The 127360-nt window shown below is 43.1% G+C and overlaps 4 protein-coding genes, 6 non-coding genes and 1 pseudogene across 10 annotated transcripts; 4 read left to right on the forward strand and 7 right to left on the reverse strand.

The window, feature by feature from the left end:
• Window positions 1-6253: 6253 nt before the first annotated feature.
• On the forward strand, window positions 6254-6360 carry LOC112086258. The gene has a single exon (XR_002899380.1). It is a non-coding gene; the product is annotated as a small nucleolar RNA R71 (small nucleolar RNA).
• Window positions 6361-29687: 23327 nt separating this feature from the next.
• LOC112086322 lies at window positions 29688-29794 on the forward strand. The gene has a single exon (XR_002899444.1). It is a non-coding gene; the product is annotated as a small nucleolar RNA R71 (small nucleolar RNA).
• Window positions 29795-47753: 17959 nt separating this feature from the next.
• Window positions 47754-48404, reverse strand: LOC112086231 (uncharacterized protein K02A2.6-like). Its single transcript, XM_024155143.1, has one exon. It carries the CDS (start codon window positions 48402-48404, stop codon window positions 47754-47756), a length of 651 nt encoding a protein of 216 aa, XP_024010911.1.
• A 5243-nt stretch (window positions 48405-53647) lies between these two features.
• Window positions 53648-53789, reverse strand: LOC112086343 (annotated as a pseudogene).
• A 12065-nt stretch (window positions 53790-65854) lies between these two features.
• On the reverse strand, window positions 65855-65961 carry LOC112086272. The gene has a single exon (XR_002899394.1). It is a non-coding gene; the product is annotated as a small nucleolar RNA R71 (small nucleolar RNA).
• Window positions 65962-69005: 3044 nt separating this feature from the next.
• LOC112086232 (uncharacterized protein K02A2.6-like) lies at window positions 69006-69563 on the reverse strand. The gene has a single exon (XM_024155144.1). The coding sequence runs from the start codon at window positions 69561-69563 to the stop codon at window positions 69006-69008; it is 558 nt and encodes a 185-aa protein (XP_024010912.1).
• Window positions 69564-86199: 16636 nt separating this feature from the next.
• LOC112086319 lies at window positions 86200-86306 on the forward strand. Its single transcript, XR_002899441.1, has one exon. It is a non-coding gene; the product is annotated as a small nucleolar RNA R71 (small nucleolar RNA).
• A 6228-nt stretch (window positions 86307-92534) lies between these two features.
• Window positions 92535-92641, reverse strand: LOC112086265. The gene has a single exon (XR_002899387.1). It is a non-coding gene; the product is annotated as a small nucleolar RNA R71 (small nucleolar RNA).
• Window positions 92642-108175: 15534 nt separating this feature from the next.
• Window positions 108176-109000, reverse strand: LOC112086233. Its single transcript, XM_024155145.1, has one exon. The coding sequence runs from the start codon at window positions 108998-109000 to the stop codon at window positions 108176-108178; it is 825 nt and encodes a 274-aa protein (XP_024010913.1).
• Window positions 109001-109358: 358 nt separating this feature from the next.
• LOC112086234 lies at window positions 109359-110522 on the reverse strand. Its single transcript, XM_024155146.1, has one exon. It carries the CDS (start codon window positions 110520-110522, stop codon window positions 109359-109361), a length of 1164 nt encoding a protein of 387 aa, XP_024010914.1.
• A 15165-nt stretch (window positions 110523-125687) lies between these two features.
• LOC112086264 lies at window positions 125688-125794 on the forward strand. The gene has a single exon (XR_002899386.1). It is a non-coding gene; the product is annotated as a small nucleolar RNA R71 (small nucleolar RNA).
• Window positions 125795-127360: the final 1566 nt, after the last annotated feature.

A 127360-nucleotide genomic window follows, 5' to 3' on the forward strand; every position in this document is an offset into this window, starting at 1 on the left:
TGAACATCTTTCCTAGGACATTCGGCACCGCGGTCGTGTGTGCGCTACCAGCGCCAAACCACCTTTCCCTGCGATCGCGTGTGCGCTACAAGCGGCCAAACCATCTTTCACCACGGTCGCGACACTTCCACCAGCGGCCGATGCTCTTTTTACCAATTCTCCAACAGTTCAAGCCATGGCGACACCTCTCCAAGCAAACTGTCCTCACCTTGGATGCTTAACCATCTCCACCACTTCAGATCATAAGAAATCATCTGTCCTTGTATCTTGCAACATGGTTCAATGTCATGAAGTGAGAGAGACCTTATTCACCTCATCATATAAGCATCTAAGACGTTCTCCTGTCACAAGTGGTGTTGAAGACTCATACCTCAAAGAAGTTCCAAGACTGATTTTTGATCCTGGAGGAGGCTACCATCTCGAACCTGAAGACAAGATTTCCAATTGGGAATGGCGTTATAAGGGATATACAAAGGAAATCAAGGAGATGTCGAAAAAGACTTGTCTCACGACAAGGTCTTCTTCATCAGACTAAGCAACGTCCAACACCAAAAGTCGAGCTAAACGACTTAAAACAAAAGCGCTTAATGGGAGGCAACCCATTTAGGTATTGTTTTCTTTAGAATTTTTCTTTCTTTTTCTTTTGATCTTTTTCTTTTTATTAGTTTCAGGTGTTTCTTATAAAACAAAAAGCCAAAAAAAATAAAAAAACCAGAAAAAACCAAAAAGAAGGATGGTACCTGACTGCTCGACCCAGCAGGAACCAAGGAGAAGCAGGAAGAGGCCGCAAAATAAGCCCCTGCGGTTTATGCGGAGTCACTACCATAGAGAATTGCACCAAAGAATTAGGCGGCTCACACAAGGCAACCAATCCGTTGAAGATTACTATCAAGACATGGAGACCTTGATGCTACGAGCTGATATTCGAGAAGATGCTGAAGCCACTATGTCTCGTTTCTTAGGAGGATTGAACAGAGAGATTCAAGACAAGCTTGAGATGCAGCAATATGAGGACTTAGAAGATATGTTGCACAAAGCCATCCTCATAGAACAGCAGCTCAAGAGGAGAAACACCAAAACCGCTTATGGAGCTGGGGGAATGTCTACTAAACCGAGATATTCTAGAGAGGAGAAGCCGAGCTCAGTATCAAAAGAATAGAAGCCAGCCGGTGTCTCTAAAGAAGAACCTAAGTCATTCACTTCAGTATGAGATAACCGAAACAAAGCTATGGGGTCAACAAGAACCAGAGACGTTAAGTGTTTCAAGTGTCTTGGGAGAGGACATTACGCGAATTAGTGTTCGAATAAGAAGATCATGATACTCAGGGATGATGGTGAATGGGAATCAACAGCTGAGTCTGAAGCTGAGTCTCATTCTGAACATGAAGAGCCTTCGGCTCAAGGATCCTTACTTGTATCAAGAAGGTCTCTAAGCGTGCAAGCCAAAGCTATGGAAGAGGAGCAGAGAGAGAACTTATTTCATAGTTGATGCCTTGTGCAAGGAAAAGTTTGCAGTCTCATCATAGATGGAGGTAGCTGCACATACGTAGCAAGTCAAGAGATGGTTCAAAAGCTCAACCTAGCCACCGAGAAGCACCCCCGACCCTATAAGCTCAACTGGTTGAATAATGATGGGGAATTAAAGGTCAACAGCCGTGTCATGGTCCCTATTACCAATGGAGGATATGAAGACGAGATACAGTGTGATGTGTTGCCCGTGGACGCAGGACACATACTTCTAGGCAGGCCATGGCAATCGGATCGAAAAGTTATTCATGATGGGTTTACTAACAAGTATTCCTTTGTTTTTAAAGGAAGGAAGACTGCCCTCATACCTTTGACGCCACAAGAAGTCTACCAGGATCAAATGCAGCTAAAGCAAAAGACAAAGCCGCCTAGTAAAGCATCTAACTTCTACTTGAGGGCTGGTAAAGCATCTAACTTCTTTTATTTGTGTTTAAGGAGGCTCTCACCAATATGACTAACCTCACACCGGTTTTTCCGAGTAAAATTCAAACTCTTTTGCAGGAATACAACGATGTCTTCCTTGAAGATAATCCTAAAGAGTTACCTCCTTTTAGAGGCATTGAACATTAGATTGATTTCATGCCTGGTGCTTCATTGCCTAATCGCCCAGCTTATAGAACCAACCCGGTTGAGACAAAGGAGTTACAAAGACAAGTCGATGAACTAATGGAGAAAGGCCACATAAGAGAAAGCAAGAGTCCTTGTGCAGTACTGGTTCTGCTTGTGCCTAAGAAGGATGGGAGCTGGCGAATGTGTGTAGATTGCAGAGCCATCAATAATATCACTGTAAAGTATCGCCACCTATCCTGAGACTCAATGATATGTTAGATGAGTTGCATGGTTCTAACATATTCTCTAAGATTGATCTTAAAAGTGGATATCATCAGATTAGAATGAAAGAAGGAGATGAGTGGAAAACTGCATTTAAGACTAAACATGGTTTATATGAATGGCTTGGTATGCCATTTGGGATTAACTAATGCACCTAGTACATTCATGAGGTTGATGAATCATGTCCTTAGAGCATTCATAGGGGTCTTTGTAGTTGTCTATTTCGACGATATCCTTGTCTATAGTAAGAATCTAGATGAGCATGTAATGCACTTGAGAACTGTTCTTGATGAGCTAAGAAAGGAAAAACTATATGCCAATCTAAACAAATGCACCTTTGGAACAGATAACCTTGTCTTTATAGGTTTTGTTGTGAGTGCAGCTGGCGTTAAGGTGGATGAAGAGAAAATCAAGGCCATCAAAGACTGGCCAACCCCTAAGACAGTCGGTGAAGTTAGGAGTTTCCATGGCCTGGCCGGATTCTATAGAAGATTCGTCAGAGAATTCAGCACTATAGCCGCCCCTCTTACAGAAGTTATAAAACAAAATGTGGGATTTCAATGGGGAGAAGCTCAAGAAGCCGCGTTCAATGCTTTGAAACATAAGCTTACTAATGCACCTCTATTATCTTTACCTGATTTCCTTAAAACTTTTGAAATAGAATGTGATGCTTCAGGTATAGGAATCGGAGCTGTGCTGATGCAGAACAAGAGACCGATTGCTTTCTTTAGTGAAAAGCTTGGAGGAGCCACTCTCAATTACCCAACATACGACAAAGAGCTATACGCTTTAGTCTGGGCTTTACAAACGTGGCAACATTACTTGTGGCCCAAGGAGTTTGTCATTCATACCGATCATGAATCCCTCAAGCATCTTAAAGGACAGCAAAAGCTTAATAAGAGACATGCGAGGTGGGTTGAGTTCATTGAGACATTTCCCTATGTCATCAAATATAAGAAAGGTAAGGACAATGCAGTTGCTGATGCATTGTCTCGAAGGTACACTCTACTCTCTACTCTTGATGCTAAGCTTCTTGGTTTTGAACAACTTAAACTTCTGTACTCATCTGATTCGGATTTTCAAAATTTTTATGAGTCTTGTGCTAAATTTGCTTCGGGTTATTATCATAGACTAGAGGGATTTCTTTTCTATCATAATCGATTGTGTATCCCTAATTGTTCTGTTTGAGACTTGTTAGTCAGGGAAGCTCCTGGAGGTGGACTTATGGGTCATTTTGGTATAGCCAAAACCTTGAAAGTATTACAAGATCATTTTCATTGGCCTCACATAAAGAGAGACGCAGAACGAGTTTGCGCAAGATGTGCAACCTGTAAGCAAGCTAAAGCTAAGGTTCAGTCCAACGATTTGTATACACCTTTACCTATTCCTTATCACCCTTGGACTGATATATCAATGGATTTCGTGCTTGGATTGCCTAGAACTAGGACTGGAAAGGATTCGATTTTTGTTGTAGTTGATAGGTTTTCTAAGATGGCGCATTTCATTGCATGTAACAAGACTGATGATGCATCGCATGTAGCTAATCTGTTCTTTAGGGACATTGTTCGAATACATGGCATGCCTAGGACCATAGTATCTGATCGAGATACCAAGTTCTTAAGCTATTTTTGGAAAACTTTATGGTCTAAGCTAGGTACAAAGCTTTTGTTTTCCACTACTTGTCACCCACAGACTGATGGACAAACTGAAGTAGTGAATAGAACATTGTCTACATTGTTGCGAGCATGGATCAAAAAGAATCTTAAAGCATGGAAGATTGTTTGCCTCATGTAAAATTCGCATATAACCATTCAGTGCATTCGGCTACTAAATTTTCTCCTTTTGAAAATGTTTATGGCTTTAACCCTTTGTCGCCTTTGGATCTAACCTCTCTTCCTTTGAGTGAAAGAACTACCTAGATGGAAAGAAAAGACCAGAGGTTGTTAAACAGATCCACGAGAAGGCCAGAGCTAACATAGAGGAGAAAACAAAGCAATATGTCAAGCACGCTAACAAAAGCCGACGCAAGCTTACCTTTGAGGAGGGAGATCTCGTTTGGGTGCACCTAAGGAAGGAGAGATTTCCAGCAGAAAGGAAGTCTAAGCTGATTGCCGAGAGTTGATGGACCCTTTGAGATAATTAGAAAGATCAATGATAACGCTTATCAACTTGATCTACAAGGTAAGTACAAGATAAGTTCTTCCTTCAATATTGCTGACTTGATTCCTTATTTTTCAGATGATCCAGATTTGAGGACATATCCTTTTCAAGAAGGGTGGGATGATATGATCTTGGATAGCCTTAATGAAGAGTTGGAATCAGAAGGAGAACTGCAAGGAGCTAAGGAGCTGAGGAGCCAAGACAAGGATCAAAGAATGGAACAAGAAGACCCTTTGCTCATCACAAAAGGTCCCATGACCCGAGCAAAGACTAAGAAGCTCAAGGAAGCTGTTGGAGAGATACTTAAGCAAGGAACGCTTAAGGAACATAAGGGAAAAGAAATGGGTACAACTACACTAGTTGTGATCCAAGTCCGAGAAAGCTAATGGGCTTGTGATCCAACTATGTACTCTTTTTCCCTATCTCAAGTTTTGTCCCAATGGGTTTTCTTGAGATAGGTTTTTAATGAGGCATAGTTTGGATCACCTCACATCTAAGCCCATCAGCCGAGTCCAAGGAAAGAAGAAGAGGAGCGTGTGAAGAAGAGTTTGAATTCAAACTTGGCCAGCTTTCAAATAATTAGTTCCTAGACACTTTAATGCTTTGTAGACTCGCCTGTTCTTCTCTTTATATTCTCTTGTAAACTCTCTTTTGAGATCATCTTATCTTTTAATCAAAATCTTTCTAGGTAAGATCAAACCCTCTTGTTGGTGTGTAATATCCTTCAAGGCCTTTCAATTCATCTTTGGTGTGTAATATCCTTAGTTGATTCGGAAACCATTCATCAAGGGTCTTCCGCAACCCTTGGAGTCTTATCTAAACCCACAAACCTTGATACAATTCGTTTGTGTGCAAGGCTATCCCCTTTGATCCAGTTTAGTGAGTGTCGATTTCAGGGAGAATCATATTACCAATCCCCACTCCACCTCATTCATCACCCTCCGCCACCTTCATCACCACCTATCACCTTCCCAAACCTCTTCGAATGAATCCGGTTCATCTCCACCAGCATCCCGGATCCAGGTAAGTTCTCTTTGGCCTTACCAATTCGATTATCTATGCATTTTTCTCATCCAATCTCGACTTGTTTCATACTGAGGACAGTGTTTTAAGTCTGGGGGAGGATTTCATCCCTTTCTAAAAACTTTTCTCTCATGAGTCTTGCATTATCTACACTTTTTGCATTTTCCTTAAAGTTTTTCAAACTTGGTTTTTAAAACAAAATACGTTTTAAAAGGAATGGTGAACATGAATCAATGATAGTTGACTGTGTGCTTTTAGACTGTTCCTAGTGACATGCTCATTCATGATTTAGGACTAGACTAGGCGGTAGCTAAGCACATTTGTAACGAAGTACCCCAGAGGAATTTGAATGATTTCGATTTAGATGAAGGAATACACTAGCTCTTTTTTATTTGGACCTAACTTGGACTTAATTTTCTCATTGAAACATTAGACCAGGGAAACGAATCATACATTCAGGACTCTTTTATCCTTTTACCACTCTATGTTGATCCTGAATGGCTAGTTCATCTTTAGCTAGTTCCCCACCTTTACCAGTCCTCTTTCAAACCACATGCACTCTTGTTTTCTATTGTCTTATATTCAGATAAGTGCAAAAACGTTGGAGAGAAAGAGGAACGATGCAGTTTTCAGTCACCAAGGACAGAACCTGTGGTTTCTGATCTTGGGGAGGGCACCTCGGTATAGAGTACTCAGGAGGGATGCCTCCAAGAAGCCGTGGTGTGGGCATTGGTTTGTGTAGCTCCTGAACCGTTCCCAAGCTTCACTAAAGCTCTCGTTGTTGTGTTGTGTGAAACTTGAGATCTGATTCCTCAGCTTTGCCCACTGAATTGTTGCTTGGGCTGAAAGCTATTCTGAAATGGAGCTTTCAGAGCATAGCTTTGTTGGTGTTGTTGAGCAGGGTACATTTGGTCTTCAGGGTTAGCTACATTTGGGTTCCGGTAAGAGGTTTGGATTATTTCTGTAGGTGTTAAACCGCTGATACCTATGCTGATTTCCTATGTAGTTCAGCTCTTATTGAGTTAGACCATCTTCTTTGACATTATCAAAACTCGGCCCTTGCTCATCAAACTCGCCTACATTATGTATTGGCTTTTGTGTAGCCATTAGAACTTTTTCAAGCTTTCTCTGTAGCTCTCTGATATCTTTCTTCATGCGCTGTTCTTCACTAGATCCCTCTGAATGGTTTGCCCTGTCAAAATCTTCACCATACGTGTCATTGGACTTGGCGAGGTTCTCCACTAGTTCCATTGCCGCATTGATCTCTGTCCCAAGAAAATTTCCATTTGAGGCTTTATCGAGTTGGTTTCTGATCTTGGGGAGGGCACCTCGGTATAGAGTACACAGGAGGGATGCCTCCGAGAAGCCGTGGTGTGGGCATTGGTTTGTGTAGCTCCTCAACTTTGCCGTGCGTATGTGGAGAAGAACTTGGATAAGAATGCCAGTTTACACTGCTCCCACGTTTGTATAGAACCCCTCGGGAGGTTCTTTTCCCACTGGTGAGCTTTATCACCGAGGCTGAATGGGAACATGCGTAGTTTGAAGCTATCTTCGGACATGCCATTGATCAAGATGCTCTAGAGGGTCCTCTCCGGGTAGACCGTGAAACTTGGTGTTCGGCACCATATTGAGCAGGGAAGCTTTAACTTCAAAGTTGCTGTTTTGCACAGGTGGTGCCTGGATCCTGGCTCTATATTGGTGCGCACTAGCTCGGTCATTTTCTCCAACAAAGACCGGAGGAGGTTATCTCTATATTGGTGGTGGAGGCGGATGAACATGATGGGCTTGCTGCTCATTTCTATTGGCTTGATGTTGGTATTGCTGAGCAAGCCTTTCATTTCTTTGAGCCTGTTGTTGATTAACATAGGCTTGTTGTTCATTCCTATCTACCTGCTCTTGATTAGCCTGAGCCTGGTGCTCGGCATCCTGATCCTGTTGCTCTATCCTTTGCTGTTTTGACATACCAAGTCTTTCAAAGTGCCGTTCTCTCTCGCGAGCTCACCTTTCGATCCGGTTGATGTTGTTGTTGTAAGGTAGAGGCGGTTCTGTGCTGCGAGACCTGGTTTTCATGCACCTGAAAGCAAAGCCAGAACTTGCAAAAGAGTTAGGAAAACAAAAGAAAGTAAAGTCTTGATCTCAAGAACAAATAAGAGACTAATGCTCCCACAGGTTGGCAACGGCGCCAATTGGTAACTAAGAGTTTTTGGGCTCTTTGTAGAGGTTATCAATCCCCTGTCTTGTAGTACAAGGGGTTATCAATTCAAACTTGTGTATGAGGCACTAGTCTATGTTACTTGTGTTCTTAAGTCAAGATGATCAAACAAAGGTTCTTAACTAATCTACTTAGCAAGCAAGTAAACATGAAAATGCAGCAAAAGATGAGATTTAAACCAAGTGAGGATGCAAGTGATGACAAATAAACTAGCAAAAGATCGGATGATGATGATATATGATAAAGGCAGAAGCTTTAGACAGGACTCGGGTACTTCCAAGCTAGACTAGCAAGGTAATGAATCAGTATTATTAAGCAGTTTCATTTAACATGATCTCAAAGTATGTTAATCTTCTCATGAAAGTATTAAATATCTAAACTGATCCTCTTTCATACCAAAATCCCTTTTGAGAAGCATGAATCAGTCAGCTTTAAGATCCAGTTCAATAAGTCATTTAAAAGTTCAAACTATCACTCTCGCGATGAAAGACTCTTAAACCTTTAACTGAGTGGTTCAGACATTTCTACGAACACTTCTGATGCGAGATATGTCTCAGATCTGAACCTCAAGTGATGTGCTTGGATCCAGCTTAGAGATCTTGTCGGTTAAAGAATGAAACATGCAAGAATAGACCCCTAAACTCACTAATCTATCTTGAAAGCACCCTAATCTACCTATCTAAAGCCGCTTAAACGACTACTCACTGATCATAACGAGCTCACTAAGTCCTTTGCAAGACGTGTAGCTAGTCATGATAAGGAGTTTGATGCTGGAGAATAAAAGAAAATAAACAAGAACAAGATTTCTTATGTGAAAACGAGATATCAGATTAGATTAATCAAGTTTCACAAAAAAGGCAAGTTCTTAATGCTAAAAACAGGCAGGAAATAAGATAAGATAAAAGATGATTAGGTTTCTGGTCCTAAATTCTATTTATAGTGAAGGGTAAGTGTCGCGGGTCAGCCCGGAACAAACCGGGTACTGAGTGCTCTTCTTGGGTCGTCGGTTGAGCACCACGGTGTGTGAGAGAGTGAAGCCGAGGTCTTGATGCCGAGGGGTGCACGTGAGCAAAGATCAAGATGAAGATCTCATGAAAAACACGTTAAGAACATGCATAAACCCTAGTCTTCAATCCATCTTCACGTGTATCCTCTAAGTCACTTTGTTCTTTATTCTGGGTTCGTGACAAGGGACCTCGGCATGTAATGCCGAGGAGCTTGGTAGTCGAGCGAGGGGTTCAGGAAGACGGAGTCCGGCATGCAATGCCGAGGTGCATGTTCAACACTTAGTCGTTTTCAGCTTCACTTCTCTTGCATGCATGCCTTGATCTCAACATACCGAGGGGTTGGTACGAGGTCTAGTCCAAAATTCTTTCAGGAGATGAGCCTTGGCCTGAGCAATGTCGAGGTAACGATGCTGAGGTCTGTAGAAACACTTAGCGCGTATCGATCAACTTGTCTTCCGGAAACAATAACTTTCAGCACACGAATCCAAATGCTTTGAAACCAGTTCCATAGTCAAGATGACTCATTAAGCTCAGAAGAAACCATCGGAGCTTGGGAAGTGGAAGGCTCCCCGGATCGCTCATCTTTGCACCGCATTGGAATGAGCGCAAAGTACAGCTTTTACACCGATGTGTACTCCGGAGACGGTATCTTCCAAACCAACCCTCCGAATTGAGAGACTTCAGGCGTTCCGGAAAGAGCATTCACAGACCTTGAATATTGATGAAGGCCCTGTAAACTGGTTCGAATCGGAAGGGCTTCGTCCCACGTAATCTTTAAAGCTCAGCTGATTGGCTTTCGGGTGCATGCGAGACAGGCGTGTCTTCCAGAGGCGATATCTCTCTACTCACTGATCCGAATTGCGTGATTCTAACTGTCCTGGGATCTCGCCTTGACTATCTCCAACTTTGATGAAGACCCCGTCAACTGATTCGGACAGGAAGGTTCCCCGGATTGGCGATCTTTGAAGAGCGCGGGTGAAAATAGGTTTTAGCCGAGAAATGCTTCCCGTGGTAAGGAAAATGTCCGAGAATCATGTACCGCGGTAAGATTTTTAGCTGATAAAACTTCTCGCCTCGGCGTAAAACTTCACCTTATGGAATTTTCACCCGATACTAATTTTTAGCCGATAATGACCACCCGATAGCGATTTTGGCCGATGTTTCGGTCCAGACGGTATGAGTTTTCGCCGAGAAATTTCTCCAAGCGGTTTTCGCCATTTTTGACCCTTTTCTTCCCCGTTTCCACTCCTGATCCTCCTCTTGAGCTCCAAATAGCTTTCAAAGCACCTGATAAGGACTTCAAACATGCAAAACTCATTGGGACCTAATGCAAATCCTAAAGCCTATTTTGATGCCTAAAGACTCAATATTCATGAGAAAACACATGATGTGGACTCTAAAATGCAGCCTAAATGATGCAAAATATAGACATATCAGTTTATCAATCCCTTTTGTCACTTTGCAGTACAAAGGGTATCAATCCATCATATGTAGACACTAAAATGCAGGATCAAGTCTTAATTCAAGCCAAATGAGTGAGGTTTTGATGTTACTTCCACTAAACAAGCTTAGAACAAGAATTAAAGCTCATGATCAACTTAAACAATCAAGTAAATAGACTAAATGAGATGAGAATGTATGTATGATGATGAGAAAGGTCTTAGACATGATAGTGGATTAGGGTGCCTTTGGTACTAAACTAATGAGCTAATGAATCATGTGATCAAGCAAACCATTCAACTTAAACATCATTAACTAAACTAATCCTCTCATGAAGGCATTAACTTCTATGTAAAGACAGTTTCTAACCTAATCATCATTAGTGAAACATGGATTAACAAGCATTAAGAACCAGTTTAATCTGTCATTTAAGCATATAAACAATCATTCCCATGATGAAAAATACTTAAACCTCTAACAACCTTGGTTCAGGCATTTCATCAAACACTTTTGGTGCATGAAGTGCCCAGAATCTAGACCACATATGATGTGTATGGATCTAACATAGAGAACAGGTTGTAGAGAATGGAATATGAATGATCTAATCCTAAGCTCACTAATCTAGCACCTAAGCACCCTAATCTACATATCTAAGACCTTAATATGGGGATTACTCAGTAATCATGATCAACACACTAAATCCTTTGCAAGATGTGTTGTTAATCATGATTAGAAGTGTGAAAATGAAGATGGATCAGATAGATGATGACAAGAAACAGCTTTAAACACTCAAAGATCCTTGATTCTCTCTTGATTCAAACTCACAAAAGCAGATATTTCTCTTCTAAGGAGTTTTTTCACAAAAGAGGCAAAAACAAAAGGAATAAAGCTTAAGTCCTTGCGGCAAAACCCTAAAAAAACTATATATGACGAGTGTGCGAGTTGGTCAGGTACTTCCCACGTCGCATGCTCAAGTCGAACAGCTACAGAAACAGTCTTCTGAGCCTTAAATCCTTCGGCCTCAGCCGCATGCCAAACTAGGTGTATTCTGCGAGTCTTTGTGTGATTCAGTCTTTCTTTTCTTTAACTCGCATGACCAAGACGAAATCTGGGGAGAAAATGTGTGCAAGTTGGTCCTGCTTTAGTCCCAAGTCGCATGCCCAACTCGCACAGGCCTAGAAAGATGTTTCAGCGAGATGAAACTATGTAAGCCCAGTAACATTCCTCTCTCGGTGAAAAACGCAAATCTTCATGCGGTTCAGTTCCCTTTGCTCCTTAACTCACACAAACATGTAGCACGGGCCTTCAGAAATATGTGCGGGATGGTTTCATCACTCTTTAGTCGGTGTAAAGAACGAACGTTTCTGCGGTTCAGTTCACTACTCGGCCAACTTGCATGACCAAGTCACACATTTGTTGACTTAGTATTTTTCCTGCTCGGGAGCCTTTGACCTCATCCAGGGTTACCTTACTCGCACATATCAACACGCAGCTCAATCCCCAGACATTAATCTCCAGGCATTGTGAGTTAACCAAAACGCAAGACTATCTCGCACGCTTCAGGTCTCGTCGGACCACTTCAAATTCGGGGGAGAGTAACTCCCAGGATACTGGTACAAATGGCGCGATTCCAACTTCAGTGGAAAGAGCGCTCAGATATCTACAACTTTGGTGAAGGAACCTTCGGCGCTTGGGAAGTGGAAGGTTCCCCGGAGGGCTCATCTTCGCAGTGCATTGACACGGTCAGAAAGAGGCTTCTAGACATGCGTCCATTCCGGAAACGTTATCTTCTTGCTCATAGCTCCAAATTGAATGCTCTCAAACGTTCTGGAAATAGGACTCAAATATATCGAATCTTGATGAAGGCCCTGTAGACTGAATCGATCTGGAAGTGCACCGTCCTTCGCAATCTTCAGAGCTCATCGAGTTGGTCCAATACGGTAGCGAGATAGGCGTGCCTTCCGGTGAGCTTAACTCTCTGCTCACGCCTCCAAATCCTACGATTTTACCTGCTCTTGAACCATGATCCAATTCTCTCCAACTTTGATGAAGCACCCGACAACTGAATCGGCCGGAAAGACCTTCCGACAACGCAATTTCGGAGATGCGTCTGTACCCGGAAATTTTGGTCGAGAAACCTTGACAGCGGTACGTGTTTTGGCCGCGAGGCTCACTCGCGGTACATGAAAAACGCCGAGAAAAGTTTCCTGCGGTACGTGAAAATCGCCGAGAACCACCAAAGACCCATTTTCACCATCTTTCAAGCTCTGATCACCGTTTCTCTTCCTGGTTTCACCTTTTCAACTCCAAATAGCTCCAAATAGACCTGATAAACACTCCAAACATGCAAAGACTCATTAGGACCTAATGCAACTCCTAATTCCTAAAACAACACCTAAGGACCTAATATGCATGAGAAATAACATGATTTGGAATGAAATATACAACCTAAATAATGCAAATTATGAACATATCAACTCCTCCACACTTGTCATTTGCTTGTCCTCAAGCAAAAAGGGCAAATGAGAGAAAGAGGTTGGATGCATTGGGAGTTCATATTCCTTAATGAGAGAGCGTATCACTAAGAATTCAAGGCTCACTGTCCTAGTTGCTAATTCTAAGATGCAGTGCAAACAAGATTACTCACAAAACTTTAGCCATACTCATCATAAAATGAATCAAGCTCAAGCTTAAATTTTCACAAACAGCGATAGTTCCAACCTTTTGACATTCATTAAAGCTCATGTGAATCATGCTTATGCAAATCATGTGAACTCACTTGTCTTGGGACAGGGTTATGAGACAAAGATGATCTCATTTAATGCTTATGGTTTCCATGCAGCTCAAGGGATCACTCAAGAAGGAATAAATTTTAACAGAGTGCTAAGGGTAAAAGGCAAATGGTGCATACAAGAGCAGAATCCCATCTACCCAATGCCCCAAATTGATCTTTCTCCTTACCTCTACTCCCATGAAGATAACATCCTCTATCAAGGCATTCATTTCCTCATCAACCCACTCCTAACTTCACTTCTCACTCCTGGGGATTCATCTTTTCATTCTTTAAACTCAGGCTTTGGGGTCTGAACCTTCCACTTAGCTCTTTCTCACATAACACTGTCTAGCCTTTTTTTTTCAAACACTTGAGCCTTTTGGTTTCTTTTCTTTTCTTTTTAACTTAGAGGCTAGAATTTTCTTTTCAAAACACAAGAGCTTTTCTTTCTTTAAAGAGCAGACCTGAAACCGCTTTCTTTTCTTTTCCATCCCCTGGTTCTCATCTCAAACTCTCTCTTTTTCACTAAGTGTTTCCCAAGATCTCGTCCTAGCCTACTCTAGACTCGTGATGCAGAGCTAGATCTACATGAAATTCTACTCTTGTCGCCCTAAACCCAACACTTTCTGTCAAGTTTATTCAGAAAAAGACCTCACATCTCTCACTAGAGTGTTTCAGGCTTCAAGGAAGGCTTGGTTCAAGGCAGGGAACTTTCTCAAGATGAGAGAACAGCTATTTGAGCTAGCAAAGAGTGGTAAAAAGGATAAGAGAGCTGAAATATTTTAAGGGTACCCATGAGTTCACAATGATATGCACAAACATGATAATTAGATTGTCAAATTATGGTTCTCACTTAGATAAGGTTGGAACTAATCAAAGCTTGATTCAGTCAACAAGATCAAAGCATGGATCAGTCTTGACCTCTTTCTTGTTTACATGCATCAGAGAACTAGAAACTAGGGCAGTGAACCGAATTCTTAAAGTGATATTCTCTCAAGGAAAAACCTATCATCACTCCCTTGCATTGATGAAGCCTATATGAATATGCAACTAGACTCAATCCTAAAAATGAGAATGCAACTACATGAGCATTTTTTTGTGAAATTTTTTGGTTTTTTCGATTTTTTTTTTGGTTTTTATATGCACTTAAATTGCAACTACATGAATGCATGCAAGAATGTGACTCAAGACTCAAAGTAAAAAATAATAACAGAGAAAATATGATTAGTAAAAGATGAAAATCCTCCCCCACACTTAAATAACACAGTCCCCTGTGTTATAAAAGCATGAGAAAGGAGTAAAAGCAAAACAAACAAGTAAAATGCAAACAGAAAAGGAAAGACTACTTGCATATGTACAAGGTTGGAGTGTTACCTAAGAGCTGTGGAAGTCGGACCCCAAGGAGTATGAGGGGTTGGATGTGTGACCGGATGGTGTCTCCCAGGAGTGATGGCTTGCCTCATCAGAACCGTCTTCAAGATCCACCCATGCTGTGCCATATGGGACCAGTGCTGTGAAATTGGTGGAACTCTCTCAAACCTCTTCTCGGTGCCTTGGTGAAACCGGTGTTGGAGATCCACCTCTGCAAGGGTTCTCAAGCTTCTTGATCCTTTTCTTCATCTCCTTGATACACTTTGCCAACTTGTGTATTGTTTTTTCCTGATACTTGCACCAATGTTGAAGGACACCAATCTTTTGCTGACTCTAAACCCTGAAGTGCCTGGCTCCTCCCAGTTGTAATCATCAAAATGATCTGTTCCCACCATAACGTTTTTGAGGTGGAGGCAGACCTTCATCTCCAGCACCAGCAGCACTAGCGGCAACAGCTTCAGTGGTTGCTTTCTTTTCCTTGTTAGCTTCTTCTCTGCAGGCCTTCTTGTACTTGAGAATTTGTGGATCAGTTTGGACATTATAAAGCTCTTCCTTCAACAAGTAGAAGTGAATATTGCGCTTTACTTGGACAGTGGTGATGGAAGGATTGGGTTGGAGAGTTTGGACTGGCTCATCAATGAAAGACTTGAAGTTGTAAACCAGCTTGGCCCCAACTCTTCCTTGAAAGAAACAGATCTTACACAAATGAGCTTCATTGATCAGGTCAAACCTTGCCTTGTTCTCCTTGAACCTGTAGCCTCTTGCCTTCAAGATTTTTGTTACAACCCAACCATGGGCTAGCTGTGCATCCTTTTTCTTTGAATCCCAAATGCACTCCTTGTAGAACATCAAAGACCTTGCTAATTGAGAGGCAAGGCAAGGTGTGTAAGCATATCATTCATAGGGCTTCCCATTTTCATAAGTTGGCATCAACTGTTTCAGCCCCACACCAAGGAGATTCAAATCACCTTTATGAACTCTCCCAACATCCAGCTTGAAGAAGAAGCTGTGAGAAAGGATCTTGTGGACATATCTCAGCATTGGATTTCTTATCCAAGAGGATTTAGCTGCTCCAGCTGTGTACTTCCCATAAGCTATTGATCCCCATAAAGCTTGGACATCTTCCTTTCTAAGACCGATCTGGTTGGAGAGAGGTATGTCTTTAGGCGCAGAAAACCCAAATATCTCATTCAATTCCCTGAATGGCACTCTGTAGGCCTCTCCTTTCACCGTAAACTCCATGTATCCAAGACCATCCCCTATAAGTATCCTTGAATCCCTTGGGTAGTACATAAAAGCATCAAAAGAAGCCAAGAACTCTTGAGACTCCTCTTCATATGCGATCTCTCTCAGCTCCAAGAGTGATTCAATGCCCATGTTCCCAAGCAAGGTTTTGACATCCTCATAGATGCCAATCTTCTTCAAAAATTCCACATCAGGGAACCTCCCTTGCTGGATCCCCATTTGCTGAAACTTAGCCAGATAATCAGGTGTTTCTGGTTTAGTTTTGTTGATCCTCTTGGGTGCCTCTACAATGGCGTCTTGGGAACCTCCAACTGAGCTGCTTGAACCACTCTCAGTTTGTTCATCATCAGATACCACAGCCAGTTGTTTTCCTTTCTTCTTGGAACCAGAAGCAACCACCAAAGCCTTCTCCTCACTCCTTGTTCTTTTTGGTTCTTGTTCACTCCTTCTTTGCCTTGTGCCCTTCTTGGTGCCTTGGCCATTTCCTTTTGGCTTTGAAGATCCTGAGACCAAGCTCTTGTCTTTAGATGCAAGACCTTTCTTCATGCGGGCTAGAGCATTGGTTCTCTCAGTCATCTGCCAAAGATTTTCTCAGAAACAAGTTAGCACAAGATCAAGTTTCACAAAGTTCTCAAAATTTTTGAAAAATTGCTGCAAAAATCGATTTCTAAAGCACATGAACAAGTTTCTCAAGCCAAGAATCAGTCCAATGAATTCATAGCAATGAAAAACAAGAGTGCAAAGCAGAGACTCAACAAGAAACACATTCATAAATTTTTTTTCTCAAACAAAATCGATTTTTCATGAATTATTTTGCAACAATTTTCAAAATTCAAGAACAGTGAATCACCAAGAAAGAGCTCTGTTTTCCATTTATAAAAGTAATCCCAAGGTCTAAAACAACCTATTAAAATCGATTCCACACTTTGAAGCTCAAAAATCACCATTCTAAGAACATGGAAAAAGATGAGTTTTAACAGAGGGGATACCTTGGTATTATGATGCAAACGAGTTCGAAATGCTAACAGGATGAGATTACCAACTCAAAAACAATGGAGAGAAATGGGTTTAGAAAGCAAACTCGTGGTTTTGGTGAGGAAGAGAGAGTGTGGGACTAGGTGCAGCCTTTGGACTTGTGGTCAATAGATCCACTTTGACCTGTCAAGGCTTGACTTGTCCTTTTTTTTTGACCAGACTCTTTTTCCCTCTTTTTTGCGCCATGGACCCGATCTTTCTCATCCCGCACGCCTGACTCGGTGTGTTCCGCGAACTTGTGTGCGACTTTAGTCCTTCTTCTTCCTGTCCCGCACGCCCAAGTCGCACAAAAAACCTTCCTGAGAGCTTTGGCTTTCCCGGTTGTCCTGCGACCAGGCGTGACCTCCTGATGACCCGCAAGCCCGTCTCGGCTTAAAATGCGAGTTCTTGTGCGACCTTGTACAAAGATAAGCTTGGGGTGTCTCCCAAGAGTACTTTGTTTAAAGTCTCTAAGTTTGACTTTGATACCAAGTTTATGCTGATGGTGGATCAAGAAGGGGAACTGATGTAGCTTCTTCCTTCCTTTGTGTGACTAGGTAGTGCTTGGTCCTTTGACCATGTACCACAAACTCTTGACCATCTTTACCTTCTAACACAACAGCTCCATAAGGCCTAGCTTCAAGAACCTTAAAGGGACCAGACCATCTAGACTTAAGTTTTCCAGGAAACAACTTAAGCCTAGAGTTGAACAGCAACACCAAGTCACCTTTCTTGAACTCCCTTTTCAAAATCTTTTGATCATGTAGAGCCTTGGTCTTTTCTTTATAGATATTGGAGCTCTCAAAAGCCCAAAACCTGATCTCTTCAAGTTCATGGAGTTGAATTATCCTTTTCTCTTGAGCTGTTTTGATATCAAAGTTCCGCAACTTCACAGCCCATAATGCCTTGTACTCCAGCTCAACAGGAAGGTGGCAGCTCTTCCCTTATAGCAGATTGAAAGGAGATGTCCCAATTGGAGTCTTAAAGGCTGTTCTATAAGCCCACAATGCATCATCCAGCCTGTTGCTCCAATCTTTTCTGCTTGAGCTAACAGTCCCCTCAAAAATTTCCTTAATTTGTCTATTAGACACTTCAACCTGGCCACTAGTTTGAGGATGATAAGGAGTAGCTACCTTCTGTTTCACTCCATGCTTTTTCAGCAATCTCTCCAAGGTTTTGTTCACAAAGTGAGAACCTCCATCAGAAATAACAACCCTGGGTACTCCAAATCTTGGGAAGATTATGTTCTTGAACAACGTGACCACTACCTTGGAATTATTGGTAGGAGAAGCAATAGCCTCAACCCATTTGGACACATAGTCCACAGCCACTAATATGTACTGGTTCCCATTAGATGAGATGAAAAGCCCCATAAAGTCCACTCCCCAACAATCAAAAACGTCAACCTCTAATATTGGATTTTGAGGCATCTCACTCCTCTTTGAAATGTTCCCATGCCTTTTACAGGCATCACATGCTGAAACAACTCCCTGAGCGTCCTTGAACATAGTAAGCCACCAAAACCCACTCTGAAGAATGATAACACCGTATTTTGACCACCTTTATGGATCGTTTTGAAATACTTTTTCTATGTTTTTAATTGCTTTTAAGTACTTTTATCACGTTTTTCTAGTATTTTTAGTTCCAAGACTCTTTTCGAGAAACTTAGGGAAAAGCTTAACTAAATGGATAGAAGACCAGATTTCAGCTCAGAGTCAAACCGTCAGAAGTTCACTCCCGATTGATGGCCTTCTCACTGTTTGATCCAGCTCAAATTTGGAGATCTTAAAGATGAAAGTACTAGCTTTCCAGCACACTTTACAGCTTGGCAATCCAACTGTTCAATCAAAAGATACGCAATGAGCAAGATGTCCTGTAAACCAGCCGGCAAGCGTTTCCACCAGCGGCCAACAGACCATTCCCCGTGGTCACAAGCTCCCCGACCGCGGCCAGCCATCCATTCTCCGCGGTCACAAGCTCCCCGACTGCGGCCAGCTAACTCCGACTCCGAAGGCCCATTTCTGAAGCCCATATCATTTTCCCAACCTTGATTCCGGAACCCTAGACCCTAGAGATGTCTTGAGCACTATAAATACATGTTTTAGGAACCCTAATTCGTATCACCTCATATGCTCTTATTGTTTTAGAATACTTTTTAAGTTTTACGTTTTAGGGAGAGAGAGATTTGTCTCTTGAACCCTTGTTCTTTCTTTTTCAATTTCGGTTTCTATTCTACTTTTTAATACTATGTTTTAGATTTCGTTCATCATGTCTGAGGAGTTATATTGTTGGGATTAAGGGATTTTCGATGGGGATATATATGTTCGGTGAGGATTCCATTGGCTATTGAGCCGAATCTTAGAACTTTTTCTTCTGAATTCGTTTTTACTGCATGAGAGTAACGTCATGAACTATGATCTGATCCAGATGCTTGGTGACACGAAAGTGTTCATCCGGTGTCAGATCTAGTTTGGGAGAGCAAAACAAAAATAGGAGTGGAAACCTACCTATGGGCGATTTGTGAATGTTGACGAGTCTTAAACATAATGCACCTCTTCTTTTCCAGGGCCAGAGTGGAAACCAACTGGTCAGGGTTGATAGAGATAGTTGTCTATGATCACGACAGTGGCGTATTCATACGTCCGTGACTCCAGTTTGAAAAGTTTAAGCTAAGATCTTATCAAATTTACTCTCTAGCTCGAGCTCTAAGCACGGGAGATTGATGCAAGAATGGAACAGATGCCCAACATTGAGCAAATTGAGAAAATTTCTAGGAAATCTCCCAAAGATCCTGATGAAGATGCACAACAATGCCCTGGTATGAGTTCATATGATGCTGGTCTACCAAATAAAGAAGCTGGAGAGGTTCGTGTCAAGTACAAGAAAGAAGAGACGGACTATGAGCAAATTATATCTGGAGCCGCGGGTCCGAGCGTTCCGACCGCGGCCAAGGCTCCTTTTCCCTCGGTCGTGACGCCTCTGACCGCGGGAGTTGGTCGTTCAGATTCACCTCCGGGATTTGAGAGAAAAATAATACATCTTCTGTCCCAACTTCAACCTCCCGCACCTAAAAAAGCTACTTAGGAAGAAGAAAACTAAGTTTCAGATGAAGAAACAGATTGGCAGGAATCATTACCTTGTATGATGGCAAGGGAATGTGTTGAAGATTCAGCTGACTCTTCAATCTGATATGTTCATAATTTGCATCATTTAGGTTGCATAATTCATTCTAAACCATGTTTTATTCCATGCATTTTAGGTTCTTAGGGTTTGTTTTAGAACTTCGGAGATGCATTAGGTCCCAATGAGTCTTTGCATGTTTTGAGTGTTTATCAGGTGTATTTGGAGCTGAAAAGATGAATCCAGGAGGTGGAATGGTGATCAAACCTTGAAAAGTGGTAAAATTGGGTTTAAGGAGGTTCTCGGCCATTCTCGCTGACCAGGAAGGTTTTTCTCGGCCATTCTCGCGTACCAGGAAGGATTTTATCGGCCATTTTCATGTACCGCGGATAGACATTATCGGCCAAAACGCGTACCGCGAGTGGATTGTATTGGCCAAAATCTCCGGGTGCAGACACCTTTCCGAAATCGCCTGTCCGGGGAACCTTCCGGTCCGATTCAGATGTCGGGTGCTTCATAGAAGTTGGAGAGGATTGGATCACGGTTTCATAGCAAGTAGAATCATGGAATTCGGACGCGTGAGCAGAGAGTTAAGCTCGTCGGAAAAAACCCCTGTCTCGCTGCTGTTTTGGACCGAGCCGATGAGCTCCGAAGAATGCGAAGGACAGTGCACTTACACGCCGATTCAGTTTCTGGGGCCTTCATGAGAATCAGAGCCATTTGAGTTCTCTTTCCAGAACGTCCGAGGTCATTCAATTCGGAGCTATGAGCAGGAAGCTACGGTCTCCGGACAAGTTTCGTGGAAGTTACACTCTCCGGAATGCGAAGTGGTCCAAGCTGCTCTGAATGCTGCGAGATGGTCTTGCGACTTGGTTAACCCGCAGGCCTGAAGATGAATGCCTGAAAGCTGATGCTGCGAGTTGAGAACTGCGGGTAAGCTATCACTGGATGAGGTCTGAAGCTCCCGAGCAAGAGAAATGCTAAGTCCACAATCGTGCGACTTAGGCATGCAAGTTAGCCACGCCTGGAACTAAGCCGCACGATCACTCGCAAATCACTCCGACTTGAGCCTGCGACCTAGGTGCAATGGAAACCAACCCACAGTGAATGCACATTCCCCAGAAACCGCCTTGGACCTGCGAGTTGAAGAAGAAGATGATCAAGCCGCAGCAACACTCGCAAAACACTCCTACCTGGGCGTGCGGCTAAGACAAGCGATTTAAGTCTTCACAAGCAGCATGCTACCTGGGAGACACTGGACCAACCCGCAGTAATTCCACTTTATCCATTAAAGCCGGGTCAGGACCCGGTTTGTTCCGGGCTGACCCGGTTTGTTTTTAGAGAGGTATAAATACTTTTTAGGGTTTTTTTCTGAAAAGACTAAGCTTTATTCCCTTTGTCTCTTGCCTCTTTTGTGAAAAAGACTCCACCAAGAAGAGAAATATCGATTTTTGGCCTTTTAATCAAGGGAGTTTAAGAGATTATTGAGTTTTAAAGCTGCTTTCTTCTTAATCTATCCTCTCGACCTCTATTTCTCATCATTAATCATGCTGATCTTCTCTACTTGCAAAGGTTTAAGAGAGATTAGTATGATTAGTGAGTAGTCACCTTAATGAGGTTCTAGATATGTAGGTTATGGTGTTAAAGTGTTAGATTAGGAGTGCTTAGGGCTAGATTCATTGATTCATCTCTCTAAACAGCTGTTCTCTATGCTAGATCCTTGCATATCACTTGAGATCTAGATTCTGGGAATTTCATGCACCAAAAGTGTTTGATGAAATTCCTGAAAGAGCTGTATTAGAGGTTTAAGCATTTTCTGCATGGTGATGTATTGTTAATTGCTTGAATGATCATTAAGAACTGTCTATTCATGCATATTGATTCATATTTCACAAATGGGAATTTGGTTTGAAAATGGATTAGTATAGGGGTTAATACCTTCATGAGAGGATTAACCTAGATTAGAGTTTTTAATCATTTGAATCATGTCTCATCATTGTCATTAGCATTTCTAGTTTAGCACCAAAGCACCCTAACCAACTATCATGTCTAGAATCTCATGCCTCCATCATATCATATTCATATCATTTGTCATTGTCATTGGTCTTTAATCCAGTTTAAGTTTGTAGTTGTCTTTAGATAATCAAAACCACTCATGTTTTCTTGAATTGAGAACCTGATTACATAGCTTAGTGTCTATCACCACATTCTTGGATTGATAAACCCCTTGTACTACAAGACAGGGGATTGATAACCTCTACAAAGAGCCTTGAAAACTCTTAGTTATCACAATCCAAGAAGACCCGATATGCAGCAAGATAAATATGCCATACATCGATTCAATCATTGAATACCACGCTGCAGCTTTCTTTTGTGAATCCTATTCTGCGTTTGAAACACCAGCCAACACCTACAGAGAAAGGCAAGTTCGAATTCTCCATAAGGTCAAGACTACAGGTCAGTTCCAATGCAACACCTCAAGGAATGTTTAAAAACCTCAAGGAATGTTTAAAAACGTGCTTTGTTCTATTAGAGGAGAAATGTTTAAAAACGTGCTTTGTGATTCTGGATCTTGTCTTAACATGATGTCCAAGGCAATTGCTTTGAGACTTGGTATCAAACACCTGCGCAGGACTAGAGCAAAGATTAGTTTAGCTGATGATTCCAATGCAACACCTCAAGGAATAGCTCATGAAATTCCTTTGAGAATAGGAGATTGCATCGTGCCTGTCGACTTCTACATTGTCGAAACGAGAGATGCAACATATCTAGTGATTCTCGGATGGTCTTTTCTAGCAACTTCCGGAGCTATAATGGACAGGCCAAACCGGAGGATTTCATTTGCTAATATTGACAAAGATGTCTTCACAGAAGCTGTCCCATACAACAGCAAAGCATGAAAACGTTCTGCAACAGAAGAATTTGAAGAAGAGCTTTGGAGTGACGAAGAACCTGCTAGGAAAAGCAAGGAGATGTCGAAAAAGACTTGTCTCAAGACAAGGTCTTCTTCATTGGACTAAGCCACGTCCAACACCAAAAGTCGAGCTAAACGACTTAAAACAGAAGCGCTTAATGGGAGGCAACCCATTTAGGTATTGTTTTCTTTAGGATTTTTCTTTCTTTTTTCTATTGATCTTGTTATTTTTCTTAGTTTCAGGTGTTTCTTATAAAAAAAAAAGCCAAAAAAAAAACCCAAAAAAAACCAAAAAGAAGGATGGTCCCTGACTGTTCGGCCCAGCAGGAACCAAGGAGAAGCAGGAACGGGTCGCGATATAAGCCCACGCGGTCGCAGATGCTCTGATCGCGGGAAACACATGTTCGACCGCGGCCGCGTCTTTCTGATCGCGGCCGAGCACCAAATTGCCGCGGTCGCGTGGCTCCTGACCGTGGCAAATGGTCGTTGAGATCAAACCTGACCCCAAACCACCCACTGCACTTCATTTCACCTCACCAATCCCCAGTCCACCTCATTCATCACCCTCTACCACCTTCATCACCACCTATCACCTTCCCAAACCTCTTCGAATGAATCCGGTTCATCTCCACCAGCATCCCGGATCCAGGTAAGTTCTCTTTGGCCTTACCAATTCGATTATCTATGCATTTTTCTCATCCAATCTCGACTTGTTTCACACTGAGGACAGCGTGATTTCAGTCTGGGGAAGGACTCAACACAAGAGGAAGCTCAGTTTGCCTTAAAAAAATCTCAAATTTTGGTACAATCTCGTCCTCTAGTCTCTCTCTCTTTAAAAGGCATTTCCTTTTTGTTCAAAAAAAAAAATCTGAAATAAGAAAAGAAAAGAAATAAAAGCCTTAGAGAATCTAGAGAGGTCGAATTTTAAGTCCCAAGGCAACTGGAGTTCGATTTTATGGAGTTTTGGAGATCATTTTCTAATTCCCGGAAAGAATCTAAGTCTGGGGGAATAGCTGTTTACAACACAGGAGGAAGGATTATGCAACAACATTTGGCAAGAAGAAGTGACTGAAAATTGCGGTCATCAACAGGTCCTTATCTCTCCTGCGGTTTTGCATATTATCTTGCATCCTCCATATTCATCAGGTAACCCAAAACACTTTAACTCCACCACTTAAACAGCCCTTTTAATGCCAAACGCCGTCTACCCTGGATGATGTCTTTAATGAGAACTCACTATTGAACTTAATGAATGTAGAGAGCTAGTTGACTGGCATCAAGATTTAGATTGTTTAAGTTTTGCATGACGGAAAAAGTGGACTAGTATCTTTTGTGTATTGGTGAGAATTTTCTAGACTAAGTTGTGGATTGATGCACTATCTTTGGTCCTAGTTTAGGAGTTCATGTCTCTGAGATTTGTGCATTCCCTATTTTTTGTTTTCACTTAACCAGTTTAGACTTTTGCGTTGTTTGAGGACAAACAAAGGTTTAAGTCTGGGGGAGTTGATAACACCGTATTTTGACAATTTTTATGGATCGTTTTGAAATACTTTTTCTATGTTTTTAATTGCTTTTACTTTTATTACGTTTTTCTAGTATTTGTAGTTCCAAGACTCTTTTCAGGAAACTTAGGGAAAAGCTTAACAAAATGGATAGAAGACCAGATTTCAGCTCATAGTCAAACCGTCAGAAGTTCACCCCCGATTGAAGGCCTTCTCACCATCTGATCCAGCTCAAATTTGGAGATCTTAAAGATGGAAGTACCAGCTTTCCAGCACACTTTACAGCTTGGCAATCCAACGGTTCAATCAAAAGATATGTGAAGAGCAAGATGTCCCGTAAACCAGCCGGCAAGCGTTTCCACCCGCGGTCACAAGCTCCCCGACCGCGGCCAGCCATCCATTCCCCGCGGTCACAAGCTCTAACTCCGACTCCGAAGGCCCATTTCTGAAGCTCATATCATTTTCCCAGCCTTGATTCCGGAACCCGAGACCCTAGAGACTTTTTTAGCACTATAAATACATGTTTTAGGAACCTTAATTCGTATCACCTCATATGCTCTTATTGTTTTAGAATACTTTTTAAGTTTTAGGTTTTAAGGAGAGAGAGAGATTTGTCTCTTGAACCCTTGTTATTTCTTTTTTCAATTTCGGTTTCTATTCTACTTTTTAATACTATGTTTTGGATTTCGTTCATCATGTCTGAGTTGTTTTATTGTTGGGACTAAGGGATTTTCGATGGGGAAATATATGTTCGGTGATGATTCCATTGGCTATTGAGCCGAATCTTAGAACTTTTTCTTCTGAATTCGTTTTTACTGCATGAGAGTAGCGTCATGAACTACGATCTGATCCAGATGCTTGGTGACACGAAAGTGTTCATCCGGTGTCAGATCTAGTTTGGGAGAGAAAAACAAACATAGGAGTGGAAACCTACCTATGGGCGATTTGTGAATGTTGACAAGTCTTAAACATAATGCACCTCTTCTTTTCCAGGGCCAGAGTGGAAACCTACGGGTCAGGGTTGAGAGAGATAGTTGTCTATGATCACGACAGTCGCGTATTCATACGTCCGTGACTCCAGTTCGAAAAGTTTAAGCGAAGATCTTATCAAATTTACTCTCTAGCAATGTTTTGAATTGTTCGTAACCCTGAGAAAACTTCACTGAACCCCAGCGCTTTCTTTCTTATAGATTTACACACTTTTATTTCGAGCTTTAGTTCACTATTTTCATTCCTTTTCAATCGATTTTAATTAAAGCAATTAGGTTTAGCCGTTTTTCTCGTTTTTACCCGTTTTCGTTAAGTTTAGTTATTAGGTCATTTTAATTCCCGTATTTTCTCTTTAGGATTTGTTTTCGCGTTCTAAACACCCCACTAAAACCCTCACAAAACTCGCTTGGTTCTAGACTTCCTTACTTCATATTTCTTTCGAAGGCTTTTGCAGGAAAGATCCTCTTTCCCTGTGGATTCGATCCCTAAGTACTACAATCGATCAGCTGTGCACTTGCGGCTATTGATTTCGTTTAGGGTAAAACTTGACACCCTCATGACACACCACATCAAAGAACCTTGGCCACAGTCTTGAATGCTCCCATGTGACCCCCAAAAGCTGATCCATGGCACTCTTGCAACACAGGTTGCATCTCCTCTTCAACAAGACACCTTCTATACAGCTGATATTTGTTCAGGACATACAGGTAAGGTTCATCCCAATGGTATCTTTGGACATCTCTGAAGAACTTCTTTCTGTGGTAATCACCAAGTTCTGGTGGTTCCACTCCACAGGCAAGAAAGTTCACAATATCAGCAAACGAGGGCATTCTCTTTTCTTGGATGCTATCCACTTCTTCAAACTCCAAATAAGAGTTGACCACCATCAATGATTCCTTAGGGAGACTGTCATTAAGAGGGACTTCAGAGTCCACTCTTAACCTAGAGAGATGGTCTGCAGCTCCATTCTCTATACCCTTCTTGTCTTGTACCTTTATATCAAACTCTTGAAGTAAGAGGACCCATCTCAAGAGTCTAGGCTTGGCTTCCTTCTTGGTCATTAGATACCTGAGGGCTGCATGATCAGTATACACAATGACTTTTGATACCACCAGGTAGCTTCTGAATTTATCAAATGCAAAGACTATTGCCAACATTTCCTTCTCTGTGGTAGCATACTTCTCCTGGGCAGAATCAAGGGTTCTGCTGGCATAGTAGATGACATGAAGCTTCCTGTCCTTCCTCTGACCAAGCACAGCTCCAACTGCATAGTCTGAAGCATCAGTCATAACCTCAAAAGGAAGGGACCAGTCTGGGGCCTGAACAATAGGTGCACTGACTAATGCATCCTTGATCTTCTTGAAGGCTTCTTCACACTCAGCATCAAAGACAAAGTCAACCTCTTTACACAACAGCCTTGTCAAAGGTCTGGCTGTTCTTGAGAATTTTTGATGAATCTTCTGTAGAAACCAGCATGCCCCAAGAAACTCCTTATGCCCTTCACTGAACTTGGAGGCTCCAAATTCTTCATGACTGCCATCTAAGCCTTGTCAACCTCTATTCCCTTCTCAGAGATCTTGTGCCCAAGTACAATCCTTCCTGCACCATGAATGGCACTTCTCCCAGTTCAGCACCAGGTTATGCTGCTCACATCTCTCCAGGACCTGCGACAAGTTAGAAAGACAATCGGAGAAGGAGGAACCATAGACAGAAAAATAGTCCATGAAAACCTCCACCTTCTCTTCAATGATGTCAGAGAATATATGCATCATGCATCGCTGGAATGTGGCAGGGGCGTTACAAAGGCCAAAAGGCATTCGCCTGTATGCAAATGTCCCATAAGGACAAGTAAATATGGTCTTCTCTTGGTCTCTTGGATCTATGGGAATTTGAAAGAATCCAGAGTAACCATCTAGAAAACAAAAGAAAGGATGGTTTGCAAGCCTCTCTAGCATTTAGTCAATAAAAGGCAAAGGAAAATGGTCTTTCCTAGATGCTGCATTGAGCTTTCTATAATCTATACACATCCTGTGTCCAGTTATAGTCCTAGTAGCAATCAGCTCATCCTTCTCATTCCTTATTACTGTCATTTCTCCCTTTTTGCGCACCACATGGACTGGTGAAACCCATCTAGAGTCTGAGATTGGATAAATTATCCCAGCCTTTAGGAATTTGAGAATCTCTTTCTTCACTACCTCTTTTAAGTTGGGATTGAGACGCCTTTGGTGCTCTATGGATGACATTGACTCTTCTTCTAAGTGAATCCTATGAGTGCATAGGGAGGGTGAGATACCCTTAATGTCATCCAGAGAGTAGCCAATGACTCTCCTATGTTTCCTCAACTCTTCTAACAACATATGCTCTTGGTCCTCTAACAGCATATCATTGATAATGACAGGATAAGACTCATTGAGACCTAAGAAAGCATACCTGAGCCCCTTGGGAAGAGGTTTGAGTTCCAGCTAAGGTGCCTTAAACTCATCTCAATCAGCACTGAAGCTGTCTTGCTCACACAGCCCAGCATGCTCTTTCACTTTAGAACCCACGGCCATGGCTGCTTGAACTGCTCCTTAGCTTGCGTTTGAGCCTCTAATATCCAAGACCTCAGGGCCACTTTGTTCCAATTCCAAAAACCTTGCCTCAGGACCATGTTCTCTTGCATTGTCCAAATACAGGTTATATCCTTCACTTTCCTCTGCTAAGAACCCATGGTCTCCTTGTTCTTGGGTTAAAGCAACTTGAAGATGATCATCAGTATTCATTTCCTCAAGCAACTCATCAGCCAGTTGATCCATGGTCTCTACATAGAAGCATTTTCCCTCTATGGTGGGCTTCTTCATCATTTCATTAACATCAAACTTCAGTCTTTCAGAACCAATTTGAAGCTCAATGATGCCACCTCTCAAATTAATAATTGCTCCTGCTGTGGCCAAGAATGGCCTTCTCAAAATAAGAGGATCAACTGGTTCCTCATCCATCTCTAGCACCACAAAGCCTGTAGGCACTTCAAAAACCACCTATCTTTACTGGCAGATCCTCTAGCATTCCAACAGGTAACCTCACAGATCTATCAGCAAGGACAAGGGAGATTCTTGCTGGCTTAAAAGTTCTAAAGCCAAGCTTTCTTGCAATGGAGAAAGACATTAAGCTTACTGATGCACCCAAATCACAGATACAACCAGCAAACATCAGGGGACCTATAGCACATGGGAGTGTGAAGCTCCATGGATCAGTTAACTTCCTTGGAATTGACTTTCTCTGAATGATGGCACTGCACTCATGGCTCAATACCACCATACCTTGAAGCTCTTTAGTCTTGTTCAGAATAGCATCTTTTAAGAACTTACCCATTTTTGGCATCATTAGAAATGCATCAATGAGAGGCATTGTGAGTGGTGTCTCATTGAGAGCCTTCTCAAATACAGCTCTTGCCTTGCCTACAAGCTGCTTCTTGAATCTCCCTGGAAATGGGAGCTTGGGTTGGTATGGAGGTGGTGGAACATATAGCTTCTCTGGTTCAAGTTCCTTTTCCACCTCTTTATCCTTTTCTTTCCTTGATCTTTCAGCAACTTGATCATCCTTTAAGGCTGCCTCCCCCTCAGTTTGATCATTGCCCTCAATGATCACATTGTTGTGCTCAATACCAGGTAGCTCCTTGCCATTTCTCAGTGTAATGGCTTTAGCATACTCCTTGGGGTTGGGTTCAGGCTTACCAGGTAGTTGTCCTTGGTTCCTTGAGCTATAGGCCTGATTTTGGTTCAATTCCTTGATGTCCTGCTGCATTGATGCATACTGGCTTGCAAACACTTGTTGACCCTGAAGCAGCTGTTGTAGAATCCCAACCATATCTGACACCATCTGTGGCTGCTGGTGAACAGGTGCTGACTGAAACTGATGTTGAACCGATGCCTGCTGCTGGAACTGTGGTGGACCAAACCCTGGTGGTGCCTTTGGCTGCTGCTGTGAACTGAAACCAGAACTCTGAAGTGGTTGCTGATGCTGACTGTAACCCTGATTCTGAGCAAACTGATTCTTTGGTTGAAAAGACCCTTGAAAGTTGTTCTTGGGAACAAAATTCTGTGGAGCTTGAGAGGTAGGGTAGACTTGGTCTTGTGGGTTTGCTACATTGGGATTCTTGTAAGAGAGGTTCTGATTGGCATTGGCATACTGATACCTGAGGAACCTCTGATTCCCAATATAGTTTAGCTCCTCCTGAGTAAGACCTTCTTTACTGATGTTCTCAAATCACTGAGAAGGTTCCTCATACTCTCCTACAAAGTGCATTGGCTTTTGAGTGGCCAATAACACCTTGTTCAGCGTGCTTTCAAGTGTTTTAAAGTCCTTCTCATACCTTTGATCCCTGCTTGAACTCTCACTCCTTTTGGCTCTATCAAAGTCTTCTCCATATGTATCATAGCTCTTTGCTAAGTTCTAAACCAGCTCTAAAGCAGCATGAATCTCCTTCCCCAGAAAGTTTCCATCGGAGGCAGTATCCAGCTTGTTCCTAATCTTGGGAAGTGCGCCTCTATAAAGTGTGCTGAGAAGAGAGGCTTCACTAAACCCATGGTGTGGGTACTGGTTGGTGTAGCTCCTGAATCTCTTATATGCTTCACCAAAACTCTCATTGCTATGTTGGGTGAAGCTGGAGATTTAGTTTATTAGCTTTGCTGTTCTGGAAGTTGAGAAGAACTTAGACGAAAATGCCTGCTTGCATTGCTCCCAGGTCTGAATGGAGCCTCTCGGGAGATTTTTCTCCCATTGGTGTGCTTTGTCACCAAGACTGAAGGATAATCTGAGCTTGAAGCTGTCCTCATATACTCCATTTATCTTTGTCAAGTCACACACTTTATCAAATTGATCCAAGATTTCCAAGGGATCTTCCATTGCCAATTCATGGAAATTGGAGTTTTGGACCATATTCAGTAAGGATGCGTTCACTTCAAAATTGTTGTTCTGCACAGGTAGTGCTTGAATTCATGCTCCATACTGATGAGCATTGGCCCTGTCATACTCTCCAACATAGACCTGTGGCTGCTCATATCTCCTTGGTTGGTTTTGGAAGGGCTGTTGGTGGTGAGCCTGTTGTCTTTGCTGTACATTGGCCTGATGCCTTTGCTGATGAGCTGGAGCTTGTCCCTGGTGGACATAAGCTTGTTGTTGATGCTCCTATTCCTGTTGAACATTACCCTGATGGAACCCTTGACAAGCTCCATTATCAGCTCCATTACCAACTCCATTACCCTGCTGCACCTGAGCCTGTTGCCCCTCTTGAGCCTGCGGCTCAATGTCAACCACATGCTGTCTTTGATCTTCCATATCAGCCTGATCAGTCTGTCTTCCACGCCTATCCCTTCTCCTTCTTGAAACCAAAAGATTAATGTTGTCGGTTAAGGGGAAAGGTGGACCACAGCTTCTTGATCTGGACCTGGTGTTCATGCACCTGAAATTAACAACCAGAACTTGAAAGAAATTAGAAAACACAAAAGAAAATGCTTGATCTCAAGAAATGACACAATTTTAATGCTATCACACTATGGCAACGGCGCCAATTGATAACTAGAGTTTTCAAGGCTCTAAATGAGGGGTTATCAATCCCTTTTGTCACTTTGCAGTACAAAGGGTATCAATCCTTCATGTGTAGACACTAACATGCAGGATCAGTTCTTAATTCAAGCCAAATGAGTGAGGTTTTGATGTTACTTCCACTAAACAAGCTTAGAACAAGAATTAAAGCTAATGATCAACTCAAACAAGCAAGTAAATAGACTAAAAGAGATGAGAATGTATGTATGATGATGAGAAAGGTCTTAGACATGATAGTGGATTACGGTGCCTTTGGTACTAAACTAATGAGCTAATGAATCATGTGATCAAGCAAACCATTCAACTTAAACATCATTAACTAAGCTAATCCTCTCATGAAGGCATTAACTTCTATGTTAAAACAGTTGTTAACCTAATCATCATTAGTGAAACATGGATTAACAAGCATTAAGAACCAGTTTAATCTGTAATTTAAGAATATAAACAACCATTCCCATGATGAAAAATACTGAAACCTTTAACAACCTTGGTTCAGGCATTTCGTCAAACACTTTTGGTGCATGAAGTGCCCAGAATCTAGACCACATATGATGTGTATGGATCTAGCATAGATATCAGGTTGTAGAGAATGGAATATGAATGATCTAATCCGTAAGCTCACTAATCTAGCACCTAAGCACCCTAATCTACATATCTAAGACCTTAATATGGGGATTACTCACTAATCATGATCAACACACCAAATTGTTTGCAAGATGTGTTGTTAATCATGATTAGAAGTGTGAAAATGAATATGGATCAGATAGATGATGATAAGAAACAGCTTTAAACACTCAAAGATCCTTGATTCTCTCTTGATTCAAACTCACAAAAGCAGATATTTCTCTTCTAAGGAGTTCTTTCACAAAAGAGGCAAAAACAAAAGGAATAAAGCTTAAGTCCTTGCGGCAAAACCCTAAAAAAACTATATATAGGTCTTAAAATGAACCGGCTCAGCCCGGAACAAACCGGGTCCTGACCCGGCTTTAATGGGTAAAATGACGAGTGTGCGAGTTGGTCAGGTACTTCCCAGGTCGCATACCCAAGTCGCACAGCTACAGAAACAGTCTTCTGAGCTTTAAATCCGTCAGCCTCAGCCGCATGCCCAACTAGGTGTATTCTGCGTGTCTTTGTGCGATTCAGTCTTTCTTTCTTTCTAGGCATGTGCAAGTCGCATGCCCAACTCGCACATGCCTAGAAAGAAGCTTCAGCGAGATGAAACTATGTAAGCCCAGCCGCATTCCTCTCTCGGTGTAAAACGCGTATCTTCATGCGGTTCAGTTCCCTTTGCTCCTTAACTCGCACGACCATGTAGCACGGGCCTTCAGAAATATGTGCGGGTTGGTCTTCATCACTCTTAATTCACAAGCCCAAGTCGGGGTAAACAGCGAAGGTTTCTGCGGTTCAGTTCACTACTCGGCCAACTCGCATGACCAAGTCGCATGCTCAAGTCGGTGTAAATTGCGAGTCTTCATGCGGCTCAGTTCCAAGCTTGGCCAACTCGCATGCTCAAGTCGCACGGTTGTGGACTTAGTATTTTTCTTGCTCGGGAACCTTTGACCTTACCCAGTGATACCTTACTCGCACATCTCAACACGCAGCTCAACCTCCAGGCATTAATCTCCAGGCATTGCGAGTTAACCAACTCGCAAGACCATCTCGCATGCTTCAGGTCTCCTTGGAGCACTTCACATTCGTGGAAGAGTAACTCCCAAGATACTGGTCAAACTTCAGTGGACAGAAAACTCAGACATCTTCAACTTTGGTGAAGGAACCTTTGGCGTTTGGGAAGTGGAAGGTTCCCTGGAGGGCTCATCTTTGCTGTGCATTGACACGGTCAGAAAGAGGCTTCTAGACATGCGTCCATTCCAGAAACGTTATCTTCTTGCTCATATCTCCGAATTGAATGATCTCAAACGTTCTGGAAAGAGGACTCAAATATCTCGGATCTTCATGAAGGCCCTGTGGACTGAATTGGTCTGGAAGTTCATCGTCCTTCGCATTCTTCGAAGCTCATCAGGTCGGTCCAAAACGGCAGCGAGACAGGTGTGCCTTCCGACGAGCTTAACTCTCTGCTCACGGCTCCAAGTCATATGATTCCACCTGCTCTAGAACCATGATCCAATCCGATAACTGAATCGACCGGCAAGACCTTCGGATAACGCAATTTCTGAGATGTGTCTTTACTCGGAAATTTTGGCCGAGAAAACTTAGCAGCGGTACGCGTTTTGGCCGAGGGGCTCACTCGCGGTACATGAAAATCGCCGATAAAAGTTTCCTGCAGTACGTGAGAATCGCCGAGAACCTCCAAAAACCCATATTCACCATCTTTCAAGCCCTGATCGCCATTCCTCTTCCTGGATCCACCTTTTCAACTCCAAATAGCTCCAAATACACCGGATCAACACCCAAACATGCAAAGACTCATTGGGACCTAATGCAATCCTAAGTCCTAAAACAAACCCTAAAGACCTAAAATTCATGAAATAAGATATGATTTGAAATGAAATATACAACCTAAATGATGCAAATTATGAACATATCAGTCTTTGATGCTGAGTGTGAGGAAACTTTCAAGAAGATCAAGGAGACATTGATCAGTGCACCAACTGTTCAGGCTCCAGATTGGTCTATCCCCTTTGAGGTGATGACTGATGCCTCAGACTATGCAGTTGGAGCTGTCCTTGGCCAGAGGAACGAAAAGAAACTTCATGTGATTTACTATGGCAGTAGGACCCTTTACTCTGCTCAAGAAAAGTATACAACCACTGAAACGGAGATGCTGGCCATAGTTTTTGCATTTGATAAATTCAGAAGCTACCTTGTGGGTTCAATAGTTATTATGTACACTGATCATGCAGCCCTCATATATCTCATGAATAAGAAGGACGCCAAGCCTAGACTCTTGAGGTGGTTTCTACTCCTGTAAGAATTTGATATGGAGGTGCAAGACAAGAAGGGCATTGAAAATGGAGTTGCTGATCATCTTTCTAGGCTGAGAGTGGAATCAGATGTGCCTCTAGATGACTCACTTCCTGAAGAGCATCTAATGGTTGTCAAGTCATACTTAGGGGTGGAGCAGGCTGATGCTATAAGAGAGAGAAGTTTACCTTGGTTTGCAGATATTGTTAACTATCTCTCTTGTGGTGTACGGCCACCAGAACTGGATGCCTATCACAGAAAGAAATTCTTCAAAGAGGTGCAAAGGTATCATTGGGATGGACCTTATTTGTATGTGCTGAAAAAATATCACTTGTATAGGAGATGCTTAGCTGAGGAAGAGATGCAACCAGTGCTACAGGAATGTCATGGCATAGCTTATGGAGGTCACTTAGGATCTTTCAAGACAGTGGCCAAGGTGTTCAATCAGGGTTCTGGTGGCCTACAATGTTCAGATATACTCAGGTGGTTGTATCAAGCTGTGATCAGTGCCAAAGACAAGGCAACATCTCCAAGAGAAGTGAGATGCCCCAAAATCCCATCTTGGAAGTGCAACTTTTTGACTGTTGGGGTATTGACGTCATGGGTTTGTGAGTTCATATGGGAATCAGTACATCCATGTTGCTGTGGATTATGTTTCCAAATGGGTTGAGGCTGTTGCTTCCCCAACCAATGACTCTAAAGTGGTGGTCAAGCTTTTCAAAAGCATCATCTTTCCAAGGTTTGGGGTTCCTAGAGTAGTGATAAGTGATGGAGTTTCTCATTTTGTGAACAAGACTCTAGAAGGGCTGCTAAGGAAGCATGGTGTCAAGCACAAGATAGCTAGTCCATATCACCCTCAGACCAGTGGCCAAGTAGAGGTTTCAAATAAACAGATCAAGGCTATCTTAGAAAGGACAGTGAGCAACTCAAGGAAGAATTGGAGCAAGAAGTTGGATGATGCTCTTTGGGCCTATAGGACTGCTTTCAAGACACCTATTGGCACATCTCCCTTCAACCTTCTCTTTGGAAAGAGCTGCCACTTACCAGTAGAGCTTGAGTACAAGGCTCTCTGGGCTCTTATAATGTTGAATTTTGACATTAAGACAGCTCAAGAGAAAAGGGTACTGCAGTTGCATGAACTTGAAGAGATCAGACTCAATGCCTTTGAAAGTGCAAGGATATACAAGGAAAAGAACAAGATCTTGCATGATCAGAAAATTCTCAAGAGGGAGTTTAAGGTGGGAGACCTGGTTCTTTTTTTTTCACTCAAGGCTCAAGCTCTTTCCTGGTAAGTTAAGGTCAAGATGGTCACGACCATTCAGGATTTTGGAGGTTAGAAGCTATGGAGCATTGGTCTTGGAAGGAAAGGATGGAAAGGGTTTTGTTGTGAATGGACAAAGGGTCAAACATTACCTTGTTTCAGAGAAGAGAGAGGAAACTTCTACAGTTCCTCTTGATGATCCACCAGCCTGTTAAACAGGTTTTCAAAGTCATACTTAGTAACATTAAACAAAGTGCTCTTGGGAGACACCCCAAGCTTATCCTTGTACATAGTTCTTTTAATCTTTTGTTTTATTCCTTTTTATGTTTTAGGATCTTTTGATGGGTTTTGTGAGGTGTTCTCAGGTCCCAGGTAACTTTTGGAGGCTATGGCTCAAGAACAAAATGAAATGAAGCTTGTGAGAAGGCTGAGAAAGGGGTTTGATATATTCATAAATTGCATCATTTAATGTACATATTCTAGTCCAAATTATGTCTCATTTGCATACATTTTAGGTCTTTAGGCATTGTTTTAGGACTTAGGAGATTGCATTAGGTCCAAGAGAGTTTTGCATGGTTTAGAGTGTTAAACAGGTGCTTTTGGAGCTTATTTGGAGTGGAGGATGTGATTCAGATGAAGAAATGGAGTTGAAATGATCAAAAATGGTGAAAAGGAGCAATTTTGGGTTTCTAGGCAAAATGATGTACTGATGGCCGAAGATTCTCGGCCAAAATCCTTCCCGCGGGTAGCTTTCTCGGCCAAAAATCCCGGGTGCAGATACATTTCCGAAATCGCGTCACCGGAAGCTCTTGCCGGCCGATTCAGCTTATAGGATCTTCAGCAAAGTTGGAGATAATTGACTCAAGAACCCATGACAGGTTGAATCAGGGCATTTGGAGCACTGAGCTGAACGATACGGTCACCGGAAGACAGACCTCTCTCGCATCCATTCCGGAGCAATCCGATACTCCTGAATGATCGCCTGTCCGGGGAACCTTCCGGTTCGATTCAGCTGTCGGAGGCTTCATCAAGGTTGGAGTAGATTAGATCACGGTTTCAGAACAAGTAGAATCATGGAATTCGGACGCGTGAGCAGAAAGTTAAGCTCGTCGGAAGAAACTCCTGTCTCGCTGCCGTTTTGGACCAAGCCGATGAGCTCCGAAGAACGCGAAGGACGGTGCACTTCCAGACCGATTCGGTTTCCGGGGCCTTGATGAGAACCAGAGATATTTGAGTCCTCTTTCCAGAACGTCCAAGATCATTCAATTCGGATCTATGATGAGGAAGATACGGTCACCGGAATGGACACATGTCTAGACGCCTGTCTCTGATCGTGTAAATGCACTGCGAAGATGAGCCCTCCAGGAAGCCTTCCACTTCCCAAGCACCGAAGCTTCCTTCACCAAAGTTGTAGATATATGAGTGCTCGCGCCTCTGCAACCGGAATCACTCAATTCGGACAAATATCTTATGAGTTACACTCTCCGGAATGCGAAGTGGTCTAGACAGCCCTGAATGATGCGAGCTAAGTGAAACATGACACGGTTTGAATGCCACGGTCTGGGACTTGACCGTGGCAACTTTTACACACCTTCGGAGATTGACACGATCTTCATGCCATGGTATACACTTGACCGTGGCAAACAAACACTTGGCTGGGAGAAACTTTACAAGCATTCGGGTTTTGACACGGTTTGAATGCCACGGTCTAGGACTTGACCATGGCAACTTTTACACACCTTCGGCTTTTGACACGACCACTTGCCACGGGGCTTGACCAAGAGCTACTATACCGTGGCAATCCAAGAAGTTCATCACCCAAACCCAGAAAAGAAGAGACACGGCCACTAGACATGGTGTAAATCAAGCCATGGCAACCTTGATCATGAAGAATCTGTCCAAGAACTTTGACACTATCAGTTTGCCACGGTCAGTTTGCCACGGTCTGTCCAAGCATCATCTGACCGTGGCAAACCGCACCACTATCCATCAAAGCCGGGTCAGGACCCAGTTTGTCCTGGGCTGACCCGGTCCGCAAGAGACACTATATATGCTTTTTAGGGTTTTTTCCAAGACTTAAGCTTTGTTTTCTCTTGTTTCTCTTTCCCCTTTTGTTAAAAAAACGAGTTTGTTAAGAGATATCTCAAGGATTTAATCAATCTAAGTCTGTTTCTTATCATCTCATCTTCTTATCTTTGCTTCTAATCATGATTAACATCACCCCTTGCAAAAGAAATGGTGTGTTCATCATGATTAGTGAGTAGTCTTCTTTTAAGCTTCTAGGTGTGTAGATTAGGGTGCTTAGATGTTTGATTTGTGATGTTTAGGGTCTAGATTCTCATTTCATTTCCTTAGTTAGCTGCTCTTAATGCTAGATCTCTCATTATAAGCTTGATCTAGAACTTAGGCATTTCTCCACCCACAAGGTGTTTGATGAAATGCCTGAATGAGCTAACTTAAGGGTTTATGCCTTTTTCATCATGGGAATGATTTGTTAAATGCATGAATGACATATTAGAACTGTTTCTTAATGCTCATTGATTCATATTTCACAAATGATGATTTGGTTTGAAAGTGGATTAGTGTAGAGATTAATGCCTTCATGAGAGGATTAGTCTAGATTAGAGTTCTAAGTTGAAATGTTTGAGATCATGTGATTGCTTGCTATGTCTTTCTGTATAAGATTCAGTCTTTCTTAGCTCTTATTTTGATGCACAAAGAGGCTGTCTGGTCATTTTAGACTTGGAACCTTATGCTTGTTGATTGTTTATTCATCTAATGGGAATTAGTCTTGAATTGGTAATTAACAAAGGGATTTTTGTCATGAGAATGAATTAATCTGATTTGGAAGTCTAGACTAAAGAATTGCAAGTGTTGCATTGTTTGCTTAGCATCATGAATTCACATTTAAAGCACCCTGATCAATGATCACATCTAGAGGTTTAGCTTTCTCTTTATTTGAATTTGAGTGTTTGTTTAGTTTATCTTGCTTTTTTAATTCTTAATTACTGTTTGTTCTTGTTTGCTTTATCTTTTTAGATCACCTTGTTACCAACTCATCTGCTTATTAGACTTGAATTAAGATAGATCCTCATAGTCTTAGTGTCTAGAATCTCTCCATTTGGATTGATACCTCAAGTGCTACAATGACATGAGTAGTTGAGGAATTGATCAAGGATTGAAAAATTCCTACTATCAGGGTTAAGGCATGGAAACTTGATGGACGCCTGTGTGCTACTTGGGTTATATACCAACTCGCACAAGATATCACTGTTTAAACCTACTTGGTTATTCATCTAGCAGCAAGAGATTTGAGGAAGAAAAATGCTAAGTGTTGCTGGTCTGCGAGTTAGACCTGCGAGTTGGAACAAAAGAAGACCAGGTCGCAGAAAAACTCGCTGTTTACACCGAGTTGGTCTTGCAAGCTGATTCAGGATAAACCAGGCCGCACACCAAAAGAAGAAGCCAGGGAGTTCAGGGGTCGGTCAGTGCGAGATGGGCCTGCGAGTTAGAACAAAAGAAAACCAAGAGGAGACCAAGCCGTACACTGAGAAGAAGCAAAAAGGTCGTCGAAAGATTAAAATGTGCGACTTGGGCGTACGAGATAGTTCAGAATCTGCCCAGCCGCATAAAGATTCGCCGAGACGGGCTTACGGATCAATTCAACAGGGAGTCAGGTCGCAGGTTATGAAAAGGAGCCAGGTCGTCCAAAGTTTAAAATGTACGACTTGGTCCTGCGAGACAGACCAAGAAGAGCCCAGGACGCACACATACTCGCTGTTTACTCCGAGTTGGACCTGCGGGTCGTTATGAGATCAGGCCAAGTCGCAGCATAGAAGAAGAGGCCAGAACGTGCAAGAGACAGTTTTGTGCGACTTGGGTGTGCGAGACGGTCAACACCAAGTCCCAAGTCGCACAGATACTCGCTGAACACACTGGGTTCAGTCTGTGGGAAAGCCGAGCCGGGTCCAAGTCGTAAAAAGGAGGTCAAAAGAAGTCTGGTCAACAAAAACGGACAATTCAAGCCTTGACTGGTCAAAGTGGATCTATTGACCACCACTCCAAAGGCTGTAAAATCGAGTTTGCTTTTTAAAACCATTGCCTCCATTGTTTCCTTCATAACTCTATCATTACTTCACCAAATTCATTGATTCAAAGTGCTCTGAGCTCGTTTTTGAGATGGTAACCTCAGCCTATTAGCATTTCGAACTCATTGCATCATAATCCCAAGGTATTCACTCTGTTAAAACTCATATTTTTCCATGTTCTTAAATGGTGATTTTTGAGCTTCATTGTGTGGAATCGATTTTTAATAGGTTGTTAGAGACCTTGAGATTATTTTTATAATTGCTATGGTGCTATATTATCATGGAAAACAGAGCTCTTTCTTGGTTATTCACTGTTCTTGAGTTGTGAAAATTGTTGCAAGATAATTCATTGAAAAATCAAATTTTCTTGAATAAGAGTTGAACATGTTTCTTGCTGAGTCTTTGCTTTGAACTCTTGTTTTTCACTGCTATGAATTTATTGGACTGATGCTTGGCTTCAGAAACTTGTTCATGTTCTTTAGAAATCGATTATTGCAACAATTTTTCAAAATTCTTGAGGACTTTGTGGAGCTTGATCTTGTGCTAACTTGTTTCTGAGAAAATTTTTGGCAGATGACTAAGAGAACCAATGCACTTGCTCGCATGAAGAAAGGTCTTGCATCAAAAGACAAGAGCTTGGTCTCAGGATCTTGAGGGCCAAAAGGGAATGGACAAGGCACTAAGAATGGTACAAAGCAAGGAAAGGGTGAACAAGAGCCAAAAAGAACAAGGAATGAGGAGAAAGCTTTGGTGGTTGTGTGAGCCAAAACTCGCACAACCAAAAATTTGTTAAGGAAAACTTAAGGGATCCGAAATTTCTAGGGTTTATCGCAAGAACAGTAAGATCAAAAGAAGGTTTTTTGCTGAAAAGTGTTTAAGTCTTATTGCTCTCCAATCGTCAAAAGTTACATAATGAGCTGCATACATCGTCTATTTATACTAACTCTCTAAACCGTCTAGCCGAGAATCTCGGAAGAGATTTTCGGAATATTTCCTTATCGTTTTGTGCGGCCACCGTCACAGCACTTCGCCTAGGGTTTTTTATCGGCTTACGCCCTTCATGACTTCGGTTCGGCCCATCCAAGAAGAACCACCTCGGCCCAATTGCGAACGTTCTTTCTACGGCTTGGCCTACTTTCCCCCCTTCACGGCTTGACCCATTTGTAATGTTGAGCACGGCTTGGCCCACCTTTCTCATGTGAGAGCTCGGCCCATATCTGACGAATAACTGATTTCTCTTGCTAACCGGTTTTCTCTGATACTTGGTCATTCTCGAGATGGTTTAACCTCTTGGGGTGGAAACCGACCCCAACAGTTTTGCCCCCCAGCTCGTCAGTTTTGGAGACGAGCGTGACGAGGTTCATTGCTCCTGGCCATGGGATAAACCATCGAGTCAGGCCGTTGCGAAACAATTCCAGGTGAGGCGTTTTGGAAATAAATATGCTGAGCCGTTCTTCGATGAAGTGTAGTAGCGAGCCGTTTTTTGGCGACGTTGTGTGAAGGAAAATGCCAAGCCGTTCAAAAGATGAGATTAGTTTTGCAAAGACAGCGCTGAACTGTTTTGCTAACGACAAAGCGATCGAGGCAAAAGATAATGCCGAGCCGTCTCGTTTACGACGAGGCGCTTTTGAAAAGATGCCGAGCCATTTTTTTTTACGACGAGGTGTTCTATGAAAAGTATGCCGAACCGTGAACGTCAAGGCGTTTCGCGTAGGCTATGCCAAGTCGAATAAACAACGAGGCATTTTCGCGAAGGATATGCCGAGCCGAATAAACGACGAGGCGTTTTCGCGAAGGATATGCCGAGCCGAATAAACGACGAGGCGTTTTCATGAAAGATATGCCGAGCCGAATAAACGACGAGGCGCTTTCGAGAAGGATATGCCAAGCCGAATAAACGACGAGGCGTTTTTGTGAGAGATATGCCTAGCCAAATAAATGACGAGGCGTTTTCGTGAAAGATAATGCCGAGCCAAATAAATGACGAGGCGTTTTCATGAAAGATATGCCGAGCCGTGTTTCAAGGTAATGACGAGGCGTTTTTTTTTTTGTAACAGCTTGCCGAGACATCAGCTGAAGACTCAGACAGCCCGACCGTTGGTCTTCCAAAAGAAGATTCTCGAATTATTGGTGCGTGTAACCGACACGGCCAGAGTTTGTTAATACAAAGCAGATTCCACACGCTGTTGTTTTGACGGCTTCCCGAGGTTCACGCGGAACTCACGCGCCTCGGCCTGTCCTATTAGAAGGTGAATCCCCTCCTTCTTTCCTCATAATTTCAGATCTTCGTTTTCACTAAAGGTAGCTCTCCCTTCTCTCTTCTTTCTCTCTCTAGTTTATTTATTTTTCGGCTAGGGTTCCGAGGCCTCCGCCGCTCTAGATCTATTTCCGACGAGAATTTGCCGCGTAGAGTTGTAATCCGTGTACAGACTGTAAATCATGTCGAACCGCTACGACGATTCGCTGGATCCCCTTTTTAACTATGAGCCGAGCTGTGTGGATGCCGAGGTGAGAGGCGAGGCTTGAATTAGAACGTCTCATGGCATCCCGAGGTGCTTCTTCGTCTGGGCAAGGGAAACAAAAGCGAGTGAAAAGACAAAAACCTAACCCGCCTGGTTTCACACTCTCCTCTCCCGACTCACTTGAGGCATTGTGATGCCGTTTTGGAATATCCGAGGCGGTGGAATTTGTCCTTCCAGAGAAGAACGACCGAGCTAACAAACCCCCTGAAAATCACTTTACCTTGTACGAGGCGTTCTTCGAGCTCTGTTTTTTCTGGTTCCCGATCCCTGGAGTTATCCTCGAGTACCTCTGGAAACATGGGATCTCGATTGGGCAGATTATGCCGAGGGGTTTGCGGCATCCAGGTTTGAGGTTTTGAATGCGGACTCGACATAGAGCTGGATCATCTGCTAAACTTGTTGGAGATCAGAAAGGCTCCGAAGGGGGGCAGATTTTATATCTCCAACAAATCCAATCGCTGGATCATAGGCGGTTTTCCAAGCAAATATCAGTTTTGGACCGAGCGCTTCTTCTATGACTTGGTGAATGAGGCGTTGGTTGGCGAGGACTTCGTTCGAAAAACCAAGACCGCTTGGGGACCACTTGGTAGCCGATCCGAAGCTTTGCCTCGGCTTGGAGCTGTTATGGTATAATTTTTCCTCACTAAACTGGTTGTTTTTGTGTTGTTTTCGCAGTTCGGAGCATTCTTCCCCCAGTTCCTGACGACCTCTTCGTTGTTCGAGACACTCTTGCGGCACGGAGAGTCAATTAGAGGAAGCATTTTACGTTCCAGAGAGTGGAAACAGCGCGAGCCATTTTCGCCGGAGTACCAGTTAGTTCTTCGTCCTCGAATTCTTCTGGAGATACACGAGAAAAATTTGTGATCGTGACTCTCAGAGACAGAAAAAGGCGTTAAGAGGAAGAGGCTGCAAAGCAAGCCGCCTAGGCGGCTCAAATAGAGGCCGAGGCTATCCCTCAAGACGAACCGCCGAGCCGTGAAGGGGAAGGTGCGATCCGAGCCGCGGAGGTAAGTATTGCCGAGGCGATCGAGAAGGAGGTGGCGCCCAAGGTGGAACCAGGCGAAAACATTCCCGAGGAGCCCAAAGAGATTCTGCGGCTCGGAGTAAAACACCTTCTAACTCGGCTATTTTGGCTCTCCCGAAGTCGTCGATGTCCCCGGCTTCGCATCTACAGAAGCACGACTCTGGTCGAAAACATTCAGCTACTGATAAAGGGAAGGGCGTGGCTATCCAAAAGGACGAGCCGGCCAAGAAGAAACGCAAGCCGGCATCTGGCGGTCCCGCTTTACGCAAACTGGTCGTCGACGACCCAGACGCCTCGGCAATGATGTTTGCGCGTGTTAACAACGCCAACACGCGCCTTCCTGAGCAGCTGAGGAGACCGAGGTCTTATGGCGCGATGGCGCTGCGTGGCACCAAGGTCTCTCCTGTTTACTTCTCCTTACTTTTTTCGTGTCGAATTCTGGCTAAGTGTTTAACATATATTATTCTTTGCAGTTCGTAGCGGCTATCAACGAGCTGATGGTCGAATACGAGGCGGACCTGTCTAAGGTCGAACGTCGTTTGGATGAAGCTCGGAAAAAGCCGCGGCAGCAAAAGGAAAACTAGACATGGCGATGACAAGGGTAAAGAAGCTGGAAGAGGAGAAGATAGCTCTTCGTGCTGACGTCGACAAGGTATCCGCCTCGGTCATTCACCTCGAGGAGGCCAGGAGAGCCAAAAGCGCTGAGGTAGTGTTGCTTAAGAGGCATATCGAGGCCAAGGATGCCTTGTTTGACGCTAAGGTCAAGCGTGCGAAGAAAGAAGCGAGGCGAGAGTTGACGGCTAAGTTTCAGGAACGCCTTGCCAAGGTGGAGGAAGGTCTAGCCAAGCTCGAGAAGGCCAAAACTGACGAGAACGAGCTGGGGCAGATCAAGGGCAATCTCGCTATGATCGACGACCTGAGGAAACGGACGGCCCGATACTCGACGACGAAGAGGCGAAGCTAAAAGGTTAGGAGAGCGAATATGTCGATGACGAGGCGTATGAGCGCATCGCATCAGAGATCCGAGGTGAGCTAGTATTCTCGCCCGTGTCGCCAGACTCTGTAGCCACCGGCCTGGGTAACGAGCCGATCGAAGAGACAGCGGCTAACCTAGGTGTTGTAGATTGGACCGGATCAAATGCGGGTACGCCGGCCCTTTCGAACCTCCTCGCTGAGCGGGAAACGCAGTCCGCAGCTTGACTTTTTCCTTCTTTCCTTGTCTTTTACTTCACGCTTTTGTACTAAAGGCCTGGGTGGCTTTATCCATTTTTCGAACTCTCGTGTTTATGGAATTGGTGCCTGCACGGCTTTATCCACTTGACTATTGTTTTTTTTTGAAAAGAAAGAAAAAAAAGAGGCTAGAGGTTACAAAAGAAAAAGAGCTGAGTAAAGTTTGAACTCCAAGACTTGAGAGTGAAAATGAAAAGTAAGTCCCCTAGTGAGAGGAATATAAGTGTGAGAAGTGAGGTTCTTGAGAGAGTGAGCAAGTGAGAAAGCTTTGAGTAGAGTGTGGGGTGTGATGAGTCTTGCCCTTGTATGCATAGGTTGCTTTTTACCTTTTGCATTCTGCCAAAGTTTGATCATTCATAGAGAGATTCCTTTGCTGCATTAAACCCGCTTGAACACTAATGAGATCTTTTTAGTCTCATAGCCTCTCCCTAGCCAAGCCAGCTTGTTTAAACATTGCATCATTAGATTCACCAGATGAAAACTTAATGAATGTGAAAGAGTTGAGAGAGAAAAGAACTTGTGGAGATTCCTTGTTGAGTTGATAAATATCTGAGTATGGCTTTGCATTGCATAATTGAGCATGAACTTGAATTCTCTCATTAAGGAATATGAACTCCCAATGCATCCAACCTCTTTCTCTCATTTGCTCTTTTTGCTTGAGGACAAGCAAAGGACAAGTGTGGGGGAGTTGATATGTTCATTATTTGCATCATTTAGCTTGTATATTTCATTCCAAATCATATCTTATTCCATGCATTTTAGGTTGTTAGGGTTTGTTTTAGGACTTAGAAGATGCATTAGGTCCCAATGAGTCTTTGCATGTTTTGAGTGTTTATCAGGTGTATTTGGAGCTATTTGGAGTTGAAAAGATGAATCCAGGAAGAGAAATGGTGATCAAGGCTTGAAAGATGGTGAAAATGGGTTTTGGAGGTTCTCGGCCATTCTCGCGCCTGCAGGTAGGTTTTTCTCGGCCATTCTCATGTACCGCGGGTGGATTCCTCGGCCAAAACACGTACCGGCTTAATGAATTCCTCGGCCAAAATTTCCGGGTGCAGACACATTTCCGAAATCGCCTGTCCGGGGAACCTTTCGGTCCGATTCAGATGTCGGGTGCTTCATCAATGTTGGAGAAGATTGGATCATGGTTCCATAGCAAGTGAAATCACAGGATTCGGAGGCGTGAGCAGAAAGTTAAGCTCGTCGGAAGAAACTCCTGTCTCGCTGCCGTTTTGGACCGACCCGATGAGCTCCGAAGAATGCGAAGAACGGTGCACTTCCAGACCAATTCAGTTTACAGAGCCTTCATCAGAATCCGAGATATTTGAGTCCTCTTTCCAGAACGTCCGAGATCATTTAATTCTGAGTAATGAGCAACGAGATAACGTTTCCGGAATGGACACATGTCTAGAAGCCTCTTTCTGATCGTGTCAATGCACTGCGAAGATGAGCCCTCCAGGAAACCTTCCACTTCCCAAGCACCGAAGGTCCCTTCATGAAAGTTGAAGATGTCTGAGTCCTCTATCCACTGAAACTGGAATCACGCCATTCGGACCAGTACCCTAGAAGTTGTGCTTCCTTGAACGCGAAGTGGTCCGAGGAGTTCTGAACGATGCGAGATTGATAACCCCTATCTTGGCATTGAAATTATGCTAAGGGAAAGATGGCACGGTGGAATGCCACGGTCCACATCTTACCGTGGCACTTGATTGCAGTTCTTCAGGGTTTGACACGATCTTCATGCCACGGCCTACACTTGACCGTGGCAAGGTAACATTTGGCCGCGGAAGGACTTTACTCACATTCGGCATTTAACATGGTCTCCATGCCACGGCTTAGGACTTGGCCGTGGAAACTTTGTGCAATTTTTTGGCATTTGACACGGTCTCCATGCTACGGCTTAGGACTTGGCCGTGGCAACTTTGTGCAATCTTTCGGCGTTTGACGCGGCCATACATCACGATCAGAGGAGACCCGTGGCACCATGATTCACCCAAGAACAAGAGATACAGGATTTGACACGGTCACTTGCCACGGCCTGACCAAAACCTGCTAGACCGTGGCAAACTCCTTCTTTACCCACCAAAGCCGGGTCAGTACCCGGTTTGTTCCGGGCTGACCCGGTTCGTCCAAGGCTTCTATAAATACTTTTTAGACCTAATTTGGAGAGAACTCTTATCCTATCTTCAGTCTCCTTTTCCTTTTTGGTGAAAGAACCACTTGTTAATACCTTGCTTTTGAGTTTAATATCGATTTGAAGAGTGTTTTCCATCTTGTTCTATCATTTCTCATCATCAAATCACACTTCTAATCATGATTAACAACACATCTTGCAAAGGATCTAGTGTCTTGATCATGATTAGTGAGTGATCCCATAATAAGGCCTTAGATATGTAGATTAGGGTGGTTAAGTGGTAGATTAGTGAGCTTAGGGGTTAGATCATGCATATTCCATTCTCTACAACCTGTTCTTAATGCTAGATCCATACAAATCATATGTGGTCTAGATTCTGGACATTTCATGCACCAAAAGTGTTTGATGAAATGTCTGAACCAAGGTTGTTAGAGGTTTAAGTGTTATTCGTCATGAGAATGATTGTCTATATGCTTAAATGACAGATTAAACTGATTCTTAATGGTTGTTAATTCATGTTTCACTAATGATGATTAGGTTAGAAACTGTTTTTGCATAGGAGTCAATACCTTCATGAGAGGATTAACTTAATTAATGATGTTTAAGTTGAATGGTTTGCTTGATCATATGGTTCATTAGCTCACTAGTTTATCACTGAAGGACCTTTCTCATCATCATACATACATTCTCATCTCATTTAGCTCATTTACTTGCTTGTTTAAGTTGATCATTAGCTTTAATCCTTGTTTTTCCATTCTTAGTTGTCATTAATCATCAAAACTTCCCTCATTTGGCTTGAATTAAGAACTGATACTGTATCTAAGTGTCTACACATGATGGATTGATACCCTTTGTAATGCAAAGTGACAAAAAGGTATTGATAACCCCTCATTTAGAGCCTTGAAAACTCTAAGTTATCACGATGTAGTCTCGACTTACAGTCTCGTGTGCGATGACGAACCGTGGTGACCGATACGTTTTTGGTCTGAAATTTGTATAACGCGCTTGATTTTAATCCATAGAGGATGTGACTTGCACCCTCGTCCTAGTAAAGGTGGTAAAAAGTCTATTTAGAGAACTTTGTGACTGTTGCCTCGTTGTGGCCAGCAACGAGGCGAATTGTTTGGAACTATAGATCAGAAGGTTCGCTGAAGTGAATGCAAGGACACGTAAAGGTCTAGGAGAAGTATACATAAGTGATGAATGAAAACTAGCCGAAGTGACACTGAACGAATTAAAAATCCGAGGTGAACATAAAACAACTAGCTGGTTTAAAACGAATGAAGACCTTAGAGATAGTAGACTCGACGAGCTAAAATTTTAAAGTTAATGGAGGTATGTGTATACGTACCCACTCCCCCCCCTTTTTAGGAGGGGGGACAGCTGAACCCGTCTGAGGACGGGCTGCCTATGTACCCTTTGAAGGGATCAAGCCGTCCCGTAGTTCATGTTGATCGTATTGTCGCCTTAGTGATAATACTTCTTTAGGTGCATTGCGTTCCACGATCTTGGAATAGCTTCGTCAGCTACCGTCGCAAGTTCATAGACTCCTGGGCAAACTACTTTTTTAATCTTGTAAGGACCTTCCCAATTTGCTCCGAGCTTTCCTGCATTCCTCTCGGCAGTGTTTTGGAACACTTTTCGAAGAACGAGCTCTCCTTCTTTAAGTCTTCGACTTCGGACGTTTTTGTTGTAGTATCTCGCCGTTGCTTGTTGGTAGTTCTGGATTCGGATTAGAGCCTGGTCGCGCCTTTCGTTGACCAGGTCGAGTTCGTCCAGCATCATTAAGTGATTCAAGTCCTCTTGTCCTGGCAGAAGTCTTCGTCGAATCCCTGGGAAATCCATTGCACTCCGTTCCATAGACTAGAGCAAACGGAGTTTCTCCAGTGGCTCGGCGCGGAGTTGTCCGGTGCAACCAAAGGACTCCTTCGAGTTCGTCTGCCCATCGCCCTTTCTTAACGTCGAGCCTCTTTTTAGACCGTCTAGGATCGTTTTGTTGGCTGCTTCGACTTGTCCATTCCCTTGGGGATATCTTGGCGTAGATTTGCTCAGACGAATTTTCCATTTCTCGCAGAAAGCTTCAAAGCGAGTTGAGATAAACTGGGATCCGTTATCGGTGACTATTTCGTAGGGGACCCCGTGTCGGCAGATGATATTTTTCCAGATGAAGTGTTCGACTTGAGCGTCCTTTATGCTCGCGTAAGAATCAGCCTCGACCCATTTAGAAAAATAATCCGTGAGGACGAGCAGAAAGCGCTTCTGCTTTAATCGATGTAGAGGCCCGACTATATCCATTGACCATCTCATGAAGGGATAAGGTGACGAAATCGACGATAGCAGCTCGGTAGGTTGGTGGATTGTAGGCGTGTGCCGTTGATACTTCTCGTACTTCGCCGTAAACTTCTCGCAGTCCTTAACCATCGTAGGCCAGAAGTAATCGTGCTGTTTTATCTTGATCGCAAGTGACCTTCCGCTAGAATGATTTCCGCACGCGCCGCTGTGCACCTCGTGCATTATATTTCTTGCCTCCGGTCCCTCGACACATGTCATGAGCGGTCCTGAAAATCTCCATTTAAATACTCACCATCGACGAGGACGTATCGCACGGCCTGAGCCATTAATTTGCAGGTTCCCACTTGTCGGATGGTACTTCTCCATTGGCGATATATACTCAGATGGCTCCGAGCCATTCTTTGTCGCAGCCGTACTCCTGATCGGCTAGTGAGGCGTCTTCGTCCATAGCGATTGCTTCGCCGTTTTCTGGTTCCTCATCGGGAGGGTTTATCAGCCGAACTCCTTCTACCTCTTCTATGCTCGGACGTTCGATGGATTCGACTGGAATTGTTCCACGGAGATCCGGGTCTGAAGTTGAAGCAAGTGCTGCTAAGGCGTCCGCCGAGGTTGTTTTCACCTCGGGGTATTCATGTGAGTTCGAACTCGTCGAACTTTTGCACCAAATCTCGGACCACTCTAAGGTAAGCTCCCATTCGTCCATCCTTCGCCTCATACTCTCCGTTGAATTGACATGCTACGAGTTGTGAATCGCAAAAGGCTCTTATCTTTTGAGCTCTGATTCCCTGCGCTAGTCGTATGCCAGCGATCAGTGCTTCGTATTCTGCTTCGTTGTTCGAGGCGTGGAAGTTCAGGTGAAAAGACTGCTCCAATATTTCCCCTGTGGGAGAGGTGAGACGGATTCCTATTCCCGAGCCGTGTCTAGACGATGAGCCGTCGACGTGCAGACTTCGTCTAGGGTTGGCTCGGTCGTCGCCTCGGTCAGAAGTTTGATGAGAAAATCTGCGAGCACCTGTGATTTCGCAGATGACCTGTTCCGATACTCGATGTCGTACTCGCTCAACTCTATGGCCCATTTAGTGAGCCGCCCAGATTGGCTCGGGCTGTGCAGGATCGAGCGCAGCGGAAGGGTAGCGAGCACAATAATCAAATGTGATTGAAAGTATGGACGCAGCTTGCGAGCCGATACTACAACGGCTAGGGCGACCTTCTCGATCTGGGGGTAACGGGTCTCGGTATCAGTCAGTGTTTGACTGACGTAAAAGATGGGTTTCTGCTCGGATCGCTCTTCTCTTATCAGCACCCCACTCACGGCCGTAGCAGATACAGCGATGTAGAGGAAGAGAGACTCTCCTTCATCTGGTTTTGCCTGGACCGGCGTGCTCGCCAGATAACTCTTCAACTCCTGAAAAGCTGCTTTGCATCGCTCGTCCCACTCGAACTTCTTATTTCCTCGAAGGATATCGTAGAAAGGCAGGCACTTGTCGGTAGAACGGGAAATGAATCTGTTTAGCGCAGCGACTCTTCCTATGAGCCTTTGAACTTCTCGCTTCGTTCTTGGAGAGGGCATCTCGATTAATGCCTTGATCTGCTTGGGATTCGCTTCAATGCCCCGGTGAGTCACCAAGTAGCCGAGGAACTCTCCCGAGGTTACCGCTCGAAGCATTCTCGTAGGTGCGCGATATGGTCTTTTTCCTCGAGCGATTTGACCAACATATCGTCGATATATACCTCCATAGTTTTTCCGAGCTAATCTGAGAACATTTTATTGACGAGCCGTTTATATGTTGCCCATGCGTTCTTGAGTCCGAATGGCATGACTTTGTAGCATTATATCCCACGATCGGTTATGAATGCCGTTTTCTCCCGGTCATCAAGATGCATCAGGATTTGGTTGTAACCGGAAAACGCGTCCATAAACGTTAACAACCTGTTTCCCGCAGTGGCCTTGACGAGCCGGTCGATGTGCGGTAAAGGGAAACTGTCTTTTGGGCACGCCTTATTGAGATCAGTGAAGTCTACACAGACCCGCCACTTGACGTTCTTCTTCTTCACAACCACTGCATTTGCATGCCAGTCCGCGTATTTTACCTCGGCAATTGATCCTACTTTGAGCAATCTTTCCACTTCATCGTTAACTGCCTTAGCTCGTTCGGGTCCGAGCTTCCTCCTTTTTTGCTTGATTGGTTTGAAGGTTGGGTCCACGTTCAGCTCGTGACAGGTCACGTCGATGCTTATGCTTGGCATGTCCTCCGCTGTCCAGGCAAAAGTGTTGACATTCTCTTTGAGGAGGGAAAGAAGTTCGCTTCTCAGAGGTTCTTCTAGCTTAGTTCCGATTTTGACGCGTTTTTCTGGATACGCTTCGTCTATGCACACCGAGTCCACCGCATCAAATACCGGCTCGGTGCGCGTTTCACGGCTCTCCGCGATCTGTAATTGCTATAAGAGCTTCGAGAGCTTGTTCACAGGCTCTCGGTCCGTCTTCAGCTTTTTGCGATCTACGTCTGCTCGTGCATCGGTGACGGGGTTCCTCAACTTGTGCTTTGTCAAGAAACATGTTCGTAACTCCTTCTGGTTTCCCCAAATCGTTTTAATGCCTGATGGAGTTGGGAATTTGAGGCAGAGGTGATAGGTGGATGATAACTAAGAGTTTTCCAGGCTCTTTGTAGAGGTTATCAATCCCCTGTCTTGTAGTACAAGGGGTTTATCAATCCATATGTGGTGTTAGACACGAAACTATGTGATCAAATTCTTAATTCAAGCAAAAAGGAGTGGTTTCGATTTACTAATGACAACTACAAACTTAAAAACAGGATTAAAGACTAAAGAAGAACTAAACAATGACAAGTTATATGAATATGATATGATCGAGGCATGAGATTCTAGACATGATAGTTGGTTAGGGTGCTTTGGTGCTAAACTAGGAATGCTAATGACAATTATGAGACATGATTCAAATGATTAAGAACTCTAATGTAGGTTAATCCTCTCATGAAGGTATTAACCCCTATACTAATCCATTTTCAAACCAAATCATCATTTCTGAAATATGAATCAGTATGCATTAATAAACAGTTTTAAATGATCATTCAAGCAAATAACAATACATCATCATGCAGCAAATGCATAAACCTCTAATACAGCTCTTTCAGGAATTTCATCAAACACTTTTGGTGCATGAAATTCCCAGAATCTAGATCTCAAGTGATATGCAAGGATCTAGCATAGGGAACAGCTGTTTAGAGAGATGAATCAATGAATCTACCCCTAAGCACTCCTAATATAACACTTTAGCACCCTAACCTACATATCTAGAACCTCATTAAGGTGACTACTCACTAATCATACTAATCTCTCTTAAACCTTTGCAAGTTGAGAAGATTGGCATGATTAATGATGAGAAATGGAGATGGATAAGAAAACAGCTTTAAACACAAAGATCTCTTAAAACTCTTGATTAAACACTCAAAAATCAATATTTCTCTTCTTAGTGGAGTCTTTTCACAAAAGAGGCAAGAGACAAAGGGGAATAAAGCTTCGTTTTTTTGGGAAAAAACCCTAAAAGCCCGGAACAAACCGGGTCCTGACCCGGCTTTAGTGGATAAAGTGGAAAGTGTGCGAGTTGGTCCAATGTCTCCCAGGTCGCTTGACCAAGTCGCACAGGTAAAGAACTTATCTTGTGAGACTTAAATCGCTTGGTTAGCCGCACGCCCAAGTAGATGTGTTTTGCGAGTCTTTGTGCGGCTTAATCTTCTTCTTCTTCAACTCGCAGGACCAAGGCAGTTTCTGGGGAATGTACATGTGCGACTTGGTGATATGTTCACAATTTGCATCATTTAGGTTGCATAATTCATTCTAAATCATGTTTTATTCCATGCATTTTAGGTCCTTAGGGTTTGTTTTAGAACTTAGGAGACGCATTAGGTCCCAATGAGTCTTTGCATGTTTTGAGTGTTCATCAGGTGCATTTGGAGCTGAAAAGATGAATCCAGGAGGTGGAATGGTGATCAAAGCTTGAAAAGTGGCAAAAATTGGGTCTATGGAGGTTATCGGCCATTCTCGCTGGCCAGGAAGGTTTTGTCGACCATTTTCACGTACCGCGGGTGGACTTTGTCGACCAAAACACGTACCGCGAGTGAAGTGTATCGGCCAAAATCTCCGGGTGCAAACATGTCTCAGAAATCGCCTGTCCGGGGAACCTTCGGATCCGATTCAGATGGCGGGTGCTTCATAGAAGTTGGAGAGCATTGGATCACGGTCTCATAGCAAGTGGAGTCGTGGAATTCGGACGCGTGAGCAGAGAGTTAAGCTCGTCGGAAGGAACCCCTATCTCGCAGGTATTCCGGACCGAGCAGATCAGTTCTGAAGGATACGAAGGACGGTGCACTTCCAGGCCGATTCAGTTTCCGGGTCCTTCATGAGAATCAGAGACATTTGAGTCTTCTTTCCAGAACGTCCAAGAGCATTCAGTTCGGATCTATGAGCAGGAAGATACGGTCTCCGGAATGGACACATGTCTAGACGCCTCTCTCTGGTCGTGTACATGCACTGTAAAGATGTGCCCTCCAGGAAGCCTTACACTTCCCAAGCACCGAAGCTTCCTTCACCAAATTTGGAGATAAATGAGTCCTCTGTCTTCTGCAACCAAAATCATTCAATTCGGACAAGTCTCATAGGAGTTACACTCTCCGGAATGCGAAGTGGTCTAAGCTGCTCTGGATGCTGCGAGATGGTCTTGCGACTTGGTTAACCCGCAGGCCTGAAGATGAACGCCTGAATGCTGATGCTGCGACTTGAAATGTGCGGGTAAACTATCACTGGAAGAGATCTGAAGCTCCCGAGCAAGAGAAATGCTAAGTCCACAATCGTGCGACTTAGGCATGCGAGTTAGCCGCGCCTGGAACTATGCCGCACGATCACTCGCAAATCACTCCGACTTGAGCCTGCGACCTAGGTGCAATAGAGACCAACCCGCACAGTTTGTACATTCCCCAGAAAACGCCTTAGCCCTGCGAGTTGGAGAGGAAGGAGACCAAGCCGCAGCAACACTCACAAAACACTCCTACTTAGGCGTGCGGCTAAGACAAGGCGATTCAGGCTTCACAAGACAAGTCTTCATCTACTGCGACTTAGTTGTGCTACCTGGGACATACTGGACCAACCCGCAGTAATTCCCACTTTATCCATTAAAGCCGGGTAACCCCAAGTCTATGTTGGAGAGAATGACAGGGCCAATGCTCATCAGTATGGAGCTGGTATTCAGGCACCACCTGTGCAAAACAACAACTTTGAAGTGAAAGCATCATTGCTGAATATGGTCCAGAACTCAAAGTTCCATGGGTTAGCAATGGAAGATCCCTTGGAACACTTGGACCAGTTTGATAAGGTGTGTGATCTGACGAAGATTAATGGAGTTTCAGAAGACAGCTTTAAGCTAAGACTATTCCCATTCAGTCTTGGTGATAAAGCTCATCAATGGGAGAAGAATCTTCCAAGAGGCTCCATTCAAACCTGGGAGCAATGCAAGCAAGCCTATGGGAGAAGAATCTTCCAAGAAGCATATGAGAGATTCAGGAGCTACACAAACCAATGCCCACACCATGGGTTTAGCGAGGCTTCTCTTCTAAGCACACTGTATAGGGGAGCTCTTCCCAAGATTAGAAACCAGCTGGATACTGCTTCCAATGGGAACTTTCTGGGTAAAGAGATACATGCTGCTTTAGAGCTAGTGGAGAACTTAGCATTGAGCAATGATACTTATGGTGAAGACTATGACAGATCAAATAGGTCTGAAGGTTCAAGCTCAGAACAGAGGCTCACCAGAGAAGTTAAGGAGTTGAGGAGTGAATTAGACAAGCTGAAATTTACCACTCAGAAGCGAGTGCATTTTGTTGGAGAGTATGAGGAACCTTCTCAAATCTTTGAGAACATAAGTGAGGAAGGTCTTACCCAAGAGGAGCTCAACTACATTGGGAATCAGAGGTTCCAGAGATATCAATATGGTAATGCCAATCCAAACCTCTCTTACAGGAACACCAATGTAGCTAACCCACAAGACCAGGTGTATCCCAATTCTCGAGCTTCAAAGAACTTTGTTCCCAAGAACAACTTTCAAGGGTCATTCCAACCCAAGAATCAGTTTGGTCAGAATCAGAATTTTGGTCAGCAACAGCAACCATTTCAGGGCACTGGTTACACTTCACAGCAGCCAAAAGCACCACCAGGGTTTGGTCCACCACAATTCCAACAGCAGGCGCCGGTTCAACAACAGTTTCAGCCACCAATGGTTCAACAGCAGCCACAGATGGGTACAGATATGGTTGGTATTCTGCAACAACTACTTCAGGGTCAACAGATCTTTGCAAGTCAGAATGCAGCTATGCAGCAGGAAATCAAAGAACTGAAGCAGAACCAGGCCTCAAGCTCAAGGAACCAAGGCCACCTACCTGGAAAACCAGAGCCCAACCCCAAGGAATATGCCAAGGCCATTACACTGAGGAGTGGAAAGGAGTTACCTGGTATTCAGAACAATAATAATATCATTGAGGACAATGATCAAACTGAGGGGGAGGCAGCCTTAACAGATGATCAAGTTGCTGAGAAACCAAGGACAGAAAAGGGTAAAGAGGTAGCAAAGGAACCAGAACCAGAAAAAGTATATGTGCCACCACCTCCATACCAGCCCAAGCTCCCATTTCCAGGGAGATTCAAGAAGCAATTAGTGGACAAGGCAAGAGCTGTATTTGAGAAGGCACTCAAGGAGACGCCACTCACAATGCCTCTCATTGATGCATTCTTAATGATGCCAAAGATGGGGAAGTTCTTAAAGGATGCCATTCTGAACAAGACAAAAGAGCTTCAAGGCATGGTAGTACTAAGTCATGAATGTAGTGCTATCATTCAGAAGAAGTCCATTCCAAGGAAGTTCACTGATCCAGGGAGTTTCACACTCCCTTGTGCCATTGGGCCTCTTCTATTTTCTGGATGTCTTTGTGATCTAGGAGCATCAGTCAGCTTGATGCCATTCTCCATAGCTAAGAAGTTGGGCTTTAGAGTTTTCAAACCTCCAAGGATTTCTCTTATCCTTGTAGATAGATCAGTTAGATTGCCTGTTGGTATGTTGGAAGATCTACCTGTCAAGATAGGTGGTTTTGAGGTTCCAACAGATTTTGTTGTGCTGGAGATGGATGAAGAGCCAGTAGATCCTCTTATCTTGGGCAGGCCATTCTTAGCAACTGCAGGAGCTATTATTGATGTGAGAGGTGGGATAATAGAGCTTCAACTTGGGTCTGAAAAGCTCAAGTTTGATGTGAATGAGATGATGAAGAAACCCACCATTGAAGGTCAATGTTTCTATGTGGAGACAATGGATTAGTTGGCTAATGAGTTGCTTGAGGAGCTGAACACTGAGGATCCTCTTCAAGCTGCTCTAACTCAAGAACAAGGAGACAATGAGCTCTTAGCTGAAGCAAGTGAAGGGTATAAGCTGTATCTGGACAATGCAAGAGAGCTGGGTCCTGAGACAAGGTTTTTGGAGCTGGAACAAGGTGGTTCTGAAGTTTTTGCTATCAAGGAATCAGTCAACAGCCAAAGCAGCTTGGACCAGGACTGGAATGAGGCTGATGCACCCCCTGTTGAGCTCAAGCCTCTACCAACAGGGCTCAGGTATGCTTTCTTAGGCTTAAACTCCACTTATCCTGTCATCATCAATGATAGCCTATTAGAGGACCAAGAGAGTGCATTGCTTAATGAAATAAGAAAGTTCAGGAGAGCCATAGGGTATTCTTTGGTGATATTAGAGGGATCTCTCCTGACATTTGCACCCACAGGATCCACCTAGAGGACCAATCTATGTCCTCTATTGAGCATCAACGACGACTTAACCCCAACCTTAGGGAAGTGGTTAAGAAGGAGATACTAAAACTTCTGAGGCAGGGATAATTTACCCAATCTCTGACTCAAGATGGGTGTCTCCTGTTCATGTTGTGCCCAAGAAGGGTGGGATCACAGTGGTGAAAAACGATAAGGATGAACTCATTGCTCAAAGAACCATAACCGGCCATCGCATGTGCATTGACTATAGGAAATTGAATTCTGCTTCTAGAAAAGATCATTTCCCTTTACCATTCATTGATCAAATGCTTGAAAGGCTAGCTAATCATTCTTATTTTTTTTTTCTCGATGGGTACTCTGGATTTTTTCAAATTCCCATAGATCCAAGAGATCAAGAGAAAACAACATTCACATGCCCTTATGGCACTTATGCTTATAGGAGAATGCCTTTCGGTTTATGTAATGCACCGGCCACTTTTCAAAGATGTATGATGCACATTTTCTCTGACATTATTGAAGAGAAAGTTGAGGTGTTCATGGATGACTTTAGTGTCTATGGCTCCTCCTTCTCGGATTGTCTCTCTAATTTGACACAAGTGTTGGAGAGATGTGAGCAACACAACTTGGTGCTGAACTGGGAGAAGTGTCATTTCATGGTGCAAGAAGGGATAGTTCTTGGGCATAAGATATCTGAGAAGGGTATTGAGGTTGATAGAGCAAAGGTAGAAGTAATGGTGAACCTGCAAACCCCCACTTCAGTTAAAGGGATAAGGAGCTTCCTTGGGCATGCAGGGTTTTATAGAAGATTCATAAAGGACTTCTCAAGGATTACCAGGCCCTTAACAAGACTGTTGTGTAAGGAAGTGGATTTCATCTTCGATGCTGAATGTGAAGAAGCCTTTAAGTTGATCAAGGAGGCATTGGTTAGTGCACCAATAGTTCAGGCACCAGACTGGTCACTTCCTTTTGAGGTCATGATAGATGCATCTGACTTTGCTGTTGGAGCAGTGCTTGGGCAAAAGAAAGACAAGAAGCTGCATGTGATCTACTATGCCAGTAGAACACTTGACTCTGCCCAAGAGAAGTATGCTACAACTGAAAAGGAAATGCTGGCAATAGTCTTTGCCTTTGATAAGTTCAGAAGCTACCTGGTGGGATCAAAAGTCATTGTATATACTGATCATGCAGCCCTCAGGTATTTGATGACCAAGAAAGATGCCAAGCCAAGGCTGTTAAGATGGGTTTTATTGCTCCAAGAGTTTGATATGGAAGTGCTTGATAAAAAGGGCATTGAAAATGGGGCTGCAGACCATCTCTCAAGGCTGAGGATTGAAGAAAAGGTGCCCATAGATGATGCTTTGCCTGAAGAGTCTCTGATGGTGCTCCATTTCTACTTGGAGTTTGAGGAAGTAGAGAGCATTCAAGAAAGGAGGATGCCCTGGTTTGCAGACATAGTGAACTATCTTGCATGTGGGGTGGAGCCTCCTGAATTAGATGCTTACAAGAGGAAGAAGTTCTTCAGAGATGTCCAGAGATACCATTGGGATGAACCCTACCTCTATGTTCTGAACAAAGATCAGCTGTATAGAAGGTGTCTTGCTGAAGAGGAGATGCAACCTGTGTTGCAAGAATGTCATGGTTCTGCTTTTGGAGGTCACATGGGGGCATTCAAAACTGTGGCAAAGGTTCTTCAAAGTGGGTTTTGGTGGCCCACAATGTTCAAAGATGCTCAGTTGGTGGTTTCAGCGTGTGATGCCTGTCAGAGGCATGGGAACATGTCTAAGAGGAGTGAGATGCCTCAAACCCCATTCAAGAGGTTGAAATCTTTGATTGTTGGGGGATTGACTTTATGGGGCCCTTCATTTCATCCTATGGGAATCAGTACATTCTTGTTGCTGTGGACTATGTGTCCAATTGGGTTGAGGCCATTGCTTCCCCTACCAATGATTCAAAGGTTGTAGTGAAGCTGTTCAAGAGCATCATCTTCCCAAGGTTTGGAGTTCCAAGGGTTGTCATCTCTGATGGAGGATCCCATTTTGTGAACAAGACTCTGGAAGGTTTATTGAGGAAGCATGGAGTGAAACACAAGATAGCTACTCCTTATCATCCTTAAACTAGTGGCCAGGTTGAAGTATCCAATAGACAGATCAAAGCCATTCTTGAGAGGTCTGTTAGCTCAAGCAGAAAAGATTGGAGCAAAAGGCTAGATGATGCATTGTGGGCTTATAGGACTGCCTTTAAAACTCCAATTGGGACATCACCATTCAGTCTACTATATGGGAAGAGCTGCCACCTTCCTGTTGAGCTGGAATACAAGGCTATGTGGGCTGTGAAGTTGCTGAACTTTGATATCAAGACAGCTCAGGAGAAAAGGATCATGCAACTCCATGAACTTGAGGAGATTAGGCTTGAGGCTCTTGAAAGCTCAAAGATCTATAAGGAGAAGACCAAGGTTCTGCATGATAAGAAGATACTGAAGAGAGAGTTCAAGGATGGTGATTTGGTGTTGCTGTTCAACTCTAGACTTAAGTTGTTTCCAGGAAAGCTTAAGTCTAGGTGGTCTGGACCTTTCAAAGTTCTTGAAGTGAGACCTTATGGTGCCATTGTCTTAGAAGGGAAGAATGGTCAAGAATTTGTGGTGAATGGACAGAGAATCAAGCATTACTTAGTTTCACAAGGGAAAGAGGAAGCTACAACAGTTCCTCTTCTTGATCCACCAGCCTGTTAAACAGGTTCTCAAAGTCAAACTTAGAGACTTTAAACAAAGTGCTCTTGGGAGACACCCCAAGCTTATCTTTGTACATAGTTCTTTTGATTTCTTCTCTTTTCTTTTATGTTTTAGAACTTTTTAATGGGTTTTGTGAGTTGGTCTCAGGCACTAGGTGATCTTTGGAGGACATAGCTCAGTGTTGAATGGAATGGAGCATGTGAGAGAGCTGAGAGAAGTGTTTAAAGCCAGAAAAACTTGAAGAACGCCTCAGTGCTACCTAGGTGTGCGGGTTAGTGCATGAAGAGCCCAGGCCGCATCCAGACTCACAATCTACTCCGGCCTGGGCGTGCTACCTGGTGTGAAAGGAACCTGGCCGCACGAACCATGAGAAGCCCGAAATGTTTAAGTCCCAGTTACTGCGGCTTGGGAGTGCGGGTCAGAAGAGAGGAAGCTAGGCCGCACACGCATTCGCAATTTACTCCGGCTTAAGTGTGCGACCTAGAAGCATGGAAGCCGAGCCGCACCAGAAAGAAGAAGGCCGAGAGTTTTAAGTGCTAAACTGTGCTACCTGGTGCTGCGGCCTGAAACCCAAGGAGGCTAAGTCGCACGATCATTCGCAATTCACTCCGAGATGGTCGTGCTACCTGGAAAGAAGACGGCCAGGCCGCACTAAACAGAAGGAGTCCAAAACGCCTAAGTCCAAAACTGTGCTAGCTGGTGCTGCGGGTTAAAAGAAAGGAGTCCAGGCCGCATGAAGACTCGCAATTCACTCCGGGTCAGCTGTGCTAGCTAGGAACATGGAGGCCAGGTCGCAGCATGTAGAGAACGGACAAGGAGCTTAAGTGACAAAACCTGCGGCTTAGGTGTGCTAGCTGGGAACAAAGGGGGCTAACGCGCACATACATTCGCTAATTACTCATATTTAGGTGTGCTACCTGGGAGTAAAGAAGACCAACCCGCACATCTATTCTGAATTTACTCCAAGTTGGGCGTGCTAGCTGGGAACATGAACACCAGGTCGCAGCAGGAAAAGAAAGGCCGTTTGTTTAAGTCCAAAAGTCTGCGGCATAGTCGCGCCACCTGGGAACAGAGGAAACCAAGTCGCACATGCACTCTCAATTTACTCCAAGTTGGGCGTGCTAGCTGGGAATATGAAGACCAAGCCGCAGCAAAAAGAGGAACGGCCAGAATGTCTAAGTAACAAAAGCTGCGGGATGGTTGTGCTACCTGGGAACAAAGAAGACCAACCCGCACATCCATTCGCAAATTACTCCGACTTGGTCGTGCTAGCTGGTTGCAATGGGTTCCAGGTAGCAGCACTGGGAAAAGATAAAACTGGGCTCAAGGATCTTTACTGCGAGTTAGTCGTGCGGGTTAGACAGAGGATGACCAGGTAGCACAAAAATATTTCCGGTTCTGCACCAAGATGGTCACACGGCTCGATCCCGACGGTTCCCGGACGCACAAAAGAGAGAAAGGAGGCCGGTCAATGAGAAAAGGACGGGTCAAAGCCTTGACTGGTCAAAATAGATCTATTGACTACCAGTCCAAAGGCTTGACCCTGTCCCACACTCTCTCTTCACCACAACAAACCCGAGTTTGCAACCCTTGTTTCTCTCCATTGTTTTCATCATATCTCTCTCATTTCTCCACCAAAATTGTTGATTCAAAGTGCTCTGAGCTCGTTTTTGAGTTGTTAACATCATCCTGATTGCATTTCGAACTCGTTGCATCTTAATCCCAAGGTATTTCATCCTGTTAAAACTCATCTCTTTCCATGTTCTTCAATGGTGATTTTTGAACTTTAAGGTGTGGAATCGATTTTGATAGGTTGTTTTAGACCTTGGGATTATTTTTATAAATGCTAGGGTGCTAGATAGTCTTGGAAAACAGAGCACTTTGTTGGTAATTACTTGTTCTTGAATTTTGAAAATTGTTGCAAGTAATTCATGAAAGAAATCGATTTTTTTTTTTTTAAAAAAAGAGATGAATTGGTTTCTTGCTGAGTCCCTGCTTTGCACTCTTGTTTTTGCATTGCTATGAACTTATTTGATTGATTCTTGGCTTGAGAAATTTGTTCATGTGCTCTTGTTCCATGAACTGCACAGCCTTGGTCACATATGGAACCACTTGGGTAGATCTTGACGACGGGACTGATGAGGCCAGCCACCATTCTTGGGAAACACCGTCAGGCCACACTTCGAACCCCTCCTACTCATTGGGGTCTGACTTCAACAGCCACTAGGTAACACTCAAAACCTTGTAAATAGCATGTAGATTTTCTTTTTCTTTTGCATTTTACTTGTTTACTTTGTTTTAAACTCCTTTCTCATGCTTTTATAACACAAGGGACTGTGTTATTTAAGTGTGGGGGAGGAGTTTCATCCTTTACTAATCATGTTTTCTCTTTTCTTATTTTACACTTTGAGTCTTGAGTCACATTCTAGTTGCATATTCATTTAGTCTCATCTAAGTGCATATAAAAACAAAAAAAAAAATGGAAAAATCTGAAAAAATTTACACAAAAAGAAAAAAATGATCATGTAGTTGCATTCTCATTTTTAGGATTGAGTGTAGATTGCATATGCATGTAGGTTGCATCTTGCAGGGAGTAATGATAGGTTTTCTAGAGAGTACATCACTTTGAGAACTTGAATTGAATATGCTTGTGAATCTTTTTCTGTGCTTGCAAAGTCTGAAATGATCTGAATCTGAGAAACAAGTTTGAATTGAACTCAACTCTAATTAAGTGAAAACCCTGAACTTGACTTGAAATTATCATTTGGTGCATTGTTTGAACAAGCTTGTGGATACCAATATACATATTTGAGCTAGAATCCTGTTTTTACCATCCTCTTCCTTAGCTCAAATAGCTGAATCTGCATAATAGATCAGTTTTCCTCACCCTGAACCCATCCTTCTTTCAAGCCAATTGTTTGTGTGTGATTGAGAGGCCACCTTGGACCAAACTTAGCAGAAAGTGTTAGGTTTAGGGCGACAAGGGCAAGTCTCATTGAGTGCTAGGTTCCATCATCAAGGAGCTGAGAGATTTGGCAAGAACTAAGTGTGGGGGAATACATGTTGGTGAGTGGAAAAAGGAGAGATGAGTGGAAATGAAAGGAGAATGGTGAGAACTAGGGGAATGAAAAAGAAAAGAAATCAGTATTGGAGTTTTGAGTCAAAGAAAGTGAGCTCTAGTGTTTTGAAAAGAAAGAGTCTAGCCTCTAAATGAAAAGAAAAGAAGCCAAAGAGCTCAAATGTTTTAGAAAAGAAAGAAAAAAAAAAAGAAGAGGTTAGAGGTTACAAAAGAAAGTGAAAAAAGAGCTATGTAAAGTTTGAACTCCAAGACTTGTGTATGAAAAAGAAAAGAGAGTCCCCTAGTGAGAGAAGAATGAGTGTGAAAAGTGAGCAAGTGAGGAAACTTTGAGTAGAGTGTGGGGTGGGATGAGTCTTTGCCTTTGTATGCATAGGTTGCCTTTTACCTTTAGCATTCTGCCAAAGTTTGGTCATTCATTGAGAGATCCTTTTGCTGCATTGAACCCACTCAAGCATTGATGAGATCATTTTAGTCTCATAACCTCACCCTAGCCAAACTATGTTTGTTTAAACAATGCACCATTTGATCCACTTGTTAAAAAGCTTAATGAATATTAAAGAGTTGAGAGAGAGAAGAACTTGTGGAGATTCCTTGTTGAGTTGATATATATCTGAGTATGGCTTTGCATTGCATAATTGAGCATGAACTTGAATTCTCATTGTGATCACTTCTCTCAAAAAGGAAATGTGAACTCCCAATGCATCCAACCTCTTTCTCTCATTTGGTCTTGTTTGCTTGAGGACAAGCAAAGGACAAGTGTGGGGGAGTTGATATGTTCATAATTTGCATCATTTAGGTTGCATAATTCATTCTAAATCATGTTTTATTCCATGCATTTAGGTCCTTAGGGTTTGTTTTAGAACTTAGGAGACGCATTAGGTCCCAATGAGTCTTTGCATGTTTTGAGTGTTCATCAGGTGCATTTGGAGCTGAAAAGATGAATCCAGGAGGTGGAATGGTGATCAAAGCTGGAAAAGTGGCAAAAATTGGGTCTATGGAGGTTATCGGCCATTCTCGCTGGCCAGGAAGGTTTTGTCGACCATTTTCACGTACCGCGGGTGGACTTTGTCGACCAAAACACGTACCGCGAGTGAAGTGTATCGGCCAAAATCTCCGGGTGCAAACATGTCTCAGAAATCGCCTGTCCGGGGAACCTTCGGATCCGATTCAGATGGCGGGTGCTTCATAGAAGTTGGAGAGCATTGGATCACGGTCTCATAGCAAGTGAAATCGTGGAATTCGGACGCGTGAGCAGACAGTTAAGCTCGTCGGAAGGAACCCCTGTCTCGCAGGTATTCCGGACCGAGCAGATCAGTTCTGAAGGATGCGAAGGACGGTGCACTTTCAGGCCGATTCAGTTTCCGGGTCCTTCATGAGAATCAGAGACATTTGAGTCTTCTTTCCAGAACGTCCAAGATAATTCAATTCGGATCTATGAGCAGGAAGATACGGTCTCCGGAATGGACACATGTCTAGACGCCTCTCACTGGTCGTGTACATGCACTGCAAAGATGTGCCCTCCAGGAAGCCTTACACTTCCCAAGCACCGAAGCTTCTCTCACCAAATTTGGAGATAAATGAGTCCTCTGTCTTCTGCAACCAAAATCATTCAATTCGGACAAGTCTCATAGGAGTTATACTCTCCGGAATGCGAAGTGGTCTAAGCTGCTCTGGATGCTGCGAGATGGTCTTGCGACTTGGTTAACCCGCAGGCCTGAAGATGAACGCCTGAATGCTGATGCTGCGAGTTGAAATGTGCGGGTAAACTATCACTGGAAGAGATCTGAAGCTCCCGAGCAAGAGAAATGCTAAGTCCACAATCGTGCGACTTAGGCATGCGAGTTAGCCGCGCCTGGAACTATGCCGCACGATCACTCGCAAATCACTCCGACTTGAGCCTGCGACCTAGGTGCAATAGAGACCAACCCGCACAGTTTATACATTCCCCATAAACCGCCTTAGCCCTGCGAGTTGGAGAGGAAGGAGACCAAGCCGCAGCAACACTCGCAAAACACTCCTACTTAGGCGTGCGGCTAAGACAAGGCGATTCAGGCTTCACAAGACAAGTCTTCATCTACTGCGACTTAGTTGTGCTACCTGGGACATACTGGACCAACCCGCAGTAATTCCCACTTTATCCATTAAAGCCGGGTCAGGACCCGGTTTGTTCCGGGCTGACCCGGTTTGTTTTTAAGGAAGTATAAATACTTTTTTAGGGCTTTTTGGGAGAGAACTAAGTTTTATTCCCTTGGTCTCTTGCCTCTTTTGTGAAAAAGACTCCACCAAGAAGAGAAATATCGATTTTTGGCCCTTTAATCAAGAGAGTTTAAGAGATTTTTGTGTTTAAAACTGCTTTCTTCTTAATCTATCATCTCCATCTCCATTTCTCATCATTAATCATGCTAATCTTCTCAACTTGCAAAGGTTTAAGAGAGATTAGTATGATTAGTGAGTAGTCACCTTAATGAGGTTCTAGATGTGTAGGTTAGGATGCTAAAGTGTTAGATTAGGAGTGCTTAGGGCTAGATTCATTGATTCATCTCTCTAAACAGCTGTTCTCTATGCTAGATCCCTGATAATCACTTGAGATCTAAATTCTGGGAATTTCATGCACCAAAAGTGTTTGATGAAATTCCTGAAAGAGCTGTATTAGAGGTTTAAGCATTTTTCTGCATGATGATGTATTGTTATTTGCTTGAATGATCATTAAGAGCTGTTTATTAATGCATATTGATTCATGTTTCACAAATGGGAATTTGGTTTGAAAATGGATTAGTATAGGGGTTAATACCTTCATGAGAGGATTAACCTAGATTTGAGTTCTTAATCATTTGAATCATGTCTCATCATTGTCATTAGCATTTCTAGTTTAGTACCAAAGCACCCTAACCAACTATCATGTCTAGAATCTCATGCCTCCATCATATCATATTCACATCATTTGTCATTGCATAGTTCTTGTTTAGTCATTGTCATTAGTCTTTAAACCTGTTTATGTTTGTAGTTGTCTCTAGATTAATCAAAACCCACTCTTGTTTGCTTGAATTAAGAACTTGATCACATAGTTTAGTGTCTAACACCACATCTGGATTGATTAACCTCTTTGTGCTACATTGACAAGGGGATTGATAGCCCTGAGACCCTAAAAAGACTTGTCTATCAATTGGCGCCATTGCCAAATTGTGGTTGATTAGCATTAAGCTCTGATCTGTTCTTGAGATCAAGTGCTTACTTTCTTGTTTCTACTGATTCCTTTCAAGTTCTGTTTGTGATTTCAGGTGTATGAACACCAGGTCTAGATCAAGAAGCTGTGGTCCACCTTTCCCTCTCAACGACAACATCAACCTTTTGGTACCAAGGAGGAGAAGGGACAGACGTGGTAGACAGATTGATCAGGCTGACATGGAAAAACAAGGAGATCACGTGGTAGACATAGAACAACCAGTTCATGAGCAACAGGCTCAAGGAAATGGAGCTGGTAATGGAGTTGGTCAAGGGTTTCATCAGGGTAATGTTCATCAGGAACAGGTGCACCAACAAGCTTATGTCCACCAGGGACAAGCTCAAGCTCATCAACAGAGGCATCAGGCCAATGTTCAGCAAAGACAACAAGTGCACCACCAACCCCACCCTTTCCAACAACAGCAACGAAGATATGAGAAACCCCAAGTCTATGTTGGAGAGAATGACAGGGCCAATGCTCATCAGTATGGAGCTGGTATTCAGGCACCACCTGTGCAAAACAACAACTTTGAAGTGAAAGCATCATTGCTGAATATGGTCCAGAACTCAAAGTTCCATGGGTTAGCAATGGAAGATCCCTTGGAACACTTGGACCAGTTTGATAAGGTGTGTGATCTGACCAAGATAAATGGAGTTTCAGAAGACAGCTTTAAGCTAAGACTATTCCCATTCAGTCTTGGTGATAAAGCTCATCAATGGGAGAAGAATCTTCCAAGAGGCTCCATTCAAACCTGGGAGCAATGCAAGCAAGCCTTCTTATCTAAGTTCTTCTCCACCTCAAGAACTGCAAAACTGAGGAACCAAATCTCTAGCTTCACTCAGCACAGCAATGAAAGTTTTGGTGAAGCATATGAGAGATTCAGGAGCTACACAAACCAATGCCCACACCATGGGTTTAGTGAGGCTTCTCTTCTAAGCACACTGTATAGGGGAGCTCTTCCCAAGATTAGAAACCAGCTGGATACTGCTTCCAATGGGAACTTTCTGGGTAAAGAGATACATGCTGCTTTAGAGCTAGTGGAGAACTTAGCATTGAGCAATGATACTTATGGTGAAGACTATGACAGATCAAATAGGTCTGAAGGTTCAAGCTCAGAACAGAGGCTCACCAGAGAAGTTAAGGAGTTGAGGAGTGAATTAGACAAGCTGAAATTCACCACTCAGAAGCCAATGCATTTTGTTGGAGAGTATGAGGAACCTTCTCAAATCTTTGAGAACATAAGTGAAGAAGGTCTTACCCAAGAGGAGCTCAACTACATTGGGAATCAGAGGTTCCAGAGATATCAATATGGTAATGCCAATCCAAACCTCTCTTACAGGAACACCAATGTAGCTAACCCACAAGACCAGGTGTATCCCAATTCTCGAGCTTCAAAGAACTTTGTTCCCAAGAACAACTTTCAAGGGTCATTCCAACCCAAGAATCAGTTTGGTCAGAATCAGAATTTTGGTCAGCAACAGCAACCATTTCAGGGCACTGGTTACACTTCACAGCAGCCAAAGGCACCACCAGGGTTTGGTCCACCACAATTCCAACAGCAGGCGCCGGTTCAACAACAGTTTCAGCCACCAATGGTTCAACAGCAGCCACAGATGGGTACAGATATGGTTGGTATTCTGCAACAACTACTTCAGGGTCAACAGATCTTTGCAAGTCAGAATGCAGCTATGCAGCAAGAAATCAAAGAACAGAAGCAGAACCAGGCCTCAAGCTCAAGGAACCAAGGCCACCTACCTGGAAAACCAGAGCCCAACCCCAAGGAATATGCCAAGGCCATTACACTGAGGAGTGGAAAGGAGTTACCTGGTATTCAGAACAATAATGTGATCATTGAGGACAATGATCAAACTGAGGGGGAGGCAGCCTTAACAGATGATCAAGTTGCTGAGAAACCAAGGACAGAAAAGGGTAAAGAGGTAGCAAAGGAACCAGAACCAGAAAAAGTATATGTGCCACCACCTCCATACGAACCCAAGCTCCCATTTCCAGGGAGATTCAAGAAGCAATTAGTGGACAAGGCAAGAGCTGTATTTGAGAAGGCACTCAAGGAGACGCCACTCACAATGCCTCTCATTGATGCATTCTTAATGATGCCAAAGATGGGGAAGTTTTTAAAGGATGCCATTCTGAACAAGACAAAAGAGCTACAAGGCATGGTAGTACTAAGTCATGAATGTAGTGCTATCATTCAGAAGAAGTCCATTCCAAGGAAGTTAACTGATCCAGGGAGTTTCACACTCCCTTGTGCCATTGGGCCTCTTCTATTTTCTGGATGTCTTTGTGATCTAGGAGCATCAGTCAGCTTGATGCCATTCTCCATAGCTAAGAAGTTGGGCTTTAGAATTTTCAAACCTCCAAGGATTTCTCTTATTCTCTACAACCTGTTCTTAATGCTAGATCCATACAAATCATATGTGGTCTAGATTCTGGACATTTCATGCACCAAAAGTGTTTGATGAAATGTCCGAACCAAGGTTGTTAGAGGTTTAAGTGTTATTCATCATGAGAATGATTGTCTATATGCTTAAATGACAGATTAGACTGATTCTTAATGCTTGTTAATTCATGTTTCACTAATGATGATTAGGTTAGAAACTGTTTTTGCATAGGAGTCAATACCTTCATGAGAGGATTAACTTAATTAATGATGTTTAAGTTGAATGGTTTGCTTGATCATATGGTTCATTAGCTCACTAGTTTATCACTGAAGGCACCCTAATCCACTATCATGTCTAAGACCTTTCTCATCATCATACATACATTCTCATCTCATTTAGCTCATTTACTTTAATCCTTGTTTTAATCCTTGCTTTAATCCTTGTTTTTCCATTCTTAGTTGTCATTAATCATCAAAACTTCCCTCATTTGGCTTGAATTAAGAACTGATACTGTATCTAAGTGTCTACACATGATGGATTGATACCCTTTGCAATGCAAAGTGACAAAAAGGTATTGATAACCCCTAATTTAGAGCCTTGAAAACTCTAAGTTATCACGATGTAGTCTCGACTTACAGTCTCGTGTGCGATGACGAACCGTGGTGACCGATACGTTTTTGGTCTGAAATTTGTATAACGCGCTTGATTTTAATCCATAGAGGATGTGACTTGCACCCTCGTCCTAGTAAAGGTGGTAAAAAGTCTATTTAGAGAACTTTGTGACTGTTGCCTCGTTGTGGCCAGCAACGAGGCGAAGTGTTTGGAACTATAGATCAGAAGGTTTGCTGAAGTGAATGCAAGGACATGTAAAGGTCTAGGAGAAGTATACATAAGTGATGAATGAAAACTAGCCGAAGTGACACTGAACGAATTAAAAATCCGAGGTGAACATAAAACAACTAGCTGGTTTAAAACGAATGAAGACCTTAGAGATAGTAGACTCGATGAGCTAAAATTTTAAAGTTAATGGAGGTATGTGTATACGTACCCACTCCCCCCCCCTTTTTAGGAGGGGGGACAGCTGAACCCGTCTGAGGACGGGCTGCCTACGTACCCTTTGAAGGGATCAAGCCGTCCCGTAGTTCATGTTGATCGTGTTGTCGCCTTAGTGATAATACTTCTTTAGGTGCATTGCGTTCCACGATCTTGGAATAGCTTCGTCAGCTACCGTCGCAAGTTCATAGACTCCTGGGCGAACTACTTTTGTAATCTTGTAAGGACCTTCCCAATTTGCTCCGAGCTTTCCTGCATTCCTCTCGGCAGTGTTTTGGAACACTTTTCGAAGAACGAGCTCTCCTTCTTTAATTCTTCGACTTCGGACGTTTTTGTTGTAGTATCTCGCCGTTGCTTGTTGGTAGTTCTGGATTCGGATTAGAGCCTGGTCGCACCTTTCGTTGACCAGGTCGAGTTCGTCCAGCATCATTAAGTGATTCAAGTCCTCTTGTCCTGGCAGAAGTCTTCGTCGAATCCCAGGGAAATCCATTGCACTCCGTTCCATAGACTAGAGCAAACGGAGTTTCTCCAGTGGCTCGGCGCAGAGTTGTCCGGTGCGACCAAAGGACTCCTTCGAGTTCGTCTGCCCATCGCCCTTTCTTAACGTCGAGCCTCTTTTTAGACCGTCTAGGATCGTTTTGTTGGCTGCTTCAAATTGTCCATTCCCTTGGGGATATCTTGGCGTAGATTTGCTCAGACGAATTTTCCATTTCTCGCAGAAAGCTTCAAAGCGAGTTGAGATAAACTGGGATCCGTTATCGGTGACTATTTCGTAGGGGACCCCGTGTCGGCAGATGATATTTTTCCAGATGAAGTGTTCGACTTGAGCGTCCTTTATGCTCGCGTAAGAATCAGCCTCGACCCATTTAGAAAAATAATCCGTGAGGACGAGCAGAAAGCGCTTCTGCTTTAATCGATGTAGAGGCCCGACTATATCCATTGACCATCTCATGAAGGGATAAGGTGACGAAATCGATGATAGCAGCTCGGTAGGTTGGTGGATTGTAGGCGTGTGCCGTTGACACTTCTCGTACTTCGCCGTAAACTTCTCGCAGTCCTTAACCATCGTAGGCCAGAAGTAATCGCAAGTAACCTTCCGCTAGAATGATTTCCGCACGCGCCGCTGTGCACCTCGTGCATTATATTTCTTGCCTCCGGTCCCTCGACACATGTCATGAGCGGTCCTGAAAATCTCCATTTAAATACTCACCATCGACGAGGACATATCGCACGGCCTGAGCCCTTAATTTGCAGGTTCCCACTTGTCGGATGGTACTTCTCCATCGGCTATATATTCAGATGGCTCCGAGCCATTCTTTGTCACAGCCGTACTCCAGATCGGCTAGTGAGGCGTCTTCGTCCATAGCGATTGCTTCGCCGTTTTCTGGTTCCTCATCGGGAGGGTTTATCAGCCGAACTCCTTCTACCTCTTCTATGCTCGGACGTTCGATGGATTCGACTGGAATTGTTCCACGGAGATCCGGGTCTGAAGTTGAAGCAAGTGCTGCTAAGGCGTCCGCCGAGGTTGTTTTCACCTCGGGGTATTCATGTGAGTTCGAACTCGTCGAACTTTTGCACCAAATCTCGGACCACTCTAAGGTAAGCTCCCATTCGTCCATCCTTCGCCTCGTACTCTCCGTTGAATTGACATGCTACGAGTTGTGAATCGCAAAAGGCTCTTATCTTTTGAGCTCTGATTCCCTGCGCTAGTCGTATGCCAGCGATCAGTGCTTCGTATTCTGCTTCGTTGTTCAAGGCGTGGAAGTTCAGGTGAAAAGACTGCTCCAATATTTCCCCTGTGGGAGAGTTGAGACGGATTCCTATTCCCGAGCCGTGTCTAGACGATGAGCCGTCAACGTGCAGCATCCATACTTCGTCTAGGGTTGGCTCGGTCGTCGCCTCGGTCAGAAGTTCGATGAGAAAATCTGCGAGCACCTGTGATTTTGCAGATGACCTGTTCCGATACTCGATGTCGTACTCGCTCAACTCTATGGCCCATTTAGTGAGCCGCCCAGATTGGCTCGGGCTGTGCAGGATCGAGCGCAGCGGAAGGGTAGCGAGCACAATAATCAAATATGATTGAAAGTATGGATGCAGCTTGCGAGCCGATACTACAACGGCTAGGGCGACCTTCTCGATCTGGGGGTAACGGGTCTCGGCATCAGTCAGTGTTTGACTGACGTAAAAGATGGGTTTCTGCTCGGATCGCTCTTCTTTTATCAGCACCCCACTCACGGCCGTAGCAGATACGGCGATGTAGAGGAAAAGGGGCTCTCCTTCAACTGGTTTCGCCAGGACCGGCGTGCTCGCCAGATAACTCTTCAACTCCTGAAAAGCTGCTTCGCATCGCTCGTCCCACGCGAACTTCTTATTTCCTCGAAGGATATCGTAGAAAGGCATGCACTTGTCGGTAGAACGGGAAATGAATCTGTTTAGCGCAGCGACTCTTCCTATGAGCCTTTGACTTCTCGCTTCGTTCTTGGAGAGGGCATCTCGATTAATGCCTTGATCTGCTTGGGATTCGCTTCAATGCCCCGGTGAGTCACCAAGTAGCCGAGGAACTCTCCCGAGGTTACCGCTCGAAGCATTCTCGTAGGTGCGCGATATGGTCTTTTTCCTCGAGCGATTTGACCAACATATCGTCGATATATACCTCCATAGTTTTTCCGAGCTAATCTGAGAACATTTTATTGACGAGCCGTTTATATGTTGCCCATGCGTTCTTGAGTCCGAATGGCATGACTTTGTAGCATTATATCCCACGATCGGTTATGAATGCCGTTTTCTCCCGGTCATCAAGATGCATCAGGATTTGGTTGTAACCGGAAAACGCGTCCATAAACGTTAACAACCTGTTTCCCGCAGTGGCCTTGACGAGCCGGTCGATGTGCGGTAAAGGGAAACTGTCTTTTGGGCACGCCTTATTGAGATCAGTGAAGTCTACACAGACCCGCCACTTGACGTTCTTCTTCTTCACAACCACTGGATTTGCATGCCAGTCCGCGTATTTTACCTCGGCAATTGATCCTACTTTGAGCAATCTTTCCACTTCATCGTTAACTGCCTTAGCTCGTTCGGGTCCGAGTTTCCTCCTTTTTTGCTTGATTGGTTTGAAGGTTGGGTCCACGTTCAGCTCGTGACAGGTCACGTCGATGCTTATGCTTGGCATGTCCTCCGCTGTCCAGGCAAAAGTGTTGACATTCTCTTTGAGGAGGGAAAGAAGTTCGCTTCTCAGAGGTTCTTCTAGCTTAGTTCCGATTTTGACGCGTCTTTCTGGATACGCTTTGTCTATGCACACTGAGTCCACCGCATCAAATACCGGCTCGGTGCACGTTTCACGGCTCTCCGCGATCTGTAATTGCTATAAGAGCTTCGAGAGCTTGTTCACAGGCTCTCGGTCCGTCTTCAGCTTTTTGCGATCTACGTCTGCTCGTGCATCGGTGACGGGGTTCCTCAACTTGTGCTTTGCCAAGAAACATGTTCGTAACTCCTTCTGGTTTCCCCAAATCGTTTTAATGCCTGATGGAGTTGGGAATTTGAGGCAGAGTTGATAGGTGGATGATAACTAAGAGTTTTCCAGGCTCTTTGTAGAGGTTATCAATCCCCTGTCTTGTAGTACAAGGGGTTTATCAATCCATATGTGGTGTTAGACACTAAACTATGTGATCAAATTCTTAATTCAAGCAAACAAGAGTGGTTTCGATTTACTAATGACAACTCCAAACTTAAAAACAGGATTAAAGACTAAAGAAGAACTAAACAATGACAAGTTATATGAATATGATATGATCGAGGTATGAGATTCTAGACATGATAGTTGGTTAGGGTGCTTTGGTGCTAAACTAGGAATGCTAATGACAATTATGAGACATGATTCAAATGATTAAGAACTCTTATCTAGGTTAATCCTCTCATGAAGGTATTAACCCCTATACTAATCCATTTTCAAAGCAAATCATCATTTCTGAAATATGAATCAGTATGCATTAATAAACAGTTTTAAATGATCATTCAAGCAAATAACAATACATCATCATGCAGCAAATGCTTAAACCTCTAATACAGCTCTTTAAGGAATTTCATCAAACACTTTTGGTGCATGAAATTCCCAGAATCTAGATCTCAAGTGATATGCAAGGATCTAGCATAGGGAACAGCTGTTTAGAGAGATGAATCAATGAATCTACCCCTAAGCACTCCTAATATAACACTTTAGCACCCTAACCTACATATCTAGAACCTCATTAAGGTGACTACTCACTAATCATACTAATCTCTCTTAAACCTTTGCAAGTTGAGAAGATTGGCATGATTAATGATGAGAAATGGAGATGGATAAGAAAACAGCTTTAAACACAAAGATCTCTTAAAACTCTCTTGATTAAACACTCAAAAATCAATATTTCTCTTCTTAGTGGAGTCTTTTCACAAAAGAGGCAAGAGACAAAGGGGAACAAAGCTTCGTTTTTTTGGGAAAAAACCCTAAAAGCCCGGAACAAACTGGGTCCTGACCCGGCTTTAGTGGATAAAGTGGAAAGTGTGCGAGTTGGTCCAATGTCTCCCGGGTCGCTTGACCAAGTCGCACAGGTGAAGAACTTGTCTTGTGAGACTTAAATCGCTTGGTTAACCACACGCCCAAGTAGATGTGTTTTGCGAGTCTTTGTGCGGCTTAATCTTCTTCTTCCTCAACTCGCAGGACCAAGGCAGTTTCTGGGGAATGTACATGTGCGACTTGGTCATCCCTTAGTCCCAAGCCGCATGCCCAAGTCGCACAACCAAGGAGAGGAGCTTGAACGAGATAAAACCTTGTAGATTCAGCCGCATGCTCATCCATGAGTGAATTGCGAGTCTTTGTGCGGCTAAGTCTTCTCTGATTCTTAACTCGCACGACCATGTAGCAGGGGTCTTCAGGAATGTGTTCGGGTTGGTCTCCATTACTCCCAGGTCGCAGGCTCAAGTCGGTGTAGATTGCGAGTGATCGTGCGGCTTAGTTCCAGGCGCGGCCAACTCGCATGCCTAAGTCGCACGATTGTGGACTTAGCATTTTCCTTGCTCGGGAGCCTCAGACCTCATCCAGTGATAGCTTACCCGCACTTCTCAACTCGCGGCATCAACTTCCAGGCATTCATCTTCTGGCCTGCGAGTTAACCAGGTCACAAGACTATCTTGCAGCATTCAGAGCAGCATGGACCACTTTGCATTTCGAGAGGCGTAACTTCCAGGATATTGGTCCGAATTGTGTGATTCCAGTTTCAGAGGACAGAAGACTATAATATCTTCAACTTTGGTGAAGAAAGCTTCGGAAGGCTTCCTGGAGGGCTCATCTTCGCAGTGCATTGACACGATCAGAAAGAGGCTTCTAGACGTGTGTCCATTCCGGAAACGTTATCTTCTTGCTCACAGCTCCGAATTGAATGATATCAAACGTTCTGGAAATAGAACTCAAATATCTCGGATTCTGATGAAGGCCCCGTAAACCGAATCGGTCTGGAAGTGCACCCTCCTTCGCATTCTTCGGAGCTCATCGGGTTGGTTCAAAACTGCAGCGAGACAGGAGTTCCTTCCGATGAGCCTAACTCTCTGCTCGCGAGTCCGAATTCTATGATTCCACTTGCTCGGGAACCGTGATCCAATCCTCTCCAACTTTGATGAAGCACCCGACACCTGAATCAGACCGGGAGGTTCCCCGGACAGGCGATTTCGGAAACATGTCTGCACCCAGAGATTTTGGCCGAGAAATTCATTAGCCGGTACGCGTTTTGGCCGAGGAATCCTTCCGCAGTACGTGAGAATGGCCGAGAAAACCTTCCTGCGGGACGTGAGAATGGCCGAGAACCTCCAAAAACCCATTTTCACCATCTTTCAAGCCCTGGTTGCCATTTCTCTTCCTGGATCCATCTCTCCAACTCCAAATAGCTCCAAATACACCTGATAAACACTCAAAACATGCAAAGACTCATTGGGACCTAATGCTACTCCTAAGTTCTAAAACAAACCCTAAGGACCTGAAATGCATGAAATAAAACATGATTTGGAATGAAATATGCAACCTAAATGATGCAAATTATGAACATATCAACTCCCCCACACTTGTCCTTTGCTTGTCCTCAAGCAAAAAGAGCAGATGAGAGAAAGAGGTTGTATGCATTGGGAGTTCATATTCCTTAATGATAGAGTGTATCACTAAAAGAATTCAAGGCTCACTGTCCTAGTTTCTAATTCTAAGATGCATTGGAAACAAGATTACTCACAAAACTTTAGCCATACTTATCAATGAATGAATCAAGCCCAAGCTTAAGTTTTTCACAAACAGCCATAGTTCCAACCTTTTGACATTCATTAAAGCTCATGTGAATCATGCTTATGCAAATCATGTGAACTCACTTGTCTTGGACAGGGTTATGAGACAAAGATGATCTCATTTAATGCTTGGCTTCCATTCAGCTCAAGGGATCACTCAAGAAGGAATAAACTATAACAGAATGCTAAGGGTAAAAGGCAACTGGTGCATACAAGAGCAGAATCCCATCTACCCAATGCCCCAAATTGGTCTTTCACCTTAACTCTACTCCCATTAAGATCACATCCTAGCTACTCCTCACTTTACTCTCATTCTTTCTTTCTCACCAGGGGATTCATCTTTTCAACTTTTCATCTTTTCAAAGAAAGAGGTTTTGGGGTCTGAATATTACACTTAGCTCTTTCTCATACAACACTCTCTAGCCTCTTTTCTTTTCTTTTGAAACACTTGAGCCTTTTTGGCTTCTTTTCTTTTCTTTTTACATAGAGGCTAGACTTTCTTTTTCAATACACAAGAGCTTTTCTTTCTTTACACAGCAGACCCCAAACCTCTTTCTTTTCTTTTCCAACCCCTGGTTCTCATCTCAAACTTTCTATCTACTACTCGATGTTTCTCAAGAACTCTTCCTAGCCTATTCTAGACTTGTGATGTTGAGCTAGATCTACATGAGACCTTACTCTGGTCGCCCTAAACCCAACACTTTCTATCAAGTTTATTCAGAAAAAAGCCTCACATCTCTTACTATAGTGTTTCAGGCTTCAAGGAAGGTTTAGTTAAAGGTATGGAACTGTCTCAAAGTGTGAGAACAGCTATTTGAGCTAGCAAAGAGCGGTAAAAGGGATACGAGAGCTCAAATATTTTGAGGGTACCCATGAGTTCACAATGACATGCACAAGCAATGATAATTAGATTGTCAAATTAAGGTTCTCACTTAGATAAGGCTGGACTATTCAAAGTTTGATTCACTCAACAAGTTCAAAGCATGGATCAGTCTTGATTTCATTCTTGCTTACATGCAGCAAAGAACTAGAAACTAGGGCAGTGAACCGAATTCTTAAAGTGATATTCTCTCAAGGAAAAACCTATCATTACTCCCTTGCATTGATGCAGCCTACATGAATATGCAACTAGACTCAATCCTAAAAATGAAAATGCAACTACATGATCATTTTTTTGTGAAAATTTTTCAGATTTTTCAATTTTTTTTTTGGATTTTTATATGCACTTAGATGAAACTACATGAATGCATGCGAGAGTGTGACTCAAGACTCAAAGTGTAAAATAAGAACAGAGAAAACATGATTAGTAAAAGATGAAACTCCTCCCCCACACTTAAATAACACAGTCCCTTGTGTTATAAAGGCATAAGAAAGGAGTGAAAACAAGACAAACAAGTAAGATGCAGAAAGAAAAAGAAAATCTACATGCATATTTACAAGGTTTGGAGTGTTACCTAAGAGCTGTGGAAGTCAGACCCCAATGAGTAAGAGGGGTTTGAAGTGTGACCGGATGGTGTCTCCCAAGAATGATGGCTTGCCTCATCAGAACCGTCGTCAAGATCCACCCAAGTTGTGCCATATGTGACCAGGGCTATGCAGTTCATGGAACTCTCTCCAACTTACTCTCTGTTCCTTGGTGAAACTGGTGCTGGAGACCCACCTTTGCAAGGGTTTTCAAGCTTCTTGATCCTCTTCTTCATCTCCTTGATGCACTTGGCCATCTTGTGGATGGTTTTGTCTTGGTACTTGCACCATTGTTGGAGAATACCAATCTTTTGTTGAGCTCTGAACCATGAAGTGCCTGGTTCCTCCCAGTTGTAATCATCAAAGTGGTATCTGTTTCCACCAAAACGTTTTTGAGGTGGAGGCAGATCAGCATCTTGAGCACCAGCAGCACTTGTGGTACCATCTTCAGCGGTTGCTATCTTTCCCTTGGAGGCTTCTTCTCTGCAAGCTTGCTTGTATGTGAGGATTGGTGGATCAGTTTGGACATTGTACAGCTCTTCCTTCAGCAAGAAGAAGTGAATGTTCCTCTTTACTTGGACTGTGGTGATGGAGGGGTTTGGCAAGAGAGTTTGGGCTGGTTCATTAATGAGATTCTTGAAGTTGTAAACTACCTTGGCACCAACTCTTCCTTGGAGGAAACCGATCTTACACAAATGGGCTTCACTAATGAAGTCAAACCTTGCCTTGTTCTCCTTGAATCTGTATCCCTTGGCTTTCAAGATCTTTGTGGCAATCCATCCATGGGTCAGCTTTGCATCCTGCTTTGTTGAACCCCAAATGCACTTTTTGTAGAACATCAAACACCTTGCTAATTGAGAGGCAAAGCAAAGTGGGTAAGCATACCCTTCTTAGGGCTCCCCATCTTCATGAGTTGGCATCAGCTGTTTCAGCCCCACACCGAGGAGCATCAGATACCCTTTGTGAACTCTTCCAACATCAATCTTGAAGTAGAAGCTGTGAGAGAGAATCTTGTGTACATATCTCAGAACTGGATTCCTTATCCAAGAGGACTTAGCTGCTCCAGCTGTGTACTTCCCAGAAGCAATTGATCTCCATAGAAGTTGAACTTCTTCTTTTCTGAGATTGACCTGGTTGGAGAGAGGAACATTTCTAGGTGTAGAAAACCCAAAAATCTCATTCAATTCTCTGAATGAAACTGAATAGTCCTTTCCTTTCACAGTAAACTCCACATGTCCAAGCCCATCTCCTTGAAGAATTCTTGAATCCCTTGGGTACTAAATGAAAGCTTCAATGGAAGCCAAGAACTCTTGAGACTCCTCTTCATAAGCGATCTCTCTCGTCTCCAAAAGTGACTCAATACCCATGTTCCCAAGCAATGTTTTGACATCTTCATAGATGCCAATCTTCTTCAGAAAGTCCACATCAGGGAACCTCCCTTGCTGGATCTCTATCTGTTGAAACTTAGCCAGATAATCAGGTGTTTCTGGTTCAGTTTTCTTGATCCTCTTTGATCCCTCTTCAATAGTGCCTTGTGAACCACCAGCTGAGCTGCTTGAGTCACTTTCAAACTGTTCACTCTCAGATACCACAGCCAACTGTTTCCCTTTCTTCTTGGAACCAGAAGCAACCACCAAAGCTTTCCCTTCATACCTTGTCCTTTTCGGCGCTGGATCACATTTTCCTTGCTTTGTGGCTTTCTTTGCTCCTTGACCTTTTTCTCTTGGCAGTGAAGACCCTGAGACCAAACCCTTGCCCTTGGATGCAGTGCTCTTCTTCTTGGCCAGAGAGTTGGTTCTTTCAGTCATCTGCCAAGAGATTCTCAAAAACAATGTTAGCACAAGGACAAGCTTCACAAAATTCTCCAAAATTTTGAAAAAAAATTGCTGCAAGAATCGATTTTAAAATCACATGAACAGGTTTCTCAAGCCAAGCATCAATCCAATAAGTTCATAGCAATGCAAAAACAAGAGTGCAAGGCAAGGGCTCAGCAAGAAACAAATTCATTTTTTTTTTTTTCAAGAAAAATAGATTTTTTCATGAATTAACTTGCAACAATTTTCAAAACTCAAGAACAAAGAATCACCAACAAAGTGCTCTGTTTTCCAAGACTATCTAGCACCCTAGCATTTATAAAAATAATCCCAAGGTCTAAAACAACCTATCAAAATCGATTCCACACCTTGAAGTTCAAAAATCACCATTGAAGAACATGGAAAAAGATGAATTTTAACAGAGTGAAATACCTTAGGATTAAGATGCAACGAGTTCGAAATGCAATCAGGATGATGTGAACAAGTCAAATACGAGCTCAGAGCACTTTGAATCAACAAATTTGGTGGAGAAATGAGATAGTTATGATGAAAACAATGGAGAGAAATGAGAGAAAGAGTTGCAAACTCGTGTTTATGGTGAGGAAGAGAGAGTGTGGGACAGGGTCAAGCCTTTGGACTGGTGGTCAATAGATATATTTTGACCAGTCAAGGCTTTGACCCGTCCTTTTCTCGTTGACCGGCCTCCTTTCTCTCCTTGTGCGACCTGGAACCGTCGGGATCGAGCAGCACGACCGTCTCGGTGTAGAACTGGAATTTTTTTTGTGCGACCTAGTCATTCCTCTTTCTATCCTGCATGCCCAAGTCGCAGTAAAAATGCTTCAGCTCAGTTTGATCTCTTCTCCATGCTGCGACCTGGTTCCATTGTGACCAGCTAGCACGACCAAGTAAGTGTGAATTGCGATCATTTGTGCGACTTGGTCCTTCAAGTTCCCAGGTCGCATGACCAGGTCGCACACTTGCAACACTTAGACGTCTCAGCATCATCATGCGGCTTAGCTTCCTTGCGTTTCAGGCCGCAGCACCAACTCGCAGACATTGGGACATAGATACCTCGGCCTTTCTTCTTTTTGGTGCGGCCTGGTCTCCTTGCTCCCAGCCAGCACGCCTAACTCGGAGTGTATCGCGAGTGTTGGTGCGCCTTGGTCCATGGCTTACTGAGCCGCACTCCCAGGTCGCAGACTTTGGGACTTAAACTCCTTAGGCTTCTTCTTGATCTTGTGCGGCTTGGTCCTCTTGTTTCTTTCTCGCATGCCCAGGCCGGTGTGAATTACGAGTCTTGCTGCGGCCTGGGCTCTTGGACACCAGCTAGGACAACCATCTCGCACGATTTTTCACTTAGTCACCTTGGCCTCTTCTTCTCCTTTGTGCGGTCTGATCTTCTTATACCAGGTAGCACGCCCAGGCCGGTGTAAATTGCGAGGACCTGGGCTCTTCTTGCACCAAGCCGCACATCCAGGTAGCACTCAGGCGTCCTCCAAGCTTTTCAAACCTTGAACACTTCTCTCAGCCCTTTCACATGCTCGATCTCATTTATCACTGAGCCATGGCCTCCAAAAATCACCTAGAACCTGAGACCAACTCACAAAACCCATAAAAAAGTTCTAAAACATAAAAGAAAAGAAAATAAATCAAAAGAACTATGTACAAAGATAAGCTTGGGGTGTCTCCCAAGAGCACTTTGTTTAAAGTCTCTAAGTTTGACTTTGGAAACCTGTTTAACAGGCTGGAGGTGGATCAAGAAGGGGAACTGATGTAGCTTCCTCCTTCCCTTGTGAAACCAGATAGTGCTTGATCCTTTGGCCATTTACCACAAACTCTTGACCATTCTTTCCTTCTAACACAACAGCTCCATATGGCCTGACTTCAAGAACTTTAAAGGGACCAGACCATCTAGACTTAAGTTTTCCAGGAAACAACTTAAGCCTAGAGTTAAACAGCAACACTAGATCTCCTTCCTTGAACTCCCTTTTCAAAATCTTTTGGTCATGCAGAGCCTTGGTCTTCTCTTTATAAATCTTTGAGCTCTCAAAAGCCCCAAGCCTTATCTCTTCAAGTTCATGGAGTTGAATGACCCTTTTCTCTTGAGCTGTCTTGATATCAAAGTTAAGCAACTTCACAGCCCACAAAGCCTTGTACTCCAACTCATCAGGAAGGTGGCAGCTCTTCCCATATAGCAGATTGAAAGGTGATGTCCCAATAGGAGTTTTAAAGGCAGTCCTATAAGCCCACAATGAATCATCTAGCCTTTTGCTCCAATCTTTTCTGCTTGAGCTAACAGTCCTCTCAAGAATGGACTTGATCTGTCTATTAGATACTTCAACCTGGCCACTAGTTTGAGGATGATAAGGAGTAGCTACCTTGTGTTTCACTTCATGCTTTCTCAGCAATCCCTCCAAGGTCTTGTTCACAAAATGAGATCCTCCATCAGAGATAACAACCCTGGGTACTCCAAATCTTGGGAAGATAATGCTCTTGAACAACTTCACTACTACCTTGGAATCATTGGTAGGGGAAGCAATGGCCTCAACCCATTTGGACACATAGTCCACGACAACAAGTATGTACTGATTCCCATAAGATGAAATGAAAGGCCCCATGAAGTCAACTCCCCAGAAATCAAAGATTTCAACTTCTAGAATTGGATTTTGAGGCATCTCACTCCTCTTTGATATGTTTCCATGCCTCTGACAGGCATCACATGATGAAACAACTATCTGAGCATCTTTGAACATTGTTGGCCACCAAAACCCACTCTGAAGAACCTTGGCCACAGTCTTGAATGCTCCCATGTGACCCCCAAAAGCTGAACCATGACATTCTTGCAACACAGGTTGCATCTCTTCCTCAGAAAGACACCTTCTATACAGCTGATATTTGTTCAGAACATACAAGTAGGGCTCATCCCAATGGTATCTTTGGACATCTCTGAAGAACTTCTTCCTATGGTAAGCATCAAGTTCAGGTGTTTCCACTCCACAAGCAAGAAAGTTCAAGGGCCTGGCAATTCTTGAGAAGTCTTTCATAAATCTTCTGTAAAACCCTGCATGCCCAAGGAAACTCCTTATCCCATGAACACCTCCACCTTCTCTTCAATGATGTCAGATAAGATATGCATCATGCAACGTTGAAATGTGGCAGGGGCATTACAGAGACCAAAAGGCATTCGCCTGTATGCAAATGTGCCATAAGGGCATATGAATGTTGTTTTCTCTTGATCTCGGGGATCTATGGGAATTTGGAAGAACCCCGAGTACCCATCGAGAAAACAAAAGAAGGGGTGGTTTGCAAGCCTCTCTAACATCTGATCAATGAAAGGCAAAGGAAAATGATCCTTCCTAGAGGCTGCATTGACCTTTCTATAGTCTATACACATTTTGTGTCCCGTGACAGTCCTAGTAGCTATCAGCTCATCCTTCTCGTTTTTAACCACTGTGATCCCACCCTTCTTGGGCACAACATGAACAGGAGACACCCATCTTGAGTCAGAGATTGGGTAAATTATCCCTGCCTCAAGAAGTTTTAGTATCTCCTTCTTAACCACTTCCTTAAGGTTGGGGTTAAGACGTCGTTGATGCTCAATAGAGGACATAGATTGGTCCTCTAGGTGAATCCTGTGGGTGCAAATGTCAGGAGAGATCCCTCTAATATCAGCCAAAGAATATCCTATGGCTCTCCTGAACTTTCTTATCTCACTAAGCAATGCACTCTCTTGATGCTCTAATAAGCTATCATTGATGATTACTGGATATGTGGAGTTTAAGCCCAAGAAAGCATACCTGAGCCCTGTTGGTAGAGGCTTGAGCTCAACAGGGGGTGCATCAGCCTCATTCCAATCCTTGTCCAAGCTGCTTTGGCTGGTGTCTGATCCTTTGATAGCAAAAACCTCAGAGCCACTTTGTTCCAGTTCCAAAAAACTTGTCTCAGGACCCAGCTCTCTAGCATTGTCCAAATACAACTTGTACCCTTCACTTGCTTCTGATAAGAGCCCATTGTCTCCTTGTTCTTGAGTTAGAGCAGCTTGAAAAGGATCCTCAGTGTTCAGCTCCTCAAGCAACTCATCAGCCAACTGATCCATTGTCTCCACATAGAAACATTGACCTTGAATGGTGGGTTTCTTCATCATCTCATTCACATCAAACTTGAGCTTTTCAGACCCAAGTTGAAGCTCTATTATCCCACCTCTCACATCAATTATGGCTCCTGCAGTGGCCAAGAATGGCCTGCCCAAGCTAAGAGGATCAACTGGTTCCTCATCCATTTCAAGCACAACAAAATCTGTTGGAACCTCAAAACCACCTATCTTAACAGGTAGATCTTCCAACATACCAACAGGCAATCTAACTGATCTATCTTCAAGGATAAGAGAGATCCTTGCAGGTTTGAAGACTCTAAAGCCCAGCTTCTTTGCTATGGAGAATGGCATCAAGCTGACTGATGCTCCTATATCACAAAGACATCCAGAGAATAGAAGAGCTCCAATGGCACAAGGGAGTGTGAAACTCCCTGGATCAGTCAACTTTCTTGGAATGGACTTCTTCTGAATGATAGCACTGCATTCATGACTTAGTACCACCATGCCTTGAAGCTCTTTTGTCTTGTTCAGAATGGCATCCTTCAAGAACTTCCCCATCTTTGGCATCATTAGAAATGCATCAATGAGAGGCATAATGAGTGGTGTCTCATTGAGTGCCTTCTCAAATACAGCTCTTGCCTTGTCCACAAGTTGCTTCTTAAATCTCCCTGGAAATGGGAGCTTGGGTTGGTATGGAGGTGGTGGCACATATGTTCAGGTTCAGGTTCCTTTGCTACCTCTTTACCCTTTTCTGTCCTTGGTTTCTCAGTGATATACTCATATTTTGTCATGTTTAGGATTGCATTTTTGTCCAAATATTGAGTCTCATGCATACATTTAGGTAGTTTTATATATATTTGTCTTTGCTTTTGTCTTTAGTTAGGAATTGCATTAGGTCCTAGAGTGTCCTGCATTTTTGGAGTGTTCTCAGGTCATTTGGAGACTTTTGGGAGCAACTTGGAGCTGGGATCATGGAGGAACCCTCACCTGTGTACAGCAACTCGGACAGATGGTTTGGTGTAGACAAAACCCTCACTTTGATCGCGTGGGAAGAAGGACTTGCAATGCGATTCAACCTCCGGTGTCTTCATCAAGAATCAAGAGGAATGCGTCTAGTTTCCGTAACACTTAGAATCAGCCGATTTGGAGCCGTGAACTAGGATATATTGCCATCAGAAGGAACACATGTCTCGCGGCCCGATCAGGTCTTACGCGATGCGCTTCAAAGAACCGGTGGAACGGAGCCCTTGACGACGTCATCTGAACCCGAACCCGTCATCAAAGTTGGAGATGATAGAGTCACGGTCCCAGAACAGGTCGAATCATTGGATTTGGAGTCGTGAGATGAGAGTTAAGGAAGGCGAGAGACATACATATCAGCCAGACGTCTAAGAGTGGATAAGGTGCTAAGTGTCATGATTTGACACGGTGATAATGCCACGGCCTGAGCTTGGCCGTGGCATAATATGAAAACTCTCAGGATTTGACATGGTCTTGAAGCACGGCCTTGGACCTGACCACGACAAGCAATGAAGATCTTTGACACGCCCATAATGTCATGGTCGGGATTTGACATGGTCTTGAAGCACGGCCTGATGTTTGGCCGCGAATCATCAACACCTTGCCACGCCCAACATGACACGGTCCAGATCAAGAACGTGGCAATCCAAGAAGTTCATCACCCAAACCTAGAAAAGAAGAAAAAAGGCCACTAGACATGGTGTAAATCAAGCCATGGCAACCTTGATCATGAAGAATCTGTCCAAGAACTTTGACACTATCAGTTTGCCACGGTCTGGCCAAGCGTCATCTGACCGTGGCAAACCACCCAGTATCCATCAAAGCCGGGTGTTTGTCCTGGGCTGACCCGGTCCATTAGCACTTAGTATATATAGCTTTTTGGAAAAAAAACCCTAAACATCTTATCTTCTATCTTAGTTTTCTCTCTAATTTTCTTTCCTTTTTAGTGAAAAAACGTTTTTGATTAAGAGATATCTTGCTGATTTAATCATCTTAAGGTTGTTTCTTGTCATTGCATCATCTCATCTTTGCCTCTAATCATGATTAACATTACCTCTTGCAAAGGAAATGGCGTGTTCTTCATGATTAGTGAGTAGTCATCTTTTAAGCTTCTAGGTGTGTAGATTAGGGTGCTTTGATGCTTGATTTATGATGTTTAGGTTCTAGATTCTCATTTCCTTTCCTTAGTTAGCTGCTCTTAAAGCTAGATCCTTGAGAATCACTTGGGTCTAGATCATAGGCATTTCATGCACCAAAAGTGTTTGATGAAATGCCTGAAAGAGCTAACTTAAGGGTTTATGCCTTTTTCATCATGAGAGTGATAGTTAAATGCAAGAATGACATATTAGAACTGTTTCTTAATGCTCATTGATTCATATTTCACAAATAATGATTTTGTTTGAAAATGGATTAGTGTAGAGGTTAATGCCTTCATGAGAGGATTAATCTAGATTAGAGTTCTAAGTTAATTGGAATTTGAGATCATGTGATGTTTGCTTTATCTTTCTGTATAAGATTCAGTCTTTCTTTGCTCTTATTTTGATGCACAAAGAGGCTGTCTGGTCATTTTAGACTTGGAACCTTATGCTTGTTGATTGTTTATTCATCTAATGGGAATTAGTCTTGAATTGGTAATTAACAAAGGGATTTTTGTCATGAGAATGAATTAATCTGATTTGGAAGTCTAGACTAAGGAATTGCAAGTGTTGCATTATGTTCTTAGAATCATGAATCAATATCTAGAGGTTTATCTTTCTCTTTATTTGAATTTGAGTGTTTGTTTACTTTCTCTTGCTTGTTTAATTCTTAATTACTGCTTGTTCTTGTTTGCTTTATGTTTTTAGATCACCTTGTTACCAACTTATCTGCTTATTAGACTTGAATTAAGATAGCTCCTCATAGTTCTAGTGTCTAGAATCTCTCCATTTGGATTGATACCTCAAGTGCTACAATGACATGAGTAGTTGAGGAATTGATCAAGGATTGAAAAATTCCTACTATCACTCAGCAACTTGATCATCTGTTAAGGCTGCCTCCCCCTCAGTTTGATCATTGTCCTCAATGATCACATTGTTGTTGTCAATACCAGGTAACTCCTTTCCACTCCTCAGTGTAATAGCCTTAGCATATTCTTTGGGGTTGGGTTCTGGTTTTCCAGGTAGGTGACCTTGGTTCCTTGAGATTGAGGCCTGGTTCTGCTTCGGTTCCTTGATGTCCTGCTGCATGGCTGCATTCTGGCTTGCAAAGATCTGTTGACCCTGAAGTAGTTGTTCCAGAATACCAACCATATCTGTCCCCATCTGTGGCTGCTGAACCTGTGGTGGTTGAAACTGTTGTTGAACCGGCGCCTGCTGTTGGAACTGTGGAGGACCAAACCCTGGTGGTGCCTTTTGCTGCTGTGAACGGAAACTAGGGCCTTGAAATGGTTGCTGTTGCTGACCAAAACCCTGATTCTGAGCAAACTGATTCTTAGGTTGAAAAGACCCTTGAAAGTTGTTCTTGGGAACAAAGTTCTGTGGAGCTTGAGAATTGGGATAGACCTGGTCTTGTGGGTTAGCTAAATTGGTGTTCCTGTAAGAAAGGTTTGGATTGGCATTACCATACTGATATCTCTGGAACCTCTGATTCCCAATGTAGTTAAGCTCCTCCTGAGTGAGACCTTCTTCACTTATGTTCTCAAAGATTTGAGAATCTCAAAGATTTGAGAAGGTTCCTCATACTCTCCAACAAAATGCATTGGCTTCTGAGTGGTGAATTTCAATTTTTCCAATTCACTTCTCAACTCCTTAACTTCCCTAGTGAGCCTCTGTTGTGAGCTTGAACCTTCAGATCTATTTGATCTGTCATAGTCTTCACCATAAGTATCATTGCTCATTGCTAAGTTCTCCACTAGCTCTAAAGCAGCATGTATCTCCTTTCCCAGAAAGTTCCCATTGGAAGCAGTATCTAGCTTGTTTCTAATCTTGGGAATAGCTCCTCTATATAGTGTGCTGAGAAGGGAAGCCTCACTAAACCCATGGTGTGGGCATTGGTTTGTGTAGCTGCGGAATCTCTCATATGCTTCACCAAAACTCTGATTGCTGTGCTGAGTGAAGCTAGAGATTTGGTTCCTCAGTTTTGCAGTTCTTGAGGTGGAGAAGAACTTAGATACGAAAGCTTGCTTGCATTGCTCCCGGGTTTAAATGGAGCCTCTTGGAAGATTCTTTTCCCATTGGTGAGCTTTGTCACCAAGACTGAATGGAAATAGTCTTAGCTTGAAGCTGTCTTCTGAAACTCCATTAATCTTGTTCAGGTCACATACTTTATCAAATTGATCCAAGTGTTCCAAGGGATCTTCCATTCCTAATCCATGGAACTTTGAGTTCTGGACCATATTCAACAAGGATGCCTTCACTTCAAAGTTGTTGTTTTGCACAGGTGGTGCCTGAATTCCAGCTCCATACTGATGAGCATTGGCCCTGTCATTCTCTCCAACATAGACTTGTGGTTGCTCTTATCTTCTTTGCTGGTGTTGGAAGGGCTGGGGTTGGTGGTGCACCTGTTGTCTTTGCTGTACATTGGCCTGATGCCTCTGTTGATGAGCTAGAGCTTGTCCCTGGTGGACATAAGCTTGTTGGTGATGCACCTGTTCCTGATGAACATTACCCTGATTTAACCCTTGACCAACTCCATTACCAGCTCCATTACCCTGAGCCTGTTGCTCCTGAACCGGTTGTTCTATGTCCACCACGTGCTCTCTTTGTCCTGCCATATCAGCCTGATAAATCTGTCTGCCACGTCTGTCCCTTCTCCTCCTTGGTACCAAAAGATTGATGTTGTCGTTGAGAGGGAAAGGTGGACCCCAGCGTCTTGATCTAGACCTGGTGTTCATACACCTGAAATCACAAACAGAACTTGAAAGTAATCAGTAAAAACAAGAAAATAAGCACTTGATCTCAAGACCAGATCAGAGCTTAATGCTAAACAATCCACAATTTGGCAACGGCGCCAATTGATAACTAAGAGTTTTCAAGGCTCTTTGTAGAGGTTATCAATCCCCTGTCTTGTAGTACAAGGGGTTTATCAATCCATATGTGGTATTAGACACTAAACTATGTGATCAAATTCTTAATTCAAGCAAACAAGAGTGGTTTTGATTAACTAATGACAACTACAAACTTAAAAACAGGATTATAGACTAAATATGAACTAAACAATGACAAGTTATATGAATATGATATGATGGAGGCATGAGATTCTAGACATGATAGTTGGTTAGGGTGCTTTGGTGCTAAACTAGGAATGCTAATGACAATGATGAGACATGATTCAAAGGATTAAGAACTCTAATCTAGGTTAATCCTCTCATGAAGGTATTAACCCCTATACTAATCCATTTTCAAACCAAATCATCATTTGTGAAATATGAATCAGCATGCATTAATAAACAGTTTTAAATGATCATTCAAGCAAATAACAATACATCATCATGCAGCAAATGCTTAAACCTCTAATACAGCTCTTTCAGGAATTTCATCAAACACTTTTGCTGCATGAAATTCCCAGAATCTAGATCTCAAGTGATACGCAAGGATCTAGCATAGGGAACAGCTGTTTAAAGAGATGAATCAATGAATCTAGCCCTAAGCACTCCAAATCTAACACTTTAGCACCCTAACCTACATATCTAGAACCTCATTAAGGTGACTACTCACTAATCATACTAATCTCTCTTAAACCTTTGCAAGTTGAGAAGATTGGCATAATAAATGATGAGAAATGGAGAAGGAGATGATAGATTCAGAAGAAAACAGCTTTAAACACAAAGATCTCTTAAAACTCTCTTGATTAAACACTCAAAAATCAATATTTCTCTTCTTAGTGGAGTCTTTTCACAAAAGAGGCAAGAGACAAAGGGGAATAAAGCTTCGTTTTTTTGGGAAAAAACCCTAAAAGCCCGGAACAAACCGGGTCCTGACCCGGATTTAGTGGATAGAGTGGAAAGTGTGCGAGTTGGTCCAGTGCATGCCCAAGTCGCACAACCAAGGAGAGGAGCTTGAACGAGATAAAACCTTGTAGATTCAGCCGCATGCCCATCCAGGAGTGAATTGCGAGTCTTTGTGCGGCTAAGTCTTCTCTGATCCTTAACTCGCACGACCATGTAGCAGGGGTCTTCAGGAATGTGTGTGGGTTGGTCTCCATTACTCCCAGGTTGCAGGCTCAAGTCGGTGTAGATTGCGAGTGATCGTGCGGCTTAGTTCCAAGCGCGGCCAACTCGCATGCCTAAGTCGCACGATTGTGGACTTAGCATTTTCCTTGCTCGGGAGCCTCAGACCTCATCCAGTGATAGCTTACCCGAACTTCTCAACTCGCAGCATCAACTTCCAGGCATTCATCTTCAGGCTGCGAGTTAACCAGGTCGCAAGACTATCTCGCAGCATTCAGAGCAGCTTGGACCACGTCGAATTCCGGGAGGCGTAACTTCCACGATATTGGTCCGAATTGTGTGATTCCGGTTTCAGAAGACAGAAGACTCATATATCTTGTATTTTGGTGAAGAAAGCTTCGGCGTTTGGGAATTGGAAGGCTTCCTGGAGGGCTCGTCTTCGCAGTGCATTGACACGATCAGAAAGAGGCTTCTAGACGTGTCTCCATTCCGGAAACGTTATCTTCTTGCTCACAGCTCCGAATTGAATGATCGCAAACGTTCTGGAAAGAGGACTCAAATATCTCGGATTCTGATGAAGGCCCCGAAAACTGAATCGGTCTGGAAGTGCACCGTCCTTCGCATTCTTCGGAGCTCATCGGGTTGGTTCTAAACGGCAGCGAGACAGGAGTTCCTTCCGACGAGCTTAACTCTCTGTTCGCGTGTCTGAATTCTATGATTCCACTTGCTCGGGAACCGTGATCCAATCCTCTCCAACTTTGATGAAGCACCCGACAGCTGAATCGGACCGGAAGGTTCCCCGGACAGGCGAGTTCGGAAACGTGTCTGCACCCGGAGATTTTGGCCGAGAAATTCATTAGCCGGTACGCGTTTTGGCCGAGGAATCCTTCCGCGGTACGTGAGAATGGCCGAGAAAACCTTCCTGCGGTACGTGAGAATGGCCGAGAACCTCCAAAAACCCATTTTCACCATCTTTCAAGCCCTGGTTGCCATTTCTCTTCCTGGATCCATCTCTCCAACTCCAAATAGCTCCAAATACACCTGATAAACACTCAAAACATGCAAAGACTCATTGGGACCTAATGTAACTTCTAAGTTCTAAAACAAACCTTAAGGACCTGAAATGCATGAAATAAAACATGATTTGGAATGAAATATGCAACCTAAATGATGCAAATTATGAACATATCAGTGGAATGGACCACCCTCATTGCATTGATCCATGGAATTCCCATAATCACATTGTAGGTTGCTGGGTGATTGGTGACGCAGAATTTGACGATCCTAGTGACTCCACCAGCTACTTCGTCAAAGTTGGAGAAGATTGGATCATGGTTCCAGAGCAGGTGGAATCATAGGATTTGGAGGCGTGAGCAGAGAGTTAAGCTCGACGGAAGGAACGCCTGTCTCGCTGCCGTGTTGGACCGACCCGGTAAGCTCCTAAGAATGCAAAGGACGGTGCATTTCCAGACCGATTCAGTTTACAGGGCGTTCATCAGAATCCGAGATATTTGAGTCCTCTTTCTAGAACGTCTGAGATCATTCAATTCGGAACTATGAGCAAGAAGATAACGTTTCCGGAATGGACACATGTCTAGAAACCTCTTTCTAATCGAGTCAATGCACTGCGAAGATGAGCCATCCAGGAATCCTTCCACTTCCCAAGCACCGAAGGTTCCTTCACCAAAGTTGAAGATGTCTGAGTTTTCTATCCACTGAAACTGGAATCACACCATTCGGACCAGTACCCTGGAAGCTACCCTCTCATGAATGTGAAGTGGTCCGAGCAGCCCTGAATGTTGCGAGATTGATAACCCTCATTAAGGCCTTGAAATTATGCTAAGGGAAAGATGGCACGGTGGAAGGTCACGGTCCACATCTGACCGTGGCATTTGGTTGCATTTCTTTGGGGTTTGACACGGACTCCACATCACGGTCTACACTTGACCGTGTCAAGATAGACTTAGTCGCGGCATGATCTTACTTACATTCGGGAATTGCCACGAGGTAATTCCACGGTCTACACTTCACCGTGGCAAGACAACACTTGTGATCCTTCAGACATTCAGGATTTGACACGGCCACACGCCACGGCTTGAGACTTGGCCGTGGCAACTTTATGCAATCCTTTGGCGTTTGACACGGCCACGCAGCACGACCTTGAACCTGACCGTGGCAACTTTATGCAATCCTTCGGCATTTGACACGGCCATGCATCACGGCCAGAGGGAGCCCGTTGCCCCATGATTCATCCAAGAACAAGAGACACAGGACTTGACACGGTCACTTGCCACGACTTGACCAAAACCTGCTAGACCGTGGCAACCTTCTTCTTTACCCACCAAAGCTGGGTCAGTACCCGGTTTGTTCCGAGCTGACCCGGTTCGTCCAAGACTACTATAAATACATTTTAGTCCTAATTTGGAGAGAACTTAAGCTTATCTTTAGTCTCCTTTTCCTTTTTGGTGAAAGAACCACTTGAGAATACCTTGTTTTGAGTTTAATATCGATCTGAAGAGTGTTTTCCATCTTGTTCTATCATTTCTCATCATCAAATCACACTTCTAATCATAATTAACAACACATCTTGCAAAGGATCTAGTGTTGATCATGATTAGTGAGTAATCTCCATATTAAGGTCTTAGATATGTAGATTAGGGTGCTTAAGTGGTAGATTAGTGAGCTTACGGGTTAGATCATGCATATTCCATTCTCTACAACCTGTTCTTAATGCTAGATCCATACAAATCATATGTGGTCTAGATTCTGGACATTTCATGCACCAAAAGTGTTTGATGAAATGTCTGAACCAAGGTTGTTAGAGGTTTAAGTGTTATTCATCATGGGAATGATTGTCTATAAGCTTAAATGACAGATTAAACTGATTCTTAATGCTTGTTGATTCATGTTTCACTAATGATGATTGGGTTAGAAACTGTTTTGGCATAGGAGTTGATACCTTCATGAGAGGATTAACTTAATTAATGATGTTTAAGTTGAATGGTTTGATTGATCATATGGTTCATTGGCTCACTAGTTTATCACTGAAGGCACCCTAGTCCACTATCATGTCTAAGACCTTTCTCATCATCATACATACATTCTCATCTCATTTAGCTCATTTACTTGCTTATTTAAGTTGATCATTAGCTTTAATCCTTGTTTTTCCATTCTTAGTTGTCATTAATCATCAAATCTTCACTCATTTGGCTTGAATTAAGAATTGATACTGTATCTTAGTGGCTACACATGATGGATTGATACCCTTTGTACTGCAAAGTGACAAAAGGGATTGATAACCCCTCATCTAGAGCCTTGAAAGCTCTAAGTTATCAAATGGCGCTGTTGCCAAAGTGTGATAGCTTTGAGATTGTGTCATTTCTTGAGATCAAGCATTTTCTTTTGTGTTTTTTAATTTCTTTCAAGTTCTGTTTGTGATTTCAGGTGCATGAACACCAGGTCCAGATCAAGAAGCTGTGGTCCACCTTTTCCCTTAAACGACAACATAATCTTTTGGTACCAAGGAGGAGAAGGGACAGGCGTGGCAGACAGATTGATCAGGCTGATATGGAAGACCGAAGAGAGCATGTGGTGGACATACAACAACCGGTTCAGGAGCAACAGGCTCAGGGTAATGGAGCTGGTAATGGAGTTGGTCAAGGGTTACATCATGGTAATGTTCATCAGGAACAAGTGCATCAACAGCAAGCTTATGTCCACCAGGGACAAGCTCCAGCTCATCAACAGAGGCATCAGGCCAATGTACAGCAAAGACAACAGGTGCACCACCAACATCAGCCCTTCCAACACCAGCAAAGGAGATATGAGCAGCCACAAGTCTATGTTGGAGAGAATGGCAGGGCCAATGCTCATCAGTATGGAGCTGGAATTCAGGCACCACCTGTGCAAAACAACAACTTTGAAGTAAAGGCATCCTTGTTGAATATTGTCCAGAACTCAAAGTTCCATGGATTAGCAATGGAAGATCCCTTGGAACACTTGGATCAATTCAATAAAGTGTGTGACCTGACAAAGATAAATGGAGTTTCTGAAGACAGTTTCAAGTTAAGATTATTCCCCTTCAGTCTTGGTGACAAAGCTCACCAATGGGAGAACAATCTTCCAAGAGGCTCCATTCAAACCTGGGAGCAATGCAAGCAGGCCTTTCTATCTAAGTTCTTCTCCACCTCCAGAACTGCAAAACTGAGAAACCAAATCTCTAGCTTCACTCAGCAGAGCAATGAGAATTTTGGTGAAGCATATGAGAGATTCAGGAGCTACACCAACCAATGCCCACACCATGGGTTTAGTGAGGCTTCTCTTCTCAGCACACTTTATAGAGGAGCTCTTCCCAAGATTAGAAACCAGCTGGATACTGCTTCCAATGGGAACTTTCTAGGAAAGGAGATTCATGCTGCTTTAGAGCTAGTTGAGAACTTAGCAATGAGCAATGACACTTATGGTGAAGACTATGACAGATCAAATAGATCTGAAGGTTCAAGCTCAGAACAGAGGCTCATTAGAGAAGTTAAGGAGTTGAGAAATGAATTGGACAAGTTGAAATTCACCACTCAAAAGCCAATGCACTTTGTAGGAGAGTATGAGGAACCTTCTCAAATCTTTGAGAACATTAGTGAAGAAGGTCTACCCCAGGAAGAGCTTAACTACATTGGGAATCAGAGGTTCCAAAGATATCAATATGGCAATGCCAATCAGAACCTCTCTTACAGGAATCCCAATGTAGCTAACCCACAAGACCAGGTCTATCCCAATTCTCAAGCTCCACAGAACTTTGTTCCCAAGAACAACTTTCAAGGGTCATTTCAACCCAAGAATCAGTTTGCTCAGAATCAGGGTTTTGGTCAGCAACAGTAACCATTTCAGGGTACAGGTTTCAGTTCACAACAGCAAAAGGCACCACCAGGGTTTGGCCCACCACAGTTCCAACAGCAGGCGCCGGTTCAACAACAGTTTCAGCCACCACCGGTTCAGCAGCGGCCACAGATGGGATCGGATATGGTTGGGATTCTGCAACAACTGCTTCAGGGTCAACAGATATTTGCAAGCCAGAATGCAGCCATGCAGCAAGAAATCAAAGAATTGAAGCAAAACCAGGCCTCAAGCTCAAGGAACCAAGGCCACCTACCTGGAAAACCAGAACCCAACCCCAAAGAATATGCTAAAGCCATTACACTGAGGAGTGGAAAGGAGCTACCTGGTATTGAGAACAACAATGTGATCATTGAGGATAATGATGAAACTAAGGGGGAGGCAGCTTTAAAAGATGATCAAGTTGCTGAGAAACCAAGGACAGAAAAGGGTAAAGAGGTAGAAAGGGAACCTGAACCAGAGAAGACATATGTGCCACCACCTCCATACCAACCCAAGCTCCTATTTCCAGGGAGATTTAAGAAGCAACTTGTGGACAAGGCAAGAGCTGTATTTGAGAAGGCACTCAATGAGACACCACTCACTATGCCTCTCATTGATGCATTTCTAATGATGCCAAAGATGTATAAGTTTTTGAAGGATGCCATTCTGAACAAGACAAAAAAGCTTCAAGGCATGGTGGTACTAAGTCATGAATCCAGTGCTATCATTCAGAAGAAGTCCATACCAAGAAAGTTGACTGATCCAGGGAGTTTCACACTCCCTTGTGCCATTGGACCTCTTCTATTTTCTGGATGTCTTTGTGATCTGGGAGCATCAGTCAGTTTGATGCCATTCTCCATAGCAAAGTAGCTGGGCTTTAGAGTCTTCAAACCTACAAGGATCTCTCTTATCCTTGCAGACAGATCAGTTAGACTACCTGTTGGAATGTTGGAAGATCTGCCTGTCAAGATAGGTGGTTTTGAGGTTCCAACTGATTTTGTTGTGCTGGAAATGGATGAGGAACCAGTTGATCCTCTTATCTTGGGCAGGCCATTCTTGGCAACTGCAGGAGCAATTATTGACGTGAAAGGTGGGATAATAGAGCTTCAACTTGGGTCTGAGAAGCTCAAGTTTGATGTGAATGAGATGATGAAGAAACCCACCATTGAAGGTCAATGCTTCTATGTGGAGACAATGGATCAGTTGGCTGATGAGTTGCTTGAGGAACTGAACACTGAGGATCCTCTTCAAGCTGCTCTAACTCAAGAACAAGGAGACAATGGGCTCTTAGCAGAAGAAAGTGAGGGTTATAAGCTGTATTTGGACAATGCTAGAGAGCTGGGTCCTGAGACAAATTTTTTGGAACTGGAACAAAGTGGCTCTGAGGTCTTGGCTATCAAAGGAGCAGACATGAGCCAATGCAGCTTGGACAAGGATTGGAATGAGGCTGATGCACCCCGTGTTGAGCTCAAGCCTCTACCGACAGGGCTCAGGTATGCATTCTTGGGCTTAAACTCTACATATCCAGTAATCATCAATGATAGCTTATTAGAGCATCAAGAGAGTGCATTGCTTAGTGAGATAAGAAAGTTCAGGAGAGCCATAGGATATTCTTTGGCTGATATTAGAGGGATCTCTCCTGGCATTTGCACCCACAGGATACACCTAGAGGACAAATCTATGTCCTCTATTGAGCATCAACGACGTCTTAACCCCAACCTTAAGGAGGTGGTTAAGAAGGAGATACTCAATCTCTGACTCAAGATGGGTGTCTCCTGTTCATGTTGTGCCCAAGAAGGGTGGGATCACAGTGGTTAAAAACGAGAAGGATGAGCTGATAGCTACTAGGACTGTAACAGGACACAGAATGTGTATAGATTATAGAAAGCTCAATGCAGCCTCTAGAAAGGATCATTTTCCTTTGCCTTTCATTGATCAGATGTTAGAGAGGCTTGCAAACCACCCCTTCTTTTGTTTCCTCGATGGGTACTCTGGATTCTTTCAAATCCCAATAGATCCAAGAGATCAAGAGAAAACAACATTCACTTGCCCTTATGGCACATTGCATACAGGCGAATGCCTTTTGGTCTCTGTAATGCCCCTGCCACATTTCAACGTTGCATGATGCATATATTCTCTGACATAATTGAAGAGAAGGTGGAGGTGTTCATGGATGATTTTTGTGTCTATGGCTCCTACTTCTTGGACTGTCTCTCTAATTTGTCACAGGTCTTGGAGAGATGTGAGCAGCATAACTTGGTGTTGAACAGGGAGAAATGCCACTTCATGGTGCAGGAAGGAATTGTAGTTGGGCATAAGATATCTGAGAAGGGCATAGAGGTTGACAGAGCAAAGGTGGAAGTGATGGTGAATCTGCAAACTCCCACTTCAGTCAAAGGGATAAGGAGTTTCCTTGGGCATGCAGGGTTTTACAGAAGATTTATCAAAGACTTCTCAAGAATAGCCAGGCCTTTGACAAGGCTGTTGTGTAAAGAAGTTGATTTTATCTTTGATGCTGAGTGTGAAGCGGCCTTCAAGATGATCAAGGATGCATTAGTCAGTGCACCAATTGTCCAAGCCCCAGACTGGTCTCTTCCTTTTGAGGTTATGACAGATGCATCTGATTTTGCAGTTGGAGCTGTACTTGGCCAGAGGAAAGATAAGAAGCTTTATGTCATCTACTATCCCAGTAGAACACTTGACTCTGCCCAAGAGAAGTATGCTACCACTGAGAAGGAAATGTTGGCAATAGTCTTTGCCTTTGATAAATTCAGAAGCTACCTGGTGGGATCAAAAGTCATTGTATATACTGATCATGCCGCCCTCAGGTATCTGATGACCATGAAAGATGCTAAGCCAAGACGATTGAGATGGGTTCTTCTACTTCAGGAGTTTGATATGGAAGTACAGGACAAAAAGGGTATAGAGAATGGAGCTGCAGACCATCTCTCTAGGTTGAGAATAGACTCTGAAGTCCCTCTTAATGACAGTCTTCCTGAGGAATCAGTATATACTAGTTGCTGTGGACTATGTGTCCAAGTGGGTTGAGGCCATTGCTTCCCCTACCAATGATTCCAAGGTAGTAGTGAAGTTGTTCAAGAGCATTATCTTCCCAAGATTTGGAGTACCCAGGGTTGTCATTTCTGATGGAGGATCTCATTTTGTGAACAAGACTTTGGAAGGATAGCTGAGAAAGCATGGAGTGAAACACAAGGTAGCTACTCCTTATCATCCCCAAACTAGTGGCCAGGTTAGAGTGTCTAATAGACAGATGAAGGCCATTCTGGAGAGGACTGTTAGCTCAAGCAGAAAAGATTGGAGCAAAAGGCTAGATGATGCATTGTGGGCCTATAGAACTGCCTTTAAAACTCCAATTGGGACATCACCTTTCAATCTGCTATATGGGAAGAGCTGCCACCTTCCTGTTGAGCTGGAGAACAAGGCTTTGTGGACTGTGAAGTTGCTAAACTTTGATATCAAGACAGCTCAAGAGAAAAGGCTCATGCAACTCCATGAACTTGAAGAAATCAGGCTTGGGGCTTTTGAGAGCTCCAAGATTTATAAAGAAAAGACCAAGGCTCTGCATGATCAAAAGATTCTGAAAAGGGAGTTCAAGGATGGTTATCTGGTGTTGCTGTTCAACTCTAGGCTTAAGTTGTTTCCTGGAAAACTTAAGTCGAGATGGTTTTGTCCCTTTAAGGATCTTGAGGTCAGGCCATATGGGCTGTTGTGTTAGAAGGCAAGAATGGTCAAGAGTTTGTGGTAAATGGCCAAAGAATCAAGCACTATCTGGTCTCACAAAGGAAGGAGGAAGCTACATCAGTTCCCCTTCTTGATCCACCACCAGCCTGTTAAACAGGTTTCAAAAGTCAAACTTAGAGGCTTTAAACAAAGTGCTCTTGGGAGACACCCCAAGCTTATCTTTTGTAAATATGCTTTTAATCTTTTGATCTCTTTCCTTTTTTTATGTTTTAGGATGTTTTGATGGGTTTGTTTAGTGTCTACAGGTTACAGATTTGAGTTTGAACCCTTGGAAAGTGAATGCAAGATGAAAAGGAATGAGGGAGTGGGCAAAACCTTATGCTCGGTTTTGAGCATGGTCACCGGCCACGGTCAGATAACAAGGCGTGGCAAGCTTTTTAGCTAAGCTTTTTAGCTAAGCACGGTCCTAGGCGTGGCCGTGGCAAAAGAAGCAACCATTCGGGGTTTGCCACGGTTAAGGGACACGGGACTGCAGCCGGCTTTGGCAAAGCAAAGAGGAATGAACAAAGGCTCGGCGTGTTGACACAATCAAGAGACACGAAGAGAAGACACGGCCATGGCAAGGAAAAAGAGGAATGGACCAAGGTTCGGTGCTTGCCACGGTGTGTTTTCCACGGGGAGAAGACTTGACCGTGGCACATGTTGGAAAAGAATCGATCATTTGGGATTTGCCACGGTTAGATGACACGGAAAGCTCCAGGCTGCGGCAGAAAAAGCACAAACCCTCGGCGTTTGACACGGTCAACGAAGGCACGGCAAAAATTTTGAAAAATCTTGACCGTACGGACGTTGACCGGTCAAAGACGCGCCCTTTACAGCTGTTCCCCACCTGGTCTTCTTCCTTACACGAGTTTGCCTCATTCTCTCCATTTCTTGAACTTTAAACACTCATATCTCTCTCGTTCTTGAACCAAATTGAGGAATTCCAACTGCATTGAACTCGTAATCCTGTCTAGTTTCTTGGTGCACATTCGTTTTTCACTCGAAACTTAAAGTTTCCAAGGTATTTTAGTCTGTTAAAACTCACCTTTTCCATGTCTTAATGAACTGTTCATGAACAAGAAACACATGGAATCGATTTTAATAGGCCTCTTGATACCTTGGAATCATTTTGTGAATGTTGTGCAAGTAGAATGGATAGGAAATGCATGGATCTTGCTTGTGAATGACCTCTTCTTGGAATTTTTGGGAAATTTCTTTAACATTCATCAAATATTTCGATTTTTTTTTAGAAATTGTGTCTCAAGCTGAACTCTTTGTGTGCATTGCTTCTTGCCATTGCTTTGAGTTTATTGAGTTTTTAACCAGCTTAAGACACATTCTCTTCTACTGAAATCGATCTGTACCACCCCTGAACTTGGTGAATTTTTGGAAAACTTTTGTTGTTCTCTTGTTTAGGTGCTCATAGCTGTTTGAGAAAATGCAAGATGGGAGGAACAAAAACCGGGGCTCACAAAGTGCTTTGCCAAATGTTCTTTACCAAGTACAATGATGGTGTGGTGCATCTAGCTGACATGGAGATACTGGGTATGGGTCTGCATCCTCTCATCAGTCATTTGAGAATTTCATCTCCCACACTACATCCCTTCTGGTGGTGTATTCTTGGCACGCCATATGCTGATATACAAAGACATTGCTTGGAGTGAGGGTAAAAGGCAGAAGCTCACTAAGTTGCACAATGGATGGTTAGTGACAAAGATTCTGAAAGCAAGAGGTTTAGTCTTTGATGATGTTGAGGTCAAGCCTGAGTTGATTGATGAAGCTACCCTCACCAAGGTTGGGTTTTTAACAGAAAGCAATGGTGAAAACTTCTTGTACAGCTTCAAGCTTTTACAAAATGAGAAGGTCCAAGTTCTGTTACCACACCCAGCCATCACCACTCTCACAGAAAGGCACAATGTCTCCTTTATTGTTCTAAAGGATCAGCTCTACAACCCAGCCATTAACCCTCCAATTCGCAAATGCAAGAGGACTGCAGGTTCCAAGGGTAAAGAACCAGTTGAAGAACAGAGCACAACTAGAACCACCGGTTGTCAGAATGAGGAGCCAAGAGATCTTGAAAGAAGGATGGGAGCAGGCCGGTATCACTTTGATCCTTATGTTTAGGGTCAACCTGATTATCACACAAGGAAGCGGTATTCCAGAGTTAACAGCCTTCAGAAATGGTGCAAATGGCAAGACAAAACGGTCCACAAGCTAGTTAACTGTGTTAGGCAACTAAAGAAGAAGGTGAAGAAACTCATATCTCCAGCCGCCTCACCCAAACAAGATACAAGAGAAGAGGTGGGAGAAAGCTCAGCCGCTCATGACCTTGTGTTCCCACCAGGAAAAGAAGACTGGGTCAACCCGGCCTAGATACTCAACTCCATCATGTTCCACCTCCAACCCATCCCACTACCTGGGATCAGACCTCAGCGATTGAGGTAAACACTCCAAACTCTGTACATATGCATGTAGATCTTCTTTTACTCTTTGCATTTTACTTGTTTGCTTTGCTTTAACTCCTTTCTCATGCTTTTATAACACAAAGGAACTATGTTATTTAAGTGTGGGGGAGGAGTTTCATCTTTTACTAATCATGTTTTCTCTGTTCTTATTTTACACTTTGAGTCTTGAGTCACATTCTTGCATGCATTCATGTAGTTTCATCTAAGTGCATATAAAAAAAAAAACAAAAAAATTGAAAAAAAAAAACCCTGAAAAATTTTCACAAAAAATGATCATGTAGTTGCATTCTCATTTTTAGGATTGAGTCTAGTTGCATATTCATGTACGCTGCATCAATGCAAGGGAGTAATGATAGGTTTTTCCTTGAGAGAATATCACTTTAAGAATTCGGTTCACTGCCCTAGTTTCTAGTTCTTTGCTGCATGTAAACAAGAATGAAATCAAGATTGATCTATGCTTTGAACTTGATGAGTGAATCAAGCTTTGATTAGTCCAGCCTTATCTAAGGGAGAATCTTAATTTTACAATCTAATTATCATTGCTTGTGCATGTCATTGTGAACTCATGGGTACCCTTAAAATATTTGAGCTCTCTTATCCCTTTTACCACTCTTTGCTAGCTCAAATAGCTGTTCTCTCACTTTGAGACAGTTCCCTGCCTTTAACCAAACCTTCCTTGAAGCCTGAAACACTATAGTGAGAGATGTGAGGCCTTTTTCTGAATAAATTTGACAGAAAGTGTTGGGTTTAGGGCGACAAGAGTAGAGTCTCATGTAGATCTAGCTCAGCATCATGAGTCTAGAGTAGGCTAGGAATAGTTCTTTAGAAACACTGAGTGGAAAAGAGGAAGTTTGAGATGAAAACCAGGGGTTGGAAAAGAAAAGAAAGAGGTTTGGGGTCTGCTGTGTAAAGAAAGAAAAGCTCTTGTGTTTTGAAAAAGAAAGTCTAGCCTTTAAGTAAAAAAGAAAAGAAAAGAAGCCAAAAAGGCTCAAGTATTTGAAAAGAAAAGAAAAGAGGCTAGAAAGTGTTGTATGAGAAAGAGCTAAGTGGAATATTCAGACCCCAAAACCTGAGTTTAAAGTTGAAAAGATGAAGCCCTTGGTGAGAAAAAGAATGACAGTGAAGTGAGGAGAGGGTTGATAAGACAATGAATGTCTTGAGAGAGGAGTAGCTAGGATGTGATCTTCATGGGAGTAGAGTTAAGGTGAAAGACCGATTTGGGGCATTCGGTAGATGGGATTCTGCTCTTGTATGCACCAGTTGCCTTCTACCCTTAGCATTCTGTTAAAGTTTATTCCTTCTTGAGTGATCCCTTGAGCTGAATGGAAACCAAAGCATTAAATGAGATCATCTTTGTCTCATGACCCTGTCCCAAGACAAGTAAGTTCACATGATTTGCATAAGCATGATTCACATGAGCTTTAATGAATGTCAAAAGGTTGGAACTATGGCTGTTTGTGAAAAACTTAAGCTTGAGCTTGATTCATTCAATGATAAGTTTGGCTAAAGTTTTGTGAGTAATCTTGTTTGCAATGCATCTTAGAACTAGCAACTAGGACAGTGAGCCTTGAATTCTTTTAGTGATACACTCTCTCATTAAGGAATATGAACTCCCAGTGCATCCAACCTCTTTCTCTCATTTGCTTTTTTTGCTTGAGGACAAGCAAAGGACAAGTGTGGGGGAGTTGATATGTTCATAATTTGCATCATTTAGGTTGTATATTTCATTCCAAATCATATCTTATTTCATGCATTTTAGGTCCTTAGGGTTTGTTTTAGGACTTAGGAGTTGCATTAGGTCCCAATGAGTCTTTGCATGTTTGGAGAGTTTATCAGGTGCATTTGGAGCTATTTGGAGTTAAAAAGGTGGATCCAGGAAGAGGAATGGCGATCAGGATTTGAAAGATGGTGAAAATGGGTTTTTGGAGGTTCTCGGCCATTTACACGTACCTCATGAAGGTTTTTCTCGGCAATTCGCATGTACCGCGGGTGGATTCCTCGGCCAAAACGCGTACCGGCTGGTTAAGTTTCTCGGCCAAAATTCCCAGGTGCAGACACATTTCCGAAATCTCCTGTCCGGAGAACCTTCCGGTCCGATTCAGCTGTCGGGTGCTTCATTGAAGTTGGAGAAGATTGGATCATGGTTCCAGAGCAGGTGGAATCATAGGATTTGGAGGAGTGAGCAGAGAGTTAAGCTTGTCGGAAGGAACGCCTGTCTCGCTGCCGTTTTTGACCGACCCGGTGAGCTCCGAAGAATGCGAAGAACGGTGCACTTCCAGACCGATTCAGTTTACAGGGCCTTCATCAGAATCCGAGATATTTGAGTCCTCTTTCCAGAACGTCTGAGATCATTCAATTCGGAACTATGAGCAAGAAGATAATTTTTTCGGAATGGACACATGTCTAGAAGCCTCTTTCTGATTGTGTCAATGCACTGAGATGATGAGCCCTCCAGGAAACCTTCCACTTCCCAAGCACCGAAGGTTCCTTCACCAAATTTGAAGATGTCAGAGTCTTCTATCCACTGAAACTGGAATCACACCATTCGGACCAGTACCCTGGAAGCTACCCTCTCATGAATGTGAAGTGGTCCGAGGAGCCCTGAATGTTGCGAGATTGATAACCCTCATGAACGCCTTGAAATTATGCTAAGGGAAAGATGGCACGGTGGAAGGTCACGGTCCACATCTGACCGTGGCATTTGATTGCATTTCTTTGGGGTTTGACACGGTCTCCACATCACGGTCTACACTTGACCGTGTCAAGATAGACTTGGCTGCGTCATGATCTTACTTGCATTCGGGAATTGCCACGAGGTAATGCCACGGTCTACACTTGACCGTGGCAAGACAACACTTGTGATCCTTCAGACGTTCGGGATTTGACACGGCCACACGCCACGGCTTGAGACTTGGTCGTGGCAACTTTATGCAATCCTTCGGCGTTTGACACGGCCACGCAGCATGACCTTGAACCTGACCGTGGCAACTTTATGCAATCCTTCGGCATTTGACACGGTCATGCATCACGGCCAGAGGGAGCCCGTGGTACCATGATTCATCCAAGAACAAGAGACACAGGACTTGACACGGTCACTTGCGACGGCTTGACCAAAACCTGCTAGACCGTGGCAAACTTCTTCTTTACCCACCAAAGCTGGGTCAGTACCCGGTTTGTTCCGGGCTGACCCGGTTCGTCCAAGACTACTATAAATACTTTTTAGACCTAATTTGGAGAGAGAATTTAAGCTTATCTTTAGTCTCCTTTTCCTTTTTGGTGAAAGAACCACTTGAGAATACCTTGTTTTGAGTTTAATATCGATTTGAAGAGTGTTTTCCATCTTGTTCTATCATTTCTCATCATCAAATCACACTTCTAATCATGATTAACAACACATCTTGCAAAGGATCTAGTGTGTTGATCATGATTAGTGAGTAGTCTCCATATTAAAATCTTAGATATGTAGATTAGGGTGCTTAAGTGGTAGATTAGTGAGCTTACGGGTTAGATCATGCATATTCCATTCTCTACAACCTGTTCTTAATGCTAGATCCATACAAATCATATGTGGTCTAGATTCTGGACATTTCATGTACCAAAAGTGTTTGATGAAATGTCTGAACCAAGGTTGTTAGAGGTTTAAGTGTTATTCATCATGGGAATGATTGTCTATATGCTTAAATGACAGATTAAACTGATTCCTAATGCTTGTTGATTCATCTTTCACTAATGATGATTGGGTTAGAAACTGATTTGGCATAGGAGTTGATACCTTCATGAGAGGATTAACTTAATTAATGATGTTTAAGTTGAATGGTTTGCTTGATCATATGGTTCATTAGCTCACTAGTTTATCACTGAAGGCACCCTAATCCACTATCATGTCTAAGACCTTTCTCATCATCATACATACATTCTCATCTCATTTAGCTCATTTACTTGCTTGTTTAAGTTGATCATTAGCTTTAATCCTTATTTTTCCATTCTTAGTTGTCATTAATCATCAAAACTTCACTCATTTGGCTTCAATTAAGAACTGATACTGTATCTTAGTGTCTACACATGATAGATTGATATCCTTTGTACTGCATAGTGACAAAAGGGATTGATAACCCCTCATTTAGGGCCTTGAAAGCTCTAAGTTATCACTGTTCGCCGAGGGAACAAAAAATTGGTGGTACCAAGGGGTTCCTTGCGCCGCTACCTTAGGCTCCTGCAGGTGTCGAGAAATCAAAACGTCTACGGACTCCATCCATTAGATCGGAGATTCCGGCTCTCCAAGTCGGGTGTCGTCTCTCGGCCGTCATCGCGTCGAGCCTTTCCATAATCGCCTCGTTTCTTTTGTCCTGCTCGTCGATCTTCTTCATCAACGCAGCCATCATGTTTCGCATCTCCTCTTGGGTTTCAGTTTTCGTCGTCGTCGTGCCTGATGGTGGAGCGTCCTTCTCCGCGCCGTTGTTGTTGTTGTTGTTATCGTCGGTGGTGTTGCTCGCCACGTTCTTCAGATCTTAAAGTCCTGTCGATTTAGGGTAAGAAAATTTCGATGTCCCCACAGACGGCGCCAAATTTTGTGAGCCAAAACTCGCACAACCAAAAAGTTGTTAAGGAAAATTTAAGGGATCCTAAATTTCTAGGGTTTATCGCAAGAACAGTAAATCAAAAAAAGGTTTTTTGCTGAAAAGTGTTTAAGTCTTATTGCTCTCCAGTCGTCAAAAGTTACATAAAGAGCTGCATACATCGGGAGAGATTTTCGGAATATTTCCTATCGCTTTGTGCGGCCACCATCACAGCACTTCGCCTAGGGTTTTTTATGGGCTTACGTCCTTCATGACTTTGGTTCGGCCCATCCAAGAAGAACCAGCTCGGCCCAATTTCGAAGTGGCTCGGCCCATTCTCTCTCTTGCACAGCTCGGCCCACTGAACGTCCTTTCCACGGCTCGGCCTACTTGCCCCTCTTCACGGCTCGGCCCATTTGTAATGTTGAGCACGGCTTGGCCCACCTTTCTCATGTGAGAGCTCGGCCCACATCTGACGAATAACTGATTTCTCTTGCCAACCGGTTTTATCTGATACTTGGTCATTCTCGAGTTGGTTTAACCGCTTGGGGTGGAAACCGACCCCAACAGTGGTTGCTTGTTGCTCCAAGAAGAAGGGAAAACAACTGGCTGTGGTATCTGAAGATGAACAGACTGAGAGTCGCTCAAGCAGCTCAGCTGGAGGTTCCCAAGGCGCCATTGAAGAGGCACCCAAGAGGATTAAGAAAACTGAACCAGACACGCCTGATTATTTGGCCAAGTTTCAGCAGATGGGGATTTAGCAAGGGAGTTTCCCTGATGTGGAAGTTTTGAAGAAGATTGGCATCTATGAGGATGTCAAAACTTTGCTTGGGAACATGGGTATTGAATCCCTCTTGTAACTGAGAGAAGTAGCTTATGAGAAGGAGTCTCAAGATTTCTTGGCCTCTCTTGATGTTGATATGTACATGCCAAGGGATCCAAAAGTGATTCAAGGAAGAGGCCTCAGAACTATACAGTTTCAGGTGAAAAGAAAGGTCTATACGGTGACATTCAGGGAGTTGACTCAGATATTTGGATTCTATGCACCTGAAAAGACACCTCTCTCCAACAAGATCAGTCTTAACAAGGAAGAACTTCAAGCTTTTAGGGATCAACTGCATTTGAGAAGTACACAGCTCGAGCAGCTAAGGCTTCTTGGATAAGAAACCCGGTGCTGAGATATGTTCATAAGATTCTTGCTCACAGCTTATATTTCAAGCTTGATGTTGGGAGAGTTCATCAAGGTGATCTGAACCTCCTTGGTGTGGGACTGATACAGTTGATGCCAACTCATGAGAATGGGAAGCATTATGAAGGATATTCTCACACACCTTGCCTTGCCTCTCAACTAGCAAAATCTTTGATGTTCTACAAGGAGTGCATTTGGGATTCAAAGAAGAAGGATGCAAAGCTTGCCCATGGTTGGGTTGTAACAAATATTTTGAAGGCAAGAGGATACAGGTTTAAGGAAAGTAAGGCAAGGTTTGATCTGATTAATGTAGCACACCTGTGCAAGATTGGCTTCTTTCAAGGAAGAGTTGGCGCCAAGCTGGTTTACAACTTCAAGTACTTCATAGATGAGCCACTCCAAGTTCTCCTGCCCAATCCCTCTCTCACCACAGTCCACGTAAAGTGCAATATTCACTTCTACTTGTTGAAGGAAGATCTCTAGAATGTCCAAACTGATCCACCAATTCTCAAATACAAGAAGGCTTGCAAAGAAGAAGCTTCCAAGGGAAAGAAAGCAGCTGCTGAAGCTGGTGCTGCTGGTGCTGAAGATGATGGTATGCCTCCACCTCAGAAACGGTATGGAGGGAACATATACCACTTTGATGATTACAATTGGGAAGAGCCAGGCACCTCAGGGTTCAGATCTCAGCAAAAGATTGGGGTCCTTCAGCAATGGTGCAAGAATCAGGACAAAACGATACACAAGATTGCTAAGTGTATCAAGGAGATGAAAACGAGAATCAAGAAGCTTGAGAACCCTTGCAAATGAGGATCTTCACCACCAGTTTCACCAAGACACCGAGAAGAGGTTGGAGAGAGGTCCACCACTTGCCCAGAATTGGTACCATATGGCACAGCATGGGTGGACCTTGAAGCCGTTTCTGAGGAGCTAAGCCATCACTCTTGGGAGACACCATCTGGTAACACATCAAACCCCTCATACTCTTTGGGGTCAGACTTCCAAAGCTCCTAGGTAACACTCCACCCCTTGTGCATATGCATGTAGTTCTTTCTTTTTCTCTTTGCATTTTGCCTGTTTTGTTTTGCAGTCCTTTCTCATGCTTTTATAACACAAGGGACTGTGTTATTTAAGTGTGGGGGAGGAGTTTCATCTTTTACTAATCATGTTTTCTCTGTTCTTATTTTCTACTTTGAGTCTTGAGTCACATTCTTGAATGCATTCATGTAGCTGCATCTAAGTGCATATAAAAACCAAAGAAGTCAAAAAATGAAAAACTTTCACAAAAAATTGCTCATGTAGATGCATTTCATATTTTAAGATTGAGTATATAGGTTGCATCTTGCAGGGAGTAATGATAGGTTTTTCCTTAAGAGTACATCACTTTGAGAATTTAGATTAAATATGCTTGTGAAATGACTTATGTGCTTGCAAGTCTTGAAATGATTTGATTCTGAGAAGCAAGTTTAAATTTAACTAACCTCTAACAAGTGAAAATCTTGAAGTTGACTTGAAATTATCTTTTGATGCATTGTTTGAATAAGCTTGTGGATACCAATATACATATTTGAGCTAGAATCCTGTTTTTACCATCCTCTTCCTTAGATCCAATAGCTGAGTCCACATCTGGATCAGTTTTCCTCACCATGAACCCATCCTTCCTTCAAGCCAAATGTTTGTGTGTGATTGAAAGGCCACCTTGGATCAAACTTAGCAGAAAGTGTTAGGTTTAGAGCGACATGGGCAAGTCTCATTGAGTGTTAAGTTCCATCATCAAGGAGCTGAAAGATTTGGCGAGAACTAAGTGTGGGAGAGTTGTTGTTGGTGAGTGGAAAAAGGAGAGATGAGTGGAAAAAGGAGAGATGTGAAAACTAGGGGATAGAAAAGAAAAGAAATCAGTCTTCGAGTTTTGAGTTAAAGAAAGTGAGCTCTAGTGTTTTGAAAAGAAAGAGTCTACCCTCTAAGTGAAAGGAAAAGAAAATAAGCCAGAGAGCTCAAATGTTTTGAAAAGAAAGAAAAAGAGGCTAGAGGTTGCAAAAGAAAAAGAGTTGTGTAAAGTTTGAACTCCAATACTTGAGTGTGAAAATGAAAAGTAAGTCCCCTAGTGATAGACAAGACTTTTTGGTCTTTAGGGCTATCAATCCCCTTGTCAAAATAGAACAGAAAAGGTTGGCAATCCAAGAATGTGGTGATAGACACTAAGCTATGTGATCAGTTTCTCAATTCAAGTAAACAGGTGAGGTTTTGATTGACTAAGACAACTAAGAACTTAAAACAAGATTAATGACAAAGCAAATGATCAAACAAGAACTAAGCAAATGATCAAACAAGAACTAAGCAAATGACAAGTGATGTAAATATGAGATGATGGAAGCATGATATTCTAGACATGATAGTTGGCTTTCGTGCCAAACTAGAAATGCTAATGACAATGATGAAACATGAGTCAAATGATTTAGAACTCTAATCTAGATTAATCCTCTCATGAAGGCATTAACCTCTACAGTAATCCATTTTCAAACCAAATCATCATTTGTGAAATATGAATCAATGAGCATTAAGAAACAGTTCTAAAAGATCATCTAAGCAATTAACAAACATCATCATGGCATTAAATGCAAAGATCTCTAACATAGCTCTTTCAGGCATTTCATAAAACACTTTTGGTGCATGAAATGCCTAAGATCTAGACCACATAACATGTGTATGGATCTAGCCTAGAGATCAGCTATTTAGAGAGATGAAATCATGAATCTAGCCCTAAGCATCCCTAATCTAACACTTTAGCACCCTAACCTATACATCTAGAACCTCATTAAGGTGACTACTCAGTAATCATACTAATCTCTCTTAAACCTTTGCAAGTTTTTTTTTTTTTTTTTGTTGGAAATGAATGTAAAATTATATTCAAGATCAAAAAAGACTTTTTTACAACCCCTTGAGGTGCGACTTGTGTTTAAAGGAGAGAACTAAGTGACAGAAAAACAAATTACAACTTTCGAACATGCAGACTGATCAAACTCGAGTATTGAACCACGTTTGAAGTGCGTCCTCGTATCTTCTATCTCCCATGTTGGGAATAGATTGGATTCGGCATCGAACTAGTTTGTCGATGAGATGCAGAATTCTAGTTGCCGGAAGCGGGTCGTCTCCATGCCGGCGAGAGTTTCGTTCTCTCCAGATGCTATGAACGGTAGCTTGAAGAGAGAAGCGAAACAGGAACAAAGTTATACGATCGAGCCGCGAGTCTGAGAGGAGGCCGAGCACATCGTTCCAGCTTGTAGTGAAACTGCTTTGGAGCAAATTTTTGGTAAGCTTGGTCCATATTTCCCCCGAATAGCAGCAGGAGAAAAACAGATGGTCACGAGATTCCAGGTTAGAATTGCAGAGAGAGCACAAAGTGTTTGCCCCGACATTCCAGCTTTGCATCCGGTCGCCTGTGGATAAACGATTTAAAATGGCTAGCCATGTGAATACCGAGAACTTTGGAGTACAGTGCGTGAACCAGACTCCTGAGTGCCATGGAACTGTAGCTGAAGCTGATCGAATGAGAAGCCAGGTCTGCTTCGAACTAAAAGAGGGTTCGAAAGTTCCCTCTTTGTGCTTCCATAAGAAAATATCCCCTGTTCCTAAGCTGAGTTGCGCAAGTTTGGCTTCCAACACATTTTCAATCTCTGTGAGCAGATCATTTCGGTGGCGTCGATGACGTCTTTGTGATAATGACGCAATAGAAGCGTTAAGAGGAATACCAAGATCTATAGGTCCTCTCACACCTATCAGATCGAAAAATGCGTCCCATACCCGACCAGATATCAAACCAGAAGCTCGTACTTTCCCCATTTCCAATGTAAACCTTACAGAAAGAGCTAGGCAGAGATCTATATTTAAGGATTTTTCGCCACATCCATAATCCTGCACTAGTGTTGTTGCTGATCGACCAGAACATCTCTTTCCGAATAAGATACGTTTGAATCCATTTGACCCAGAGGGATGGATGAGATGAAACTATGCGCCATATTAACTTTAAACAACACACATTGTTTGCCTCTTTCAAAGGCCGAAGACCCAAACCTCCTTCAGATTTAAGCTTACAGACATCCTCCCAAGCAACCTTTGCTCTGCGAGGGTTTAAATCCGGGCCTGACCAAAGAAACGCAGAGCAAAGTTTATCAATTTCTTTAAGACATTCACTTGGAAGTCAAAATCCTGCCATCCAAAAGTTCATGATACTATGTAAAACAGAGCGAATGAGTTGCAGCCATCCTGCAATAGACAATGATCGAACACTCCATGAGCGAATTCGCTTGCGGCATTTCTCAAGTAGAGGCAGATAGTCTTGCTTCCGCATTTGCTTCGTAAGATGTGGCAAACCCAGATATCGCACAGGTAGGTGTCCTGTCTGAAAGTGAAATCTCTCATCAAGTTCGGTCCTCACCAAGTCTGTAACCCCTGCGAGATAAATCGTAGACTTCTCCATACTTATCTTCAGGCCTGAGATCCTCACAAAATCATTAGAAACCTTTACAATACCTTCGACCGATCTCACTTTGCCATCAGAGAGGACCATAATGTCATCAGCAAAACTAAGGTGGGTAAGGCCCAGGTTTTGACATTTCGGGTGATAGCCGATACGCTGAGCACTCGCTTCTGTGTCCAGAAGTTTAGAAAAGAAACCCGCAGCCTCTGCTTTTATTTCATCAGCCGATGTTACCACCATTCCATCTCTTCTTTTGATTTCACGTATTGAGTTTGTGGCCTCCCTAGAAACAACAGCTTTATGAAACGTCTTATTGTTCCCATCACGAATCTGCAACCAATGAACCTTTGATCTCTGCTTTAGAAATTTTTTCTCCAGCTTAGAAATAGAATCCCACCGCCTGTAAGCAGATATTTCCTCTTCCACATTCTGTAAAGAGGGATTTAGAGCATTAACCGACTGCTTCTCACATAAGATCTCGTATGCCTCCTTAGCTTTCTTTGAAAGATTACCCAATATATTCTTTGCCAAAGATCGAATTGAAGGTTTAAGAGCCTTAAGTTTCTTTGCTAACCGGAACATGGAGGAGGTAGAAGAGTAAATAGGTTGAGTGTTACCGCAGAAAGTTTCCATCATCGGTAAAAACTCAGCTAACTCAGTAACAGCATTGATAAACTTGAACGGCTTTTTCCCTTTTTCCTGTTCTGCCTCCAGCCGAACTCTACACTGCAAATGGTCTGAGCATCCACCAGCCTCAAATACACTGTATGGCACCGGAAAAGCCTGATCCCATCTGATATTCTTTAAAACTCGATCAAGTTTCTTCGAAATTAGACCCGCATCCCGTCTGTTACACCATGTAAAAAGCGGTCCATGGTAAGACATATCCTCCAATTGGCAATCATTTACTAAACTCTGAAAATCTCTCATTCTCAAGGAGAGTTTTCGAAATGACAATGCTCCTCCGCCTCAAGAATCTCATTAAAATCACCTAAACAGATCCACTCTTTATTGTTTATGATTGGTGAATTATGGTGATCTCTGATATCACTCCATAGCTCACGACGCTCTTCCGCAAAATTTGAAGCATAGATAAAGGAGCAGAAGAACTCCTTATCCCTTTCCTCAAGCTTGACTGAAACTGTGATCATCTGACCACTTTTAAAAAATAGAGTAAGCCGCACCTTGGGACTCCACATCACCCAGATACGACCAAGGCGACTGAACTCGTAGTTTGTAATAACCGACCAATCTCGATAAATTGATGCAGCCACACGCAACGCCTTTGCCTCCTTTAATTTAGTTTCCAACAAAGCACCAAACTGAAAATCCTGATTCTGAATCCACCTGCGAACAATGGAATGCTTAGAAGTTTTGTTTAAGCCACGCACATTCCACACAAAACCCGACATCTATTATTTGTTGGACTTTGGATTCCTTTTGCCCGCAGTGTTAGATCGCGAGTCTCTAACAGTAGGGGCAGCTTGGTCTACCAAAGGTTTAATGGCTGTTTTTGATGCACGAGGAAGAGGAGGACGAGTTCCAAGCCCCTCTGCTTTATCCTTTTGCTTCAAATTATCAGTCAGACTGACACCAGTTTCCTCGACAGAGTGAGAAACAGGGCCTGATTTATCCTTCGTCTGCAACTCATCTGACAAGACTGCGTCAGTATCCTGATCCTCAGTACCCGCTAATACTAAGAAACGTGATGGAGAAACAGAGACATCTTCCCCTCCTTGTTGATCTGATTGTCTACTAGTCTTTTTTGGAGAGCAACATTCCCCTTCCTCTTTCTCATTGATTTCCTCACCAATAATATCTCGGTCTACAGCTTTCTCTGAGATATTTTGCAGAATTTGGACAGCGGCAGAACTAACATTCATATCCTTCTCCACTGGTGGAGTTACAACGATTGTTTCCCTGTTCCACTGAACTGCAGGCGGCAAAGCTTTAGTAGTGTCAGCTGTCCTTTTGGGAATGGTCTTGGGTCCATTATTTTTCATACAGGCATCCTCTAAGTGGCCCCATTTCGAGCAGAAAGGGCACCGAGGAGGGAGCCATGGGTATTCAAATTCCACCACCAAGTCAATACCCTTCTCCGAAGTGAACCGAAATTGTGTTGGGAGATCCTTTGATAAGATGACGTCAACAAACACTTTTGCCTCATCAAAACTCATGCAGATTTCAGTATCTGGGTGAAGACGTTTCGGGACCCTCACAGCACTCGCAAGAAACCCCAAACCTTTCTCATGGAATAGCTTATGTGGTACGTTTTTCATGCATACCCATAACGGCATGGATTTGATCTCTGGTTGAGCTTCCTCTTCCACCGGAGACCATTTAGAAACTATCATCGGAACATTCGCAATGTTCCATATTCCCCTTCGTAAAAACCTATTACGGGTAAAAGGATCACATATTTTAAACTTCATTGTTGTCTGGTGGACAACGAAAACATCCACCTTGGAAGAGTTTGATCCAAGCGGCCAGATTTTGTTTACGATTACGTGAACTTTCGCGACATGAGGAGCGGTCGCAAGAATTTTTCCGATGAGAATTTCCTCCCAAAGTGGAGCAGAGCCTTCGATGATGTCGTCTGTGATAGACAAGACTTTTTAAGGTCTCAAGGCTATCAATCCCCTTGTCAATGTAGCACAAAGAGGTTTATCAATCCAGATGTGGTGTTAGACACTAAACTATGTGATCAGGTTCTTAATTCAAGCGAACAAGAGTGATTTTGGTTAACTAAAGACAACTACAAACTTAAACAGGTTTAAAGACAAATGACAATGACGAGTGATGTGAATATGATATGATGGAGGCATGAGATTCTAGACATGATAGTTGGTTAGGGTGCTTTGGTGCTGAACTAGAAATGCTGATGACAATGATGAGACATGATTCAAATGATTAAGAACTCTACTCTAGGTTAATCCTCTCATGAAGGTAGTAACTCCTATACTAATCCATTTTCAAACCAAATTCCCATTTGTGAATGATCTGCTCAAAGTTTAATCCCTAGAGCTACTCTGCAAGAGCACAGATGTGCAATTGTAGTATGTAGGGGTCGAACCACAGAGACGAGAGATTCGCTCAATAAACCTTATAGAGATCGAATTACGCTAAGCAGAAATATTGTAAATAAATAGAAATGCAACAGAATTAGACTAAGCAGCAATAAAAACGGTTTGTATGATTCAGATGGATGGAGATTAGGCTTAGGGCGTTTCTCCTGAGATCAATGAATGCTGAACAATCGATTAATCAGGGTTCAGGTTTAAGCACGGTTCTTGAACTCGAATCACAGAATTATAATTAACCAACTTCCGTTGTGAGAATTATCTAAGTTAAAATCCTAGAATTCCAAATTCCTTTGCAAACCCTAAAGATTTAAACCAGCTTTAATGCTCAAGTTCGATATGTTCACAAAGTATCTAAACCAAATTCCTTTGCGAATAGCTACTTTGCTTACCCTAGGTTCTTTCCAGTTATTTAATTACACTTCCGTGTCAATCAATTAACCTAAGATCTAAGTTCTAGGTGGCCAGTCCAGAATTAGCTTTAAGAACAACCTACGGTGAAGAACTAAATAGATTATGAACCCTAACTAAATCAATTAATCAAACATCCAATGAAATCCTTTATGAGAACCCTAAACCTAACAAACAAACTACTCAGACATGGAGATTGAAGCAATAAACATGAATGAATATATTGCAGAAAAGAAATAATAGATTAATAAACAGGGTTCGAAATCTTCTCTCTCCGGAACAGAGTTTCAGACTTGTCTCCCCAAAGATCTCAAAAACAAAAGTTCTCTCTAAGAAAATCTCAGGTATCGATATAAGGTGGCTAAAAACCCTATTAATAACTTAAAAACACGTTTTGGGCTTCCTTGTAATTATTGGAGACTTTTGGGCCCAACTCCTTCTTCAAACAGGAAACAAAATCATGTTTTCCTTATTTCTGCAACAAGTGTCGAGCGTCACTCTCCATGGTGTCGAGCGTCACTAAAGCACAAAATCCATACTTGACGAATTTGATCCTGATTAAGCTCCAAAGTGCTCCAAAGTCTCCAGTTAAGCTCCAAACGTACCTATGACCTGAAAAGACTCCAAAAGACTCGAAAGACACTAAAAAGACTCTATAAATAAGACTTATACCATGGTCAAAAACCATAAAAACCATGATATATCAGTGAAATATGAATCAATATGCATTAATAAACAGTTCTCAATGATCATTAAAGCAAATAACAATACATCATCATGCAGAAAAATGCTTAAACCTCTAATACAACTCTTTCAGGAATTTCATCAAACACTTTTGATGCATGAAATTCCCAGAATCTAGATCTCAAGTGATTATCAAGGATCTAGCATAGAGAACAGCTGTTTAGAGAAATGAATCAATGAATCTAGCCCTAAGGTGACACTTTAGCACCCTAACCTACACATCTAGAACCTCATTAAGGTGACTACTCACTAATCATGATCAACACACTAAATCCTTTGCAAGATGTGTTGTTAATCATGATTAGAAGTTTGATTTGATGATAAGAAATGATGAATAAGATGGAAAGAAACTTCAAAATCGTTATTAAGCTCTCTAAAACAAAGTGTATTAAGTAGGTTTTCACGAAAGGGGAAAGAAAACTCAAAGTAGATTAAAGGTTCTCTACAAATTAGGTCTAAAAACCTTATATAGATGACTTGGGCGAACCGGGTCAACCCGGAAAAAACCGGGTACTGACCCGGCCTTGATGGGTAAAGAGGGGTTTTCCACGGTCTGGTGTGTTCTTGGTGTGACCGTGGCAACCTGACCGTGTAAAAGCCTTCACTTGTGTTCTTGGTTCCTTTTGATGCCACGGTCTGATCAAGCTTCGTCTGAAACCCGTGGCAAGTCACCTTGTCAAACGCCGAAGATGTGTAAAAGTTGCCACGGTCAAGCCCCCACACCGTGGCATTCAGACCGTGCCAAAATTTGCATGCATGTGAAATCCTTCCCAGCCAAGTATTTGTTTGCCACGGTCCAGTCTCAGACCGTGGCATTGAAACCGTGTCAAAACTCGAAGCTGTGTAAAAGTTGTCTCCAGCCAATTGTTCATTTGCCACGGTCAAGTCCCAGACCGTGGCATTCAGCTCGTGCCAATCGCCGAAGATTGCAAGAAGTTGCCACGGTCAAGCCTCAGACCGTGGCATTTGGGCCGTGTCAATCGCCGAATGGTTGCAAGAAGTTCCTCTCAGCCAAGTGTGTGTTTGCCACGGTCAAGTGTAGACCGTGGCATGAAGATCGCGTCATTCACCGAGGGTGTGCAAAAGTTGCCACGGCCAAGTGTCGACCGTGGCATTCCATCGCGGCATGTTTAACTTAGTCATTCTGGGCTGTCTGGACCATCTCGCATTCCGGAGAGTGTAACTTCGTGGAGACTTGTCCGAATTGAGTGATTCCGGTTGCAGAAGACATAGGACTCATTTGAAGCCAACTTTGATGAAGGAAGCTTCGGTGCTTGGGAAGTTTAAAGCTTCCTGGAGGGGTCATCTTTGCAGTGCATTTACACGATCAGAGAAGGCCGTCTATACAAACGTCCAGTCCGGAGACCGTATCTTTATGCCCAAAGCTCCGAATTGACTGGTCTCGGATGTACTGGAAAGAGGACTCAAGTGTCTCTGATTCTCATGAAGGCCCCGGAAACTGAATCGGCCTGGAAGTACTCCGTCCTTCGCATTTTACAGAACTCGTCGGCTCGGTCCAAAACAACAGCGATACAGGGGTTCCTTCCGACGAGCTTAACTTCCTGCTCAGGCGTCCGAATTCCGTGATTCCACTTGCTATGAAACCGTGATCAAGTCCTCTCCAACTTCTATGAAGCACCCGCCATCCGAATCGGACTGGAAGGTTCCCCGGACAGGCGATTTCTGAGACATGTTTGCAACCGGAGATTTTGGCCGATACACTTTGCTCGCGGTACATGAAAATGGCCGGTAAACTCTTCCCGCGGTACATAAAAATGGCCGAGAAAACCTTCCTGGTCAGCGAGAATGGCCGATAACCTCCAAAGATCCAATTTTTGCCACTTTTCAAGCTTTGCACACCATTCCACCTCCTGGATTCATCTTTTCAGCTCCAAATTCACCTGATAAACACTCAAAACATGCAAAGACTCATTGGGACCTAATGCATCTCCTAAGTTCTAAAACAAACCCTAAGGACCTAAAATGCATGAAATAAAACATGATTTGGAATGATTTATGCAACCTAAATGATGCAAATTATGAACATATCAACTCCCCCACACTTGTCCTTTGCTTGTCCTCAAGCAAAAAGAGCAAATGAGAGAAAGAGGTTGTATGCAATGGGAGTTACACATTTTCTTTTTTGAGAGAAGTGATCACAATGAGAATTCAAGTTCATGCTCAATTATGCAATGCAAAGTCATACTCAGATATATATCAACTCAGCAAGGAATCTCCACAAGTTGTTCTCTCTCTCAACTCTTTCACATTCATTAAGTTTTTATCAGGTGAACCTCATGATGCAATGTTTAAACAAGCTGGCTTGGCTAGGGAGAGGCTATGAGATTAAAATGATCTCATCAGTGTTCAAGTGGGTCAAATGCAGCAAAGGGATCTCTCTATGAATGATCAAACTTTGGCAGAATGCTAAAGGTAAAAAGCAACCTATGCATACAAGGGCAAAGACTCATCACTCCCCACCCTCTACTCAAAGCTTCCTCACTTGCTCAAAAACCTCACTTTTCACACTTATTTTCCTCTCACTAGGGGATTGACTCTTCACTGTCACCCTCAAGTCTTGGAACTCAAACTTTACACAGGTCTTCTTTTTTTTTTCTTTTACAACTTCTAGCCTCTTCTTTCTTTCTTTTCAAAACATTTGAGCCTTTTGGCTTCTTTTCTTCCTTTTTTTTTTACTTAGAGGCTAGACTCTTTCTTTTCAACAAACCAGAGCTCACTTTCTCAAAACACCAAGACTGATTTCTTTTTCTTTCATTCCCCTAGCTATTTTCACTCTCTCTTTCCCACTCATCTCACCTTTTTCCACTCACCAACAAGTCTTTTCCCCCACACTTATTCCTCGCCAAAACTCTCAGTTCCTTGATGTTGGAACACAGCACTCAATGAGACCTGCCCTTGTCGCTCTAAACCTAACACTTTCTGCTATGTTTGATCCGAGGTGGCCTTTCAATTCACACACAAACATTGGCTTGAAAGAAGGATGGGTTCAAGGTATGGGAACTGATCCATGATGTGGATTCAGCTACTTGAGCTAAGGAAAAGAGTGGTAAAAACAATGGTTCTAGCTCAAGTATGTATATCGGTATCCACAAGCTTTTTCAAACAATGCATCACAAGATATTTTCAAGTCAAGTTCAAGGTTCCCACTTAATTAGAGTTGAGTTCAATTCAAACTTGCTTCTCAGATTTAAATCATTTCAGACTTTGCAAGCACAGAAAAAGATTCACAAGCATATTCAGTTCAAGTTCTCAAAGTTATGTACTCTCTAGAAAACCTATCATTACTCCCTGCAAGATGCAACCTATATGCATATGCAATCTAGACTCAATCCTAAAAATGAGAATGCAATTACATGATCATTTTTTTGTGAATTTTTTTTTCAGATTTTTCCATTTTTTTGGTTTTTATATGCACTTAGATGAATATGCAACTAGAATGTGACTCAAGACTCAAAGTGTAAAATAAGAAAATAGAAAACATGATAAGTAAAAGATGAAACTCCTCCCCCACACTTAAATAACACAGTCCCTTGTGTTATAAAAGTATGAGAAAGAAGTGAAATCAAAGCAAACAAGTAAAATGCAAAAGAAAAAGAAAGTCTACATGCTATTTACAAGGTTTTGAGTGTTTACCTCAATCGCTGAGGTCTGATCCCAAGTAATGGGATGGATTGGAGGTTGAACATGATGGAGTGGAGTATCTGGGTGGACTGCTCTCAGGTGAGTCTGGTTGGAACGCTGTGGCCGGGTTCACCCAATCTTCTTTTCCTGGTGGTAGCACAAGGTCATTAGCAGCTGAGCTTTCTCCCACCTCTTCTCTTGGGTCTCGTTTGGGTGAGGTGGCCGGAGCTGTGAGCTTCTTAACCTTCTTCTTAAGCTGCCTAACACAATCAACTAGCTTGTTGATCGTTTTGTCTTGCCATTTGCACCATTTCTGAAGGGTGTTAACTCTGGAATACAGCTTCCTTGTGTGATAGTCAGGCTCACCCCAAAAGTAAGGATCAAAGTGATACCTCCCTGCCCCCATCCTTCTTTCAAAATCTCTTGGCTCCTCATTCTCACAACCAGCGGTCCTAGTTGTGTCCTCCTCTTCAACTGGCTCTTTACCCTTAGAACTAGCGGTTCTCTTGCATTTGGGAATTGGAGGGTGAATGGCTGGGTTGTAGAGCTGATCTTTTAGGACAATAAAGGAGCCATTGTGCCTTTCTGTGAGAGTGGTGATGGCTGGGTGTGGCAACAGAACATGAACCTTTTCATCTTGTAAGAGCTTGAAGGTGTACAAGAAGTTTTCACCATTGCTTGCTTTTAAAAACCCAACCTTGGTGAGGGTAGCTTCATCAATCAACTCAGGCCTGACCTCAACATCATCAAAGACAAAACCTCTTGCTTTCAGAATCTTTGTCACTAGCCATCCATTGTGCAACTTAGTGAGCTTCTTTCTTTTACCCTCACTCCAAGCTATGTCCTTGAAAATCAGCATTTGGCGCGCTAAGAATGCACCACTAGAAGGGATGTAATGTGGGAGGCGAAACTCTCTCTTGCTCTTTAAGTGACTGATGAGAGGATGAAGACCCATACCCAATAGCTCCATGTCAGCTAGATGCACCACTCCATCATTGTGCTTGGTAAAGAACATTTGGCAAAGCACCTTGTGAGCATATCGGATTGCTGGGTTTCTTATCCATGAGCTCTTGCATGTTCCTCCTCTGAAGCTCCCAAAAGCAATTGTATCCCACAAGTCAGTGATCATGTGATCAGGGTATGTGAACTTCACTGTCTCTTCTTGTGCAGGTCTTGGAAAAGCAAAGATCTCATCAAGTTCCTTGAAGCTTACATGGTGTTGTGCACCATCTATTGTGAACTCTATGTGCCCAAGACCATTGCCCTCTTTGATTCTTTCATCTCTTGGGCCATACCCACAAACTTGAAGGGATGCAAGAAACTCTTGTGTAACACCATCATGAGCCACATCTCTCATCTCAAAGAATCCACCAAACCCCATGTTGTTGAAAATGAGCTGAACCTCTTCAAGAATTCCCATCTTCCTCAGCAACTCCATATCAGGGAACTGGGTTTGCAGCACTTTTACACCCCTGAACATAGCAAAGTAGTCATCAAAGGTTGGTTCACCGTCCTCAGAACTTGTCTTTGCTTTCTTAACCCGCTTCAATGCTGTTTCAGGATCACTCTCTGTTCCTTCTTCATCCTCAGCCACAGCCACCTGTTTTCCTGCCCTGTGAACGACCTCAACCAATGCCAGCTCTTCTCAGCTGGATCTTTTGGCTTTCTCTGCCTTTTCTGTTTCTTGAAAACTTTGTGTGCAAAAGGCAGAATCTTATCCTCTGAAGTCCCAGCTTTCTCCTTTTTGGCTTTGTCCATGGCTGCTTGTCTTTTTGTTCCTGCCATCCTGCATTTTCTCAAACAGTTGTAAGCACCAAAGCAAGAGAACAACAAAAGTTTTTCAAAAATTCACCAAGTTCATGAGCAGCATCAATCGATTTCTCTTTAAAAGAAGGTATTTCAAGCTGATTAAAAACTCATTAAACTCAAAGCAATGGCAAGAAGCAATGCACACAAAGAGTTCAGCTTGAAACACAATTTCTAAAAAAAAAAAACGATTTACATGATGATTTTCAAGAAAATTTCTCAAAAATTCCAAGAACAGGTTATTCTCAAGCAAGATTCATGAAACCCCTATCCATTATACTTGCACAATACTCACAAAATGATTCCAAGGTATCAAGAAGGCCATTAAAATCGATTCCATTTGTTTTTCTCTGTTCATGAACAGTACTCTAAAGCATGGAAAAGGTGAGTTTTAACAGGTTAAATACCTTGGAATCTTCAAGTTTCGAGTGTAAAACGGATGTGCAACAAGAAACTAGACAGGATTACGAGTTCAATGCAGTTGGAATTACTCAATTTGATGCAGTAACGAGAGAGATATGAAAGTTTAGAGTTCAAAAATGGAGAGAAAAGAGCAAACTCGCGATGAAGAAGAAGGAGAGGTGGGGAACAGCTGGCTTGGCGCGTCTGTTGACCGGTCAACGTCCGTACGGTAAACTGGAATTCAAATTTTTGATCGCGCCTCTTTGACCGTGTCACGTGCCCGTGTCTACAACTCGAGAATGCTTCCTCTTTGCCGCGGTCTTGGCTTGGCCGTGTCTTCAGACCGTGGCAAACCCCGAACTATGCACATTTCATCTTCATTTTGCCACGGCCTTAGCTTCTCCCCGTGGCAATGTCCTCGTGTCAAACCCCGAGCATTGGACATACCATCATCATGTTGCCACGGCCTGGTCTTGAACTCGTGTCTTGTAGCCGTGGCAAAAACCGAATAAAGACTTAGTTCTCTTTTCTTTCTGTTTACTTTGCCACGGTCTGGCTCCTTCCCGTGGCAATCCCAACCGTGGCAAACCCCGAGCCTTGTCCATTCTTCTTTTTCTTTTTCCATGGTCGCCTACGTTCCATGTCACAAGGCCGTGGCAATCACCGATCATGTGCTTCTTTTGGCACGGCAAGGCCTTGAGACCGTGATTATCTCCCCGTGGCAACACAAAGATGCTTGCCACGCCTTGCTCTTGACCGTGGCAGGTGCCCATGTCAAAGGCTGAGCACAAGCTTGTCTCCATTCCTTCATCTTTTTTCATTCTGCATTCACTTTCCAAAGGTTCAGACTCACACCTAACACCTGTAGACACTCAACAAACCCATCAAAACATCCTAAAACATAAAAAGAAAGGAATCAAAAGATCAAAAGCATATTTACAAAGGATAAGCTTGGGGTGTCTCCCAAGAGCACTTTGTTTAAAGTCTCTAAGTTTGACTTTGGAAACCTGATTAACAGGCTGGTGGATCAAGAAGGGGAACTGATGTAACTTCCTCCTTCCCTTGTGAAACTAAGTAATGCTTGATTATCTGTCCATTCACCAGAAATTCCTGACCATTCTTCCCTTCTAAGACAATGGCACCATAAGGCCTCACTTCAAGAAATTTGAAAGGTCCAGACCACCTAGACTTAAGCTTTCCTGGAAACAACTTAAGTCTAGAGTTGAAAAGCAACACCAAATCACCATTCTTGAACTCTCTTTTCAGACTCTTTTGATCATGCAGAACCTTGGTCTTCTCCTTATAGATCTTTGAGCTTTCAAAAGCTTCAAGCCTAATCTCCTCAAGTTCATGGAGTTGCATGACCCTTTTTCTTGAGCTGTCTTGATATCAAAATTCAGCAACTTCACAGCCCACATGGCCTTGTATTCCAGCTGAACAGGAAGGTGGCAGCTCTTCCCATATAGTAGACTGAATGGTGATGTCCCAATTGGAGTTTTAAAGGCAGTCCTATAAGCCCACAATGCATCATCTAGCCTTTTGCTCCAATCTTTTCTGCTTGAGCTAACAGTCCTCTCAAGAATGGCTTTGATCTGTCTATTGGATACTTCAACCTGACCACTAGTTTGAGGATGATAAGGAGTAGCTATCTTGTGTTTCACTCCATGCTTTCTCAATAAACCTTCCAGAGTCTTGTTCACAAAATGAGATCCTCCATCAGAGATGAATACCCTTGGGACTCCAAACCTTGGGAAGATAATGCTCTTAAACAGCTTCACTACAACCTTGGAATCATTGGTAGGGGAAGAAATGGCCTCAACCCATTTGGACACATAGTCCACAGCAACAAGAATGTACTGATTCCCATAGGATGAAATGAAGGGCCCCATAAAGTCAATCCCCCAGTAATCAAAGATTTCAACCTCTAGAATGGGGTTTTGAGGCATCTCACTCCTCTTAGATATGTTCCCATGCCTCTGACAGGCATCACATGCTGAAACCACCAACTGAGCATCTTTGAACATTGTGGGCCACCAAAACCCACTCTGAAGAACCTTGGCCACAGTTTTGAATGCCCCCATGTGACCTCCAAAAGCAGAACCATGACATTCTTGCAACACAGGTTGCATCTCCTCTTCAGCAAGACACCTTCTATACAGCTGATCCTTGTTCAGAACATAGAGGTAGGGATCATCCCAATGGTATCTCTGGACATCTCTGAAGAACTTCTTCCTCTTGTAAGCATCTAATTCAGGAGGCTCCACCCCACATGCAAGATAGTTCACTATGTCTGCAAACCAAGGCATCCTCCTTTCTTGAATGCTCTCTACTTCCTCAAACTCCAAGTAGGAATGGAGCACCATCAGAGACTCTTCAGGCAAAGCATCATCTATGGGGACCTTTTCTTCAATCCTCAGCCTTGAGAGATGGTCAGCAGCCCCATTTTCAATGCCCTTTTTATCAAGCACTTCCATATCAAACTCTTGGAGCAATAAAACCCATCTTAGCAGCCTTGGCTTGGCATCTTTCTTGGTCATCAAATACCTGAGGGCTGCATGATCAGTATATACAATGACTTTTGATCCCACCAGGTAGCTTCTGAACTTATCAAAGGCAAAGACTATTGCTAGCATCTCCTTCTCAGTAGTAGCATATTTCTCTTGGGCAGAGTCAAGTGTTCTACTGGCATAGTAGATGACATGCAGCTTCTTGTCTTTCTTTTGCCCAAGCACTGCTCCAACAGCAAAGTCAGATGCATCTGTCATGACCTCAAAAGGAAGGGACCAGTCTGGTGCCTGAACTATTGGTGCACTAACCAATGCCTCCTTGATCAACTTAAAGGCTTCTTCACATTCAGCATCAAAGATGAAATCCACTTCTTTGCACAACAGTCTTGTCAAGGGCCTGGCAATTCTTGAGAAATCTTTGATAAATCTTCTATAAAACCCTGCATGCCCAAGGAAACTCCTTATCCCTTTGACTGAAGTGGGGGTTTGCAGGTTCACCATTACTTCTACCTTTGCTCTATCAACCTCAATACCCTTCTCAGATATCTTGTGCCCAAGAACTATCCCTTCTTGCACCATGAAATGACACTTCTCCCAGTTCAGCACCAAGTTGTGCTGCTCACATCTCTCCAACACCTGTGTCAAATTAGAGAGACAATCCGAGAAGGAGGAGCCATGGACACTAAAGTCATCCATGAACACCTCAACTTTCTCTTCAGTAATGTCAGAGAAAATGTGCATCATACATCTTTGAAAAGTGGCCGGTGCATTGCATAAACCGAAAGGCATTCTCCTATAAGCATAAGTGCCATGAGGGCATGTGAATGTTGTTTTCTCTTGATCCCGGGGGTCTATGGGAATTTGGAAGAACCCCGAGTACCCATCGAGAAAACAAAAATAAGGATGATTAGCTAACCTTTCAAGCATTTGATCAATGAATGGTAAAGGAAAATGATCTTTTCTAGAAGCAGAATTCAATTTCCTATAGTCAATGCACATGCGATGGCCGGTTATGGTTCTTTGAGCTATGAGTTCATCCTTATCGTTTTTCACCACTGTGATCCCACCCTTCTTGGGCACAACATGAACAGGAGACACCCATCTTGAGTCAGAGATTGGGTAAATTATCCCTGCCTCAAGAAGTTTTAGTATCTCCTTCTTAACCACTTCCCTAAGGTTGGGGTTAAGTCGTCGTTGATGCTCAATAGAGGACATAGATTGGTCCTCTAGGTGGATCCTGTGGGTGCAAATGTCAGGAGAGATCCCTCTAATATCAGCCAAAGAATACCCTATGGCTCTCCTGAACTTTCTTATTTCATTAAGCAATGCACTCTCTTGATCCTCTAATAGGCTATCATTGATGATGACAGGATATGTGGAGTTTAAGCCCAAGAAAGCATTCCTGAGCCCTGTTGGTAGAGGCTTGAGCTCAACAGGGGGTGCATCAGCCTCATTCCAATCCTGGTCCAAGCTGCTTTGGCTGGTGACTGATTCCTTGATAGCAAAAACTTTAGAGCCACTTTGTTCCAGCTCCAAAAACCTTGTTTCAGGACCCAGCTCTCTTGCATTGTCCAGATACAGCTTATACCCTTCACTTGCTTCAGCTAAGAGCCCATTGTCTCCTTGTTCTTGAGTTAGAGCAGCTTGAAGAGGATCCTCAGTGTTCAGCTCCTCAAGCAACTCATCAGCCAAGTGATCCATTGTCTCCACATAGAAACATTGACCTTCAATGGTGAGTTTCTTCATCATCTCATTCACATCAAACTTGAGCCTTTCAGACCCAAGTTGAAGCTCTATTATCCCACCTCTCACATCAATTATAGCTCCTGCAGTGGCTAAGAATGGCCTGCCCAAGATAAGAGGGTCTACTGGTTCCTCATCCATTTCCAGCACAACAAAATCTGTTGGAACCTCAAAACCACCAATCTTAACAGGTAGATCTTCCAACATACCAATAGTCAATCTAACTGATCTATCTGCAAGGATAAGAGAGATCCTTGCAGGCTTGAAGACTCTAAAGCCCAGCTTCTTTGCTATAGAGAATGGCATCAAGCTGACTGATGCTCCTAGATCACAAAGACATCCAGAGAATAGAAAGGTCCAATGGCACAAGGGAGTGTGAAGCTCCCTGGATCAGTTCACTTCCTTGGAATGGACTTCTTCTGAATGATATCACTGCATTCATGACTTAGTACTACCATGCCTTGAAGCTCTTTTTTCTTGTTCAGAATGGCATCTTTCAAGAACTTCCCCATCTTTGGCATCATTAAAAATGCATCAATGAGAGGTATTGTGAGTGGTGTCTCCTTGAGTGCCTTCTCAAATACAGTTTTTGCCTTGTCCACTAGTTGCTTCTTGAATCTCCCTGGAAATGAGAGCTTTGGTTGGTATGGAGGTGGTGGCACATACTTCTTTTCTGGTTCTGGTTCCTTTGCTACCTCTTTACCCTTTTCTGTCCTTGGTTTCTCAGTAACTGATCATCCTTTAAGGCTTCCTCCCCCTCAGGTTGATCATTGTCCTCAATGATCACTTTGTTGTTCTCAATACCAGGTAACTCTTTTCCACTCCTCAGTGTAATGGCCTTGGCATATTCTTTGGGGTTGGGTTCTGGTTTTCCAGGTAGGTGACCTTGGTTCCTTGAGCTTGATGCCTGGTTCTGCTTCAGTTCCTTGATTTCCTGTTGCATGGCTGCATTCTGGCTTGCAAAGATCTGTTGACCCTGAAGTAGTTGTTGCAGAATGCCAACCATATCTGAACCCATCTGTGGCTGTTGTTGAACCGTTGGTGGCTGAAACTGATGTTGGACAGGCGCTTGCTGTTGGAACTGAGGTGGACCAAACCCTGGTGGTGCCTTTTGCTGCTGTGTACTGAAACTAGGACCTTGAAATGGTTGCTGTTGCTGACCAAAACCTTGATTCTGACCAAACTGATTTTTTGGTTGAAAAGATCCTTGAAAATTGTTCTTGGGAACAAAGTTCTGTGGAGCTTGAGAATTGGGATACACCTGGTCTTGTGGGTTAGCTACATTGGTGTTCCTGTAAGAGAGGTTTGGATTGGCATTACCATACTGATATCTCTGGAACCTCTGATTCCCAATGTAGTTAAGCTCCTCTTGGGTAAGACCCTCTTCACTAATGTTTTCAAAGATTTGAGATGGTTCCTCATACTCTCCAACAAAATGCATTGGCTTGTGAGTTACCAACTTCAACTTGTCTAATTCACTTCTCAACTCCTTAACTTCTCTGGTGAGCCTCTGTTCTGAGCTTGAACCTTCAGACCTATTTGATCTGTCATAGTCTTCACCATAAGTATCATTGCTCAATGCTAAGTTCTCCACTAGCTCTAAAGCAGCATGTATCTCTTTACCCAGAAAGTTCCCATTGGAAGCAGTATCCAGCTGGTTTCTTATCTTGGGAAGAGCTCCTCTATAAAGTGTGCTGAGAAGGGAAGCCTCACTAAACCCATGGTGTGGGCATTGGTTTGTGTAGCTCCTGAATCTCTCATATGCTTCACCAAAACTTTCATTGCTGTGCTGAGTGAAGCTAGAGATTTGATTCCTCAGTTTTGCAGTTCTTGAGGTGGAGAAGAACTTAGATAAGAAGGCTTGCTTGCATTGCTCCCAGGTTTGAATGGAGCCTCTTGGAAGATTCTTCTTCCATTGATGAGCTTTGTCACCAAGACTGAATGGGAATAGTCTTAGCTTAAAGCTGTCCTCTGAAACTCCATTAATCTTGGTCAGATCACACACCTTATCAAACTGGTGCAAGTGTTCCAAGGGATCTTCCATTGCTAACCCATGGAACTTTGAGTTCTGGACCATATTCAGCAATGTTGCCTTCACTTCAAAGTTGTTGTTTTGCACAGGTGGTGCCTGAATACCAGCTCCATACTGATGAGCACTGGCCCTGTCATTCTCTCCAACATAGACTTGGGGTTGCTCATATCTTCTTTGCTGTTGTTGGAAAGGGTGGGGTTGGTGGTGCACTTGTTGTCTTTGTTGAACATTGGCCTGATGCCTCTGTTGATGAGCTTGAGCTTGTCCCTGGTGGACATAAGCTTGTTGATGGTGCACCTGTTCCTGATGAACATTACCCTGATGAAGCCCTTGACCAACTCCATTACCAGCTCCATTACCCTGAGCCTGTTGCTCCTGAACCGGTTGTATCTACCACGTGATCTCTTTGTTCTTCCATGTCAGCCTGATCAATCTGTCTACCACGTCTGTCCCTTCTCCTCCTTGGTACCAAAAGGTTGGTGTTGTCGTTGAGAGGGAAAGGTGGACCACAGCTTCTTGTGTTCATACACCTGAAATCACAAACAGAACTTGAAAGTATTCAGTAAAAAACAAGAAAGTAAGCACTTGATCTCAAGAACAGATCAGAGCTTAATGCTAATCAACCACAATTTGGCAACGGCGCCAATTGATAGACAAGACTTTTTAAGGTCTCAGGGCTATCAATCCCCTTGTCAATGTAGCACAAAGAGGTTTATCAATCCAGATGTGGTGTTAGACACTAAACTATGTGATCAGGTTCTTAATTCAAGCGAACAAGAGTGATTTTGGTTAACTAAAGACAACTACAAACTTAAACAGGTTTAAAGAACAAATGACAATGACGAGTGATGTGAATATTATATGATGGAGGCATGAGATTCTTGACATGATAGTTGGTTAGGGTGCTTTGGTGCTGAACTAGAAATGCTGATGACAATGATGAGACATGATTCAAATGATTAAGAACTCTAATCTAGGTTAATCCTCTCATGAAGGTAGTAACCCCTATACTAATCCATTTTCAAACCAAATTCCCATTTGTGAAATATGAATCAATATGCATTAATAAACAGTTCTCAATGATCATTCAAGCAAATAACAATACATCATCATGCAGAAAAATGCTTAAACCTCTAATACAACTCTTTCAGGAATTTCATCAAACACTTTTGGTGCATGAAATTCCCAGAATCTAGATCTCAAGTGATTATCAAGGATCTAGCATAAAGAACAGCTGTTTAGAGAAATGAATCAATGAATTTAGCCCTAAGCACTCCTAATCTAACACTTTAGCACCCTAACCTACATATCTAGAACCTCATTAAGGTGACTACTCACTAATCATGATCAACACAA

The sequence above is a fragment of the Eutrema salsugineum genome, unplaced genomic scaffold, assembly GCF_000478725.1.
Source record: "Eutrema salsugineum unplaced genomic scaffold, Eutsalg1_0 scaffold_21, whole genome shotgun sequence".
Lineage (NCBI taxonomy): Eukaryota > Viridiplantae > Streptophyta > Magnoliopsida > Brassicales > Brassicaceae > Eutrema > Eutrema salsugineum.

Coding starts and splice junctions, on each gene's coding strand:
- LOC112086231 (XM_024155143.1), bottom strand. CDS start 48,404: ATGCACGAGGTGCACAGCGGCGCGTGCGGAAATCATTCTAGCGGAAGG.
- LOC112086232 (XM_024155144.1), bottom strand. CDS start 69,563: ATGGTTAAGGACTGCGAGAAGTTTACGGCGAAGTACGAGAAGTGTCAA.
- LOC112086233 (XM_024155145.1), bottom strand. CDS start 109,000: ATGGGGAAAGTACGAGCTTCTGGTTTGATATCTGGTCGGGTATGGGAC.
- LOC112086234 (XM_024155146.1), bottom strand. CDS start 110,522: ATGTCTTACCATGGACCGCTTTTTACATGGTGTAACAGACGGGATGCG.